Consider the following 144,179-nt stretch of genomic DNA (forward strand, 5'->3'; position numbering starts at 1 on the left):
AAAATACTGTACAGAGAGGTCACAGTTAAATGACCAGGGTAATGAGTACATTTCCTATGGAGCATTGTTGCCTCGTCTTTTGTTTTTTCCCCTACGATCCCTTCCCTCCCACCTCCACAGCTACTCCCTCCCTCCCCCTCACCAGTTTTAAAGTTCATTTTCAATGGAGTGTCTTATACATCTCATTGTTACAAAAGGTCAACCTATATCCCTATTTAAGCATACTTAATATCATCTTATATGGTCATATATCCATAGATTTTGACCTTTTCTGCTTCTCCTAGAAAGAAGTAGAAATTTGACTTTGCATTTGATCTGTTGAGGTATAGTGATGCCTGATGAACTGCATATATATATATATATATATATATATATATATATATATATACATATATATACATATACATATATATATAAATAATGTTAATAATGTGATATTTTGACATATATTTGTTTAATTTTACAATTGAGGAAGTAAATACATATCACTTACAAAACTTTTCATGCTGGAAGTGGCACAGTAGCTCAAGTGGTAGAGTGCTCGCCTTGAGCAGAAGAGGTGAGGGACAGCGCCCAGGCCCAGAGTTCAAGCCCCACGACCGACAAAAAAAAAAAAAAAGAAAAAAAAACTTTTCATGCACTTTCGTATTGTTTTATTTTACAATTGAGGAAGCAAATGTACATCATTTACAAAATTGCTTTCATGTACTTTGGTATTGCTTTGTTGTGAACTTCCTAAATGCCAGGCATGGCAGCACATATTCAAACTCCCATCACTTCTGTGGCTGAGACAAGGCTGGAAAGTTCCAGGCCATCTGGGACTACAGAGCAAAAAGAGAAAAAGAACCTTCCAAAAGTTTTATTACATACTTTTTACACTTAGCCATTATGACCACCATAATGGAACTCCACTTCTTCACTAAGGACTCACAGGATGACTGCTGATGATTGGTATCTTGCCAGGTGCTCATATATGTTTGTGTATCTTCTTTGATAAAGTGTGTTTCCACAGTTTGTATTGAGGAGCTCAGAATATCAGTTCTGTCCACAACTCTGGAACAGCAGAGATGAAGGGATACCTGGCCAATGAACTGAGAAATTACAGAGAGGGAAAGGAAAGAGGGACACCAGGGGACCCAAAGGCTCACCACCAGTTTTTGGTGGTCCTGCTTAACAAACTTTTTATCCAACTTAATATAGGGGTGTGGCTAAAGTTATTTGCACAAATTAGGTCATCAATCTATCTTGTGTTACAACCACTAACATGAGGTATACTTTGTATAAATAGTGACAATTAACTCTCTTACTGTTAGGGAGCAGAAGGGAGGAATACATATTTTAGCCATAAAATATCTTGTCTCATCTCCAAGATCTTACTATTTTAGTGTCCTAACAGCTGTATCTTAAACACACTTAAGGTAGTAACTTATAGCACTATCTTGCCTTGATGATTTGACTTTTCCAGGGTACATATCTCAGCCTTCTGAGTCTTGTTTAAGATGGCTTTCTAATCTTTTATCTCTTTCCAGATCTCACTGCTCAGCTCTAGAATCCCTCACAAGTAATCTTACAGTTGTATATTTTTGGAAAGGATTTTTTTTTCTAGGATAGGCTTCACTTTTTAAACTCTTAAGATTCCCTTTCTCTCCCTGTTCCTGTATCTTCCCCTTTGTGTGTGTGTTTGTGTGTAGGTTGTGACTGTGTGTGTGGGGTGTAGTAATGAGATTTGACTCGAGCCTTGAAGTTTTGGTGTTTACACTCATGCCTGATGCTATACCATGTGAGCCAATGTTCCACTAGGCCTTTGACTGATCAATGGAACATCAATGTCTCATGGATTTGGCTACCCCAGCAACCTGTGAGCCATGATCCTCCAATCTCAGCCTCCTGGGCATTTAGGAATAGGGATGAGCCACTGGTATCCAGATGTATTGCCAAGTGGTTTTTGGTTTTGTATTGTTGTTGTTGTGTTCATCCAAAATCTGTAAGGAAAACAAATCATTTATCATCAGGACTATTCACATAAAATATGCAGTGTTGAAAGATTAATTATGTTTGTCATCCTGTATGATTTTTATCAGTTTACAGATACAGTATGTAATTTGAATTTTTGAATTCTATTGTTGGAAACAGTTGAGTCACATATATAATTTCATTGTTCTTGATTTGGTTTTATAATGTGTTGTTTCAGAACAGAGTGTATTAAGGCTTAATTTTGCACTACTGAAACAAGACTTTTATGATTATTCAATGTCTTGTAAATTATAAGTTAATCATTTCTTGGCATCATGTGTGTGCCCGGTAGTTTCCTGTAGTCTTTCCAAGTGTTTTAGGACACAATGCCAGACACTTTTCTGAAAACATTTGAATTTACTGTTCTGACAAATATGTAAGATTGTACTTTATAATTCTCCTGGGATTTTCACTGTACTTCTCTGTACTCTCCAGTGATAAATTCATGTGACAGTTATGTTGATTTTCTCCCATGTTACATTCATCATTGCATCTTGGGAATTACTAGTATGCACTCCTGTTCTTCAGTCCATTCACGCCTTGGCCTGTATCCCTCTCACAGCAGAGAGCCATAGATTGGGAATATTTCCTTCGCTGTTTATCTTGGACATCTGTCTTTATTTTCTAGCAATATATTAATTGAATTCACTCTCTAAAGTCTAATAATGCCTTGAAAATACTGTATTTCCATGGCTTTTTTCTTGTTATTTGGCTTCAGGGAAGAATTTAGGTCAAGCAGATTGCAAACAAGTCTCAATAAATGTTATTCATTAGATAATGTTAACTTGATGGTCTGACTGCCTGCTTCCTTTTCATTGTTTATTTTTCAATGTAGCCGTTTATTGTAGAAAATATTTCTGTGCCTATTTAATATTAATTCCTACTGTATGCAGTAATTAATTTTATTTCAACATCAACTCACAGTACCCTGTGAATTTCTTCAGGGTATTTTTTTAGGGTACTTCACATTCTTGGATATCTTTTAACCATCAATGCCTCCAATGATAAAGGCATATTGCTTAAATCACCATTTTGATCACAAAAGGAAACCATACTGCAATCTCACTATATGGCAAGCAATTTTCTGGTTTTAAATTATTTTAGATTAAAATTGATGTTGCAAGAATGAACATTCTGTGTATAATTTTATTATATTTTCCTAATTATTTAGTGTTAGTATATGTTCCAATATAGAAGTATAAAGTTAAAGAATTACTATTACTTTGTTTAGATTAAAATTTCTAAAATGTTCAGAGGAAAATTTCTATTTATTCACAATTTTAAGTCAATAGAGTGTCCATTATGACTAATGGAGAGAGTTTAAAATTTTTGTGTTCCTTAAAGGAGTTGCTGGGTAATCAAATCCAGTGATTCATGTGTCAGTCTACTGTGTGCCTATGAGCCTGACGTGGCCTGTTGTTTTATTCTCACTCAATTAGAATAAAGAAAAATTTCAGTAGGAAGAAATTACTTGGTTAGTTTATCCAATATCTCTCATACATACAGAAATAGAATTAACTCTACACTGGCTGAAAATGGTGTTCTTGCATTATTTTTATTAGTAGTTGCTGTTTTTTTATAGCCTCTCCCTTCCCCCTTGAACTCCTGCCTCTATCCTATCCCCTCTCACAAGCTCAACTTGACCCACTTCCATTCAGCCCCTCTTTTGCAACCCTGTCCTGCTACACCTGAAATCCCACCCTCAATTAACCTACACCGTAGTAGCCCTGCTATAAACTTTCAAAGCTCTGTTTGCAACCAGCCTCCTTCCTCAAATCCCTGGTCTGCTACTTGGAAATCCCTCTTCCACTCCATCTACTCTTTTCTCTGCCCCAAAGAAACATATCTCCTCCCTCAATACCCAACTTGTTCTACCCAGAACTTCACTTCCATCCGGCTCCTCCCTTGAATCCCCACCCTTATTCTCTGGATGCCCTGCCCCTACCTAACCTAGTCCCTCCAAACCCACCCTTCCCTTTAAGCCTACCCTCAACCAGCCTTCTCCCTCAAGCTCCTTAGAGGCTCCAGGGAACATTTCTCCCCTTTGCCCTTCCCCCACCCCATAACTAGCCTACTCCTACAGCCCAGACAACCCTTTCAAAGCCCTTCCCTGAACTACACTCCTCCCATGAAGCCCTGTCCTGCTACATCAAAATCCATCCGCCACCCTATATTTGCCCTTGAAGCCCTGCTTTGTTTCACTAGAAGCTACTGGCACAGACCACCTCATCCTTGGAAAGCCCGAGTACTTCACCAGATACCTCCCTACCTTTCCATCTATTCTCTGTAAGTCCTGCCATTCTCCCCCAATAATCCAACCCTCAGCTGAGCTCCTCATCCAACCCCTAGTTGGGGTTCTCTGTGGAATCCACACTCCACTCCACAGGATACCCTGCATATAATTATCCTAAACCCTTGTAGCCTTACCACCTTCTGAAAGCCCCACCTCCAACTAGCCTCATGGCTCCAAGCCCTGCCCTTCTCCACCAGAAAATCCCACCATCCTTGCTCATTCTGGAAGGCCACATTGTTCCACTGGAAACCATTCCACCAGTTGGCCTCCTTCTGGAAGGCTTACCAGGCTTGACTGGAAGCACCTGTCCATCCCTATTCCCTTCTTTGAAGGTTTGTCTTGCCCTACTGGAAACCCTGCCCACAGTAGGCTTACTCCTTAGATATCCTGCCTCCTAACACTGAAGTCCCCACTCAATCTTACTCCATCTCTCCAAGTCTTGGCTGGCCTCACCGAAATCCCCACCCTAACTAGTCCTTTGGATCCTCAACGCCCTGTCCTGACAAGGCTCATTCGTCCATTGCTGCCCCCTCCTGCTCTGCCAGAAATCCTTCCATCTTACCACATGCCAGAAAGTATGGGGTTTTCCACCAGAAATGCTGTCCTTTACTAGCCCACTCCTTCATAACACTGCTTCCCTCTCAGAGCCACGCCCCTCAATAAGCCTCTCCCCGTCAGCCCAGCCTTCCTCCACCAGAAAGCCTGCATTCCATCAGCCTCTTCCCTCAAATTTCCCACCCTGCTCTACGGGAAATCCCATTTTACATATCCCATGCAGGCCCACAGCGTTCCACCAGTAACCCCTCCTCTAAGTAAACTCTGTGAGAGCTTGAGGGTCCGGGAAGTCCTGCCCCATGCTGATTCCATCTTCATGCACGCCAGGCCACTTGGGGGAGAGGGGTCAAAGGGTGGCTTGGGGGACAGGCCACCAGATGTAGCAACAGCGGTTTCTGGGGAGGGGATGGAAAGAAGGAGATGCCACAAGAGACACATGAGAAGAGACATGGCTCCTGGACCAGAGCTGTGCCCAGCTCTCCTCAGGCTTGAGGAGAATCTGGGATGGCCCGAGGAGGCTGGATCAAGGAGATATCTGGGAAATCCCAGGCTGTCAGAGAAGGCTGGAGGAAGTCCGGTCAGGCAGGGAGACCTGGGGAAGCCCTAGACAGCTGAGAGGACTGCACAGAGTTGAGAGGCCTGTGAGGAGCAGGGAGGCCTGCAGAGAGCTGAGAGGCCTGTGAAATGCGGAGAGGACTACAGAGAGCCCAGAGGTTTGTGAAGAGGTGGAGAGGCCTGTGGAGAGGCAGAGAGGCTTGCAAAGTGGCCAATGGAGAGTGGAGAGGCAAGGCTTGCAAGGAGGAGGAAAAAGGAAAACAACTTGCCCCCTGGAGGTTGCAGTTGCTCCTAATTCTAGTAACCTAGGGCAGGGTTGCAGACACATTAGTAAAACACCTTTGACATCTTTAACTGTGCTTATGTGTATTTTCTCGCTCACAGGTCATTACATCTCCTCGCTTGCAGCCCCATTCTTCTCTTAGCTGGGACTGAAAACAACATCTTCCCTGGTAATCCTGCCGTTTTCCTCTGAACATGGCTATCTCTGAGCCTCCTTCCTAAAGCCTTGTCCTGTTCCACTGGAAACCCCGCCCTACAAACCCAATACTTCCTACCTCCTTCCAAATGTCTCAAAGCCCTACCCAGACTGGCCTCCACTCTCAAAACCCTGCCCTGCTCTACCACAGAGGCTGTGGCAAAGCAAGCTCCTTCCTGGAAAACTCAAGAGGGGTTGACTGGAAACCCCACACCACCTCAACCACGAAGGTCTTACCTAGTAACTGTTTTATTTCAAATGTGATTTTAAGTTGGTATACAATTCATATTACTCAACACGATAAAACAGTTTTACAAAAAGGGAACATCCAACTGTGATAGCTATTAGATGCCTTAGTCTAGTTTGGGGTTATGGTACCAGACAGATACATATTGTGTGAAGGAATTATCTTATATTGTAAAGCTTTCTTTGCAGGTATTATTAATGTTTCATAAGTGATCATTTTATTTCTAGAAAATTTATGCACATTTGTGCCCATTAACTTTAAGAATATTAGTTATTTTGGTTGAGGAAAGAGTATTAGAGTGCAAAATCTGACTTTCACCTCATCTGTTTAATGAATAATTTCAGAGTTCCATTCCATACTATGTACTGGAGTTTTAATAACAGAAGTTCTCTAAATTCCAGAATGAACTTTCAGATTCTTCCTTCCACTAAGGTTCCCTTTGGGAAAAAATGAATTGGGATTATACAGCTAAAATGTTAGAAATAAAAAAGTATAATTATATAATTATATAGTTATATAATTATAACAGGTGAAGAACCACCCAATGTGTCTTTCATTTTCTAACAAAAGGAACTTAAGGATATTTAACTATAGACCTTCTGAAGGCTAAAATACAAAAATATAAGATATGCCCTGTGTATTTCTGAAAACAAAACCAAAACAAGGAAAGACAATAATGAAGCAGAAGGGAATTAGGAACGTTGTATGTGTGATATATAACTGGAGACTGTAAGAAATACAATGAATCAGGTAAAAATACCTTTGGTCAGAATGTCTGTTTCATTGTAAATCTTACTTTTGTTAACCTCTGACTGAATATTTGTTTCAGCAGTGATATGCCCAGGAGCTGTGTGGTTAGGCAGTTTCATCATTGCAAGATCATCAGAATGCTGGTCTCCCACACACTTTACCATACCTCCTAGATATGCAATCCTGTTGGTCCAACACTTTAAGCCAGTCCTGTGTTTTATCAAAGTATGTATGTTATTGGTTTATTTAGGCTTTATTTTTGTTTATTTAGATGTCCTCTGGTCCAGGAGGAGGCATCAATAACAGTTTGTTAGTGGTGAACACATGTATGTATCCTTGGCTGAAATCTGCTCTTGTTTTATCTAGGCTGCTCCTAGAAATAAATAATGACAATTATATCTAACATGGTATAGTGTCACTATTAACATCTATCACATGCTGACTATATGTTTTTTATATTTCTTTTTACCACTCTCTCTCTCTTTCTCCCTTCTTACTTCTTTCTTCCTTCCTTCCTTATCTCCTTTACTTCCTTCCTTCTTTTTTCTTTCTTTCTTTCTTCCTTCCTTCTTTCCTTCCTTATCTCCTTCACTTCTTTCCTTCTTTTTTCTTTCTTTTTTTCTTTCTTTCTTTCTTTCTTTCTTTCTTTCTTTCTTTCTTTCTCTCTCTCTCTCTCTCTTTCTTTCTTTCTTTCTTTCATTCTTTCTTTCTTTCTTTCTTTCTTTCTTTCTTTCTTTCTTTCTTTCTTTCTTTCTTTCTTTCTTTCTTTCTTCCTTTCTCTTTTAATTTTAATTTAGATATGTTGTTTGTTAGACAGATATTCTACAAATAAGGACACATCAACAATCTTTTTTATTTACTGACTTTGCTCATACATTATCAGTTTTGTTGATGGCAAAACAGAGACTAGGCTAAGCTCATTCTTACCTTGGTCTGCCAATTAGCTGGGATCACAGAATGCATTTCAACCTGCCTGGCTTTAGGGAGATATGGAAATCTTATTACCTCCCTTCCCAGACTGATTCTGAATTGTGATCCTCTCAAATTTTACTTCTTCAGTTAACTATGTGACCTTCAATAGCCTGCCCTCTCTATAGGTGATCCAAATGAATGGTTAAAGGTAATAATAGTCTCTTTGTGCCAGTCTTGGGGGTTGAACTCTGGGTCTAGTCAATGTCTCTATGATCTTTTGGCTTGACACTTGATCCACAGTGACACTTCAGGTGTTTTTCTGTGATTAATTTTGGAGATAAGAGTCACACAGTCTTTCCTGCCCTTGCAGGCTTTGAACCATGATCCTGGGGTCTCTGCACCCTAAGTAACTCGGATAACAGGGGCAAACCACAGTTGCATGCCTGCAATTTGAGTTTAATCACTGGCATAAATATTAAATGTAGGGTAAGATTGAAAATATAATTACAATAGTCAAATATTTTAGAAAGTAATTTTGTTTCTCATTAGTAGCTCATCTTTACCAGAACTAAGGGATTATTTTTCTGTTTGTCATCTTGTATGTCATTTGGAAAATTAAACTTCATGTCTTCAAAGTGGGATAAAGGATTATGAATGGCCTTATGTACCAGTTCACATCTATGATCACTATCAGAAATCAGAGATCAAGAGTATCACACTTTGGACATAATCTGGACAAAAGCTTACAAGTCCCAATCTGCACAAATAAGTGAAGCATGGTGACTCATGCCATTAATCTCAGCAACACAAGAGACATAGGTAGGAGTATCATGGTCCATGCATTGTCCACACAACAAAGAGATTTTAAGATAACCTAAAATCACAAAAGGCAAGAGGTACCAAAAGATTAGAGTTATAAACAATAAATACATGTAAAATTAAATGCATATTTAAAATCATTAATTTTAATTGGAAATTTGATTTCATACCTATTTCTCCACCATTTTTGTTATTTATGGGCCTGAATTCTAGGCCTAGGTGCTGTCCCTCAGCCCTTCAGCTCAAAGCACCTGCTCTACCACTCGAGCCACAGCGCCATTTTCTTTTTTTTTTTTCTGCTAATGTGCTGCTAAGGAATCGAACCCATGGCTTCATGAATGCAAGGCAAGTGCTCCACCACTGAACCACCTTACCAGACCCTATTTCTACACCTTTTATGTCTTCATTAGTTTGCCTTTCTGCTCTTGATTTCACTTCCACATATGATTACTCGATTCCTGGTGTTTATTTTATTGGACTATAAGTTAGTTTTCCTAATAAATTATATAATTTAATTTCTAATATGAATCTATCATATTTCACTCCTTACAATTATGTGCCCCAAGTTTACCCAATTGTCTATTGTATATTTATAGATTAATTCTGTCTTCCTCAGGTGAGAGCAAACACACATTCTTAGTTTCTTTTGGCTTAACTTAATCTAGTTTTCACCAGGTCTTACCATTTCTTAAAATGATGCAATATCATCCTTTCTAATAGATAAGTAAAATTCCATTTTGTATATATTCCACCTTATCCTGGTTTATTTTTCAACTGAGTGAAAATGTCTAAATGTCATTTCTTGTATTTGGTGTGATCCATCTCTCAATGTAGCATTTAAATTTGCATAACTTTTGTCTTTTTGTGTTTCCATGTGTTTAATGTTTTGCTTTTTATGCTTTATGCCATTTCTGGCATTTGCATTAAGGGACTTGCACTCTCCTTTGACATTTTGCACTCAAAGCTGGCATTCTACTACTTGAGCCAAAGTTCCGTTTCTGGATTATTGCTGGTTAATTGGAGATGAGAGTCTTATGAACTTTCTGTCCAGCCTTGCTTCACACATCAGTTCTCAGATATGCATTCAGAATATCTAGGATTATACACAAATGTCAGCCTAACCAGGGAGATTCTCTGTGTTTTACGTTATTCCTGTTATCTTACTGATATTAAGTAAATGGCAGCAACTTGTTATTATTTCCTTAATATTGTGCATGCAATCTATTCTATCACAAAAACTGCCTTTATTCATTCCTTGGCCTGATGGCTTACATTTTTATATATGTCATTATATAAACCATTAGTTCAATATGATACATAAATCTGCTTTTTTTCTGTCTGTTGTGGGTCTCTCTCATGGACTTTCCTGCTTGGACTGGCTTTGAATTGCGGTCCTCAAATCACAGCCTCCAATATTATAGGTGTAAGCCACCAGTGCCTGGTTTAGAAGGACTTCTTTTTTTTTTTTTTTTTTTTTACTCTCATTTTACTTTCTTTTTTTTTTAATTTAATTTAATTTTATTTGAGAACATACTGTACAGAGGGGTTACAATTACATGGGCAGGATAATGCATACATTTCTTACCAAGCATTGCATCCTCCTCCTTTGTTTACCCTTCACCTCCCTTCCCAGCCTCCCCCCTCCCCCCCACCCAATCATACCCCCCTCCCCCCCCACACCGACATTTTAAAGCTTGCTTTGACATGACATTTTATAGTTCTCCTTGTTGCAACAGGTCCACCTGAATCCTTAAACGACTTGTTTGTCCGCCTCTCCTCCACATGTGATACTGACATCAAATAAAGTGAAAGCGGGGGTTACACTGTGGGGGAGGGACATACAAAGCAACAAAGAAATAATCTTATAAATGCGTTAGAAACACATGCATGAAAGAAACGAAAACATTAAAATACATATTTAAGGGTTCATTTTCCTAACATCACATTATCTGACCTTTTCCGCTTGACTCATACCTATACTAGATATTGCAAATAAGGGAAACCATGGGACCTATGCTTCTTTGGGCCTGGCTTACTTCACTTAATATAATTTTTTCCAAACCTTTCCATTTCCTAACAAATGGGGAAATGTCATTCTTTCTGATGGAGGCATAGAATTTCATTGTGTATATATACCACATTTTCTTGATCCATTTATCTACTGAGGGGCTTCTGGGTTGGTTCCATATCTTAGCTATGGTAAATAATGCTGCAATAAACATAGTTGTGCTGGTAGCGTTAGTGTGGTCTTGTTTGTATACATTTGGGTAAATGCCCAAAAGTGCGATTGCTGGATCATAGGGGAGATCTATGTGAAGTCTTTTGAGGAACCTCCATACTGCTTTCCAAAGTGGTTGAACAAGATTACATTCCCACCAACAATGAAGTAAGCTTCCTTTCTGTCCACATCCCCTCCAGCATCTGTTGTTGTTAGAGTTCTTGATTTTTGCTGTTCTAACTGGAGTGAGGTGATATCTCAATGTTGTTTTGATTTGTATTTCTTTTATGGCTAGGGATGTTGAACATTTCTTCATGTGTCTATTGGCCATCCTTCCTTCTTCTTCAGAGAAGTTTCTCTTTAAGTCTTTCGCCCACTTATTTATTGGGCAGTTGTTTCTTTGAGGATTTGTTGTTGGGTGGTTTAATTTTTTGAGTTCCAAGTATATTTTAGATATGAGACCCTTGTCTGTTGTATGGCTAGTAAAGATCTTCTCCCAATCGGTGGGCTTTCTATTGATCTTGCTAGCTATGTCATTTGCCCTGCAGAAGCTCTGCAACCTTATGCAATCCCATTTGTCCAACCTTTCTTTGATTTGTTGTGTTTCCGGGTCTCTATTCAGAAAATTTCGGCCTGAGCCAAGTAGACCTAGGGTTTCTCCTATTCCATCCTGTAATGTTTTCAGAGTGTCTGCTTTGAGTTCAAGGTCTTTGATCCATTTGGAGTTGATTCTGGTGCAGGGTGATATATAAGGATCTAGCCTTAGTTTTCTACATGTAGTTAACCAATTTTGCCAGCACCATTTACTGAAGAGGCTGTCTTTCTTCCATTCTATTGTTTTAGCTTCAGAAGGACTTCTTAAGAACTAAAAAGAACATGAAGGCCTATGAAGAGTGATTTTCTTTATTGAAATTCCAGGGTCTGAATGTCCCCAGACTTTTGCGTTCAGCTGTTTGTGAGTGTCCAGACCCCACACTGGTCACACATTAGTCAGACAGATGTGTGGAAAATGAGCCAAAGAAACTGGGCCTCCCTTTCCATTGCTCTTTTGAGATATAGTGGTCATTTTGCCTCTGTCATGAGAGTCTCATTAAGTCTGGTTCTTCAGATAAGCTGTATGTATAGTTCATTTTCAACATGGTTTCTACTGAGTACCACTGCTGCATTGGTTCACTCCATGTCTCTCCATATTATTTCCCAATCGACAGATCTCTTGGAACCATCTCTTCACTATGATGGTAATTATGTACTGAAAGTGTGGATTCTTTCGCTGAAGTTGATTACGATGAGATTTGTTACTTTTTATTTGTTCTGAATATTTCAATTTGAGTTTCCCAAATGTTTGTTGATAGATTTCTAAAACCTTTGTTCAAAATAGCTTTCTTTTTTTTAAATTTTATTTTATTTTATTTGAGAACATACTGTACAGAGGGCTTACAATTACATGGGCAGGATAATGCATACATTTCTTACCAAGCATTGCAGCCTCCTCCTTTGTTTTCCCTTCACCTCCCTTCCCAGCCACCCCCCTCCCCCCCACACAATCATACCCCCCTCCCTCCCCCACACCGACATTGTAAAGCTGGTTTTGACATGACATTTTGTACTTCTCATTGTTGCAACAGGTCCACCTGAATCCTTAAACGACTTGTTTGTCCCCATCTCCTCCACATGTTATACTGACATCAAATAAAGTGAAAGCGGGGGTTACATTGTGGGGGAGGGACATACAAAGCAACAAAGAAATAATCTTATAAATGCGTTAGAAACACATGCACGAAAGAAACTAAAACATTAAAATACATATTTAAGGGTTCATTTTCCTAACATCACATTATCTGACCTTTTCCGCTTGACTCATACCCTATACTAGATATTGCAAATAAGGGAAACCATGGGACCTATGTTTCTTTGGGCCTGGCTTAGTTCACTTAATATAATTTTTTCCAAACCTTTCCATTACCTAACAAATGGGGAAATGTCATTCTTTCTGATGGAGGCATAGAATTCCATTGTGTATATATACCACATTTTCGTGATCCATTCATCTACTGAGGGGCATCTGGGTTGGTTCCATATCTTAGCTATGGTAAATAATGCTGCAATAAACATAGTTGTGCTGGTAGCATTTTTCGCAGCCCCCAAGAAGGTGGATAACATGGCAGGAACTCCCAAATACCTCTCAGTCCTATCTCTTAAGGTTAACGGACTGAACTCTCCAATTAAGCGACATAGACTGTCTAGTTGGATTAAAAAACAAGACCCTTCTATCTGCTGCCTGCAGGAGTCACATCTTGCCCGTAAAAACAAACACATTTTCAATGTTAAAGGCTGGAACAAATCTACCAAGCAAACGGCCTTCATAAACAGGCGGGAGTTGCAATCCTAATATCAGATAAAATAGACTTCAAATTAAAATTTGTGAGAAGAGATAAAGAAGGTCAAAATAGCTTCAAAGGACATGACCCTGTGCTCATTTCCAATCTGTATTGTATAAACTTTTTTGTCACAAGTCACAGTTTAATCTCCAGCTTTATGACTTGCTTACAAACAAATTATGAGAAAATTTTAAACAAATGCATAAGTAAAGTTGGCCAGGCGCTAGTGGCTCACTCCTGTAATCCTAGCTACTGAGGAGGTGGAGATCTGAGGACCGCGGTTCAAACCCAGCCCAGGCAGGAAAGGCCATGAGACATATATCTCCAATAAACCACCAGAAAATTGGAAGTGGCACAGTGGCTCAAGTGGTAGAGCACTAGCCTTTAGATGAAGAGTGGAGGGACAGTGCCCAGGCCCAGAGTTCAAGCCTCATGACAGACAAAAAAGAAAGAGGAGGAGGGCTGGGAAGGTAGCTCAGTGGTAGAGTGGTATCCTTGCATGCATGAGGCCCTGGTTTCAATTTCTCTGCACCACATAAGCAGAAAAAGCCAGAAGTGGCACTGTGCCTCAAGTGGTAGGGTGCTAGCCTTGAGTTGAAGAGCTGAGGGACAGCACCCAGGCCCAGAGTTCAGGCCCCATGAGCGCCAAAAAAAAAAGTAGATAGTTGTCTCACCCCCAAGTTAAATCATTACTTACCTTCAATGATAATAAGCTTATCTTGTTTCATTTATAATATACCTCACCTACTCTTCTCCCTCCTTCCCAGTATTATTTTAGAGAAAGTATATGACCATTTTATTCATTAATACTTCAAAATATAGATGTAAAACAATATTACCAAGTGTTGTTTCTCCAGTTTTTTTTATTGCTCAGTTTTTAGATACTGTCATGTTACTCAGACTAAGTAGTGGAGTAGAAGGGTGCTTTAAGTATTTACAAGTACTCTGTTAGCAAATGGAATATTGTCCCAATTCTTTGCATTCACCAGGTAGCTGATTGACTAATTTTTACTTCATCCTACACAAAAAAGTAGAGGGCATATGGCTTCTTGAATAACACTAGTGACTATTAATAGATCAACGCTGTGTCATTTGTTTTTATCATCCCTTCAGAAAGCTATGGTGAAGGTTTTTGTTTTCCTTCTTATTCTAATGAATTGAACTTCACTAATATTTTACCTGACTAAGCCATTCTTTGTCCAGCATCCTTATGTTCATGTGACCCACGTCCCTGTCTCCCTTACTGTCTCTGTCATGTTGGGTCTTCTTTTTTTTTTTTGTCTTTGGTTGGTCGTGGGTCCTGAACTCTGGGCCTGCGCACTGTCCCTCAGCTCTTCAGCTCAAGGCTAGTGCTCTACCACTTGAGCCACACCCATTTCTGGCTTTTTCTGTGTATTGGTGATGAGGAATTGAACCCATGGCCTCATGCATACAAGGGAAGCACTCTACTACCACTTAGCCACCTTCCCAGCCTTCCTGTTGGGTCTTCTTGAACCCTCCAACAAATGCCTTGCACAGCATTAACTATTTGGTACATTTATTTTAAAACAGTAAGTTTCTTCAAAATTAACTCCATAACCCTGTCTGGAGGCCTGAATCCTATGTTTGAAAGCATAGTCTGTAAATCTACATTATAAAGGGAAATCTTTAACATTGTTTAAGCAACAGAAAGCTCACAAAAAATTCTCTATCCCTGCCTTTGTCTCTTCATCTGATAGTGCATATCTTTTAGAAGTCAGCTTCTTCAACTGTTGGGTCAAACCTTCCAGAAGGAAAACTTGCAGATATTACTTTTGGGCATAATCTAAACTTATCTGCCAGTTTTGTTTAAGTAGTAGGTTCTTCCCTCTCCTGATACTGGACAAGGGTTTAGTTCACTGCCACAAAGTGGTCTGCTGAATCTGCTCTTCTCATACTTGGGACAAGTATGTGATGTTATTTCATGGTACCATATGTCTGTGGAGTGTCATGAAGTAAATTTTCTAAATGTCCTTTTCCTGGCTTTCTAGAAGAATATCACTGAGAAAGATCATAAGCAGTCCCTGCAGCTCACATTCCATTCACTGTGCACATATTTTAGGTAAGTTTGATTCTCCTCGATTATTGAATAATTCTAACCTCTTTAGTTATTTTTCTTTAATTAGTCCTTCCTTCTGTGCTTTTGGAGTAGTGCTTCTTCTACCCAGAATTTAGAGAGTTTCTCGAGTTCCTACTAGGCATGAGAATGACTAAAATAGTGATAGACTGATACTCTTCTCAAGACCTTAATCCAAGGCCCTTATAAGACAAGGTAGTATTGAACCCAGTGAAAACTTCTTCAGACCTTCAGTCTCTAATTAAATATCAAAGACAAAAACTAAAACCAAAAGAGTTTGGGGTCCTCAGTCTTCCATTACAACAACTGAAAATGCAGAGTAGTAATGTGTAGAAAGAAACATTCCAGGAAGAGAGTATATGGAGACTTACAGTCCCATCAGAAAAGCAGATGGGACTGCAGAGTTCCTTAATTGAGGCACAGACTCTTGAAAGAGGGAGGGAACTGAGCATCTGCTTACAAGTTGGACTATCTGGTCTGGATGACAGATTTAGGGCTATTTGTATAAAATGCTTTCAGAATCAGTTAACGAAGATGATATGATAGGTCCTGGAGGTGTTGCATGAAGAACATTTGAAGATACAGGGATTGTTAGCCTGGATTGTTGAGTTACCAGTCATGATATCAGATATATTGAACACTGATATCAATGTAATTTATGTGCCTGTGCTTTTGGAAGGATATATGGACAGACAGTGGCATATTCCTAGTTGTAACTACCATTTGTCTTCCTGACCCAGACCCCTCTATTTCATAGAACTGATGCTGACACCTCTCTGTGTTCTTTATTTGAACCTGACCAGGAAAAGCCTCTTCCTACAATCAGGTGTGAGTTTGTGTCCTTTCAGTGATAAAGATCCAGGTGGCCTTCTACTTATACCTGAGAAAAGTGACCTTGCTGGCATGAACATTGGTGAAGTCCTAGCTGTCATGAATACCCTCCTTTGTGTGGCTGCTCGAGAGGTACATCCTGTTTTCTTCTCCATTCTTTACCTCATGCTTCTTTAAGAGTATTTGATAAGACATTTATTGTAGGGGTTTTTTGGAGGGTGGGTGGGATTGATGGTACTGAGTTTGAAATCACTGCCTCATTCCTGCTAAGCAAGTGCTCTACCACCTGAGCTGTGCCTCCTAGCCCTTTTTACTCCTGTCATTTTGAGGATAGTGTCTCAGTTTTTGCATGGTCTGGACTGAGATCCTCCTGGTGCTGGTCTCCAAAGTAACTATAGTGGCAAGAGGTACACCCAAAGCTATCCTTTAAGGTAAGATGTAGTGAACTTTTTCTGAGTGTTCCTTGAACTACAGCTGCGATTATAGCATGATCTACCATACCTGGCTACAGTCTTAACTTTTTTAGTATTGTTTTTGCCATCACATCAGTTTTCTCTCATATGTCTAGACTATTCTGCCCATCTCTGTGTCCTCCTTAAAATTCTCACTACAAGATCATTGATATGTGCTGTCTTTCCAGTTCACCACGGATCATTCTGATCTCCATTTTTATTTCTGCCATTTTCTATAATTTCTCTTTCTCTTGTAGCACATCTAAATCCTGCATATTCTTCAATCTCTAAAAACTTCTTCAAGCTCTTACCATTCTCAGTCAAAGCCACTGGGCGAACACTTCAGGGTTCTCACAAGTTGATAGAGACAGGAGCTCAACATGCTGGAACAAAACTGAAACCTGGCTCTTCAACTGGGCCATTCAACTCTGAAATCTCACTGACTGTCCAAGAGAGTTTCCCATAATCCCTTACCACTGGGACATCAAGTACTTGACCTTTCTTCCCTTTCTCTCATCTGTGATACAGAGGACATTGCATATACAATTAAACTTTCTAGGCCAGAGATTATTGCAGCCACTGAATTATCTTCTTGTAAAAGCAAGCATTTATGGTTATAGGGAGGGAGATAGAGTTACATTAGGAGAAAAAAAAGTAAAAATGGTCTAAATTACAGCAAGTCTGAGCTTTTTGCTCATGTCTGTTAGTTCAACAATGCCTACCCAATGCCTGTTGTGTTGGAGGCCCCACGTTAGATACAGAGGATACAATGATAGAGGAACCCAAACAAATGTGTGATTACATAGTTTTGTACATAATTCAGGCTGTCAAAGGATGAGCACAGGTCTAGGGACAGGGAATGCAACTAGGGAAAAGCATTTTGGAAAAGAATTGCTGAGCTCAGGGAAGGACTTTGAATAGGCTTAAACAAGCAAAGAGGAAGTTAGAGACATTTCAAATGGAGGGAGGTACACCTACAATGGGCCTGTGATAAATGGGAAGGAACAGGTTACTAAAAAGGGGATGATAATGGGTAGATTCTGAACACGAGGTATTCATGGTTTTATTGGCCTTAAGGTGGTAAGACCTAGTTGCTCTCTCAATATAGAAATTGTGGCTAAATTGAGCTGCAGAGTTGAGGGATAGCGCCCAGGCCTAGAGTTCAAGCCCCACAACCAGACCCAAAAAAAAGAAAGAAAGAAATTGTGGCTAAAGATTTGTAACCAGTAACGAACAGGAAGTCATGATTGGGGACTGCCTCACATCAGTCATGGGCATCTTGAGCAAATCTACAAGGAAGGTAACCAGTACAGTAGGAAGGAGTATCAGGAAGAAATTCTGGCAGAGAAAGGGAAAGAACTAAAAAAAAAAAAAAAAGAAAGGGAAAGAACTTAAAGAGGGCCAGAGTTTGCAGAGCCTGAGTTTCAGTGGAGGGGCTTTGCTCTCCAAGTGGTAACTGGGGAGTGATCCAATAGAGACAGTAGAATGGGACTGAAGGAAAAGCAAAGCCACAGCATGAAGGGACCATTTCAAAATGTGGTTCACATACAAAAGAATAGATATGGAGGGACAATAAGTGAAAACAACTCTCTGTAGTATCATTCTTAAGTGTGTGTTCACAGGTTCCTTGTTTTCCCTTCTAGTTATCCCTGTACAATGTGTTGGTTATTGCTTGGTTTTTTTTTTCACCTTGATAGCATACAATCTTCTGTGAAATATTTGATTTGTTTAACAATGTTTTGGAGTTTCATTCATGTGTTGTCACTTGTATTCACTGGTGTACCACAATAGTCTCTTTATGGCATACCATAATTATCTGCTTAACTTGGCGAGGCATATGGGTTGATTCTAGTTTAGAGGAATTAATTACAGACAGTGCTAATATTAGCATATTTCATAGTTTTTTGTTTTGTTTTGTTTTATTGGTTGTGGGGCTTGAACTCTGGGCTTGGGTGCTGTCCCTCAGCTCTTCAACTCAAGGCTAGCACTCTAACATGTGAGCCACAGTGCCACTTCTGGTTTTCTGGTGGTTTATTGGAGATAAGAGTCTCACAGCCTTTCCTGCCTGGCCTGGCTTTGAACCACAATTCTCAGATCTCAGCCTCCTGAGTAGGTAGGGTTATAGGTGTAAGCCACCAGCATTTGGCACTTCATAGTTCTTCTTTTTCTTCTTTTTCTTTTTTTGGTGGTCGTGGGGCTTGAACTCTGGGCTTGGGCACTGTCCCTGTGATCTTCAGCTCAAGGGGAGCACTACCACTTGAGCCACAGTGCCACTTCTGGTTTTCTGATGATTTATTGGAGATAAGAGTCTAACGACTTTTCTGCCCAGGCTGGCTTTGAATTGCGATCTTCAGATCTCATCCTCCTCAGTATCTAGGATTATAGGCCTGAGCCACTGATGCCCGGCTACTTATAATTCTTCTTCTTCTTCATTATTTTTTTTTGTATGTCGTTCATAGGGCCTGAACTCTGGGTCTGGGTGCTGACACTCAGCTCTTCAGCTGTAGACTAGCACTCTACCACTTGAGTCTCAGCCCTACTTCCAGATTTTTCTGCTTATGTGGTGCTGAGGAATCGAACTGAGGGCCTCAAGCATGCAAGGCAAGCACTCTACCACTGAGCCACCTTCCCAGTTCCAACTTCATAATTCTTATGTGACAGACCCTCTGGAGGTTAGATGCCCCTTCAGAGAAAGTCCAAAGAACAAAGATGACAAAGAGTTACAAAAAGATCATGAATTATTTTCAAGTAGGTTTTTAAAATAAAATAAAAAAGTGAGAAAATCCCATCTTCCCTTCCAATATATAGGCACAATTTTTTTTCAGGTACACAAAAAATCAGACACAAATTGAATGGACATTTCTAAAGTTTGGGCTCATTAGTATACAGGTTCATCTTCAACAGACATTTTTAAGCATTTTCAATGGTAGGAAGATTACAAGCTACTTGGCTACTTCTTTCATTTAGAAATTCTAAATTCTGTAGTCATTTAGTCAATTCTCCTAACTTAAAATATTATGTTTTCTAAAAACATCCTTCTTATAGAGAGATTCCACACAGTGGTCCAATTTCAATCCTTTGTAAATTACGCTTTTAAAAATTAAAGGTTGGGCTGGGAATGTGGCTTTGTGCTAGAGTGCTTGCCTAGCATCCAGGAAGCCTGCGATTTGATTCCTCATTACCACATATATAGAAAAAGCCAGAAATGGTGGTGTGGCTCAAGTGGTAGAGTGCTAGCCATGAGCAAAAGAAGCTGTGGGACAGTGCCCAGGTCCTGAGTTCAAGCCCCAGGACTGGCAAAAGTAAAAATTTTTAAAAAAATTAAAGGTTTCACCAGGTGCTAGATTACAGCTAATCAGATAGCTGAGATCCAAGCCAGTATGGGCAGGAAAGAATATAATAATTTTTTTTTTTGGATCCGGTCATGGGGCCTGAACTCTGGGCCTGGGTGCTGTCCCTCAGCTCTTCAACTGAAGACTAGCGCTCTACCACTTGAGCCACAGTGCCACTCCCGGCTTTTTTCTTTTTGCTTATGTGGTGCTGAGGAATCGAACTCAGGGACTCATGCATGCAAGGCAAACGCTCTACCACTGAGCCACCTTCCCAGCCCAGAATATAATAATTTTTTTTATCTCCAATTAACCACATCTTTTCCCCCCACTCCCCAGAAACGCCAGAAGTGGAGATGTGGTTCAAGTAGTAGCCTCAAGTAAAAAAGCTGAGGGACAGCACTCAGGTCTTTAGCTCATGCTCCAGAACTGCCACCAAAAGAACAAATAAATGCTTCTATTCTTTTTAGTGATATATATTTACCATTTAAAAACAATATGTAGCTCCTAGTTCTTCAAGTACCTTGACACTGGTCTTTAGCCTGAAATTAGACATACTTTTCCAAAAATGAAGAGCTAACATTTAGTGAGATCACTGCCCCCAGTCACACAATATCAGTGATATCACAAGCAATGCTGTTTTTGTTGTTGTTATTGTTGTTTAAACCTAATAAAGAGGTCACATGACTATAGCATAACAATTTTTGATGTTCGAATTTATATTTTCATTTTCAAATGAATTGCTCGAAAATGTGATTTTCCTATTGTCCTTTAATGATGGATTATCTTTATTTTTTCCATATTTTATTATCAATTTATGGTACATGGTAGATTTATTTTGACATGTCCATATACTCATACAATGTGGGGGCTGGGAAGGTGGCTCAGTGGTAGATTGCTTGCGTTGCATGCATGAGGCCCTGGATTTGATTCCTCAGCACCACATAAGCAGAAAAAGCCAGATGTGGCGTTGTGGCACAAGAAGTAGAGAGCTAGCCTTGAGCTGAAGAGCTGAGGAACAGCGCCCAGGCCCAGAGTGCAGGCCCTATGACTGACAAAAACAAAACAAAATAAAACTCATGCAATGTACCTTGATCAAACTCACACCTTCTTTTCAACTCTCCCTCAACTCTGCTAGCGAGAGATTTGATTGAAGACTCAGGAGAAGGGCCCAGAGACAGAAGATTCATTACGAGAAAGAGATGAACAATAGGGTGGGCGTCTTGGGGTGCAGAAGATGTCTTGTGGAGCAAAAAGAATATTTATAGGTTCCACAAAACTGCAGAGCAATAGGGAAGTTTTCCTAACACCATTTTTCTTGGTTCAATTCTGGATTGAAAGCTCTTTCATAACTTTGCCCCATACACATAGTATTTTTTTGTTTTTGCTTTGCCAGTGACCACTGCTTCTATAGAGATATTTCCTGCCCAAGTTCGGGGAACACCTTATTTGGACATTTCCTGTTTGTCTGTTTCTTTGTAGTGTGAGCTGATGATGCTCAGTGAGGCACCAGGGGAAGTTGTCTCTGTGCTTTTTTCTGTTCTGATCTGTGCAAAGTAGCCTGTTCTCCTGGTGCTATCTGCAACTGAAGAGCAAAGATCTGGAGCCAAAGATCTTACTGTGGACATTATAGAAAAAATGTGAGTATCAATACACAATCCATGAAAACAGATAATTATAACTCATGCATCAAGGATGTATATGGCTAATTTCAGTTCAGATCTATAGTTATTTCTGCTTTTGTTTTTGTTATTTGGAAGGTTTTGTTTTGTTGAGACCATATCTCACTATGTAGCTGATGAATGTCCTGAACTTGTGACTCTCTTGCCTCAGCCTCTCAAGTGCTGAAATTACATGCCTGTGTCACCACCTTGTTCAGCTTATTTTTGTCTTTTTTTGTGCCATTTCTGGGTCTTGAACCTAGGGCCTGATTGCTGAACTTTATTACCTAAGGCTAGTGCTCTACTTGAGCCACAGCACCCCTTCCAGGTCTTTTGCTGGTTAATTGGAGATGAGAGTCAAGTTGGCATAGAACCCCAGTCCTCATATCTCAGTCTCCTGAGTATCTAGGATTACATGCATTAGTCACCAGTGCCTAGCCTTCTTATCTTTTTTTTTTTTGTGGGGGGAGGGAGGTGCCAGTACTTGAACTTAGGGCCTAGGCACTTTCCCTTAGCTTTTTTGCTCAAGATGAGGACTCTGACACTTGACACAGTTCCACTTCTGGCTTTTTGCTTGTTAGCTAGAGATAGAGTCTCATGGACTTTCCTGCCTGGGCTGCCTTCAAACTTTGATCCTCAGATCTTAGCCTGCTGAGTAGCTAGGATTACAGTTATGAGCCATTAGCACTAGTGTTTTTATTTAGAATTTGGTCCTTCTACTGCCTAGTCATTCTCTTTGCAATCATACAGCACTCTTAAATGATATTATTCCATGTCAGGGGAGTCTTCCATCTCTGTTAATCATCACCCAGAAAAGAAAGTATTGAGTCTTTAAAATCTATGACTTTTATAAGTCACTGAAAATATTGATACTTGTTTCCTGTAAATCGACCGAAAATTGTATGAAATCCAACAGATGGTGAGAAATTGACTGTTCACTTCTGCCAAATTTGGTCTCAGCAATTATGACAAAATGCTTAGAGTTCTGGATCAGGCCACTTAGGCCTTGGCTTTAGATCAGAACCCTTGATTCATGGACACATTGTAAACTAAAGGAAAGGGAAGGGTAAGAGCTGACTCATTTGGTCATTTTTTCTTATTTTTCCCTTTTCCTTCCCCCCTCCCTTTTCTTTTCCCCTTTTCCTTTTCCCTTACCCTCTCCCTTTCTCTTTCACTCCTTCACAGTACTGGTATTTGAATTCAGGGCTTTGTGTTTGCTAAGCATGTATAAGTCAGCCACACCCCTTTTTTTACTTAACTTATTTTTCAAATAGAGTATTACATTTATGTCTGTGCCAGCTTGGACGGCAATTTTCCTATTTGTACTTCCCAAATATCTGGAACTACAAATATATAATCATATGTTCAGATTTTTATTGGTTGAAATGTGGTTGCTCAAGATGAGTTCTCTGAAACTTCTTGTCTAGGCTGACCTTAAACTGGAGTCCTCCCAAGTAGCTAGGACTACAGGCAGCACCACTTCTTTTTAGATAAGTTTTCACTGTGTAGCCCATACTGGCCTTGAACTTGCTGTCTACCCAGACTGCGCTTGAATTCTCAGTTCTTCCTCAGCCTTCTGTGTGCTGGGATCAGATATAACTTAGAGTGATATCTCCACTTCATTGAAAAGCAACACAAAAAATCACCTTAAACTTAACTATCACTCATACCAACTACTGAAGTTTTCACTGCTTTTCCCTTTCAGAGGTAATTAGATTGACATTGTTCATTAGGATGATGCTTAATGTTCTTGTGATCTGCTGTTCCCTTCTCCCTGTTTTGGTAGTCAGCTTCTATAGCCCTCCCTAGCTTTGCCCTTGGTAATAATGTAGTAAATGATGTTTTTACCATATAAAATATTAACTACTTTATGTTTTGATAGATATGTGACAGTTTCTGGTAAGCATGAGAGTGATTTTGGAATCCCTTTTGTCACAGTATAGTGGAAAAAACATAGTAGAAAAACTGTGTAAGGCTGGGAAGGTGGCTCAGTGGTAGAGCACTTGCCTTGCATGCATGAGGCCATGGGTTCGATTACTCAGCACCACATAAGCAAAAAGAAAAAAATAGCCAGAAGTGGCGCTGTGTCTCAAGTGGTAGAGTGTTAGCCTTGAGCTGAAGAGCTGAGGGACAGAGCCCAGGCCCAGAGTTCAGGCCCCACGACCAGACTCCCCCCCCCAAAAAAAGAAAAACTGTGTAATTCAGTGTTTTCCATGGCAGCTCATGAACTGGTAAGGAGAAGTGGCTATTTTCAATAACCAGGAGGGGGCTGGTGGAAATACCAGCATGTGCAGTGAATACTGAGTACTTCCTTCATCTTCCTTTAGGTCATCTTTCTCCTAGACTTCTGTTCTTTGGACATTTCACAATGTACTCTCTTGAGAGAGTTCAGTACCTTAACAGAGCTGTTGAAGAAGCTCTACAATGACCCTGAAGGAGGACTGAGCAAGGTAACTTCAGTTGGCCCTGAACCTATTTTGCTTCCTCTCTTCAGAGAGATATGACTCTACCATATAAAACCTACTGGACTACAGATATATACAAATAAGTTGCCTCTAGAAGCTTTATTGGTATTTTTGCCAACAGGGATAGTAAATATCATCTTGATTTGTCATTAGCACAAGAAAGGAGGCCAAAAAGCTGTATATCCAATCATTTTATCCAATCATTTATCCAATCATTTTAGGTTATATTAAGTTACATAAAATCTATGTAAATAAAGGCTGAAACTTTTGTCTAGCCAGGTGCTTGTAGCTCATACCTGTAATACTAACTACTCAGGAGTTGAGATCTGAGGATTTCAATTTGAAGCCAGTGCAGGCAGGAAAGCCTGTGAGATTCTTATTTCCAAATAACCAGTTGGGGGGGAGGGGGGCTAATGAGGAGGGGTAGGCTTGAGCTGTGGCTGAAGTGGTGGAGTGCTAGTCTTGAATGAAAAAGCTCAGGGAGAGCACCAAGACCCTGAGTTCAAGCCCCATGGCAGGCACACACACACAAAAAATGAAGTCTAAAAAAGAAAATGTACATGGAAAGACAAATAAAAAGGTTTAGTATTTAAAAGAATTATCTCCCACACTTAATTTTTATTATATAAGATTTGTTCACAGTCTTTTTGAGTTTCATAACTGCCTGATGGTAATAGAAAGGGCATGTACATTTAGCAGATCTTTTTTATTTTCTCATTTTGTTTTTTGGTGTAAGACTGGAACTCAAACTTAGTACCTGTTGCTTTGGCTCATTGGGTAGTGCACTACCAACCAACTAATCCATGCCTCCAACCCTGATGTTTTTGTTGGTTGTGGGGCTTAAACTGAGCCTGGGCACTGTTCCTGAGCTTTTCAGCTCAAAGCCAGTGCTCTACCACTTGAGCCACAGCATCCAATCTTAATCGGTTTTTTTTGCCAGTATTGGGGCTTGAATTCTGAGCCAGGGCACTATCCCTTAGCTCCTTTTTCTCAAGACTAGCATTCTACCACTTGACCTATTTCTGGCTTTTAATTACAGATAAGACTTTCCTGACAAAGCTGACTTCAAACTGCAATCCTCAGATCTCAGTCTCCTGGGTAACTAGGATTAGAATCATGAGCTAAAAAGAAAACTTTATTTTTTAGAGGAAAAAAAGAGTGGTCTTAGACATGCCAAGGTCCTAAGTAAAAATGTGAGCTGTTTAAACTTTTAATTCAGTGTTTTTCTCCAGTGGAATTCATACTAATACTTATTTTTAAAAATAGTTGTGTCACTGCTAAAAGATAAAAGCATGAGTCCCTAAAGTATAATCCTAATGCACTTCTGCTGAGTGATAGATGTCTATTGATCTCTGCGTAGACAGGAAAATCAGATTAGCCTGTATAAAATTTCATCAGGGCTGTCAAAGCCTGTGATCTACAGCACTGATAGTTTATTTTGACAGTTGGTTGTGTAGTAATATCTGGAATTTTCTCTTACTCATTTGTCTGCCTAGCTGGATGTTGAGACCTGGCAGCAGGAACAGCCTGTGGTATTACATATATGGTCCAAGAAATCTGCCCATAACTATGAAAATAACTGCCATGAAGTATCTGTCTTTGTTAGCCCAAGGGCAACCTATTTTGAAGTGGAATTTGATGAGAGGTGTGAAACCGAAAAGCGCTAAGACTCACATGTTTTTTCTTCCAAGCAATAGTGGATCAAAAACAAGAGAAAGAATATAATAGAGATTATGCCTTCACAGGTATGATTATCTGGAATTTACAGACTCTAGAGGTGGGAAGACACACTGACACAAAGTTGGTACTTATAAGTGGCCTAAGGTAAGTCATATTCCCCAAACAAGGTAAATAAGTACTTCTGTAGCAATTCTTGTCCTTTTTCCAACTTTAGAGCAATAATGGTATGGTGTGTAGAAAGAGAAGGACTAGCTAGGCTCTGGTGGCTCATGGTCATATTGTTCAAAATCCTAGCTACTCAGCAGGTTGATATTTGAGGAATAGGATTTAAAGCTAGCCTAGGTAGACAAATCTAAGAGAGCCCTATCTCAACCAGCAAAAAGCCAGAGTGGAGACATGGCTTGAATGGTACAATGACAGCCATGAGCAAAATAGCTGAAAAATACTCAAAGCTCTAAGTACAAACCTTAATACTGGCACATTTCTAGAATGTAACCACACCCATATTTCTAAGGGTTGCTTTGATACTCTACTTGTAGAAAGGAACAGTTACACTAGAGATTATGTAGCCCACAAAAGCTAAAAATTTAACTATCTGGCTCTTCATAGGAAATTTGCTAATACCAATGTTGTCCAGAATAAATTAAAGAGCTGTTAATCTCTGAGTTCAGAAGGGCCAGTGGATCCAAGAGAAAGACTTAAACCATGGTGAAAGCTAGGAGCCCGGCTGACAGATCTGTTTAATATCTGGGCTGCAGCCTGCTTCAGACTGTTTACTTCTCTCTCCTATCAAGGGTCTTGGTTGAGAACAAAGAACTGAGCCAGTGATCACTGGTTGAGCAGATAGTCACTTGAGTTTTAGAAAGCTGAGCAGCAGTTTTCTACTAATTCTGCTTTCTAAATGTAGTTGTGAGTTTTGTGTTTTGGTATCATCTGTGTACATTTCTCTCTTAATCATTTTGAACTTATAGAAATGGAGACCGCTTTTAAGATTTTTTTGAGTCACAAAGAATATACTTAACTGCTGAGTTGTTGCCTCCTTCCATCTTGTTGACCACATGACTTTTTTTTCTCTCTAGAACGTGACGTTTAAGGATGGTGCTCTTTCATTCTGACAGCAGTAATAATGAATGGGGCTACAAATTCACCGTCACTGCCTATGGCCTGCCTGATGTTGCCGTGTCTTGTGGGTTAGACTTGCAACTCCTTGTTTCTCGACTAATGGTCCGCCTTGACTCCCAGTGCATGGCACTCAACTCTGTGCATCGTAAGTTCACAGTCTTGTCCCTTCCTTTTTCATTACAACTGTGTTGAAGAGCAAGGTAGGAACTCTTTCTCATAGGTGGTCTCCACATCACGAAAGAGCAAGGTATTAATAATGTTTCTTTTTAGTTTTCTTTAAACCAAATCAAAACAGTTTACCCACTGGGCACCATTGGGAAGTTTCTTGACTCAGGCTTTGGCCCTATCACAAAGTACGCTGTGGATGCCCTCTGTGGAGGACAATTGGGGAATTGCTGTTTATAGCAGCAGCATAGTCATTTTTAGAGATTTAAGTATACTCCAAGTAGATGGTAGAAATATAGTCATTTAATTGTTGTTTAAGTGAAATTTATGTGAACATAAATAGGTATGTGAATATATGTATTATCGTAAATTACATTAATCAACTTCGTATCATTTGTTCCAAGGGATAGATTCATAGAATAAATCTTTTGGAGTATTTTATATCTATATAATTTTTTAAACATTTTTCTGATTGTAAAATCAAATATCATTCATCCTAAATGGTCATTTTCTGTTAGGATTTTAAAAAGAGTTAGCTAAGGAAGAACAGCAGCATGTACGTGGTATTCAGGTAAGGAGTAGGTTTATTCATCATTCCAGCTGACACCAGACCATCTTGGTCCTCAACGTGGTGGGGAAAGGCCTGGGAAAGAGAGCTTGAAGAGCTGAGAAAGAGAGAGAAAAGAGCTAGAAAAGAGCTAGAAAAGAGCTAGAATAGAGAGCATCTGGGAAAGGTGGGAAAGAGAGAGCGAGGAAAGAGAAGAGACCTGGGAAAGAGAAGAGAAGGAAAGAGATGAGAAAGAGCTATAAAAGAGCAGAGAAAGGTCATCTGGGCCTGAGCTAGACCTTATCTAAATTATGGGCGGAGAAATTTGTGGCCACATCAAATTCAGATGTCACCTCAGCAGATGCAGATGTGACCTCTTCCATTTGTGCCAGTTGCCTAGATAACGCAAGTACTGGGTACAAAATTTGCTGCGAGGAGGGTGGAGTCTGCTTGCCATCTAGGAGCAGACCTTACACTTTCCAAAGCTTGTGTGTCTAATTTCCCTTAGTTTCTTTTTTAAAAAATTTTATTGTGAAAATACTGTACAGAGGAGTTAAAATTACATTGGCAAGGCAATTAGTACATTTCTTATCAAGCATTGCTGCTACCTCCTTTGTTTCCCCTTCCCATCCTTCTACCTTCCCTACCCTGCCAAAGTTGGAAAGTTCGTTTTTCAACATAAGGATTTGTCCAACTCTTGTTGTAATAGGTCCACCTATATCAGTATTTAAATGGTTTGTTTTTGCCCTTCCACTCCACAAATTATAACAACATCAAATACAATGAAAGCAGGGATTATACCGTGGGGGACAGACATACAAAGCAACAAAGAAATCATGTTATAAATATGTTAAATACAATTGCAAGAAAGAAAAAAAACATTTGACTACTTATCTTGGGGTTCATTTCATCTAGCATCAACTTATCTGACCTTTTCTTCTTGTCTCAGACATAAACTAGTAGTTCATAAACTGACAAATAAATGTAAGGAAGCCAACAAAAAAAATCAGTTCCTCTCATCTGATGATGCCTCTACAACAATGAGGAAAGAGTTCATCCTGCTAAGGAACTATGATAGGATATCAAAAAGAGAATTCATTCTTCTAGGTCTTCCCTATTTTTTCAATGTAACTTAAATGATGTAAAACACAATATACCGCTCATCAGTTTTGCACATTTTTATATGGACTTCACCTCAGTCTACAACATTCCTTCATTATTCTATTCCTGATATTTTTACACTACCAAGACATAAGAACATTTTCATACAATTTTTATTATAAAAAAAACTGTACAGAGGTGTCACATTTATGGGAGCAAATAATGAGTACATTTCTTAACAAGCATTGTTCCCTCTTCCCACCATCCCTTCCCTCCCACCTCCACAAATACGCTCCCCTCCCCCCTCCCCCTGACTAAATTGTAAAGTTCATTTTTCAACAGAGTGTCTTGTGCATCTCATTGTTACAATGAGTTAACCTGTATCCCTATTTAACCATTTTGTATTTCCCTTCCCCTCACCAAATTAGAGAAACATATACACAGGATGTAGGTGTACCAACTTCAAATACAATGAAAACAGGGGTTATAGCGTGGGGGAGGAACATATACAGAAAGAAAAAAAATCACATTGCACATCATAAGTACGTTAGAAACAATAACAAGAAAGAAAAAACATACTTGTGTCCCTGTCTTAGGGTTCATTTCCCTTAATATCATCTTATCTGCTCATATGCACATAGCTTTTGACTTATTCTGCTTATCTCAGACATATATTAGTTATTGAAAATAAGAGAAACCACGGGACCTATGTTTCTTTGGACTTGGCTTACTTCACTTAATAAATTTTTTTCCAAGACTTTCCAATTCCTAACAAATTGGGTGATACTATTCTTTCTGATGGAGGCATAGCATTCCATTGTTTATATACACCCACATTTTCTTGATCCATTCATCTACTGAGGGGCATCAGGGTTGGCTCTATATCAGCTATTGTAAATAATGCTGCAGTAAACATAGCTGTGCTGGTAGTTTTAGTATGGTCTTGTTTGTGATCATTCGGGTAAATGCCCATAAGTGGGATTGCTGGGTCATAGGAAAGCTTCATATGGAGTCTTTTGAAGAGCCTCCATACTGCTTTCCAAAGTGGTTGAACAAGTTTACACACACACCAAGAATGCAGTAGAGTTCCCTGTGGACAGATGCTCTCCATCATCTGTTGTTGCAAAAATATGGAACATTTCACTAATTTGCATGTCAACCTTGCTCAGGGGCCATGCTAATCTTCTCTGTATTGTTCCAATTTTAGCGTATTTGCTGCCTAATTGAGCACAGAACATTTTTTATATATAAAGTGTAATTTATTTTCTTAAACTAGACAATTCAAAAAAAAGTAAGTTCAAAAGAATTCTTGTGAAATTTTAGAAGCATGTATTTCTTTTTTTTTTTTTTTGTTAGCAATACAACAAACTGTTAGTACCATGCATTTCTTACATAAGCACACATTTAAGAATAAAGTCAAGACTGGCATGTCAAAAACAAAATAATTCCAGGTATTTGTTGTTCAAGAGATGTGTAGGAGGAGGAATTCAATTGTTCTATACAAGGCACCTGTCATAATGAACACTGCAGCAAGTGTTAAGGTTGTTAAAAGTTTTAAATTTTAAATGTATTTAATTTTGGGAATTTGCATATATATGCCAAAATTAGGACTGTTTGGCAGGTCATAAACTTTTCTATAAAGTATTTAAGGTTTATGGTATTTTAGCGTATTTGCTGCCTAATTGAGCACAGAACATTTTTTATATATAAAGTGTAATTTATTTTCTTAAACTAGACAATTCAAAAAAAAGTAAGTTCAAAAGAATTCTTGTGAAATTTTAGAAGCATGTATTTCTTTTTTTTTTTTTTGTTAGCAATACAACAAACTGTTAGTACCATGCATTTCTTACATAAGCACACATTTAAGAATAAAGTCAAGACTGGCATGTCAAAAACAAAATAATTCCAGGTATTTGTTGTTCAAGAGATGTGTAGGAGGAGGAATTCAATTGTTCTATACAAGGCACCTGTCATAATGAACACTGCAGCAAGTGTTAAGGTTGTTAAAAGTTTTAAATTTTAAATGTATTTAATTTTGGGAATTTGCATATATATGCCAAAATTAGGACTGTTTGGCAGGTCATAAACTTTTCTATAAAGTATTTAAGGTTTATGGTAGCAGACATATGGTACTAATTATGTACATTTCAGAGTTTATAGAAACATTACCAATAAGAAGTTGCAAAGTCTTTGCGTAAAGAAGCAGAGTGAAGAGTTAAGACTTTGTTAACTATATAGTTTCTGTTTAATTTTTAGGGCTTCCTTACTTTACATGTTAGTGAGGAACAAATGATGATATAAGCCATATACAAATGATGAGATGAGCCATAAAAAGTAATCTTAGTGAGTAATTTTAAAGACTACTCATAGCCTATAAAACTCTTTTTAAGGGGCTGGGAAGGTGGCTCAGTGGTAAAGCGCTTGTCTTGCATGCTTGAGACCCTGGGTTCGATTCCTCAACACCCATAAACAAAAAACAAGCTGGAAGTGGTGATGTGGCTCAAGTGGTAGAGTGCTAGCCGTGAGCTGAAGAGCTGAGGGGCAGCACCCAGGCTCAGAGTCCAGGGCCACGACCGGATCCAAAATAAAAACCAAAACAAAATCCTCTTTTTAAACATCATAATCTTAGCCAGTTTTAAATGTACAGGAATATGAGAAAGTAGTAAAATCTAATATGTAGAACACTGGTAATTGTTTGTTTTTTTATTTGATTAATCATTAATATTTAATTGTCCGTTTTCTTTATTTGTTGCATTGTTTTCCTTTTTGTAATATAATACAACTTTTTATAAGTCGTCCTCAGGAGGTACTTTGAGAAGCTTACTGGGATGGCCAAAGCATTTTTTATAGGTGCATGTGAGTTTACAAAGAAGAAAATTAAGACAAATTATTTATTAAAAAAATTATCAAGTACAGTCTGAATTAGAAGGGATGATAAAGGTCCACACCCAAAATCTTAGCCTTCGTCTGAAGCTGCGGTATTACAGAGTTGAGACCACAAAAGTGAGAGACTGTTTTTGTGTTTTTTGTTTTTGTCAGTCTTGAGGCTTGAACTCTGGGCCAGAGCGCTCTCCCTGCACTCTTCAGCTCAAGGCTGGCACGCTATCCCTTGAGCCACAGCACCACTTCTGGTTTTCTAGTGGTTTATTAGAGATAAGATTCTCACGGACTTTCCTGCCTGGGCTGGCTTTCAACCGGGATCCTCAGAACTCAGCCTCCTGCATAGCTACGGTTACAGTCCTGAGCCACCAGCACCCAGCATTGTTTTGTTGATTTTTATTTTGTTGGTCATGGGGCTTGAACTCTGGGTCCTGGGTGCTGTCCCTCAGCTCAAGGCTAGCGCTACCATTTGAGCCTTCGTCTTTTTCTACTTCTGTAGTGCTGAGGAATCAAACCCAGGGCCCCATGCATGCAAGGCAAGCACTCTCCCATTGAGCCACCTTCCCAGCTCCAGAAAGACTGTGCTTTAAAAAATCATCTAAACAATATTTGCTTTCTGCTTTGGGTTATATAATGAAATATATGAATATCTTTTTATATTTTTGTGAATTGTCATACTTCTAAATTTATGCTAACTTGAGCCACTTTATCCTTTTCAAAGTCATGAAATATCTCTGAGAGTGTTCTTCTGGGAAGATTATATTTGCACTTATAATTTCTTCTGAGTCATTTTTATTTTTTTATTGTGAAAAAACTGTACAGAGGGATTACAATTACATGGGCAAGATAATGAGTATATTTCTTATCAAGCATTGTAGCCTCCTCCTTTATTTCCCCTTCCCATCCATTCCAAGCCTCCCCCCCACCCAATCCTCCCCCCACCACCCACCAAAGTTGTAAAGTTCGTTTTCGACATGACAACTTGTACTTCTTATTGTTGCAACGGGTCCACCTGTATCCTTATTTAAACGACTTGTTTTTCCCCTTCCCTTCCACAAATTATAACAACATCAAATACAGTGAAAGCAGGGGTTATAATGTGGGAGAGAGACATACAAAGCAACAAGGAAATAATCATATAAATGCGTTAGAAACAAATGAATGAAAGAAAAAAACATTTAAATACGTATCTTAGGGTTCATTTTCCTAACATCACCTTATCTGACCTTTTCTGCTTGACTCATACATATACTAACTATTGCAAATGAGGGAAACCATGGGACCTATGTTTCTTTGGGCTTGGCTTACTTCACTTAATATAATTTTTTCGAAGTCTTTCCAGGCCCATATCAAGCATTGAAATAGAAACAGCAATAAGAGACCTTCCATCTAAGAAAAGTCCAGGACCAGATGGTTTTGCAGCGGAATTCTACAAGGCCATCAAAGCAGATCTCACACCAATACTCCTCCAACTCTTCAATGAAATTGAAAGAGAAAGTTCACTACTGAACACATTCTATGAAGCCATCATAATCCTCATCCTAAAACCAGGCAAGGAATCATCATTTTTATTTTTTATCAAAATCATTTTATATGTTATATTGATGGGTTATCATACATCAGATACCTTCAAATGTACATGAAGAGTCTAAAGATAGCAGTATGAATATTCTCATACAGCTCTTGTTTATCTGTTATGTACTTTCAGTATTATTGTACTTCTCTCTTTCACCCTTTTTCATTCATGGTCTTTCTCTTTCAGGCTCCATGTCTGCTACTTAGAATTTCAGCTGGTCTATTATCCCTCAGGATCCACTGGTTTTGTGGGAACATGATAGGGACCAACAGTTTCCCTTGCAGTTTTTAACAATTATAAGATTGACGTGATATTATTCTTTGCCATTCTAAATGGCAAAACAACAGATCTAGGAATTCCTTTTCACTTTTCTTCTGTTATAAATTTTATCTCATAGGAATCATTGGGATAGGTAAGATATTTTGACTTGAGACCTAAAAGTTCTTTTTCTTTTACAAATAACCTTTGTCTTTGATTATCAGTAAGTAACTACATGTAATGAAAACAAAACTATCCTATTGTAAGCAGACCGAAGTTGTTCACAGGGATGAAAAACAAGGTAATGGGGCAAGTGAGAACAAAGGATACCCATCATAGAGCACAGCTCCTCAGAGCAGTTTAACATGTACACTTTGTGAGAATGACAATGTGCTGGGAACTATTGATTAAATCACTGAACACTGATTTATATATATGTACATATATTTGCATATGTATATTTATTTATATATGCATATATGTATGTATATGCCCTTATATATGTACACATGTATGTTACTATACACACAAATTCACACATACATATACACATGTATACATGCACACATGGAGAAAGACACATATTTACAGCCAACACAAGTTTCATTAGTTGTTGACTATGCCTTAGATGGAATGCTTGGAACAAAATATGTTGAAAATATATTTGTCTCCATGAGTTCTTTTACCACTCCTCTTATCTCTTAAAACTGGTAGGTTTTGACAGATTCGACTTGCAAAATGCAGTACAAGTCACTTAGGAATCTCAGTAAGTAAAGAACATATGGTGTCTCCCAGCTCCCTACAGAATGCTTGCTCTTATAGACACTCTTAACAACCAAAGTAGCAGGAAAATATCCTTGTAAAGAATAAAGTTATACATCTCATTGTTGCAATAGGTCCACCTATATCCCTAGTTAAATGATTTTTTCCCTTCCCCTCCACAAATTATACCTACATCAATACAGTGAAAGCAGGGGTTATACCGTGGGGGAGGAACATGCAAAGCAACATAGAAATCATCTAATAAAAATGTTAAAAACAATTTCATGAAAGGCAAAAAAACATTTGAATACTTATCTTGGGCTTCATTCCCCTAACATCAAGTTATCTGACCTTTTCTGCTTGACTCAGACATATACTAGTTATTGCAAATAAGGAAAACCATGAGACCTATGTTTCTTTGGGCCTGGCTTACTTCACTTAATATAATTTTTTCCAAGTCTTACCATTTCCTAACAAATGGGGCAATGTCATCCTTTCTGATGGAGGCATAGAATTCCATTGTGTATATATACATTTTCTTGATCCATTCATCTATTGAGTGGCATCTGGGTTGGTTCCATATCTTAGCTGTAGTAAATAGGGGTGCAATAAACATAGTCGTGCTGGTAGCTTTAGTATGGTCTTGTTTGTGATCACGTGGGTAAATGCTCAAAGTCGGATTTCTGGGTCATAGGGGAGCTCTATGTGGAGTCTTTTGAGGAACCTCCATACTGCTTTCCAAAGTGGTTGAACAAGTTTACACTCCCACCAACAATGTAGAAAGGTTCACTTCTGTCCAAATCCCCTCCAGCATCTGTTGTTATTAGAGTTCTTTATTATAACCATTCTAACTGGTGTGAGGTGGAATTTCAATGTTGTTTTGTCGAAAAACGAACTTTACAACTTTGGTGGGTGGGGGGATGACCGGGTGTAGGGGGAAGATGGGAAGAGATGGGAAGAGGAAAGAAAGAGTAGCCAACAATGCTTGATAAGAAATGTACTCGTTATGTTGCCCATGTAATTGTAACTCCTCTGTACAGTATTCTCACAATAAAAAAAATAAAGTTATAAGGCGCTAAATAGCATCCTTCCTTGAGCTCTTTTCCAAAAGACAGCATCAATTCCTAAGCAGATGAGTGAGTCCTCAGAAGACTGGCCCTCAGACCAACATTTAACCAACCCATGTGAAAAGTCCTATGAGAGAAATGCTGACTGAGGTCTGGCTGATTTCCTGGCCAAGAAAATAAGAAAAGAAGAAAGTATTTTTAATGTATTAAAGTTTGAGAATAATTTGTAAACTGTCAATAATTGTGTAGAAAACAACTATACCAACTGACAAAAAATGATGTGCTCTTGGACTTGGTGAGTGATTTTACATGTGTCTACACAAGTAGAATCAGCATAAATCAAGCCAGTATTTCTTCATTTAAGATATGAGGAAAAGATACAGGTTGACCCATTGTAACAATGAGATGTACAAGACACTCTATCAAAGAGGGGGTGGAGGGATGAGTTGGGGAGGTGTGAAGAGAAGGGATGGTAGGGGCAAAACAAAGGAGAGGGTGCTCAATAAGATATATACTCATGCTGGGCGCAGGTGGCTCAGGCCTCTAATCCTAGCTACTCAGGATGCTGAGATCTGAGGATCTCGATTTAAAGCCAGACCGGGAAGGAATTCCAAGAAATTCCAGCTTTTTTCTTTTTGCTTATGTGGTGCTGAGGAATCGAACCCAGGGCCTCATGCATGCAAGGCAAGCACTCTACCACTGAGCCACCTTCCCAGCCCCTGAGAAATTCTTATCTCCAATAAACCACCCAAAGACAGGAAGTGGCACTGTAGGTCAAGTGGTAGAGTGCTAGCCTTGAGCTGAAGAGCTGAGGACAGCGTTCAGGCCCAGAGTTCAAGCCTCATGAACGACAATAGAGAAAAAAAATAAAATGTACTCATTACCTTACTTATGTATCTGTATCCCCTCCATACAGTATTTTTACAATAAAAATATATATTAAAAAGATACAATGAAAACTTCTGTACTTATAGGAAGTTGTATTTGTCACTCAATATCAGTAAGGTATTGGTTTTAGGACCACAGGCATATTAAACTTTGGATACTCAAATTCTCTACGTGAACACAGTATATTATTTACATTAGAATCTGCCCACAAACTAGTGCAGAGTAATTGCTATGAAAATTTTTACTACATTCTATATTTGTAATGAAAAATAAAAGTATATGCACTATCAACAGATACAATTTTTTCAGATAATTTTTGTCCACATTTTGTGGATGGAATTGGGAGAGCAATTTTGAAAAGCACAAATTTCATCACCAAGACCGGTCTGCAAAACAAGGAGCTAATACAGCATTACTGAATAGTATGGAACGCCAAGGAGAAGTACTTGAATTGAGACAGTATCAGAAAGTGTAAGCACACAAGGACTTTTTAGAAATGCAGCTGCTAGATTTCTCATGGAGAGCTTTCATAACACTTTGTGAAACACAAGTCAGAACCTTACTGAAGTGTAGATAGTTTTCCCTCAAATTTCTCTCATGCTCGGTCATTATCAATCAACATATAGCTAATCATGAATAATCCTCTAATAACAAAATATTGATGGAGTATTTATATGCAGAAAACCTGGGAAGGCTAACTTTTTTCAATTAGGACAGTTGTATTCTATGATCCAGCAGAGAGGAAACTAGGTAAGCATCCATTTACAGTCTTCTGAATAATTCTGCTTCTGACAACATCAGTTATTTATCCATACCTGTGCCGGAGTGAGAGGCTTTTAAAAGACTTTAATGATTTTAAATTTAAATTTAAATGTGGAATGAAATTAGTTCCAATAGTGCATTACATTAAGATATTTAGAAACAACTGAGAAACCTAGAGATCTATAAGATTTTTTTGGAAGTGAAGGGATATTGGAATTTGGTTCTTTATATTTTAAGCAATTTGCAAAAAGAATTGGCAAATAAAATTTACATTTGCAGCAGACTTGACACTTATTAAATTTTGTATTGAAAAGAGCGCAGCCTCAACAATATATTAATGCTATCCTCTTATTTATCTTTAAAGGTTTATGCTTCTGGTCTCTTAATATTAAAACAAAACTTTTTTTTAATCTTTAGCTAGTAGTCCAAAAGGGTTTTGCTTCATCATGTCAGTGTTGAATAGAGTGTATTTATGTATGTACGTATGTTGAATAGAGTGTATGTTCATTTCAATGTACAATACATCTGGATCATTGTCAAACTTTCCACTTTTCTTCCTTCCCTTACGCCAACCCAACCTGTTTTCTACTTATATTCTCACATATATACTGAAGTATGCCCTGACAGGGACTCCAGCTGGTACAGCTTCTTTCCTGGCTTTGCCTTTGTTTTAGGGATTTTAGAGAAAAAAACCCTCTAAACAAGGTTAACTCGACCTTCCAACCAGCCCATTTCTTGCAATGGAAAGAATGCCTCTATGCTCCTCTCCCCTTAACAACCTTACCCACCTTGATTGTTCAGTTAAGGACTGACCCATAAAACAGATAGGTTGTAATCTGGCTCCAGCTGGTGACACCACATGCTTTATGATAAACCCTGCCTTTTGCACATGCTTACAGTAAACTCCACCTATTAGCCAACTGTGTGTGGTCTGGTATGGCCGTACAATCCTTTGTGTGTGTTACGATCCCATTGGTCACCTGCGCGTGACAAGGCTTGACCTCATGGATTTTGTCTTTAAAAAACAAAGAATGGGGGCTGCTCCAGGTTGTAGTATCAGCTCCCGAGCCTGTGCTGAGGCCCTGGCTGGTCAGTGTAGGAACCTCAATAAAGTTGATTCCTTATAAACATCTTTGTTGCAGTGGAATCTGTCACTCCAGAAGATTAGGTGGGCTTGCCTGCCCTGAGTAGGGGGTCTTCCTACTACATTTAATGAGGGCTTGTCCAGGATAGAGCTCTTAGCCACTCCAACCTGAGGGGGATTGAAGTCCCTGGCTGGTAGGACAGTGTGTGAGCACTTGGCTGTTGGAGAGAAGTTCCGAGAAAAGCCTCGAGGTAAGCGGGGTCGACCTAGGTAGAGAAGGCGCCAGAGTGAGGCCAAAAGTAGGGTGAGGCTGGACGCAGCAGAGTCCCCTATGGCTGAGGAAGTCCAGGGACACCTCGACCCCTCAATTCTACCTGTCCTAGCAGTCCTAGTTGGACGGGAGCTTGCTTAAATATTTGTCAATTATGAAACTGCCACTGACCACCTGCAAGTGGCTCCAGTTAGATCTCAGCCTCAGGCCTTGCTCAGGGGGTCTGAGCATAGGGGAGAACTTGTCAGTCTTAGGGACCACTGCTAAGGACATTTTTTCCTTGCCTGAAGATGACTGGGAATTCTTCTCCACCTTGGAATGCCCCTAGGTCAACTTTTGCAAGAATCTAAAAGAAAAATCCTCCAGAGGTGAGTGGAGGGGGGTGGGGTTAGAGTCCTCTTTTTAGTGAATGGTGGTGAGATGTTGTCCCATTCACTGAGAATTGATTTTGTTTTTGTGGCCACTTGTCTGCCTTGTTTACTTCAGTGTGTTTTCTGTTCTATGTTTTCTGAGGTAGGGAAGTTCTGGGTGAGCATGATAGGCTCATTCAGCAGACTCTGCATTCAGCTTGCTGAGTGAGAAGAGGGCAGAATTCTGGTAGGGATGTACTGGGGACCCGTTAGTCCCCAACTCATCCTTTGGTTGTTGTCTACTTTTGTTTTAAAATTGGGACCAGTTTTAAGTGTGGATCCTTCGTTTTTGTGTTTATTTGTGTTTTTGTTATTATTTGAAGAAGAATGGCCAATAGACACATGGAGAAATGCTCTAGCCATAAAATAAATGCAAATCAAAATAACATTGAGATACCACCTCACCCCAGTTAGAATGGCTATAATCAAGAACTCTAATAACAACTGATGCTGGAGGAGATGTGGCCAAAAGGGAACCCTACTGTATTGTTGGTGGGAGTATAAACTTGTTCAATCACTTTGGAAAATTGTATGGAGTTTCCTCAAAAGACTGCACATAGATCTCCCCTATGACCCAGAAATCCCACTTTTGGGCATTTACCCAAATGAACACAAACAACACCATACTAAATCTACCAGCACTACTGTTTATTACAGCATTATTTACCATGGCTAAGATATGGAACCAACCCAGATGCCCCTCAGTAGATAAATGGATCAAGAAAATGTGATACACACACACACAATACACATATATGTATATATATATATATATATATATATATATATATACATATATACATATATAATGGAATTCTATACCTCCATCAGAAAGAATGGCATTGCCCCATTTTTTAAGAAATGGAAAGACAAAAAAAATATAATAAGTGAAGTATGCCAGACCCAAAGAAACATAGGCCTTACGGTTTCCCTAGTTATTTGCAATAACTAGTATATGTCTGGGACACGTAGAAAAGGTCAAAAGCTATATACATATTACCAGTTAAGATGACATTAAGCAAAATGAACCCCAAGATAGGGACATAAGTAATTTTTTTCTTTCTTTCTATTTTTTTCTAATATATTTATAAGGTACCTTGTGATGTTTTTTGTTGTTTTGTATGTCCATTCCCCACTGTAGAACCCCTGTTTTTACTGTGTTTAATGCTGGTATAATTTCAGAATGGGAAGGGAAAAAACAAAATGTTTAAATAGGAATATAGGTTGACCCATTGCAACAATTAGATGTAGAAGACACTATGTTGAAATATGAACTTTACAATTTCAGCAGGGGGGTTGTGGGGTGAGATGGAGGGGAGTTGGACGAGGAGTTGTGAGTGTAGTTGTTGAAGTAGGAGGGAAAGATGGTAGGGGGAAAAAAGGAGGAGGCAACAATTATTGATAAGAAATGTACTCATTACCTTGTTCATGTAACTGTAACCCCTTTGTACAGTATTTTCACAATAAAACTTATTAAAATAATAAAAAAAAGAACGGCTTTTGCAGAACTCTGCCAGGTGTTTCAATAAATCATCATTCCTCAGTTGACTGGGGACTGATGATAAACTGACTCTGGGCTCTTCTCCTTGTGATTCTCTCTTCTATTCATCTTTTCTCTCTTTTCCTCTCCTGAAGTAGCACGTGACATTCTATGTTTCATCTTTTGATTTCTGTCCTTATAAAATGATAAACATTGGATTATGCTACACCCCAATGGGCAGTATAAATCCTGGCTGTAGCTCATAAATTTGTAGTGGAGACAGACACACCAGCCAATTACACTAATGCAATGTGAGGTTTTTGTTTATTCTTGCCAAATTTTGATGTTTCTGTTTATTAAATCTTTTTCAGGTATTTAGTTGATTCTGGTATAGGTCTATTGGATTAGAAAGATATGGACCTTGCAGTTCTGAATGGTACAAAGGTAGTCACAGGCCTGTGAGGGTGTTGTTCAATGTGCCTTTACACAGGGAGCTGTGTGCTAACATTCATGGACTAGGAGAGAGTGCACTTCATGTGAGAAGCATCTTGTGGACAGAAGACTCACAGCACAAGAGTGAAAGTCACTCTGGAGAGTCCATGTGCAGGTAAATTATTAGAGAACCATGGAGAAACAAGAAACCACAGCTTAGGGCTGGGAATTTGCTTTCCCAGACCCTATTCTGTGATTAATAAATGTGTCAAAGCAATTCTCACACAAGTAAGTGAAATATTTGCATAAAATTTCCAGCCAGAAGAAAGCCACAAATAACATCAAACCAAATGTGCACAAAAAATGTCCAGACAAATTGCAAGTCAAAAACTTCTTCAGCAGGTTGCAGGGCTCACATCTATAATCCTAGCTATTCAAGGGACTGAGATCTGTGGATCTTAGTTCAAAATCAACACAAGCAGGATAGTTGGTAAGACTCTTATCTCCAATAAACTACTCAGAAAAAAAAACAGAAGTGGCACTTTGGCTTAAGTGGTAGAGTGCTAATCTTGAACAAAAAGAGCTCGGGAACAGTGCCCAGACCCAGAGCTCAAGCCCCATGCCTTACAAAAAACAGAAAAGAAAAAATCCCCACAACTATTCCATTGAATTTCTCATTGAGGTGAGACACTGGAACAATGAAATACTTCGAGATTTAAACAAAGGCATGCACCTTCCAGGAGAAATGGGGATTGAACACCTACTTACCAAATGTGAGACTTGCCAGATACCATTACGAAAAATTGTGTCAAGACTTGTAAATAAATGGGCAAATACAGAATGTAAGCAAGCAGGGGAGCACAGGGGAACATGAAGATCCTGAAGCTTGCACTAAGTGAGGAATTTATACTTGTTTGCTTCCTGTCACTCTGGTGTCAGCAAGTGACAGAGGTCAGTGCATGCTGACAGAGTTGTGACTCCAGGCTTAGATCCTTCTCCAGAAAACTTTTCTTTTTGTGGGGCTTGAACTCTGGGCCTGAACACTGTCCTTCAGCTCTTCAGCTCAAGGCACAAAAACATGTACAAGAGAAGAAAGTTAGGAAGTTAGGAAGTTGGAAAGAGGGAAGGAAAACTCTCAAAAGAAGATCAATCACCTAAACAAAGGAGGAGGCTGCAATGCTTGGTAAAAAATGTATGCATTATCCTGCCCATGTAATTGTAGCCCCTCTGTACAGTATGTTCTCAAATAAAATAAAATAAAATTAAAAAAAAAGAAGATCAATCATACAGTACCTTAGAATGCTCATACAAAATAATTGCGGCAGAAGTGGGGAAGATCGCGACGGGGCAGTAGGGAAACGCCACAGCTCTCTCCAACCAAAAAGAGAGTTCAAGTTCCAACGCTTAATCTCCCCAAGAGACCGACAACAACAAAAAGATGAACACTCAGAGAAAAACCAGAGGCAGAGAATAACAAAAAAAGAAAGAGAGGAAAAGAAGAATTTCAGAACAGAGAAAAGCAAAGACTCCTCCCCAAACCTTTACTGGCCGCGCAGCAGTGTGCCAAGCCGCCAGCCAGCCTGCCCGGCGGGGGCTGCCGGAGCCCGAGACACACAGGGGGCCACTTGCAGATCACCAGGTACTGGTTTGCAGAACAGCGGATCGCCAGGAACAGAGAGTCTCCGGGAGTCTCCACGAGGATCCCACCCCCACCCCTCACTCTCCACCGGAGCAGAGAGGCTCCATCCCACCAAAGCCGCTCGGCACCAGCAGTGCGACAAAGGGACCTGTCGACAGACCACCTGCCCGATCACAATCGCAACGACCTGGCGGGGCCGCCCGGGCCCCAGAGGCACCGCGAAGAAGCTGCCTGAGCATGGACACTTTTGACCCGACAGCTTCGACAGAGGCAGAGACAGAAAAGAATCACACAGAGCCACCACCACCCAACCCAGCCTGCAACCACCCCAACTGAACTCGGATTGCAACAACAACTGACGACGTACACCACACAGAAACAACCAGCTCCAGGGTGAGTATCCCACAGGGGAAGTGTATCCCTCAAGGGAGACCAGAGCTGGAGGGAATCCCCAGACCCTGACCTAGACTCCCTACCCCAACACCCAGACCACAGGACCCACTAAAACTGGGAACTATTTGAGAGCTCCACCAGCCCATGGAGCACACTCAGCTGGCCAGGCTAGAGCAAGAGTGCCCTGGAAGGGAACTTAAATGCCCAAGCCAGGAACAGGGCCCCTGGGTCAAGACTACCAACAGTAGAAGAAATTTGAACTGTGTCCCCCAGGCTGTATAACCTAGGTGGTATACACATCAGCACAGGCCTAACAAGTGCGCTCCAGGCTGCATAACCTAGGTGGTATACACATCAGCACAGGGCTAACGAGCATGCTCCAGGCTGGGGCCGGAACCAGGCCCCGGGATCCGGCGCCTGAACAACACGACCAACTCCTCCCAACTGAAGTAAAAAGCTGAGCATATGCCTCAACAGAGGGGAGAAAACCAGGAAACAACACTCCCCGGGAAGCACGCCTGTGACAACAAAAGACCTTGAGGCCCAGGACAAGAGAAGCCCAAACCCCACCAAAACTCCACCCATATACCCTAGACTGGGAATTGGGCAACACAGGCTGCGAGCACCTAATAGTAAGCAGGAGGTCAGACTGTTAAGGTGGCTCAGCAATAGAGTGATAGTCTTGGATGTATGAGGCCCTGGATCTGATTCCTCAGCATCACAAAAGCAAAAAGGGTCAGAAGTGGTGCTGTGGCTCAAATGGGAGGGTGCCAGCCTTGAGCTGAAGAGCTGAGGGACAGCACCCAAACCTAGAGTTCAAGCCCACAACCTGCCCAAAACAAACAAACAAAAACGCATCAGGAGCCCATAGCAGACTCCAGTATTTGGGAGAGTGCATCCAGAGCATCTGTTCTTCACAAGAGCACCCGTAGGAGCAAACACAAGCAGTGTAGGCTGCTCAACCCTTCCAAAGGCGGGAACTGCCAGCAATCTACAGCGGAGAGCTGAGAATCCTAAGTAAGTCAGAATAGCAGCTGGAAATAGGCTCCCAACAGAACCCAGATCAGGCATAGACTCTCTCTACCAATACAGAATCAGCAACCAAGCAAAGACAGACACACCAAAACAAAATTGAAGAGTAGTCTCCTGAACCTCCATGCGAAAATCACAGAGAAATATCACAAGGTTTACCACCACCCAGGACAGCAAGCTAACCTCAAATGCCAGCAGCCACGCAGGGGAGAGCCCCAGTGGGAGCAAAGCATGAATGGAAGACAAAAGCTACATCCAAGGGTTGCTGGAGGCAATGACTCAAGAACTAAAGCGAGAAATTGATCAGAAATTGAAAGAGCACATGGATGAACTAACAAAAGAGATACAGGGTATCAAACAAGAGATGCATGCAAAAATAGAAGCTGCACAAACCTCAGTAAGAAGTGAGATAAACGCCAAATTAGAGGTAATGCATACCTCATTGAGAGGTGAGATCAGTACTCTGAGAACCAACATTAAATCCATAAAGGGATCCATTTCCTCCATGCAAACCACAATCGAATGAACAGAGTGAATGAAATGGAAGGTAGAGTGTCAGATACAGAAGACAGAATACACCAAATGGACCAAAGAGTGACAGATATGGCAAAATCACTCAAATTAAACCAAAGGGAAATTCAAGAGCAAGCAGATAATGCTAAAACATTTAACCTTCGCATAATCAGAGTGGACGAAGGTGAGGAATCCCAGAGCAAGGGAATGCAACACCTATTTAACAAGATAATCAATGAAAATTTTCCCCACCTCAAAAACGACCATCTTAACTACATCACAAAAACTTATCGAACACCCAACAAGCAAGACCCCAGGAGAAACACTTCTAGACACATTATAGTAAAAATGATAGATCTGAATAATAAGGAAACAATCCTGCATGCAGCAAAAATGAAGAAGGAGCTATACTACAACGGGAAAAAAGTTAGAATCACTGCAGATCTCTCCACACAAACAATGAATGCAAGAAAAGCCTGGGAAAGCACCATACGAGCCCTGAGAGCCAATAACTGCCAACCCAGACTAATATACCCGGCAAAGCTAGCATTCACATTCGATGGAGAACTGAAAATTTTAATAGCAAAGAAAAACTAAATGAATACATAAACATTAAGCCAGCATTACAAAGAATTCTAAGAGGGGGGATACAACCTGAAGAAAGCAACCAGGAACTGGGGCCTGCCCCAAACAGGCGTTACTCAAAGTCTAACTGAGCAAGCACAGGAGGAAAGGAAAGAAGAAAAACGTAGGAAAACGGAATGGCAGGGACAACAATGCATCTCTCTATACTTTCTCTTAATATAAATGGGCTGAATTCGCCAATTAAAAGAAAACGAACTGAGGACTGGATCAGAAAACAAGACCCATCCATCTGTTGCCTTCAGGAGACCCACCTCTCAGCCAAACATACAAACTCAGAGTGAAAGGGTGGAAAAGGATCTACCAATCAAACGCCCCCAGTAAGAAAGCAGGTGTAGCTATCCTGATATCTGACAAAATAAACTTTTCATTAAAATCAGTACAGAAAGACAAGGACGGACACTACATATTAATAAAGGGAACAATCCAAGAGGAGGATATAACCATCATCAACTTATATGCCCCAAATATTGGTGCACCCAGATATGTCAAAAAAATGCTCTCAAACTTACAGAATAAAATAGATCCCAATACAATAATACTAGGAGACTTTAACACACCACTCTCACCAAAGGACAGGTCTACCAACCAGAGGATTGGCAAAGAAGCTACCGAATTAAGAGAGGCCATACTCCAAGCGGAATTAACTGACATCTACCGAGTAGTTCACCCTAAAACAACACAGTACACATTCTTTTCAGCAGCACACGGAACTTTCTCCAAAATAGACCATATCATAGTTCATGCAAGGAACTTAAGCAAATACAAAGGGATCGACATAATCCCCTGTATCCTATCTGACCACAGTGGAATCAAGCTAGCTCTCAATAACAAAGCATACCGCAGAAATTTCTCTAATACATGGAAATTGAACAGCACACTCCTTAACAATGCCTGGATAACAGAAGAGATCAGAGAAGAAATAAAGTATTTCCTACAACTCAATGAAAATGAAAACACCTCACAAAGAAACTTGTGGGACACAGCAAAAGCAGTCCTGAGGGGCAAATTTATTGCCCTCAGTGCCCACATCAAGAGAATGGAGACAGACCAAGTAAATAATCTCATGTTGCAATTAAAACAGCTAGAAAAACAAGAAAAAATGGGACCTAAAGCTACTAGACGAAGCCAGATAACCAAATTAAAAGCAGAGATTAACAATTAGAAAATCAGAAAACCATAACCAAAATAAACCAAACAAAAAGCTGGTTCTTTCAAAAAATAAACAAAATTGATGGCCCATTGGCTAGATTAATTAAAAAAAGAAGAGAGGAAACCCATATTAATAGGATTAGGGATGCCACGGGAAACATCACAACACATACCCAAGATATCCAAACAATTCTAACAGACTACTTTCAAAAGCTATACTCTCTAAAGGAAGAAAATTGGGCGGAAATGGATGCATTTTTAGAGAAATACAAGTTGCCCAAACTGAGCAAAGAAGAAGTTAGCCAATTAAATAAGCCAATATCCTATAATGAGATACAGGAAGCTATCAAAAGTCTTCCAACAAAAAAAAGCCCAGGACCAGATGGATTCACAGCAGAATTCTATAAGACTTTTAAAGAAGAACTAATACCCATACTCCTCAAGCTCTTCAGAGAAACAGAGAAGGAGGGAGCTAACCCAAACTCATTCTACGAAGCCAATATCACACTCATCCCCAAACCAGGCAAAGACCCAACCAAAAAGGAGAATTACAGGCCAATCTCCTTGATGAACACAGATGCAAAGATCCTTAACAAGATTTTAGCTAACAGAATCCAGAAACACATAAACAAAATAATTCACTATGACCAGGTAGGCTTCATCCCAGAGACACAGGGATGGTTTAACATATGTAAGTCAAGAAATGTAATCCAACATATCAACAAGAATCATGTCAAGAATCACATGATTATCGCCACAGATGCAGAAAAGGCCTTTGACAAAATTCAACATTCATTCATGCTAAAAGCTCTGGAGAAAATAGGAATAGAAGGAACATTTCTAAAAACAATAAAAGCCATTTATGACAGACCAATAGCCAATATTATACTTAATGGGGAAAAGCTACAACCAATTCTCCTAAAATCAGGAACAAGGCAAGGGTGTCCACTGTCTCCACTCCTCTTCAATATAGTCCTAGAACCCTTAGCCAGGGCAATAAGGCAAGAAAAAGACATTAAAGGGATCTGCATAGGGAAAGAGGAAGTTAAACTATCACTTTTTGCAGACGACATGATACTATACCTCCACGATCTCAAAAACTCTATCCCCAAACTCTTAGAAATCATAAATCACTTTGGCAAAATAGCAGGATACAAAATAAACCCACAAAAATCAGTTGCCTTCTTATACACTGATAATGTACAGGAAGAGAGGGAAATAAAGGGAGCAACCCCATTCACAATAACCTCCCCAAAAATAAAATATTTAGGAATTAACCTAACCAAAGATGTAAAAGAACTATTTAATGAGAACAATAAAAAGTTAAAGAAAGAAATTGCAGAAGACACTAGGAAATGGAAAGACCTCCCATGCTCCTGGATAGGGCGACTTAATATAGTAAAGATGGTAATACTTCCAAAACTAATATTCAAATTCAATGCAATTCCTATTAAAATCCCAATGACGTACATCACTGAAATACAGAAAACAGTCCAAAAATTCATATGGAACAACAAAAGACCTAGAATAGCCAAAACAATTCTAGGGGATAAAGACAATATTGGAGGGCTATCCATGCCGAACTTCAAACTCTACTACAGAGCTATAATAACAAAGACAGCATGGTACTGGCACAAAAACAGACCTGAAGACCAATGGAACAGAATCAAAGATCCAGAAATAAATCCACAGGCCTACACCCAGCTGATATTCGACAAAGGAGCCAAAGACATACAATGGAAGAAACACAGCCTCTTCAACCGCTGGTGCTGGGAAAACTGGGCAGCCACATGCAGAAATCTAAAAGTGGACCCCAGCCTATCACCATGCACCAACATCAACTCAAAATGTATTAAAGACCTTAACATTAAACCTGAATCTCTGAAAGTACTGCAGGACAGAGTAGGAGATACACTTGAACTAATAGGCACAGGAAGGAACTTCCTGAACAGAGTCGCAGGGTCACAACAAGTTGGAGAGAGACTAGACAAATGGGACTACCTTAAAATAAAAAGCTTCTGCACAGATAAAGCTATCGCAACCAAGCTAGAAAGACAACCAACTAATTGGGAAAAAATATTTACCAGCAATATATCAGACAAGGGGTTAACATCCTGTATATACAGGGAACTCAAGAAACTAATCCCTCCCAAACCAAACAAACCAATTACTAAATGGGCAAGGGAACTAAAGAGGGACTTCTCAATTGAAGAAATAAAAATGGCAAAGAAACACATGAGGAAATGTTCATCGTCCCTGGTGGTGAAGGAAATGCAAATAAAGACAACCCTGAGATACCACCTTACCCCAGTCAGAATGTCCCACATCCACAAATCAGCCAACGACAAATGCTGGAGGGGATGTGGAGAACAAGGAACGCTATTGCACTGCTGGTGGGAATGTACACTTATACAACCACTTTGGAAAGCAGTCTGGAGGGTCCTTAGAAAGCTAAAGATTGACCTCCCTTATGACCCAGTCATACCACTTCTAGGCATCTACCCTGAACAACAGGAACCAATATACAAGGACACGTGCACCTCCATGTTTATTGCAGCATTGTTCGCAATAGCTAGGATATGGAAACAACCTAGATGCCCCACCACAGATGAATGGATCCAAAAATTGTGGTATCTATACACAATGGAATAATATGCAGCCATTAGAAATGACAAAATAATGGCATTTGCAGGGAAATGGATGGAGCTAGAAGGAATCATGTTGAGTGAGGTAAGCCAAAAATGAAGAGACAAACAGTACATGGTCTCCCTGATAAGTGGATGCTAAATCCAAAATGTTAGGTGATATGACAAAACTAACAGGACTTAAGAAACAAAGAACTCCCACTCATCTGGTTGAACCACTACCAAATATCCCCATGCTGCTGATCACATATATGGTATATAACATGTGAGCACCGTTATATATTACAGACTGTGATAGACAATTTGCTCCAGGAAAGTTAGAATGAACTAGTGACTTTAAATGAGCATCATTATTCCACAATACTGTGAATTTCCGGAAATTATGTAATCACTTAATCACAATCAAAAAAAAAAAAAAGAACCTCGGGGAAGGGAGGAAGGGAGGGGATAGTAGGGGGAAAACAATGGAGGGGGTAACAATGTTCAAGAGGAAGTGTACTCATTACCTCACTCATGTAACTGTAACCCTCTGTATAGTATCTTTACAATAAAAAAATAAAAAAAAGAAAAAAATTAATTGCAAAAATAGCAGGATACATCACCAAGAGCCGTAAAAAAGTCCTCTCTGTTAATAATTTATTAGTCTGTAATTGCACAGATTGTGTTTTCAAATAATCCGCTTTTCAAATATAATGCAGCCACAGAGGGCCATGACTTCATTTTTTTAAGACTAAAACGTCTCATTCCTGTATAATGTCCCATTCATAAATGAGTGGAATCAAAGTCTCTAGTGCCCCTGACGATGAGGCCCTCCCTTGCCAACCACTGGGAAAAATAAATACTACAAAATTCAGTAGGAAGCCACCTTGTTTGGCCAGCTTCACTCTTCCTAGCTCTAAATTTCCCAGGATTTTCCATTTCATGAATCTCGTATTTTCTCCCATAAGCCCAGCCAAGATGGTTACACTTTCTCAATTCTCTTTGCTCACATCCTTATAAAAACAAGTCATTTAAGGATACAGGTGGACCCGTTGCAACAATGAGAAGTACAAGTTTTCATGTTGAAAACGAACTTTATAATTTTGGTGGGAGGGAGGATTGGGTGGGGGGCAGAGGGAGACTGGGAAGGGATGTGAAGGGTAAACAAAGGAGGAGGCTGCAAGGCTTGATAAGAAATGTACTCATTATCTTGCCCATGTAATTGTAACTCCTCTGCACAGTGTGTTCACAATAAAAAAAATGATTTTTAGCATAGTTTTCCCTGAAGTATCTACATCATAGGAAATCTATGTGTGTGTTTGTGTGTGTGTGTGTGTGTGTGTGTGAGAGAGAGAGAGAGAGAGAGAGAGAGAGAGAGAGAGAGAGAGAGAGAGAGAGAGAGAGAGAGAGAGAGAGAGAGAGAGAGAGAGAGAGAGAGAGAGAGAGAGAGAGAGAGAGAGAGAGAGAGAGAGAGAGCACCATTCCAGCATTAAAAATCAGTCATACATCCTGGGTGCCAAAGGCTCATACCTGTACTCCTAGCTAATCAGGAGGCTGAGATGTGAGGGCCACAGTAAGAAGCCAGCCCAGGCAAGCAAGTCCATGAGGCTCTCCAATAAACTACTCAGAGAAGGCCAGAAGTGGCACTATGGATTAGGTGGTAGAATGCTAGCCTTGAACACAAAGAAACTCAGGGACAGTGCCCAGGCCCTGAGTTCAAACCCCACAACTTGCAAAATATGTCATACAAAAGTCAAACAAATTCAGTAGTCATACAAATTCACTGAACACTATGTTGAAAATGAACTATACAATTTGTTGGTGAGATGGGAGAGAAAAACAGAGAAAGTAAGGGAAGGGGAGATATTGTCCAAAAAATGTATCCATTATCTGACTTATACATCTGTAACTTTTCTGTACATCACCATTATAATGATAATTTTAAAAAGGCATAGACCTAAAGATATAGAACTTATGTCTCAGTTAAATAGAATCAATAACTTCTGGCATCAATGAGAACATATAAAATCCATATTACAGTTTCACAAACTGTTTTTTTAATGGGGGAGAGCCAGACTCCTTGTAGAAATGACTAGGTCTAGGGCTGGGACAACACACACACACACACACACACACACACACACACACACACACACACACACACACACACGATCTTAGCAAAATAATAGAAAACTCCAGGAAGTCAGTGGGACACAGGACCCAATATGCAGACTTGCTACTGACGAATAGACAGAATTTTCTAGTGATAAATAAAAAAGACAGCAATGTCAGGTTATAACCCACAGCATATCCAATACATAGGTAAAAATACAGAGAAATAAGTAATGGCATAGGTAAGTAATGAGGGAGAAAAACATATCTACATATAGAAGAATCCCTCCTAGCTCTGCACCTTGAGTAGTGGGATTACAGTTATGCCCCACCACGCCAACTCCCTGGGTTCATGATACAATGGATTCTGAAAATAAGTATTGCTGTGACTTTTTTACCCAACACACAAACTCAATCAAATTGTAACAAGAATATTTGATAAATTCTAATTGAGGGCAGTGCTATAAAACCCATGACAAATATGCCTCCGAACTGTCAAAGTTACCAAAAGCAAGGAAAGTCTAGGAGACTGTCAAATAAAGAAAGCACGATGCTGAACATAATGTAGTCACCTAGATGGGTGCTGGAGTGGAAAAGAATCAAAGAAAATGTGAAGTATGGAACTTAGTTAATTAATAAAATAGGTTTTCAGCATTCTGGTTCTTCAGCCAAAGACACAGAAGCATTTTCTAACTAAAAACATTTCAAGATACTGTGATATAAATCACCAAGATGGCATGTGTGTGTGTTTTGTACTAACATCGTTAGGTGAGACAGCCCAAGAGTGCACTGTTAACTTGGAGGGAGATTCAGACACTCACCCTCTTCCAGAAAGCTTCAAAAATCATTTCTCAAGTGATTTGCCTTTGCACTTCTGTGCTTTATTACCTTTTAGTGCAAAGTACCTTTCAAAGTTTGAACATTACATTTCTTAATAGTTTCTGCACATTGAGATATTTATTTCACCCAAAGTGAGCAAGCTAATTACTCCCTGTTCCAGCAATGCTATGGCTAGTGCAGAAACATTAATGCAGGCAACAATGTGCAGGAGACAGCAGGAAAGATTAACTGACAATCTTCAGTTGGAACAACAAACATGTTTGCATATACATCTATAAATATGCATATATAATGACATGTATGTGAAAACACAGGAATATATAACCGAACCACAATCATGGTGATGCATTCACTCACATGGTAGGTATGTGAGCATAATAATAATTTATACACACAAACGCATATAAATACTGACACACAACCATGTATGAACCATGAATGAGCCACACATATACAAATTCATACTCTCACACAATGTATACATAGTCCTATGGGTCATGTGTGCATCACTTGTGTCATGTAGGTCTGAAACAGACAAGCCTTGAGGATACTTTGTCAATGTACTAAGCTTGAGTTACTGTATGATTTCACTCACATATGGTAACTAGCATTGAAAAATTCTTAGAAAGTGAAATGGTAACTGTCAAGGGCTGGGGAAAGGGCAGGAGGTATCATTATTTAGTGAATTTTGATTTTCTGTTTAGGGGTAGAGGAGAAGATGGGAAGGGAGGAGAGAGGGAGAAGAAGAAAAAGAAGGGAACAGTAAAGAAAGGTAGCGGAAGGAAGAGAAAGAAAAGGTCAGGGCAGCACAGGGCAGGGGAGGGAAGGGAAGCAGAAAGCCAACATCTGGGAAGTCCACTGGCGTGGATCCCTAGCCTTTCTTCATGGAACATACCAAGTTCCAGACTCCAGAGGAAAGTAAGCTTCCTCATGGCCACATTCTTTGGACATTCAATTAAAAACATGGTGAGCTATGCTACAAGCAAATGACTACTAGGAAGACATAGTTCCCTGGAGAATTGGACAAAGCTCTTCCAAGATCCAGGATCCCAGATTATAGCCAATGCTGAGCCTGCAGTAGGCCTGCTTTGTTAGCTCTTCCTTGCTGGCAGCAGCCTTGCTAAAAGGCTCCACTATTTCTCTGAAGCTCACTTCATACCAGAGAGAGGTGTGATCTATAGATTTGGTCGGCAGAAGGGTAATGCTTGGTGCATCCTGTAGAGGTGGGACCTCGATGGACTGTTAACCATCAGTTCACCTGCACACACCTTGCCAATCACAGGTGGCATAAGTACAAAAATATCTACAAGCAAAGGTAATGTTGAAGGGGATAATGCTGTATAACCTGATGAGTATCCCTGCTAGTAATTAATCAGAAATTTATGTTGTAATTAAGGCCCAAACTGACTTGAATAAGCAATCATTACATTATTACATGAAAAATCATTACATTAGACACAATGAAAAACCGCTTCCAGATCATTTGCCTAATTGAGAAATGATTTGCTCTGTGTGTCTATTCCCTATGGATGGCCAATTATCATCCAGTGTGGTGGCTGGTTACACTGAACACAATCCAGGAGTGCCAGGTTTGTGTCTCTGGTGCCGCCTTCATTCCACCTGCCTCATTCAGTCCAGCAGAGGCCTGTAGTGTTCACTGGGTTCCTAGGCAGGCAACATGGAGGGAAATGGTTTCCATTTTGCATAGACCAGGCCTTTCCACTCAGTGAGCAGACAGATGGAAAAGGCCTGCCACTGATTAGGCAGAGAGGAATGGCTATCCCCTAGAGGAAAGATCATGGTTCTCTTTAGAGATAACAAATAATAAAGAAGGCCAGAAAGAATATGCCTGGGATTAGGAGTAGACAAGAAGGAGCTTTAGGCAGAGTAGCGTGGGTCCCTACAGGTCTGAGCCACTCAATTATAATAGGGGCAGAAGAGCAGAGAGAAGTTGGGGCAGGCCTCTTGCCCGCGGTGGAGCACACACTGGGAGAAGATCCCCCAAAACCCAAGGACAGAAGGACACTAGACAGTTTAGGAGGTATCCCTTGCCCTATGGGGTCCCACTGGAACCAACCTCAGCTACCCATGTTCGTCTTAACCTCACCTTTAGCTTGCTCCTTTTGCTCCTTCTGTCTGCTTGGAGGCTCTAGCAGAGCTCTTCAGGGATGTGTCTAACACAACGTGGGCAGCTATTGCTCCTCCCATGCCCCTCCCTGCCTGATCCCATCCATCTTTTCTCCAGCTCCTCCAGGTAACCTATCAGGATCAGGGAGGACAGCAACAAATCCATTTCATTGTTACATGCATGATGCACCACGTGAACTGAGGCAATAGATTTGTATTTTACCCTAGTTAAGTAAATCAAGTGATTTTCAGCTTTTCAATTCCAGACAACTTGAGTAGGTATGTGAGGTTAGGAGATTGTGGGAGAAGCCAGCCTGTAAAGACACAGAATCCACCAAAGCCAGCACCAGGAAATTTTGTACACAAACTTGCAAGAACCTGTGCTAATGTCCAATAAAAATGGCAAAGGAGGGCTTGACCTTTACACAGCATGGTTTCCTGGCAGACAGTTGGCACTGTGCTTCCAAAAGTTCTACATATATATGTATAAAGCGTATATAAAGTATATAAATAAATCTGTATAAAATGTGTATATATTATATATGTAAAATATATAGTACATCTGAAACATTTTAATATATATTTTATAATATATAACTAGTGTAATAAAATATATGTTATATAATATATAAATATATTTTCTACTATTTATTTTTCTAAATTTTTTATTGTAAAAATGCACAGAAGGGTTACAGTTACATGAGTAGGGTACAGAAGGGTTACAGTTACATGAGTAGGGTAATGAGCACTTTTCATAGTAAGCATTGTTACCTCCTCCTTTATTTTCCCCCTGCTATTACTTCCCTCCCCGCCTTCCCAACTCATCCAGCCCCCCCACCCTGATCTTGTAATGTTCATTTTCAGTATAGTGTCCTATACATCTCATTGTCACAATGGGTCAGCCTGCATCCCCATTTTAAGCGGTTCTGCAATATCCCTTCCCCTCCCCAAATTACAAAAATGTTTATACAAGGTGCAGAACACCAGCATAAAATCCAGTGGAAACAGGGTTTATACCATCGGGGAAGGACGGACAATAGAAACAAAAGAATCACATAATGCATTGTAAGTACATTAATAACACTTGCAAGAAAGGAAAACAAACCTCTTGACCCTGTCTTAGGGTTCATTTTGCTTAACATTATCTCATGTGGTCTTATGTATATAGCCTTTGATTTTCTCTGCTTGTCCTAGATATGTACTAGTCACTGCAAATAAGGGAAACCTTGGGATGTATATTTCTTTGGGCCTAGCTTACTTCAGTTAATACAATTTTTTTCAAGTCTTTCCATTTCCTAATGAAAGAGGCAATGTTATTCTTTCTGACTGAGACATAGAATAACATTTTATATAATTATATCTATATATATGTATGTATCTATCTATCTATATCTATCTATGTATGTATCTATCTATCAGGTAGATAGATACATACATAGATAGATATAGATCTATCTATATAGATAGATAGATACATACATAGATAGATATAGATAGATAGATCTATATCTATATATAGATAGATATATAGATAGAGATATATCACATTTTTATTGTGAAAATGCCATACAGAGGTGTTACAATTACTTGGGCAAGATAATGAGTACATTTCTTATCAAGCATTGTTGCCTCCTCCTTTGTTTACCCTTCCCATCCCTTTCCATACCCCACCAACCCCCATACCAGATCCTGCCCCCACCCCCGACCAAAATTTTAAAATTCGTTTTTCGACATAATGACTTGTACATCTCATTGTTGCAATGGGTCTACCTGTATCCCTAGTTAAACGATTTATTTTTCCCCTTACCCTCTACAAATTAAACCAACATCAAATACAGTGAAAGCAGGGGTTATACCGTGAGGGAGGTACATACAAAGCAACAAAGAAATCATCTTATAAATATGTTAGAAACAATCACATTAAAAAAACTTTTGAATACTTATTTTGGGGTTCATTTCCCTAATATCAACTTGTCTGACCTTTTCTTATTGACACAGACATATACTAGATATTGCAAATAAGGGAAACAATGGGACCTATGTTTCTTTGGGCCTGGCTTACTTCACTTAATATAATTTTTCCCAAGTCTTTCTATTTCCTAACAAATGGGACAATATCATTCTTTTTTTCTTGATCAATTCATCTACTGAAGGGCATCTGTGTTGGTTCCATATCTATGGTGATTAATGCTGCAATAAACATGGCTGTGCTGGTAGCTTTGGTATGACCTTGTCTTTGATCGTTTGGGTTAATGCCCAAAAGTGGGATTACTGGGTCATAAGGGAGCTGTATGTGGAGTCTTTTGAGGAACCTCCATACTACTTTCCAGAGTGGTTGAACAAGTTTACTCTCCCACCATCAATGCAGTAGGGTTCCCTGTTATTACAAGATTTCTTGATTATAGTCATTCTAGCTGGGGTGGATGGAATCTTAGCATTGTCTTGATTGGCATTTCTTTAATGGCTAGAAAGGTTGAGTATTTCTTGATGTCTATTGGCCATTCGTATTTCCTCTTCAGAGAAGTCTCTCTTTATGTCTGTAGCCCATTTGTTAATCAGACAGTTGTTTCTTTGAGGATTTGTTGTTGGGGGATTTAGTTTTTTGAGTTCTATGTATATTTCATATATGAGACCCTTGTCCTTTGTATAGCTAGTGAAAATATTCTCCCAGTCCTTGGGCTTTCTGTTGATCTTGCTAGCTATGTCCTTTGCCTTGCAGAAGCTCTGCAGTTTCATGCTATCCCATTTGTCCAAACTTTTTTTGATTTGTTGTGTTTCTGGATCTCTATTAAGAAAATTCTGGCCTGTGCCAAGGAACCCTACAGTTTCTCCTATTCCTTCCAGTAATGTTTTCAGGGAGTCTGCTTTTATTTTGAGATATTTGATCCATTTTGGAGTTGATTCTGGTGCGGGTGATATATATGGATCTAGTTTTAGTTTTCTACAAGTGTTTAACCAATTTTGCAAGCACCATTTACTGAGAAGGTTATCTTTTTTCCAATATAGTTCTTTAGCTCAATTACTGAAAATTAGGTGGCTATAGGTCTGTGGGATCATTTCTGGGTCTTCAGTCCTATTCCATTGGTCCTCAGGTTGGTTCTTGTGCCAGTACAAGCTGTTTGGATTTCTATGGTAGAGTAGAATTTGAGTAGAGTAGAGTTTGAGTAGAGGAGAGTTTTCTATGGTAGTTGAGTTTGAATTTTGGTATTGATCTTCCTCCAGCACTGCTCTTTCTACTCAGGATTTTTTTTTTTTTTTTTGCTATTCGGGGTCTTTTATTCTTTTTTTATATTTTTATTTTTTTATTGTGAAAATAGTGTACAGAGGGATTACCATTACATGGGCAAGATAGTGAGTACATTTCTTATCAAGCGTTGTAGCCTCCTCCTTTCTTTACCATTCCTATCCCTTCCCAGCCTCCCCCGCTCCCCCACCCAAACCTCCCCCCCCACCAAAGTTGTAAAGTTCGTTTTCGACATGAGAATGTGTACTTCTCATTGTTGCAACGGGTCCACCTGTATCCTTATTTAAATTACTTGTTTTTCCCCTTCCCCTCCACAAATTATACTGACATCGGGGTCTTTTATTGTTCCATATGAATTTTTGGATTGCCTGTTCTATTTCATTGGAGAATGAGGTTGGAATATTCATAGGTATCTCATTTAATTTATACTTAGCCTTTGACAGTATTGTCATTTTCACGATGTTAATCCTCCCAATCCAGGAGCATGGGAGGTTTTTCCCTTTGCTTAGTTCTGCTTTAATTTCCTTTCTCAGGTTTTAAAGATTTTGTCATAGAGTTCCTGTGAAGGTGACTCTTTTGTTAAGTTCACTCCTAGTATTTTATTTTTTGTGGAACTATTACAAAAGGGGGTGCTTTCCTAATTTCAGCCGTGCTCTTCTCTTACTGCTGTAGCTAGGCATTCTAATACTAGTTTAAAGAGGAGTGGGGAGAGTGGACACCCTTGTCTCATTCCTGAATTTAGAGGAAATGGCTTTAACTTTTCACCATTAAGTATAATGCTGGCTGCAGGTTTGTCATATATAGCCTTTATTATATTGATGAATGTTCCATGGATTCCTAGTTTTCCAAAGCCTTCATCATAAAGGGGTGTTGGATCTTGTCAAATGTTTCTTTTTTTGCATCTATTGAGATAACTATGTTGTTCTCATCCTTGCTCTTGTTAATGTGATGAATTATATTGTTTTGCATATATTGAACCAGCTTTGCATCCCTGAAATGAATCCTGTTTGATCATGGTGTATGATTCTTTTCATGACTTGTTGAAGTCGATTGGCCAACATTTTGTTGAGAAGTTTTCTGTCAATAATCATCAAAAAATAGGTCTATAGTTCTCTTTTTTGATGACTCTCTGCCTGGTTTGGGGATGAGGGTTATGCTGGTTTCATAAAAAGAGTGTGATAGTGAATTTTTGCTCTGCATTTCATTAAAGAGATGGAGAAGTATTGGTGTCAGTTTTGCTTTGAAGGCCTTGTAGAATTGAGCTGTAAAACCATCCAGTCCTGGACTTTTCTTGTGTGGGAGGTCTCTTATTGCTGCTCTATTTCGATGCTTCATATGGGTCTGTTGTTTTAAATCATCTTGGTTAAGTTTGGGCATGTCAATATTTGCTAGAAACTAGTCCGTATCTTTTAGATTCTCAAACTTATTAGTATAAAGGTTTGAGAAGTATCCTTTTATATATTATGAATCTTGGTTGTTTCTGTAGTTATATTTCCATTGTACGCTCTTGAGTTTGTTTATGTGGGTGTGTTCTCTTTTTTCCATTCCATAGGATTTGTTAAGGGTCTGTCTATTTTATTTTTTTGAAGAGCCATCTCTTTGTTTTGTTAATTCTTTCTATAGTTTTTTTTTTTTTGGACTCTAATTCATTTAGTTCGGATTTAATTTTATTTGCTTCCATCTACTGGATTGGGGTTTGGCTTGTTGTTCTTTTTTCAAAAAGCTTTAGTTGCCTCATTAAATTGTTGGTTTCAGATCTTTCCAATTTGATAATGTGCAAACTCAGAGCTATAAACTTGCCTGTGAGTACTGCCTTTTCTGTGTCCTAGAGGAGCTGGTAATTTGTGTGAACATTTTTGTTGAATATCATGAACATTTGATTTTCCTTTCTAATATCTTCCATGACCCACTGGTGGTTCAAAATTGTGTTGTTCAGCCTCTATGTGTTACAGTATTTACTTTGGTGGCTTTTGGTATTGAATTATAATTTTTTTCCCTTCTGGTCTGAGAGAATGCAGGGTATAATTTCAATGTTTCTGAATTTGGACAGATTTTCTTTGTGGCCTAGAATATGGTCTAATTTGGAGAATGTTCCATGTGCTACTGAGAAGAAGGTGTAATCTGATGGGGCTGGGTCAAATATTCGGTAGATGTTGGTTAAGACTAGTTGATCTATGCAAATTTTAAGATCCGAAGTTTCTCTGGTGACTTTTTGCTGGGTGGATCTATTTAGTGGGGATAGTAGTGTATTAAAGTCTCCCACAATTAATTGTCTTTGGATCTATGTGAGATTTGAGAGAAAGTAGCATTTCTTGTATAAATTCTGGTGCTCCATTATTTGGTGAGTAGATGTTTTAAATCATAATATCCACCTGAAGGAGAGTTCCCTTAATTAGAATGCAGTGACCTTCTTTGTCAGTTCTCATTGATTTTAATTTAAAGTCTATTTTATCTGACATTAGTATAGTAACTCCCATCTCTTTATGGAGGCCATTTGTTTGATATATTTTATTCCAGCCTTTCACTTTCAGAATGTTTATTTTTGTGGGTAAGTTGTGTCTTTTGAAGAAAGCAGATAAAAGGATCTTGCTTTTTAATCCAACTGGACAATCTATGATGCTTAACTGGAGAGTTAAAACCATTAAAATTGTGAGTTAGGACTGAGAGGTGTTTGTCTGTCCCTGCCTTCTTATAAATTTTTTGGGGGAGAAGCTGTGTCTTGGCTGTTCTTGTTGTGATTACGTACGTGTTTTGTACTATTTATAATGTGTGTATATCATACATAATGTATGTAATACATACTATATCTATAAACATATATAAGAAATATATATATATATATATATATATATATATATATATGAGGAATTTTGCTGAGTGGCTTCATTCAAATGGAAAAACCGTTAGTGCATTTCATGTGTGCAGCAGCTTGATGAGAGCTGATTTCATTTTACAAATCATTGAGAAGCCAAGGAACCTCCTCTATGCACACAGAATAATAAACAGTAGGGCCAGTTTTCAAGCCCAGAGGCTGGATCCTCAACTATTATACCATCTTGTCAACCAATGCCAATCTAAGCAAAGGAGTGGAAAGAAGGGTGCAGCTGTAAGGGATGCAGCTGTTGCTTAATGCAGGTATAAATCAAGATGTAGACTAAATATGATGCCCTTTTCCACTGTGTTTCTCCTCCCACCAACTCCTACTTCTCAGGAATTAGGTAGTGATTCTTGCATTCAAACCTGCTCTGGAACTGGAGCAAGTGTCAGGCTTGACCACATGCCCAGGAAAAGAATAAAGACTGGACTTTTTTCCCACGCCGCCATCCCCACCCCCTTGCCCTCTGGCTATTACCTTACATACAGGTAATTTCTGTATGAAAGGTAATTCCTGTATGGATAATTCTCAGCAGCAACGCTAGAGGACAGTCAAGTTCCTTCTGGCAAACCACCAATGGGCATGTATAGCTTTGAAGCCTCTGCCTGACAAAGAGGTTATGTTTTAGCTTCATGACAAAAATCAGCATGTTAACATTTTGAAGTGTTTGACATTGAGGAAGCACTTACTCCTGTTTAACCCGACGCTTCCCAAAATTATTTGAACACAACACACTCATTTTGTGATTCTTCCTGAATTGGACAGGATTATTCAGGACAGCCTAAGTGGAATGCCTGAGGAACCCATACTTCCTGCTTCCTGGTGGCCATCCAATGGAATTCCTGGAATTCTGAAGCAGAGAAGCCTCCATTGTGTAATGGACAAACCCTACAGACCCAGCCCACCTCAAGAAAGCAGGTGATCTCCTTTGGTTGACCCTATATCTAGTAACTGGCTCCAAGATGGGCCTCCCCTCCTTCCACCCCACTCTTCCTTTCTTTTTTTATATTTTAAAAGTGCCAAAATACACAGATTATCAATTCAGAACCCACCCATATCCTCCCATATCTAAAGAAGTTAAAATGCTCCATATTATATAAATGCTTCACAAGTAGTATTTTTATTGTTTAGGAAACCCTGAGAAAAAGAAATGCATGTGCAGTTTCCTGACAGATCAAATCACTCTCTTAAATAATTGTGATCCAAAGTGAGTTGAATTCATGGATATAGAACTTGTACATGAAGTAGCTAAATGTTTTATCAGAATATTAAAGTCAGATTTATTTTCTATGTATTTGAAACTTATAATGGGACTGTAAGCTGAGTACATCTGACAAATTATACACACCAGGAAAATAAACAGTCTCACAAGAACTACATGACACTGCAATAGCTGACACCTGAGATTTGCAGAATCAAAGTCTGCAACTTAAATGGCAAGAAATCTTAAAGTTAATTAATTTTCAAAGGTGAGTTTTAGAAGAGAGATTGGAAATGCTTAGCTATGTCCGAGTTCAATATTGAAAGAAGCAAATTCAAAGAGGCACCACCTCTTTCTCATGAGTCATTCAAAAGAAAAGACATATTCAGTTTACAAAATGCAAAAAAAATCTATTAAAATGATATAGAATTGTTTGTAATGTCCAGCACACTTGACGATATAAAGAAAATTATTTTAATTCTATAAAGACAGGAGTTCTTATATTAAGCCTAGTGATAAACTCCTGAACTATTAAAGGACTATGATAACTAAATCCAGAGACATTTAAAATGGGCATAATCATATTGCTATTGCTTTCATCAAGAGGAAAGTAAGTCATCTTGAAAACATACATGTGAATTTCTGAAAATTATTTTCCTTTCACATTTTTACACACTGCCAAACTTTCCATAATCTGTGTGTGTGTGTGTGTGTGTGTGTGTGTGTGTGTGTGTGTGTGTGTGTGTGTGTGTACAGAGACTCGAATGCAAAAACACAAGGCCTAAGGTTATCTATTGACTTTTCCCCTCAAGATTGGCACTCTACCCACTTGAGCCACATCTCCACTTCTGGCTTTTTGCTGGTTAACTGTAGAAAACATTCTCAGATTTTCCTTTCCAGGCTGACTGAATCTAAATCCTCTGACCATAGCCTCCTTCATAGTTAAGATTAAAGACATGAGCCACTCGTGCCTTGCCATAATCTTTTTATACACAGACACTGAGACATTTGAAATTGTTGAGTAAGAAACTTTACCACAAGGCACTACTTTTCTTGTAACTTTTAAAACTGTAAATGTATCTTGCTGGATTGATTTTTGTTTGAACCTGATATTTTTTACACATTTCACATTGCTTTTGTCAGGGTGAAATAGGAAATAGGCTTGATTAGATACATAAAAAAGTCTTAAAAATCTTATGATCTTTCCTGCCCACCCTGGCTTTGAACCATGATCCTCAGTTCTCAGCCTCCTGAGTAGCTAGGATTACAGGCATGAGCCACTAGCACCCAGCTGAAAATTACTGCTTTAAAAAAATGGCAAAACTATTCTTGACAAATATAATGAACAAATGTGGCCCCATTGGGAAAAAGCCCCTTTGCCTCCAACCATTGTCCCATTCGTTGTAAGTGGATCCAACTACAGTATTGAAACCCACCTATGTAGACTAGACTGAAGTGCACAATAATTGCTGTTACTCTAATCAACCATTTTGGGATGCCACAGTCACTCTGCTCTGCCCAGTGCCTTTCCGTTCCCTTCACTCTATATCCTGGGTTTAGGCCCCAGGTCCATTCTTCTCAAAAAGTCATGGGCTCTTGTTAAATTAATCATTACAAGGGATTTCATGCTTTGCTGGCTTTATACTTCATGCCTGGAAAATACACCAATGGTGTATTTGTGGGTGGTCACCTGAATCAAAATTGGAGTACTGTTTCTGTGAGAGGTAATAGCAAAATCAACAGTTACCAGAACTTTTCTGCACCCCTCTTCCGGTACCTGATGGAGAACCAAGGCTTCCTCTAACCATCTGGTACTCTTTGGTCTTCAAGATGCTTAAGCAGCCCTCCAGTGCTCCTCCTCTGATTTCCCAATAGATGTAACAACCATTCTTAGGACTGGAAATGTCTAATGATGAGTATGCCACCACCTACCCCAAGTGGTATATCCCAAAGCTAAAGGTTTTAAGTCTTGATGTAACTTATTTTCATGTATGGAAACAGAACAATGAAAACTGCTGAATTTTTTGGAAGACAAGGGAATTGATTCTCATGGAATGAGAGTTATATGAGAGAGAGAGAGAGAGAGAGAGAGAGAGAGAGAGAGAGAGAGAGAGAGAGAGAGAGAGAGAGAGAGAGAGAGAGAGAGAGAGAGAGAGAGAGAGAGAGAGAAAGAGAGAGAGAGAGAGAGAGAGCTCGGCTAGATGAGGAAGCAAAGGCAAGAAAGGGCAAGGCTCGGATTTCAAAAACTGGTATTTGTGGGGGTGCAAAGAGCTATTTTTGGAGCTGCAAGAATTGTATGCATTGGGTATCATTTCAAATCCAATTCATAATTTAAAAGTTATATTTTATCCAGTATTATGAGCTGTTTTACCTTGTGGGATCAACTTGCAACAAGAAAGTGTGATCTCTCATCTTCTATTTATTTGACTGTCTGCCTAGATGTCAGCTACATATTTTGCAACCACTTAAACTAAGAACATGAACTCATGTTCTTTAGGATTTGTTTGCTTGCTCACAGCTGACACTCTTCCAACTGAATCAGGCCTCCATTCTGTACTATGATTAGTTAACTACAGATGGAGTTTTGTGGACTTGTTTTTAGGAGTTTCTTCAAATCATGATTCTCCAGTTCTCATCCTTCTGAGGTAAGATTATAGGAATGGGACAATGGTGGAAAGCAAAGGGGCTTCTTTCTGATGAGGCCACAGTTGTTTACTTGTCAATAATATTTGCTATGTTTAAAAACCCCAGTAATTTCCAGCTGGATGCCAGTGGCTCATGCCTGTAATCCTAGCTACTCAGAAGGCTGAGAACTGAGGATCACGGTTCAAAGCCAGTCTGTGCAGGAAAGTCCGTGAGACTCTTATCTCCATTAAACCGCCAGAAAACAGGTGCTGTGGCTCAAGGGACAGAATGCTAATTTTGAGCTGAAGAACTGAGGGACAATATCAACCTAGAGTTCAAGCCCTATGACAAACAAACATTAATTTTCAAATGCAAGATTATAGTGATGGAGAACTAGTCTTGAAAAGAAAATTCAGGACAGCACCTTGGACCTCAGTTCAAACCTCAGGACATACAAACAGGGACACACAGGCATAACTTAAAAGTCATAAACACTATGCAACCCATCTCAGGACACAAGGCTCTTTTACATAGCTGCTCACTGTTCCTCTCATATACAAGCATCCAAAGAAATTATTTTCTTTTATTTACAGTCTTGGCGGTTTCTTTGAATAATCAATTCAAGGTTGGAAACCATACAACATAGAAGATAAACAGATGGATACACACCTGTAATACTTTCATTCAGGTGTTGGTAGGAAGCTTGGAGGTATGACTCAACTGTGGCTGGCACAGCAAGACCTATGGCAGAACAACACTGAAACATCAAAAATGAATGACTGAATGAATGAATACATTTATTGTCATAGTCTGAAACCTTATGGCCCTCACAATTGTCCTGATCATGATAAGCATCAAAGAAAGTGTTTTTGTTATGGCACACAATGAAACTAGTATACTGATAGCAAAGAGCCTAGCATGGCTGACCTGAGACTGAGCAATCTGAAATAAGCCCTGCAGGAACATTCTGGTGACAAACCAAACCAGTCATTGTTCAAAGTAGCTTGGCCTTTAGCTTCTGTAAGCACACTTACCTTGCTGGGCCATTTCCTTCACAGCCTGCAATTGCTGAGAAACTGTCACAAATCTCTAATTTTCTTAGGTTGTTCACTTCACTGAACATGCCCTTTGCAGAATTACTTCTTCCTAGAAATTTATTCCATACCACTATCTCTCTCCCCATCTAAATTTGCTTACAAATACCATGTACAAGTCTACATTTGGTGATTAGACTCTAGAGGGGGATGCCTCTGTGTAAGAATATTTTACCGTCAATAGCTATATACACAACAACACATCCACATGTGTCTTTCCTCATGGCTATTTCTACTTCCTGTGCAAACCACATGTTTGGGACCAGCCTAGGCAGAAATGTTTGCAAGACCTCAGCTGAGAAATGAGCACATTTGGAAGAATTACTCTAGTGGAGGAACACTAGGAGCACAAGGCCCTGAGTTCTGTCTCCAATATCACACACACAAAAAGGCAGAGGTTTGTTTGGTTTTTTTTTTTAGAAAATCGAGGAAATACAGGCTTAAATGAGAATATTAAAGAACTGCTATTAACTTAATAGAAAAGATGAAGAATAGTAAACTTATAAAGAAAACGTCCTTATTTCTTGGAGACTTATACTGAAGTGTTAGGAGTGAATTCTTTAATTAAATTTAATTAAATTCTTTAATAGCAACAGTAAAGTGGATAAGAAAGAAAAAAATAAAATTTGCACAATTTTTAAATGTGCCTGCTGATAGGTAAATATTCCTTATATAATTTTTCTCTACTTCTGCTCGGCTAAATTTTTTTTATAATATGTATGCAAACATCTCTAAACATCCAGGAAAGCCAGAGAACACACCAAGAATATTCTTGGTGCAGAGGCACAACACCAAGAATGAGTCTCCACATCTGCAGAACTGGTGTCAAGAACCAACCGATTGCACAGTGCCAGGGGCAGACACCTCAGCTGGAGCTGCCACCCTCATCTGCCATGGTAGCCATCATTAGGAACACTGCCCATTGTCACTGCTGATATCTTTGCCAGGCAAGAGTCTAAATGATCCCTTCCTGAACTCTGATTCAAAGGAAAACTGAAAAGCCTTTACCTGACATTTCAATTGTGTAGAAAACGAAACAGGCACAGATTTGTTGATGTTAAAATTAAAGTGTATCTTTATCATCAAACACTTTCCAGAGAGCAAAATGCCAAACCATGATTTAAAAGAATGACCATAAAACATATTTAACTAGTACTGGTATAAGCAATGAAAACATAGATCTAGAAATATAAAACAAAGAATTTAAAAATCCATGTTTGAGAGTAGATTCCTTATATAAGTGCTGAGCTTCTTTGAGAGTGTTATACAACTTGATATATAGCATTATTGGTCAAGATTTAAATTTTACTATTTGAAACAGAACATAAGGACTAACATGTGGATACTATTTTATAGCTTATCAAATACTTCTTAAGGTATTAATATTAATCCTTTAATCCCTTTACACAAGTTTAAATAAGAGGTGTGAATCTTCAACAGTTTTTTGTAAAAGATATAAGAAGATAGCTAAGTGACTAGATATGCTAATCATTAACATTAATAAAATGGCTTTTATCTTAAATAGGTACTGCTTTAAAATGTTGATCTTCTCTAAGAATAGGGGACTTGAAAAGCCAAAAAGAATGGCAAATGTAAGACATATATGTACAACAAACACAGACAATTTAGTGACATTGAGCCCTCTGTGGTCTAATTCTTGCTACTAATAGCCAGGACACAGTCTGCTATAGAACCCACACTCCAAAATGTTACCCCAGTAGTTAAACACTGAGCTGAAGAACAAAATGGCTTCTGACATAGAGCCTCATCATTTTGACCTAGTAAACTCAGACTTCATTCAGAGAAGCTTCCTAGCAATAAGCCACTAAGGACAAGAGAGTCTTGAGCTGAACTAAATAGAAAAGAATGGGAAAAGAAAGAAAAGGGAACAAGAGTGAGATATACCTAAAATGATCATGTGTTCCTGTTCTCTGAGTCCAACCAACTTGTGCCATTGTCCCAGAATAATTATTAATAGGGTCCAATTTTCAGTATTTAAGTAATTCTGATTGGGACAATGAATACCGTGGAGAAAGCCTAGAAACAATGAGAGTCTGAAGATGTGTGCATGTGTGTGCGTGTGTGCGTGCTTGTGTGTGTGTGTGTGTGTGTGTGTGTGTGTGTGTGTGTGTGTGTGTGTGTGTGTGTGTGTGTGAGTGTGTATGTAAAGGCTAACCTTAGCCAAACCGGGCCCAGAAGCCACAGGGAAGAAATTTACTTCATCCCGTGTGTATAAGGGCTCATTGACAATTCATAAGCTCAATAATCACAGGAGTAGGAAATAGTATTTTATAGCTTGTCTTTAAGCAATAAGACAGAAAATGTGAGGAGAACAGGAAAGAATTCAGGTGTCAAAAGGTGTTCTGTCACAGGACTACCAAAGGCAACAGTATCAGATGTAGAGTGAAGGATTGACTCCCACCCTATTGTCCCAGGTCCATACAGATGCCAGACAAATTCCCAGGTATGTTTGTTTGATGTGCCTGAACCCAGCTGTGAACATCCCACATGAGCTCATTTGAAAGGCACAATTCACTAGACTAGGCCCTTTCATTCATCTCTGCCTCCTTGCTCAGATGAAAAGCCCAGCTCCTACCCACAACCTCCAAACTGTAGGAAGGTCTGTGCCCCTTGGTGTTCCTCAATAAACAGTCCTCACCTATTGACAATTGAGTCAAGCCTATCCCCTTTCAGTCCTCCTCCCTTTTCCCAATATTGAAGGTCTTAATAAGAGCCCATAGAGGGTCCAATGAGAAGGAAGTTGTACAAACAAGTGACTGGGAGTCACCTCTTTGTAAACCAAGTCTGCTGCACTCCTGATTAACTGTACTACTGAGTACTTACATGTTAAGACTTGACATTGAGAGAAGAAAGACAAAAAGCCAACATAACAAAACACTCAGAAAGTGCTCAGAATTGTATGAACATAATCCTGCCCTTAGGAAACTTACAAAATTCACTCCAAAGATTCCCTCAGTGGGTTTATAAGGCACATCTCTAATAACAAGAGGTCTTTGAAGGTAGTTGTTCTTCATAATTACGGGACTGTATCCATTTTGAAGGCTATGGATTATTTTGCTTTTGAGACCTCAATTTATATGCAACATTGATCAGTGACTGACAACAATTTGAACAGAGAAGAATGAGATCATTAGGAAAAATGAATGTAATACTTTCAGCTTATCACCAGAAGTATGTTGTTAGATCACAGAAAGTTTGTTTATTCACCCATTTATTTATCGAAGACCACTCTAAAGTCCCAGTAAAATCAAAGGAAATGCATAACAGAATTACCTATTTTGTAATTTCTAAGAAAGGAGAGAATTCAAAATTTCAGAAATCCTAGAAACAGGAGACCTGAATGAAATAATTTAGAGTCTGTGGTAAGCTGAAATGCTGAAGATTCTGAGCTTCTAAAACCTGCCAGGAAATATGCATATCCAGATTGTCATAGATAAGCATTTATTCAAAAAGAATATGGATGGTCTCTCTAAGATATAGCTCTTATTCCTTCAGTAGACATTAATATCCTTTGTTGAAAAGCAGAAACTTTTAACTCCACCCAAGGAAAAGCTAAGCAAAAAAAAATCAGACCAATATTAAACACCTACACACAGGTGAAAATGAAATACTACCCATTTGTTCATTCCCCCTTAAAAATGTCTGCTGACACCTGGACACTGATGGTTCATGCATATAATCCTAGTTACTCAGGTGGCTGAAACGTGAGGATCATGGTTCAAAGCTAGCATTGACAAAAAAGTCCATGAGAATCTTATCTTCAATTAACCACCAATAATCCAGAAGTGGGGGTATGGCTCAAGTGGTAGAGTACTAGCCTAGAACAAAAAAGTTCATGGATAGTACTCAGGTCCTGAGTTCTACCCCAAGACTGCCACACACAAAAAAGTTTGCTGACATCTTACATGAACCTAACCAGAGAACAAAATGAATAACATCTCTATTCATTAAGAAAGAGGCACGGTGGGGGAAAATGCCCCCAGAAACAGACAATAAACACATAAAATGAAGTTTTTCAAAGCCAAGGATGGGATGGTGCATGTCTGTCCCCCCAAATCCCAGCTACTCAGAAGGTGGAGATCAAGATGATCAAAGTTGGAGGCCATCTTGCACAAAAAATTGAAACATCATCTCAATAAACTGGGGATGATTGTGCATGTATCCCATCTCAAACTCCAGGAAGCTGTGGACAGGAGGATGTTGGTTCTGCCTAGTTAAGACAAAAAACATGAGGTCCTATATAAAATATAACTGAAGCTAAAAAGAGTAGAGATGTGTCTCAAGTGGCTGTGTGAGCATGTGCCCAGCAAACTAGTCTTGAGTTCAAACGTAAACAAGATAAACAAGCAAACAAATATGCAGATGGGAAACACATAAAATATTAAATGATTACCTGCTGTAGCATTTGGGAGAAAAACTATCTTCACACTCAGAAGACAAACATGAAGTAAACACAGATTACAAGGCAAGAGTTTCTATAAGGTCAAAAACAAGAAAGAAAGGAAGGAAGGAAGAAGATATGGAGAGAGAGAAAGAGAGAGAGGAAGGAAGGAAGGAAAGAAAGAGAGGTAGCGAGGGAAGGGGAAAGAGGGAGGGAGGCAGGAAGGAAGGTAGACAAGACTGGGAGCTGGTCACCTCAGCTGTGGAATAAAAAGGTTGGCTCTACCATAGCATGGGGTGTGTTTCTGAATGGTTGCTTGAAGTCCTAGGGATTGAACTCAGAGCTCTATGATTGCTGGAAGGCCACTCTAACACTTGACTCATGCCTCCCTATAATCTTAATATGCTTCCCAATTAATGGGATGACAGGCATAATACAAAATTATGAGGTGATCACTGCACACAGCTGAATGTTCTGCCAGCTTCATCATGGGGTGGCCACAAAGTCTGTAACACATGGGCCTTTAGGGAACATTTCAGACTCAAACTTCAAAGATATACCGCTTGGTATCACAATAGCTGAATATCACCAGCATTAAACAAATTAATCATTACTTCTTTTCTATCAGAGAAGTAAAAGGACACAGGGAAAATCCTGTTCCTTTTTATGACACTGGAAGTATCTGGGTATATGCCAGTTATTGGCAAAGTAGCTGAGCCTCACATTTCCTGCCCAAGTCCTGCAGGGGAGAGGTGAGGTGAGCCACAGACTCTCATGCCTTTAACTTGTCAAGATGAACAGGTGGTACCTGGGTCTTGGACTCCAACTAAGAATGGAGTCCTCGGCAGACTTCAAGAACACACTCATCTCCCCCTTCTGGAGTGGCTGGATGTGAGAACCTGGACACTGAGCAAATATTCTTTTGTAGCAGCAACAAGATGGAACTTTTTGACACTCATTATGAGAGGCAAAGAGAAAAAAAACTCTAGGTTTTCTTAAAATCAGGAGAAGACACAATTTTTTCTGGTCCCTTCTTGTGTAATTTTACTTCCCCACACTGACAAGAAGGTCCACAGAGCCAAGCATTTCCCATGCTATTTCCCAAATACTGCATGTTCTGATGAAACTGTTTCTATAAACATCACTGGAGCCATCTGCAAGCAGTGAAAAGCATCTTCAATGACCCACAAAGTGACAAGTGACAGAGCTGGAGACATAGCACAACTCAGTCCTGACTGTCCTAAAAACTTAGGGTAAGCCATAAAGGGGCCTATCCAATAGCATTCCACCAAGGACTCAGAGAAACCTGGTATTTCCTAAGTGACAGAGCCATTCCAACTCCTGTCCTGGGACTACTTAGAAAACCTACTCTAAGTGCCACAGAGCTGTAACTCCTGTGATAACCTCACCCCCACAAGTTATGTGCTCTTAGTAAGGCTAAGAATATTTCTTATTGGAAGGGTGATGACAACAGATCAGCTAAGACTATGGGAGAGTTGTCAAGTCAATGGGCAACCTGGTGAACCAGAGAGAGACAGTGGCTGTGATGAAAATAAAAAGAAAATACACTTTTAATGCCCTTCTTTTAAAAGTGTTAGTAGGTCTATGCTAAAGGTAAGATAGACACACATGCTTAGAGACATTTAAAACATTGTACATTAAGGTGTTGGTAGTGTTCCATTCTTTCTGCTGAGATATGGAATTAGTTTTTTTTTGGGTTTTTTTTTTGCATTTTCTTTTTTTTTTTAATTTAATTTTTTTTTATTTGAGAACATACTGTACAGAGGGGTTACAATTACATGAGCAGGATAATGCATACATTTCTTACGAAGCATTGCAGCCTCCTCCTTTGTTTACCCTTCACCTCCCTTCCCAGCCTCCCCCCTCCCCCCACCCAATTATACCCCCCTCCCCCCCACACACCGACATTGTAAAGTTGGTTTTCACATGACATTTTGTACTTCTCATTGCTGCAACAGGTCCACCTGAATCCTTAAACGACTTGTTTGTCCCCATCTCCTCCACATGTTATACTGACATCAAATAAAGTGAAAGCGGGGGTTACACTGTGGGGGAGGGACATACAAAGCAACAAAGAAATAATCTTATAAATGCGTTAGAAACACATGCATGAAAGAAACGAAAACATTGAAATACATATTTAAGGGTTCATTTTCCTAACATCACATTATCTGACCTTTTCCGCTTGACTCATACCTATACTAGATATTGCAAATAAGGGAAACCATGGGACCTATGCTTCTTTGGGCCTGGCTTACTTCACTTAATATAATTTTTTCCAAACCCTTCCATTTCCTAACAAATGGGGAAATGTCATTCTTTCTGATGGAGGCATAGAATTCCATTGTGTATATATACCACATTTTCTTGATCCATTCATCTACTGAGGGGCAACTGGGTTGGTTCCATATCTTAGCTATGGTAAATAATGCTGCAATAAACATAGTTATGCTGGTAGCTTTAGTGTGGTCTTGTTTGTATAAATTTGGGTAAATGCCCAAAAGTGCGATTGCTGGATCATAGGGGAGATCTATGTGAAGACTTTTGAGGAACCTCCATACTGCTTTCCAAAGTGGTTGAACAAGTTTACATTCCCACCAACAATGAAGTAAGGTTCCTTTCTGTCCACATCCCCTCCAGCATCTGTTGTTGTTAGAGTTCTTGATTTTTGCTGTTCTAACTGGAGTGAGGTGATATCTCAATGTTGTTTTGATTTGCATTTCTTTTATGGCTAGGGATGTTGAACATTTCTTCATGTGTCTATTGGCCATCCTTCTTTCTTCTTCAGAGAAGCTTCTCTTTAAGTCTTTCGCCCACTTATTTATTGGGCAGTTGTTTCTTTGAGGATTTATTGTTGGGTAGTTTAATTTTTTGAGTTCCAAGTATATTTTAGATATGAGACCCTTGTCTGTTGTATGGCTAGTAAAGATCTTCTCCCAAACGGTGGGCTTTCTATAAGGATCTAGCTTTAGTTTTCTACATGTAGTTAACCAATTTTGCCAGCACCATTTACTGAAGAGGCTGTCTTTCTTCCATTCTATTGTTTTAGCTTCCTTATCGAAGATTAGATGGCTATAGGTCTGTAGGTTCATTTCTGGGTTTTCAATTCTATTCCATTGGTCCTGAGGTCTGTTCTTATGCCAATACCAAGCTGTTTTGATTACTATGGCTTCATAGTAGAGTTTGAAATTTGGTATTGATATTCCTCCAGCAGTGTTCTTTCCGTTGAGGAGCGTTTTTGCTATTCGGGGTCTTCTATTGTTCCATACGAATTTTGGGATTGCCTCTTCTATTTCCTTGAAGAATGAGGGTGGAATTTTGATAGGTATCCCGTTGAATTTGTAGATAGCCTTGGGAAGTATTGCCATTTTCACGATGTTAATCTTGCCAATCCAGGAGCATGAGAGGTTTTGCCATTTTTAAGTTCTGTGTTGATTTCCTTTTTCAAGATTTTAAAGTTTTCATCATAGAGGTCCTTCACTTCTTTGGTTAAGTTAATTCCTAAGTATTTTATTTTTTGTGGGGCTATTACAAATGGAGTTGCTTTCCTAATTTCAGCCACACTTTTCTCATTGTTGGCATATAGAAAAGCCATTGATTTTGGGGGGTTAATTTTATAACCTGCTACTTTGCCAAAGTTTTGAATCAGCTTGAGTAATTTGGGAGTGGAGTCTATGGGATTCTTTAAATACAAGATCATGTCATCTGCAAAGAGGGAGAGTTTTATTTCTTCTTTCCCTATTTGGATCCCCTTTATGTCTGCATCTTGTCTTATTGCTGTAGTTAGGCATTCTAATACTAGATTGAAGAGAAGTGGAGAGAGTGGGCATCCTTGTCTTGTTCCTTAGTTAAGAGGAAATGGCTTTAGTTTTTCACCATTGAGTATAATGCTGGCTGTAGGTTTGTCATATACAGCCTTTATTGTATTGAGGAATGATCCATGGATTCCTAATTTTTCCAGAACCTTCATCATAAAGGGGTGTTGGATCTTGTCAAATGCTTTTTCTGCATCTATTGAGATAACCATGTGGTTCTTATTCTTGCTCCTGTTGATGTGATGAATAATATTAATTGATTTGCGTATATTGAACCAGCTTTGCATCCCTGAAATGAATCCTGTTTGATCATGGTGTATGATTTTTTGGATGAATTGTTGAAGTCGATTGGCCAAAATTTTGTTGACAAGTTTTGCATCAATGTTCATCAAAGAAATGGGTCTATAGTTCTCTTTCTTTGATGAGTCCCTGCCTGGTTTTGGGATGAGGGTTATGATGGCTTCATAGAATGTGTTCGGTAGTGAGCTTTCTCTTTCAATTTCATTGAAGAGTTGGAGGAGTATTGGTGTGAGCTCTGCTTTGAAGGCCTTGTAAAATTCCGCTGTAAAACCATCTGGTCCTGGACTTTTCTTAGCTGGGAGGTCTCTTATTGCTGTTTCTATTTCAATGCTTGATATGGGCCTGTTAAGCTGGTTTAACTCATCTTGGTTTAGTTTTGGCATGTCAATATTTGCTAGGAAAAGTCCATTTCTGTCAAGTTCTCAAAGTTATTAGCATAAAGTTTTGAGAAGTATTCCCTTATAATGTTCTGAATCTTGGTTGTTTCCGTGGTGATGTTTCCATTCTCATCTCTGAGTTTATTAATTTGGGTGTGTTCTCTCCTTTTTCTGATAAGGTTTGCTAAGGGTCTGTCAATTTTGTTAAGTTTTTCGAAGAACCAACTCTTTGTTTTGTTGATTTTTTCTATAGTTTTTTTGGATTCTAATTCATTTAATTCTGATTTAATTTTGATTATTTCTTTCCGTCTACTGGATTGGGGTTTATCTTGCTGCTCTTTTTCAAGGAGGTTTAGATGTGTCATTAAATTGTTAGTTTCAGATCTCTCCAATTTGTTGATGTAGGAGCTCAGAGCTATAAACTTGCCTCTGAATACTGCCTTTGCTGTGTCCCAGAGGAGCTGGTAATTTGTGTGTTCATTTTTGTTGAATAGCATGAACATTTGAATTTCCTTTCTAATCTCTTCCATGACCCACTCATGATTCAGCAGTGTGTTGTTCAGCCTCCATGTGATACCGGACTTTCTTTGGTGGCTTTTGGTGTTGAGTTGTTATTTTATTCCATTGTGGTCAGAGAGAATGCAAGGTATAAGTTCAATGTTTCTGAATTTAGAGAAGTTTGCTTTGTGGCCTAAAATGTGGTGTATTTTAGAAAACGTTCCATGTGCTGCTGAGAAGAACGTGTATTCTGATGCTGCTGGGTGAAATGTTCGGTAAATGTCTGTTAAGTCTAGTTGATCTATGTAGCTGTTTAGATCTGCGGTTTCTCTGTTGAGTTTTTGCCGAGTTGATCTATCTAGTGGGGAGAGTGGTGTGTTAAAATCCCCAACAATTAATGTCTTTGGATCTATATGGGATTTGAGGGAAAGTAGTGTTTCTTTGATAAATTTGGGTGCTCCATTGTTTGGCGAATAGATATTTAGAATTGTAATATCCTCCTGAAGGAGAGATCCTTTAATTAGTATGTAGCGACCTTCTTTATCTCTTCTCACGAATTTTAATTTGAAGTCTATTTTATCTGATATTAGGATTGCAACTCCTGCCTGTTTATGAGGGCCGTTTGCTTGGTAGATTTTGTTCCAGCCTTTAACATTGAAAATGTGTTTGTTTTTATGGGCAAGATGTGACTCCTGCAGGCAGCAGATAGAAGGGTCGTGTTTTTAAATCCAACAAGACAGTCTATGTCGCTTAATTGGAGAGTTCAGTCCGTTAACATTAAGAGATAGGACTGAGAGGTATTTGGGAGTTCCTGCCATGTTATCCACCTTCTTGGGGGCTGTGAAAACTGGGTTCTTCCTAAGGTTCTTGGATTCTCATTTTTGGTGCAGTTTCTTGGCCTTTGTTGGGGTCTTGTTGGTTTTCTATGTGTAGGACATCTTTAAGAATCTTTTGTAGGGCTGGTTTGGTGGAGATGTATTGTTTCAATTTTTCTTTGCTGTGGAAGTTTTTTTATTTGGCCTTCAGTTATGAAGGAGAGTTTAGCTGGGTACAGTATTCTTCGTTGATAGTTGTTTGTTTTTAGGGCATGGCATACGTCATTCCAGGCTCTTCTTGCTTTGATTGTCTCTGCTGAGAAATCTGAGGTAATTCTAATTGGTTTCCCTTTATAGGTGATTAACCTTTTCTCCTTGACAGCTTTAAGGATCTTTTCCTTGGTCTGGGTTGATCCTGTGTGGATTATAATGTGACGGTGGGATGTCCTATTCTGGTCTGGTCTATTTGGGGTTCTAAAAGCTTCTTGTATCTGAATATTCCTATCTTTTTGTATGTTTGGGAAGTTCTCTGCTAGGATCCTGTTAAACAAATTTCCTAGACCATTAACTTCTGTTTCTAGGTGCTCCTCTACACCCATTATCCTTAGATTGGGCCTTCTGATGGTGTCTTCCAGGTGTTGGATAGACCTATCATATTTCTTGGACTTGTCTTGGATGGTTGTATGTTCTTTCTCTATAATATCTAGGCTGTCTTCAATCCCTGACATTCGATCTTCTGCATGGTCTAACCTGCTGTCAAGACTCTCTACTTTGCTTTTTATCTCTTTTCCTTCTAATTGGTCAGCTTTGATGGCTTCAAGTTCTTTGTTGAAGCTCTGTTTTAGGTCTTGTATGAATTTCTTTACTTCCTTAATTTGGTGTTCAGTGTTTGTTCTCAAATCACTTAGTTGATTGGTTATGGTTTCTTTGGACTCCCATTCCTTCTGTTGGGTTCCATTCAGCATTCCCTTTGTGGTCTCCCTGACTTCCTTCAGCTCTTTGTTAATGGATTCCATGAATGCCTTTAGTGATCTTTGTGTATTCTCTACCTGGTCTCTCAATTCCTGAATTACTCTTTGATTAGCTTCCTCCCGTCTGTGGGATTCCTGCAGTTCTCTTTCTTCCCGTTCGTGGGATTCCTGCAGTTCTCTTTGAGTGTTCTCTGCCTGCTCACGCCATTCCTCCCTTTCTCTTTGAGTATTCTCAAGTTGTTCACGCAAATCCTGTATCAGTTTTTGAGTAGCTTCCTCACGCTTGTGATATTCCTGTATAAACTTCTGGGATGCCTCCTCTCTCTCCCTATCACGCTCATACAGAGTCCTTTGTACATTGTCAAACTTCTCATTTATCATGTTTGCTATTAGTGTTTGTAGAGCTATTTGGGAACTCTCCTCTGGATTATTCTTTATCTGTTCTAATCCCTGATTATCAAGATTGGGAATTGAGATACCCGAATTTGCCATTTTTCTTGTGTTTTTCCGGCTTACTCGGCCCATTTGAGATGAAGATTGCACCAGTTTTGTGCTAGAACACTATCTTAAGGCAACCATCAACCAAAGTTTGCGTTTGTACAGTCAATAGTCTACAGATACAATCTAGTTCAACAGATACATCTATTCAACATCAAACAACTATAAGTTAAAGGACTTCGAACCACAGAAAAGAATTTGGAAAACCAGAAATTATTAGGATTAGGGAGAGATGTGGGTAAAAAATAGGAATAGATTGGTGTGGGGAGGCACAGGGAGAGTTAACTATGTCCTAATCACAATGCAGGAAATGGGTTGGGTAGGATGCAAGTAGAGAGAGAGAGAAAAAGAAGAGACGGAAAGGGGAATGAAGAGAGACCAGAAAAAAAATAGAAACGTAAAAATTAATGTTATTATAGAGGTTAAAAGACCGTCTATTTAGAGAGGAATGTGAATATGTTCAGAGAAGGGGAGGGACATAGAGGAGATGTGAAAAACTTTAAGGAAGGGAAAGGGAGAAGAAAAGATCAGAAGTTCAGTAGAGCTAGACAAAAAACAAAAAGATAATTAAGAAAGAAAGAAAAAGAGAAAGAAGACAAGAAAAGAAAGGAAAACGCTCATTCACATATTCCTAAAATAAAAATTATAAGATGAGAAAAAAAAAAGTTACTGGAAAACAATTATTTTTTCAGAAGAGGCAAAAATTAAAGATTAATAAAAGTTTTAGAAGGGAAAAAATTTTTATATATATATATATATATATATATATATATATATATATATATATATATATATATATATATATATATATATGGTAACAAAAAACAAAAAACAAGCAAAAAAAAGAAAAGAAGAAGAAGAAAAAAAAAAGAAAAAAAAGTCTTTTGATTTTTTTTTGGGGGGGGGAGGAGTGGGAAGAATCCTGTATCTCCCTTTTGTCTGTAACCAGTCTCTTGTTGGAGTTTCTGGTCAGCTTGAGGTCCTGTGGCTTGATTGGTTTCTTAATTTGGTTGGTTGGAAGAGGCAGAATAATGCTCTGCTTTACCCAAGATTTTGAGATCCCCCTCCCAGGTTAGTTTTCTGGGAGGGTGATCTGCTTTGAGAATCACAAAAGAGGGGGATGAGGGGATGAGGCTAGGTTCTGGGTAGAGTTGAGGCCTTTCAACAAACAGTAGCTTTTCCCTGGGGCTATTTTGTGATAAAGCTCACAGCGCCCAGCCTGGAGCCATTCTCAGGGTTTCTGTTTTTCAATTGATTGTTGAGACTGCTAGAGGGAGGGGCAGCCTCTGGCTCTGGTTACCCAGTGAGGCAAGGCACTCCAATGGCTGGTGCTTGAGCTGGGTGACTTTTCCCTGGATGGAGCTGAGTCTGGCAGGTCACTTCGCCGTTAAGTTCTTGTGACCTGCTAAATGACTCGTTTTATTCCAAGGCCTGAGCTGGAGCTAGCAGCTCCTCCGCGCTTTGTCGGTATCCAAGATGGAGATCACCGGTGCTGGGGGGGGGAGGGGTGGCCTTCCCTCCTCTGCTCCCTGAGAAGGAGTGAGGACGTCGGGTTTGTACTCACGCCGAGTCTTGGATCCTGGGTCGTCTCTGGTCTGCAAACAGCAGGATGAAGATTTCCGCTCCTTGTCGGTTCTTGTTGGTGTTGAGTAGAATCCGCTCGTCTGCTGCGTCTGGCTCCTTCATCCCGGACTCTCTGTGTCTCAGGTATGACTCCGCTGAGGTGGTCGCCGCCGCGACCCTGCCGCCGCAGCAGCAGCTGATGTGTTTCCTTGGCTTCCCCTCTCTTGTCTAACTCTCTGTCCTGTGATGGCACACTTGGTGTGATTCTCTGGCTTAGGACTGTTCACTGGAACTCTAAAACTGCTTTCTATGCGAGAGCTTGTTCAGATTCCAGCTTCTCCTCCGCCATCTTCCCGGAACCCCTGGAATTAGTTTTTCATCATTCTTTATCTCTATTACACACATTTTCTACAATGCACAAATTGTATTTATTCTGAGGAATGTACTACTGATTTACTTATATGAATACAAAAAAGACTCATATCTATGGAAACACTCTCAAGAGTTTGTGCCCTATTTGTAAAGTCTTTGTAGCAGTTTTGATTAAACCCATCACACCCACAGCTAGCTCTGTTTTAGAGCCCCATGGGAACAGTGATCCTTCAGAACTAGAGAAGACAATGAGCCATTATTCCTCCTTTCCGGCCAATACTGTGGCTTCAAAACTGCTATATATCCCTTTATGAGTAAGCAAAGAAAACAGGCTTCATAAATAATTTGATGTTTCAGCACTTTCTTCCACGACAAGCATGCAGGCTTCACACAAAAGACATATTTACTAACTAACTCAAAGAGCTCGGCTAACTGAACAAGGAGCTTTTGATGCTGGAACTCAAATTGCACTCGTATAATAGGATCTGATTGGAGCTAACAGGAACCGTTTAGTATTAGACAGGCAATTTGGCACCAAGGAACCAAATAGAATAGTGCACAGCTTGCCAGGGCCTCAGACTCTTCCCAGAGACCACCAAAGAATATCTCATCCCCCAATATTCAGAACCAATATCACCTTCCTGTGAAGACCTAAATATTTCTCATCTATTTTTGGTATGAACTCAAGCTAACCAATCCTTCTTCCATGTGCCCTCTTAACTCACTTATGAATCACCTACAGTAATTGAGCACTATGTCTACTACTGTGAGTACACAGAGCAGTTCTGTACTGGGCGCCATTAGGTACTCACTGAGTACTCACTCTGAAGTCCTCAATGCTCCAGGGTAACAAGGAAGCTGGACTTGTAGGCTCCAGGCACCACATCAACAAGTATGCACAAATGAGCACTAAAGGGCTGATGAGTTTGTCAGGCACCCTAATGCAGCAGCTGTGTGCATGCTATGCTCAGGCTTTAGTTCCCTAGTAAATCAAATGCCCAGAGGGGTGACTGGTCTGGAGCTTCTTGGAGATAAGTTTACCCCCAAGTGAGATAGGGTTCTCAGCCGTCAATCAGGATGCCGGGTTAGTATACCAACACACAAGAGACAAGGAACATTCAAGCCGAGCCCATACTCTCTGCAACCAAGGGTGCCATCCAGTAAAGCCAGAGGCAGGTAGCAGAGGCTCTGACACAAAGCCAGATTGGAAGCACTATCTACCACATAGTCAGACCTCCTTAGGACAAGCTTAGAGAAGGATTCTGTTTCTCACACTCTCTTCTCTTCCTCCTGCCTTCCTTGCCCAGATGAGGGAATCACAGCATCACCTTCTCAGCAAGATTTCCAAGTGGATCTCATAGACACAAAGCAAGACCATCATGAAAGAAAACCATCCCAATTTCTCAGAGGAGGAAATGCAGGCTGAGGCCTGGACATGTTTAAAGGAGACACATCTGGTACCTGATGTTGTCCCTGCCTTCAATGCCAATATTCATTGCCCTGCACTGCACTGTAGAAGCTATAGGAGTCTTCTACAATTACAAGGAACATCTGGGATTCTGGCACATGACCTGAGCCACTCCTGCTTGACCTACAGCTTCATATCTCCCCTATTTTCCATCCATCCATTCAAAGCAAGACCTGGGAACTGGGAGACGTTAGCTCTGTCTTCTATTCTGCCTAGGCTTTAAGAGCTACTGAAATATCAAATCCCCCATGAGGGCTGGGTGCTTCATAGATAAAGTCACAAGAGAGCCAGGCCTCCAGAAAGGACATATCTAGGTGGGCCAGGGGTATGCATATCAGGAGCACAATGTGTCTCAAGCAATGCAGATCTCTCCTGAGACCTTCCTAGAGCTAGTTACTCACAGAAGACCAGGGACCTACACTTTGGGGTCACCCAATGCCTTTTAATGGTCCCTAAACACTTCCTTACAACTCTATACATCCACCATCTCATTTGCACTCCAAAACTCCACACGCAACCTCATTAAGAGTCAGTAATTGGTGAGAAATATTGATACTTCAAATTAATTGTGTTATTAATACTATAACCAATCATAGGGTCCTAAAATAACTCTATTTTCTCTATATAAACTATACTATTAGTGCCATTAAAAAACAATTGCAAATAGACTTGTACTATATGTGGGCAAAAAAAGCAATTAAGTGAAACTCTTGAAAACTAAATGTATAACCAACAGCATATTATCAACATTTACATAATTCACATTAAAATAATGACATCCTAAAATATATTACTTTTTTTGAGGGGGGTCCCATCGTGGGGCCTGAACTCTGGGCCTAGGCGCTGTCCCTCAGCTCTTCAGCTCAAGGCTGGCGCTCTACCACTTGAGCCACAGTGCCACTTCTGGCTTTTTTCTTTTTGCTTATATGGTGCTGAGGAATCAAACCCATGGCCTCAGGCATGCAAGGCAAGCGCTCTACCACTGAGCCACCTTCCCAGCCCCAAAATATATTCATTTTAAGGGATAGACTTATCAATAAAATATTACATACCAGGCTGGGAAGATGGCTCAGTGGTAGAGCGTTTGCCTTGCAGGCCCTGGGTTAGATTCCTCAGGATCCCATAAGCAAAAATAAAAAAGCTAGAAGTGGCGCTGTGGCTCAAGTGGTAGAGCACAAGCTTTGAGCTGAAGAGCTGAGGGACAGTGCTCAGGCCCAGGTTCAGGCCCCTCGATGGGACCCCCCCAAATATATATATATATATATATATATATATATATATATATATATATATATATATATATATATATATATTACATTCCTTTTAATACTCTGCTACAGTATCTCAGGGAAATAAAATGTAGGTCTATTCATCAACTAAATACACAATCCTTTCCCATTAGCTTTTATTAATAAAGGAACTACAATTCAGTCATAAATAGGCAAATTATTACATGATTTGAGGATTAGGATGAAAAATTTGATACATAGCAAAGGTATATGATGCAGTAAAACCAGCTGGTTTATATTTTGGTCATGTGTGAACTGCCCATAGAGTAAAAGGAAGAACTTTTAGTGATGGAAGTTAAAATAAACTCTATTTTGGAACTTATTTTTCAAGAGGAAAAAGGGAAAGTATTTCAACAGAATTAAAGAGTACCAGACCCAATGAAAGGCTCCTTAAATCATGGAGGCTCTATGTTTGCTGTGTAGAAACCTCACGCCTACCATAACAAAGACCTGATACCTGCAAACTTTCCCATAATCCCTCTTCCTAGAAATGATTCAAGAATTCATAGTACTTTTCCAACTCTCTCTTTTCCAGCTCTCTCTTTCCCAACTCTCTGTCTTTCCCAGCTCTCTCTTTCCCAGCTCTCTCTCTTTTCCAGCTCTCTTTCCCAGCGATCTTTCTCAGTTCTCTTTCCCAGCTCTTTCCCAGGTCTTTCCCGGCCTTTCCCAGCTGCGTGGAGGGCCAAGATGGCCTGGTGCCAGCCAGAACAATGACTAAACCTACCCCTTACCTGAATACCAAGTGTGTGGTGCTCTTCTTACTCAGCTACCTCTTTTTAAAAATCTAACCTAAATGGTGTCGTGACTCGGATAAAGGGCTTAAATTCAGGATAGGTGGGATTCCTCTCTGTTTTTTTCCTCTTTTTTTCTTTTTTTGCTTGTTTTTCCCTTTTTGCTCTGAGGAATACCCACAGTTCTGATGGCCTTTTGCGAATTGGTCTGTCTGCTGTGGACACATCACACCGATACCATTGCTGGCCTTCTTCTCCACATCCACACCACTTCTCTACTCTGGTGAGTGAAACTACTCTCTACAATTCTCAGTTGCTCAGTCTCTGTCCAGACATGGCACCATGCCAGAGAGCTCCTACAGCCTTTAGCTGAAAAAGGCCACTCACCTCTGAAGCCTAGGATGCTTGGTTTTGGGACTTGGCCTTTTTTCTCTAGAGGGCTCTTGGGGAAGTGGGGAAGCCACACATGGTGGGTTAAGGGTTTGGCCCCATCTGACCCTTCAACTTCCACCAAGCTTACTACTCCATCCATCTATTCTAAGGTATCTTGCTAACAAGTTGCTCTTTTTCAGGCCCTGGTAAGTGAGGCCCAACCATCTGATGTGCTTTGTTACCAAAGATGTCTACACACTGTTGTCAATGCTTGATAGGAAATGTACTCGGTATCTTGCCCATGTAATTGTAACCCCTCTGTACAGTATTTTCACAATTAAAAAAAATTCAGGTTTTGAGTTTTGCCTTTTTTGTTTTATGTTGTGTATTCTACTACTAACTACGTGGTTTTAAAATACTGAGCCTATCTGTGCTAAAATTTTCATCACATCTAACAAGTTTAGTCATTGCAGAATATTTGTTGGTCAATTCTTGATAAGGACCAGGTAAGCTCTATTCTCTATTCTATTTGATCTCCTTGTTGATTTATTGGAAATAATAAAGGGCCTTTGTGGCAAAGATTGCAGTTCAAAGGCAGCCTGGGCTGAAAAATCCCTAAGACTCCATCTCCCAACTAACCTGAAAAGAGCCAGGTTGGAAGCACGGCTCAAGACTCTTATCTCTAACCAGCCAAACACTGGAAATGGTACTTTAACTCAATGTGATAGAGCATTAGCCTTGAGTAGAAGTGCTCAGGGATAGTGCCCAGGCCTTGAGTTCAAACCTCCTTGAATACCAACTGGGACAACCATCCCAGCAACGAGCACCTAGACTCAGCCAGTCTGGGGAACAAGGGACCATGGATAGGTGTAAGAGGAGAAGTCAAACAGCTACTTTGTGCCTGCCCTTTCAAAATTAACCACAGTTGGGAGGTCAATAGAAGTAAGAAGCCTGCCCATCCAATGTCTATACCTGTCTACCTATTAACTGAACAGGAATTTATATTCTTGTCTTTGTCACTTGACTTATCCTCTACCTAGTTGCCAGATATCATAAGTAGCTAGAGACATTTCAACCAACATTTTCAGTCCTTCCTCTTGCCATTTATTTGCTCTCTAGTATTTTTTCCAGCCCTTCAATGCCTCATGATACCTCTCCAGAGTTCATCTAAGGACTCACACCACCAAGGGACAGCAGCTGCTCAATGCCTTCTCTGGGAGGGGACCAAATTTCAGACTTTTATCCCTAATGTCAATGCCCCTGTTCAGCAGGAAGTAGCCAGAGAGAATCCGTGCCCCATTTCATGATTATTAAAAGACTGGAATGTAAGGTCTGCTCCTGGATGGAGAGCAAAGTCTCCACTGAGTACCTGCATTACCTAGGTGCCTGGAACGCCTGGAAGAGGTCACATCTGCATCCACTGAGGTCACATCTGAATTTGATGTGGCCACACCTTTTTCCACCCATACCCCAGATAAGGCCTAACCCAGGCCCAGATGCTCTCTTTCCCAACTCTCTCTCTTTCCCAGCTCTCTCTTTCCCAGTTCTCTTTCCCAGCTCTTTCCCAACTCTTTCCCAGGCCTTTCCCAGGCCTTTCCCAGCCTTGTGGAGGGCCAAGATGGCCTGGTGCCATCTTGAATAAACCTACCCTTTACCTGAATACCAAAAAAAAAGAATTCATAGTAGTTCTTAAAATCTAAAAACATATGGACACGTTTCTCAGCAGAGGAAGCAGGAAAACCCAGACAGCCCTTCCAATATTCCCATGTGGTGTTTCAAAAATCACTAATGATGAAGGAAATGGTGGCCTTGAATTTCATGAAGGCCATTCAGTGGGCATGAGGGGTTTATTTAGATTCATTCTCTTAATTTGTGTACTTTTGGCATTATTGGCATCTGACTCAGTGTTTCATTCTTGATAATCAAGTGCTCTACCACTGTAGCCATGCCACATCCCTTTGTGTGATGCTTTATGCCAAGACCAGACATTCTGGGATCCTCCTACTTGCATGTCATGCCACACTTGGATGCCAGATGCATGCCACCATCCTCAGCTTTTCAATTTTTTTCCCCATGCTATCCTGAAAGGTCAATGCTCCTGATTTTAGCCCTTCCCTGTAGCTGGGATGAAATTTTTATTAAAAACAAAATTAAGAGCCTAAATTTGGTTTTTAAAAAGTTCAATACATGTGTTACAATTTTCTCCCAAAACATAAAATCCTGTGCTTCTAACTTTAAAATACTTAGCCAGCTAAGGGGTATTATGCATTTTGAATGTCTAACAACCACCCCAAAGTGGGCTGGCTACACACATTCCCATCACATCTATGTTCATGATTTGCCCAATAGTGACTGCTCTGACCCTGAGCCCCTTCACTTTCTCACAGTCCATCTCTAAGCAACTCTCAATAAAATCTGCATGTCAAGTACCCCATTTCCCAAACCCTACCTGCATCATGACATATAGAATCCACCTCACCTGAGAACCTGAAATCGTTCTCACCAAATACCTGGCAAACTCATCTATGAAACCACGAGCCTGGTTTGGTCATTCACTTACATAACAACGTGACAGCTTCCTGGCTTTGTGGAGGGAAGCTACACTGAATCAATGTGAAATAGCAGTCAAAACCGTGAAATCAACAACAGATACATGCTTTGTATCTGGTGAAAGACTGTGCTCAGGGAAGACTCAAAACAGTCCCTCCAAACAGACAATTCAATGTGACAAGTGTAGTGACCATTGGATTCACAATCCTGTGTGCACATACTGAGTTGGAATCTCCTTCTCTACAGGCTTGATAGGAAAATAGTCACTACACCCCCTAATATGGTGACACCTTCTCTGAAACCATTTGAGGCCTGAGCGACATGGGAAGGATTGGACATGAATCAATGGAAGCCACTGCACAGCCCAAAGTTCCTCAGGGTTCTGGAAAGGGACCTCTCCTGATGGTGAAGGATATCAAGGCCTTTCTTTCAGGAGCCAAGGCAAGATAACCCTAACTTCCCTGCAGGTGCAGACACTTACTTTGAGATACTCTTGCTGAATGACACCACCACACAAGCGGAAGAGTGAGGTCTCCAGAGAACGCACTTAGGGAAGAACAGTTGCAAATCGCACCATAGGTTGGATCTGACAGGAGCCTGCTGTTCACTGGCACCAATGTGACAGGATAGCATCCCATTTTCCAGGCCCTATGGTAGCACAGGAGGGGGCTCTGCCTTGGAATGCTCTGTCCCCCATACGTTATTGGTTCAACAGAGGTGAAATCCACGAATAGAATTCCTCAGAACCTTCTTGAAGGCCCTTGGTGCCTTTCTTATCCAATCGCTGCCTCCAACAGTGACTGGAAGTAGCCTCAGCTTCTGAAGGACCCCCCAGCTTCTGTCTGACTGGTGGCTTCCAGTCAAGCACACAGGCACTGGCCCTCTTCTTGAATTAGATGGGCCTCACTTGTCTCATCTGAGGGCAAGCCACAGAATTATGGCTTGAGTCTGAAGAAGGTCTAGTCACTGCCACCTTTGAGCTCCTGCAGTTATGAGCTGCCATGTGTTGAGGCCACCAGAGACCATGTATACACGACAGTCTCTGAGGACTCCACACACAGATGCCCAGTCATTCTAGCATTTCAGGTGCCCTGCCAAACACTTAAGGGAATGGCTACAGGAAAAGCAGACCAACTCAACAGAACCAGCTTAGACTAATTTGTGATATTTCAAGATCATGATGCTTCCTTTGCTCTAGACACAAGATAATTATGCCAATTGCAAAAACAGAGCAACTGCTATCCTGTCACAACTAAAAGTGTGGTGTTCCCACTATCTGTTTCACTGGTGCTGTCCTGGGACTGGTTGCTCTGCCACAAATTGGGTGTCTCATGCAGTCCCTGACATCTGCTCAGGAGGTGGGAAAATACAACCACCTACAAAAAAGGGAAACAAATCACACTACTTTGGCTGAATTTGAACCATGATCCCTCACATCTCAGCTTTCTGAGCAGCTAAGATTATAGCAATGAACCCCAGCTCACAAGAAAACACCGAGTGTTTATTCTTAATAGCGAAGTGTATGCCCTTAGAGCAAGGCATGCAGGCTGGTGGTGAGGGCCTGGCTTTGAATCCTGGCTTGTTTGATCTCATTGTTAGAATATGGTGGTAATGGGATTACCTTCCTTAGCTGGGTACTGAGGGGGAACTGTGGGAAACTTAACATATTAAGGACATTTGGGACAATGACCAATGTCAATGGTCAATAGACAATGGCCAATAGACAATGGCCAGGGCATGTGGGCATGATCAGTTTGAAGGGCAAACATTCTGCAAACAATTCTTATTGCAAACACATTGCCTTCAAAGCCATTGCATGATTTATTAAAAAGGGAGTAAGGGATGCTAGTCTGGTTCTGGAAACAGATGTAACCCAAATTGCTGCCAATTCCTCAGTGAGACCTGGGAACGCATGATCAATAGGCAGAAAGTGGACCACAATATGTGGGTATGGACAAAGTTTGTTGACATATCACATGCTGATTTACAGCATACAGACCTAAAAGTAGCTCTTCAGACAAAGAGAAGAAAGTTAACTTTACAGAATTTCATACGAACACAGACAATTAGAGGTAATTTTAAGTCAGTAAGCAGGAAGAATTAAACCTTGTCAACAAATGTGAAGTAGCTCCAGTGATCAGAGTTTGCAAAGAGTAAGCAAGGCACAGGTGAGCTTCCTTAGACACACAAAGAGAGTCTCTGGGCATTGTTCTATAGAATTAACAGGGGAGAATAATCGCACTTCCTGCAAACCTTCACCTGAGTCTGGCAGCTGGGCATCAGGCCTTTGCCCTGACATGGAGAAAGGGGAGTCCCTCTTATTTCCCCCAGAGGGAATACATGCAGGCATGTGCACACTCATGGCACGTAAGACTTCAGATGGGGTCATGAGAATCAATGCCCCCAACTAACTTGCCTACTTGGTTCCTACAGCTGTAGAGCTCCATCTTCCTCACACCAACATTTTGTCCTTGTGACTGCCCAGAGACAAGAAAGTTTCCAAACAACTGGAAAGGGTTGCCTTCCTGGAGAGCTCTGATTGGAGAAGAGGCTTGGTCATGAGGACTTCCCATTGGTGGGTTCCAGTGCTGATGTTCTGTGACCTTCCCAAAAATCTTACACCTTCCCTCCCCTACCTTTCAGAATGACAGCACAAAAGCCATTATAAACACCTGTCTCTACTTTACCCTAACCCACTTTCTTATTTCAAAGGGTAGGGGTTGGGGGCATAAGTTTGCATCAGGAAGCTAAGCTAACAAACAACAAAATAACTTGAGTTTAAAAAGATCTTAACCCCAGGAATACCTCCCTGAGAAGGAGGAGAAATGCTTTTATGGACTTCTTCAGAACTGTGGTATTCAAAATGGAATGCTACAGACAAACCAATGGGGTTAAGAAGTAAGATGCAGGCTGAGCATCTCTAATCTGAGGATCTTGTGTTGTGATGCTGTCTCAAGTGAGAAGATTCCACATTGGGCTTCCTGTGACTGTGGCCATCAAAATAGGAGCACGCTGCTATGGGCTCATGCCTGTAATGCTAGCTGAGATATAAGGATGTCTACAGTTCAGAGCCAGTGTAGGTAGAAAAGTCTCTGAGATTCTGATCCCCAATTAACCACAAAAATGTAGACATGGAGCTGTGTCTCAAGTAGTAGAGCACTAGCCTTGAGCAAAAAGCTCAAGGTAAGTGCTCAGTTCCTTAGATCAAGCCTCAGGTACAACACAAAAGGAAATGAAAACAAAAAACATCAAGGCACACTAAAAGTATATAAAGTTATCTTCAGTCTAGGTATATAAGTAATGAATGCATTTTATGTTTAGAATTAATCCCAGCACGAAGTTACCTTATCACATATATGCAAATGTTCCAATATCTGAAATTCAAAATATCTCCTTTCTCAAGTATTTTGTAGGAAGGACAGTCAATGTGTTTTAAATTTTCTATTATTAAACCATTCTTTAAATTTTTCCACATTCTATATGTCATATAATTCTTAACATTACTTAAATAGAAATAAGCAAACATCTAACTGCAGACGACATGTGCCTATTGTGCTTTCCATGCTACCAAATTCCTTAATCCTTGTCCACAGTACTAAGAAATGGGTACTACTGAAGAAGAGATTAAAAACATTTCTCTATTTCAGGTGGTGTACAGTCTGAGTATTCAAAGGTAAGTCAGGATATGTCGTATTTCTTAAAGCTATACCCTTAAAAAGCAGACATCAGAATACAACACAGGAGGTACTTCCTAAGTACTCATTGGATGAGTAAGTGATGGGCACTCAAGACTGCTAGATTCTCTTTCCATAGAAGGGATTATTATGTTATATTAAAAGATAAGAAGTGAAGAACAGAACACATGGGAGAACTTTTGCAGCCATGCTCCTTTTTAACCTCATCTCCATATACAGTACTGAAGATCCCTTCAGATGTTAAAAGGGAAGGCAGAGGAAAAGAGAACAATCACCTGGAGATTACAGAGTTTCATCCAGTCAGGACTTAATCTGTTTTATGTCCCAAGTTCTATCTGGAGGCTGATGAATATCAGTCCCAGATGAATGTCAATCAAAATGTAGCTCTCAATTACAACTCCCCAAAGAACTTTCAAAATTATGCCAATTGTATTATTCTATACTCTGTAGAAACTAACCCAAATGTCACCTTTCCCAGGTCAGAAAGTATGTGCCCAATGGCCAAGTTCACCAAACTCCATGCTAGACAGGCCTTGTTTATATTGCTCTTAGAAACATGTACATCCTGAATTACCAGAAAGAAACAAGAAAAATGATTCAGAAACCAGCCTGTTGGCATAAACTGCATCACATCAACACCTAAGTAGTTTCTTTATGTGGCTCCATTCTCTGCCCTTCCCAGGGCTTTACCCAGGGACTCTGAGCTAAATTTTTAATATATACATACACATACATATGTATGTACTTATGCATATATGCATATATATGTATGTACATGCATTTAAACACATATATAAATACAAATACACACAAATTATCATAACAAATAACACTGACTGCCTCCCCATAAAAGAAGTAAGGTTTCCTGAAGCTGAATTCCAGGTCTAATAAACAGAACAAGAAAACTTCTAGATGTAAAGTGAAGGCTCTCAACCTGTAGAGATATTTTTCTATGAAACCAATCAAAATAAGAATCATACCCTTCCAGTCTTCAAAGACAGTTCTTTTTACAGGAATTATGCATAGAGATGCAAAACATAAAGTTGTCTTTTGTCTTAGCTCATGAAGGTAAACTCCCTCTAGAATAAACTACTGAGCCTAGATCATACATTGTATGTTGAAGAATTTAAATACTCAATGCATATTATTGAAATTAATTCATAGTCATGCCTAAGAAATTAATTTACCTCTGCCCTGTTTTCTTTATGTATAATGTACCATGAAATCAAAGAAATAATAGTACAAGTTAAAAAAATACCTATTCCAATGTGGGCAATATGAAAAAAAATTACTAAGGAAAATAGAGATACTCAAAAGTAACAATCAGTATGGAAATAAATCAATAGTCAAACTTGTGAGTAGCTGTCAATTGCTTAAAACATTACACCCAGACGTAAACCATTTTATCTTTTCAGAAGGTTCACCATCTCTATAGTAAAATAACCATTTACTCCAATATCCCCCAGCATTTTTGAGGACATGAAGGTTAACAATACATTTTAGAGCTAATTGTCTCTCTGGAGCATTTTTCTCATCAGAGGACTTTTCCATTTTCTACTCAGCACAACCCGCTCTGTGCCCTGCTTGTCAAAGGCAGGCTCCAATCCCACAGGCATGCCCATGCCTGGAAAGTCCATCGCTAATCCCCAATGGCTGAGCTCACACTCAACACTCTCCATTTCATCTGCAGTTTCTATTGTAACCAAAGGAAAAAGCCAAAGAGCAAGACACAAACAGACCAGAACAGCAGCCACAGACAGTGCTGAAGTCTGAAATGGGACTTAATATTTATGAAAAAAAAACATTCCTTAGGTTGAATCAATAGCTCCAAGTTCCCAGCTGCACCTGGGCATGGGCAACCCCTCCTGCTGCACAGCATGCCCTCTTCATTCATTGGTTCAGCATCTTGCATCATGGTTGAATCAGTCTTACCCAAGGAAAGGAAGAAAAGGAATGACATCTGCTCTGTTCTCTGCAATTTATCAGCTCTAGTTTTCTCATCCAAGAAACACATATGTCCAGTCCCTTCCTCACACACAGTCTTTGTTCTAGCACTGCAGAACTGCAATTCTGGGGGAAGAGAGAGTCATACAGTGTTATCTTAGCTCTTGCTTGTTTATGAAGTGTTCTAAACCCAAGGAAGAAACATTTAGATTGGAGACATGTAAAAAAAAGATTTCTGTTCTAACTAATTTGTTTCAAATTTTAAGGATACAGTGAATTTGGAAGCCTGCTAGCAGAGACATGGTTTTTTGCAGTTTGCTCTCTACCTTTTGAGTCCCCCTGTATCCTGGTTAGAAAGACCAGAGAATTCATATAATCCATTCTATCGCTTGTGTCAAAATAGCCCATTTTTAATTAGTTTTTTTTATTGTGAAAATACTGTACAGAGGGGTTACAATTACATGGACAAGATAATAAGTACATTTCTTATCAAGCATTGTAACCTCCTCCTCTGTTTAACCTTCCCATTCCTTCTCATTTTCCCGCCCCCTCCACCAAATCCCCCTGCACCCCCAACAAAGTTGTAAAGTTCGTTTTCGACAAAACACTTGTACATCTCATTGTTGCAATGGGTCCACCTGTATCCCTATTTAAACGATTTGTTTTTCCCCTTCCCCTCCACAAATTATACCGACATCAAATACAGTGAAAGCAGGGGTTATACTGTGGGGAAGGGACATACATAGCAACAAAGAAATAATCTTATAAATGTTAGAAACAATCGCATGAAAGAAAAAAAAACATTTGAATATATATTTTAGGTTTCATTTCCCTAACATCACCTTATCTGACGTTTACTGCTTAACTCAGACATATACTAGATATTGCAAATAAGGGAAGCCATGGGACCTATGTTTCTCTGGGCCTGGATTACTTCACTTAATATAATTTTTTCCAAGCCTTTCCATTTCCTAACAAATGGGGGCAATGCCATTCTTTCTGATGGAGGCATAGAATTCCATTGCGTGTGTGTGTGTGTGTGTGTGTGTGTGTGTGTGTGTGTGTGTGTGTGTGTGTGTGTATACCACATTTTCTTGATCCATTCATCTACTGAGGGGCATCGGGCTTGGTTCCATATCTTAGCTATAGTAAATAATATTGCAATAAACATAGTCATGCTGGTAACTTTAGTGTGGTCTTGTTTGTAAACATTTGGGTAAATGCCCAAAAGTGGGATTGCTGGGTCATAGGGGAGCTCTATGTGGAGTCTTTTGAGGAACCTCCACACTACTTGCCAAAGTGGTTGAACAAGTTTACATTCCCACCAACAATGCAGTAAGATTCCCTTCTGTCCGCATCCCCTCCAGCATCTGTTGTTATTAGAGTTCGTGATTTTAGCCATTCTAACTGGAGTGAGGTGGTATCTAAGTGTTGCTTTGATTTGCATTTCTTTTATGGAGAGGAATGTTGAGCATTTCTTCATGTGTCTATTGGCCATCCTTCTTTCCTCTTCAGAGAAGTTTCTCTTTAAGTCTTTAGCCCACTTATTTCTTGTGCAGTTGTTTCTTTGATGATTTGTTGTTGGGGGATTTAATTTTTTGAGTTCCAAGTATATTTTAGATATGAGACCCTTGTCCGTTGTATGGCTAGTTTATCTTCTCCCAATCCATGGGCTTAAAAATAGCCCATCTTGAAGGCCAAATCACCTTCAATACTTTGCAGGGAAAAGGAATGATATCCCTTATCCATTCTCTTGTTGAGAGTTAACATAATGTGGCAAATTCCTCCCATCCTTAGCCTCATTTTCCTTAGTCCAGAATTTCTGTTTAGCAGACCACTGTTAGTCTCACTTCCAGCTTCATGAAAGATACTCTCCTTACAGGCCATCTAAGTCAATGTTAACACCTCCTTCTTTAGGACAATAGTCTAGATTATTGGGATTGGAATTCAAATTCAGGAACGCTATTTCCAAAATGGAACATCTGGTTTACTCACGCTCCTGAGACCTACACCAAGTCTTAGCATTGAACCTTAGCTCAGTCCCCTGCAATAGCTGATCATATTCCTCATCCTACCAATGGCTGCTCACTTTTGGTGGGAGGATCATTCAAGCCCAGGAGTTGAAGGACATCCTGGTTAACACACACAGGAAGATTCAGTCTCAAAGAAACAGGTGCAGAACTTCTCTAACAGAGGCTCTGCTTTTAATCCCAAGTACTAAAAAAACAATACTAACCTAATGCATAACAACTTTTTACTAATAATCAATCTCTTTTAATGCACAAATTATAAGTATTCTTTTTAAGCATCAAACTTTAATCTGCAAGTTTATAAAGATTCCAGATTACTGTAGAAGAAAGGCATGCTTAGGTTCCTCGCTCAGTGAAGTAAGTTTAGAAGTAGGAAGCAATTTCAAGTCATTTCTTACCTTAATACAAGGACATCAAAGACATGTTACTAACACTCATTAACTTTGCTATGCCTGTCATCCACCTTGAAAGCTTTTGTGTTGCTGCTGAAGATTTTCCACTATTCACTCATTTGCTTCAATGGGGACTTCTTTTCACATAACAGGATTATTTCCTCCATGCAGTCCTGGAAAGGTATGAAAACAGGAAGCTCCATTATTACTCGACCTCGCTGTTTTCTTTTTTTTTGTGCTTGTATGAGAACTTGAACTCAGGGCCTGGGTACTATCCTCTAGTTTTATCTGTCAAGATTGGTGTTCAATCCCTTGAGCTAAGGCTATATTACCACAGTTTTGATGGCTAAATGGAGATAATTGTGTGGAATGGCTTTCAAATTCAGTCTTCAGATAGCAACCTTCTGAGTAGGATTAGAGAGGTGAGACTATAGTGCCCAGCCCCCAGAAGCATTTCTTCCTTAGAAGTGGTGCTGTGGTTGAAGAGGTAAAGCACCAGCCTCGAGAACACAAAGGGCCAGGGCCAGTGGCCAGGCTCTGAGTTCAAGCCCCACCACTGAGAAAAAAAACACTTAAATGAAATGAAACTATTATTTTAGATATGAGACCCTTGTCCATTGTATGGCTAGTGAAGATCTTCTCCCAATCCCTGGGCTTTCTATTGATTTTGCTAGCTATGTCCTTTGCCATGGAGAAACTCTGCAATTTCATGAAAGCATATTTGAACAAACTTTCTTTGATTTGTTGTGTTTCTGGATATCTATTAAGAAAATTTTGGCATACACTAAGGAAACCCAGGGTTTCTCCTATTCTGTCCTGTAATGTTTTCAGGGTGTCTGCTTTGACTCTGAGGTCTTTGGTCCATTTGGAGTTGATTCTGGTGCTGGGTGATATATAAGGATTTAGCTTTAGTTTTCCACAAGTAGGTAACCAGCTTTGCCAGCACTATTTACTGAAGAGGTTGTCTTTCTTCAATTCTATTTTTGAGTTCCCTTATCGAAGATTAGATGGGTTCATTTCTGGGGTTTCAATTCTATTCCATTGGTCCTGAGGTCTGTTTTTGCGCCAGTAACCACCTGTTTTGATTACTATGGCTTTGTAGTAGAGTTTGAAATTTGGTACTGATATTCCTCCAACATTGTTCTTTCTGATAAGGATCATTTTTGTTGCTGCTTAGTGGATAGTGAAGTTAAAGAATTACTTGAAATTTAATTATCTTATATTTATAAGGTTATACAAAGTGAAACCTCATTTTAAACTGAGAAATGCATTCTTGCTAAAGTAGTCATTGCATAATCATTTCTCTTCTACTGGAGTTATTGTTTGGCTTTTTATTTTTATTTTTATTTTTGTTGTCCATGAAGCTTGAACTTTGGGCCTGGCCCCTGTACCTGTGCTTCTTTGAGCTCAAGGCTAGCTCTCTATCACTTGAGCCATAAGGCCACTTCCACTTATTTTTGAGTAGCTTATTGAAGAGTCTCAAGAACCACTATCCTCAATTCTCAAGTTCCTGAGTAGTTAGTATTACAGGCATGAGCCAAGCCACTAGCACCTGCCTTGGGCTAACTTTCTAAATGAAATTGTGTAAGAAAAAAAATGTCTGTTAGTAAGGATCAGTAAAAATTTCCCTCTGACTTTGGAAACATTTTTTCTTGGTTTGTGTATTTTTCTTGCTGGTGGCAATCAAATTCAGAATTTCATGCAAACTAGGCATACTATCACTAGCCATACCTGGAGTTATTCTGTGTTCTATTTATTTTAATTTTGAGGGCTGATTCTGGGACTTGAACTCTGGGTCTGGGCACTGTCCCTAAGCATTTTTGCTTAAGGTTACTACTATGCCACTAAAGCTACAGCTGTGTTTCCAACTTTTTGGTTGTTAATTGGAGATAAGACACATAGATTTTTCTCCCTTGGGTCAGCTTTGAACAGAGATTCTTAAACTTCAGCCTCTTGACTGGCTAGGATTATAGACTTGAGCCACTAGCATACACTTATGTCTTTAAAATATATCCATTAGTAACAATAATAAATGACTTATTATTACTACAGGATCACACCTACAATGCTACCTACTTGAGAGGCTGAGATCTGTAGATCATCGTGTAAATACATCATGGTTATACAATTCAAAGTTCATTAATTTTTGTATGTGCTGGCCCTAAGGATTGAGGGCTTCAATTCAAAGCTTGAGCACTATTTTTGAGCTATAGTACCACTTCCAGGTTTTTCATAGTAGTTTTTCAAAGTAGTTCATAGGACTACTGGACTTTTCTGCCCAGGCTGGCTTTGAACTGCCATTTGTATCCTCCTGAGTAGGATTTAACCAGAAAAGCCACACTGAAGGTGTACACATGCTCAAATGGTAAATGCTAACCTTGGCTGGAAAAAGTTAAGAGGATTCAAGCCCCAGTATTGGCACATATACACTTATATGCATGCATGTGCATACACACACACACACACACACACACACACACACACACACACACACACACACACACAAACCAGACTCCTATACTCAGTTCCCCAGGATGAAAAAAAGGTAAAAATAACAAATTATAAGATGGATGATTATTTTAAGTAGCTTCAATAGTTACTAACATGGCTATATTGTGGCTTAGGTGGTAGAATGCTTTCCTCCCATACACCAGTTCAATTCCCCATGTTGTTCAAACCAAACCACACAAACAAAAACACACAAAGAAGCATATCATACAAAAGATATATAATACTATGTAACAAACATTAATCATTAAAAAATAACTGAAAAACAGCAAAATACAGCCATGTCAAAATCATGCATGGGGGGCTGAGAAGGTGGCTCAGTGGTAGAGTGCTTGTCTTGCATGCTTGAGGCCCTGGGTTCGATTCCCCAGCATCACATAAGCAAAAAGAAAAAAGCCAGAAGTGGCGCTGTGGCTCAAGTGGCAGAGCACTAGCCTTGAGCTGAAGAGCTGAGGGACAGTGCCCAGGCCCAGAGTTTAGGCCCCATGACCGGACCTCCAAAAAAAATTCATTCATGGGAATACTCAATATCTAAAGAATGTATTGTTTTCTATCAAATCAATCTATAAATTGAATGGAATTTTATGAGAAGTCTTATCAGGACTTTTTATAGTTTCAGGCTGCATAGCTTAGAAAAAATGAGACCTGGAAAATGACATCTAGGAACTCTGATAGAAATAATACATTTAGAATAATACATGCACTATCTTCTTTGCTTCTAACTCAGGATGCATTCATCATCTTAAGGATAAGCATCTGTTCTATGGCAAAAATATATGCATTCTTTCCTGTAAGAAATTCACTAAAGGGGCTGCGAAGGTGGCTCAGTGTTAGAGTACTTGCCTTGCATGCATGAGGCCCTGGGTTCGATTCCTCAGCAACACATAAGAAAAAAGAAAAAAGCCAGAAGTGGCGCTGGGGCTCAAGTGGTAGAACACTAGCCTTGAGCTGAAGAGCTGAGGGACAGTGCCCAGGCCCAGAGTTCAGGCCCCATGACTGGACCCTCCCCCCCAAAAAAAGAAATACACTAAAGACTGAATCACCAAATAACCAAGAACTCAGATGGTATAACCCCAGAGTGATTAAGAGCAAAGATAAACACCTATATATATGGCTTTATGACAGGACTTGCTTTTATTATATAAATGCCACTGATGTCAAAGAGCTCTTTGCGCCTACTGTTAAGAGCACTCACACTCTGAGTGTGCCTCTGTCTTCCTGTTTATCTGCTTATCTGTTTGTTTGCTTGCTAACTCAATAAAGTATTGCCAAGTTTTCTTACCATGGTGACTACTCTGCAAATTTTTATTCTGTGACCAAGCACCCTAAGTCAAGAGTTCCTACTGATAGAGGGAAACTTCCCCAAACCTCACCTGGACCCAGTGACTGTTGTTCCTCAAAGGTATGAGGTGAGTTGCTGAGTGGTAGAGTGCTTGCCTTAAATGCAAGAGACTCGGTGTTTGGTCCCCGCTAACAGAGGAGGGGAAGGATTTCTAAAGATCAAAAGACACAAAGAATATGAAAGAACAATTTTGGGGACACACCATAACTCAAAATGAGGATTTGTTATACTAAAGCCTAGTAATCAAGACAATCTGGTATTACAGCTGAAGAAAAAGAATTACACAGGGTAGAGAATTGAGTACAAGCCCATGTAGAATCCTGAGATTTGACATTAGACTATTCAACAAATAGCTACTTGGATGAGCTATCTATTTATATGGAATAAGATACAAAATAGACCTTAACTTAAAGCCGTAGCAAACAATTCCTAAAAACAAAGAGGCAAAGGTAGAAAGCAACACTTAAAAGCTTTAAGAATGAAATAAGAGTACATTTTAAGAATGGAGATTTTCCCCAAGGAAATGAATACAAAGGTCGGAAAATATCAATAAGTTTACATTACAGCAACACCTTTGGTTGAGTAAGTAATATCAAGAAAAATATAAACATCCTCTCTTAAGGCTGAAGACATTTAAATAGTATGTATTCAACAAAGGAACATTTCAATCAAGAAGATGACAGATAGGATACATGATATTGAATAAAATATCTGAGCATGCAATTCACAAGAAAAGGCATATGTGATGTGGCAATATTTATGAAAAATATTCTATCAGGAACAATAAAGAGATATCACACTTGTCAGACGAGGGAAACGTTAAAAATATACTGGACAATACCAAATGATTGGAGAAGGATTATATAAGAATATATGTGGATATTGATACCAACTTTATCATTATGCAAACTGCATATAGAGGAGTAAAAGTTATCAAACACCACTGACTAAAATTCATGAAGAAAATTTTCATACATAATATGAAGTACATCACAATTAATATGCACTGTCATAAGTATTTGTGATGATTTTTAGTACACTGGAAAATTTTTCAAGGAAGAAAAAAGGGGGTAAGAAGCCTTAATAAGGACCCTCACTTGTGAAATAACTTCAAGTACCCCACTACTTACTAGTTCGTAATGTTTTCTTTTTTGTTTTGCAATTCAGTTCCCACAGGGCAAGGGCAGGAGAGGAACAGCTTCCTTTGAATTGGGGTCATCTGCAAATGGTACCTGCATCTAGGACAACACAAATCATGAAGCTAGAGGTTTGCAAGATTAAGAAAAACAGGCTACTGGGCATGACCTGTTTGTGGAAGGGGAAGCACTGGATGGGGTGAGCAACAGTATCCCCTGCTCAGGGCTCATAATCCCAGTATATAGGCTATAGTTGGGAAGGGTGGTGGACATACTCCAAGCTCCAATGTGCCATCTCTTCTGCCCTCTAGAGCCCACCCTTAGTCCAACTGGCACCACATAGACACAATCATGTGTCCACATTCCATGAATGGGTTCCCATAGAATGGCAGGGTGGGAGCAATCTTTACATGAAAATGGATATATCTCAGATGGCACTGTCTCTGAGGCTGACAAATCATGAATAAAGAGTTCCTTTACATGAACAAGAAGAGGTCCTCACTATGAAGTCACTGTACCAGGTAAACGACTAGTTAGGGAGGTAGCAACATACCCAGATCTAAGTTAATAACCCCAGGCTACAAAGGAATTACAGGGGTATGGACACAGGACCAGGCCCAATATGCCCACAATCAGGCCTATCTGGCATCATGTATGTGCCCTCTTATGAAAGTGTGTACTGGCGCATAGGCCTATCAGAAGGGACCAGCAAGACAGTAGTCCACATGGTGAAGAGCAAGCTACCAGGCACGACCTCTCTTTAGCAGGAGTAAGCACATTTAGGAAGGTAGGCAGCACCCCAAGTCCCAGGCATATAAGCCCGGCTCCACAGGCCTGTGAAAGGGATGTTTTACAGTCTCCAACCCCATCCTTTTTCTCTTGGGTCCAAAAACACCTAGGACCTATCTAATTTAAAAATAGGTTAAGTGCTTTCATGGGAACATGTGTATACACATGCACAAAATCCCTGACCCATGATTTCATTTTCACAGGACAGAGGAGGGAATGGAATCACTTACTTTGAATTGAAGGCCTCCCAAGGCTACACTGAAATTAGCCAGCTAAGGAAAAAGGACAAGCTATGGCTTCCCTTCTTCTGGATCCAATATATTGTACAACAAGGCCACTCTGGCACCACATTTGTGCCCTCCTGTGAATGTGTATACACACATGCACAACACATATCACAACTGGATTCCCACAGTTCCAACCGGGAGTGGAACCACTTACTGAGAAGGACATAGGCACATATAGCTGCACATGGGCTGACTCATACCAGAAAGCCAGAGGTCCCAAAGTGAAGAAAAACTGGCCGCCTTGTATGGCTTCCCTGTAACAGGATAAGCCCTGGTTAGAAAGTGCAGCACCATGCCAAACTCCAGCCCCGTAATCCCAAGCAGCACAGGCCATACTCTGCAAGGGAGACATGAAAGACCTACTCTCTATGCTTTTCTTCCCTTGGGCTGGCATCAGCACCCAAGTGGGAAAATCTTGCCACAGGTCCTTGTGTTCCACAAACTGGTGTATACACAAGCACAATGATATACTCACTCAACCCCACACAAATATTCAGTTACCACAAAGGAAGAGTGGTCCTATTTGCCTAGAAACTAGGGCATCTGGAATGGCACTGTCACCTCGGTCTTCAGAGAAGGACCTGCAAGATGTTAGTCCAAGAGGGAAAGAACAGGGTTTTGGGTATGCTCTCCCTGTAGGAGGAGGATCACTGGTTGTGGAAGGTGGACGCATGCCCACTTCGAATCCCACAACCCTGGGCTATACAGGACACAGCTAAATAGCAAAACAGGACAGCTCATAGTCAAGGAATCTCCAAGTCTTCTTTCACTTTGGTACTATAATATATAGTATACAACCAGTCAAATCTGACACTATGTACATGCCTTAGTGTGAATGTGTGTACATACATGCACAACTGCTCACCAGTGATTTGGTTCCCACAGTGTGGCAGGAGATGTCTAACATAAAATGAAATGGGGGGCATGTGGGATGGCATCTGTTGTGGCCTGGCACAGATCAGGAATTTAGATTTCCTTAAGGTAAACAAGAGGCTCTCAATCATTTATTCACTTTAGCAGGTGAAGCACTAGTTAGGGAATATGTTGGAAGCATCCCCTGCTCCAGACCAATAATCCTAGGATACACAGGCATATGCTGGGTAGGTATGTGGGGCCACTGGAGCACCGTGTATGTACATTACTTCAAATGTCTGCAAACCCTCTCACACTTGACTCTTTTGGCATAGAGGATGAGTAGAATGAACTTACTTCAAATCACATGTATCCAGGATGGCACCCCCAACTGGGTCCACAGGACCACGAAGAGGTCATGAAGCTGCAGTTGAAGGAGCCCTTGGGTATGACTGCCCTGTTAAGAGGTGAAACACTGGTTGAGAAGGGTATCAGCATCTGCAGCTCCAAGCCCATAACCTCAGCCTACACAAGTCATAGCCTGGGAGGCATGAAAAACCATGCCTCGACTGAACATTAGATGCTACATGAATGAGAAAATTTCCATCCATCATAAGCACAGCCATGTAATGTATATTATCTAACTATTTGAAGTAGGTGGAACATGGGTTTTTCTTGTAATTTTCAAAAATATAAAAATTAAGATCTTTTTTGTTTTTGGTTTGTTTCTTTTTATCTTTTGATTTGTTTTGTTTTTGTGCCTGTCTTGGCACTTCAAATCAAGATCAAAATGCTGTTCCAAAACCTCTCTGTGCTGAAGGTTAGCCCTGTACAACTTGAGCCACAGCACTATTTCCAGCCTTCTCTGAGTACTTTGTTGGAGATAAGAGTCTCATGAACTTTTCTGCCATGGCTGGCTTCAAACCACAATCCTCATTTCACAGCCTCCTGAGTAATTAGAATTACAGGCCTCATGGATAGTTTTTTTAAACAGTTGTACAATGTATCAATTGGTTTTTACAATGCCTCTTAGACTTTGTCATAGTGTCCATCGACTCTTCTAGTCTATAAAAACCCCACCCATCCCCTTTCTTTCCTAGTTCCATTTTCACATATGTGCATTGAATCTTATGTTGTATTTTCCAAGCCATCTACTCCCTATTACTTTGCCTCTTTCCATGTCTCCTTTAACACCTACCCAAGGACAAGATATGCTTCATCTTTTTACTGTTTGCATATGATACTGTTATGTCAGAGAGGTTAGAACATAAAATTGAGTCATTATGTCGAAAATGAACTTTAAAACTTTGGTGCAGAGGGGTGGTCGCCGGGGAGGATTGGGGGGGGGGGGCGGGGGAGGATGGGAAGGGATGGGAAGGGGACAAAAAGAAGGAGGCTACAATGCTTGATAAGAAATGTACTCATTATCTTGCCCATGTAATTGTAACCCCTCTGTACAATACTTTCACAAAAAATTAATTCAACATAAAATTTTACTGCTTTCTGTACTATATAGTCTGAACTCATATATAATTAATGGACATGTGTTTTACTTTTTTCAAATTTCATGGTCATATTTTAGATCTAATATACATATGAAAGGACTTACACTCCATTTCTCTTTCTGAGTCTTTCAACATCCCTTGCACATGAGCATGCGTGTGCGTGTATGTGTATGTGTGTGTGTGTGTGTGTGTGTGTGTGTGCGCGCGCACACACACACACATGCTAGTTCAGGTTGACAAACTCAGAGCCTTATTCACTTTTTGCTTTTTTCCTCAAGGCTAGTACTTTACCACTTAAACTACAAATTATTCCCTGCGTTTTGATGGGTACTTAGAGATAATTTTCCTTAGTAACTGGTATTATTATGTATGAACCACACAGTTCAACATATTATCACACTCTAAAGTCATTTTCAACTTCCCAATTTTTAAAGGAAATTATTGATAGGGCTTAAAAATCCAAATAAACCAGTAATCTACTGTAACTTTTGCATTCCCTTTTTCAAGCCAATTAGATTATAAGTAGCCTATTATCTTTGAATGCATAGTCTTTGATATCACAAAAATTATGTTCCTAAATACACCTTTTTCCTATCATACCTTTTCCTTTTTGGCTGTCATTTATGTGGCATTTATTATTATTTGTACCTGGAAGAAACATTGCATACATGTACTTTTTTTTTCCAAAAGTTTAAAATATTTGTCTAAAATATTTGTAAGTCAAATACAACTGAGTTATTTCTAACTGCCTTTGGAATATAAAGAAAACTTCATTGTATGTATGTTTATATATGTATATATAGTATGTATGTATGTATATGTATATATGTATATATATATATATCACATTTTCTTGATCCATTCATCTATTGAAGTACATATGGTTTGGTTCAATATCTTAGCTATGTTAAATAATGCTGTTATAATCATAGTTGTGCTGGTAGCCTGAGTATGGCCTTGTTTGTGATCCTTTTGTAAATGCCCCAAAGTGGGATTTCTGGTTCATAGGGGAGCTGAAATGTACTCATTACCTTGCTCATGAACTGTAACCCCTCTATACAGCATTTTTAGAATTAAAAAAGTACAAAAAAGACAGAAGCAAAGCCAAGAATGTGCTGAACCTGACTGTCACTCATGAATGCTCACAGATGGCTAGGAGAAGGGCCAGGCTAGTGCTACTATGACAGGCTTGGCTTTGGCTTCTTCTTCAAAATGAGAAGTGAACAATAGGAGACTATTTTGTAACTAATCAACACTCAATTAACTAGGGGTAGAAAACAAAACAATAACAAAAAAGAAATATAAAGAAAACTAAAATATAAAAAAATCTGTGTTTAAGAGCATAGGGAGTTTTAGGCTCATGATTTGGGTATGATGTCAACTTAGCTCATCTCAGAGAAAACAAATGTAAAAACCCAATGAATTTTTTTAACATACCTCTTAATTTTTCTATCCCCAATTTTCTTGTCTTCTGTTCTTGATTCTTGAACAGATAACCATTTGAGGGGATGTCGTGCATAGATGGGTATGGAGGAAGCATCAGCAAACATGGAATAGCAAATCCGGCCATACCTATATAGACTGTCCATCCAAACTGTTCGGCCATTTATGCATAGATAAATCCAACTATTGCAGAAAAAAGAATAAGTCCTTGAAACATCTGTTCAGCTAGCTTCTTCCCCTTGTAAACCTGGTTGTAACCCGGCGTCCAGCCCATGAGGGCTGTGGAAGTGGTTGAGTCAAGGCATTGCATACTCCTGAATGGTTCGCTTTCAGGGTAACCGGGGGCAAGGAGCCACGGTTGGGATCTGGTAAATTGTTCTAAGCCTTGCTTTTGAGGGTTAATTGATGCCCATACTGGCTGCGTCTCCATGGCGACTGCATTTTCTCAGCCTCTTTTCATTCTTTTCTAACACCTGAAACGGCACCAATTTAGACATTTTAAGATATTACTTCACTCGTCCCACTTTCACCTATGCAATCTTGTAGAGGTCCAGTAGTGTCCCAATCTGGGCAGATTTTAATCCTGGTGGTCTTGTAAATGCTGCCATAGTCTTACAGTTTCTCATACAAGACTGGTTAAGGATCTCGTACTTCCTAAAGAGGCAAATGAAGGGATTTTTAAATGCTGTCCAACTTCCATATTGAACCACATAAATATCAAATCCCAAGGTCAAGTTATAGTTTTTTTTCATTTCTTCAACAGAAAAAGCCAATCCCAAAACGAATTATAGTTCTTGAAAATCAAGCTGCATAATGAGCAGCTTGAAATTTAGGGAGTTTTTCAAAACTTAAGATTTTGATTGTTTGAATGCTTACTTCTCTGCCAATGAATATGTTAAAATATTATCTCCAATCAGGATAAATTGCAAATATTATACTTATGTTTGTAAATAGGAATAAGTAAGGACATGAAGGGAATTTGTCATGCATGAGATTCAGAAACTTACTTAAGCTCTGAGACAGCTTACTTTATGCCCACTTTCACATGCACCACAGCACAAACTTGTCCCTTAAATATGAAATAGACTCTCATAAGACATCAAGTATTCAGTTGTCTTTTTCTTGGGGTAACAATTTCCATATGTGTGTGAAAATACTTTTGTTTTGCTGGGCACCAGTGATTCACACTTGTAATCCTGGTTACTCAGGAGTCTGAGATCTGACTACCATAGTTAGAATCCAGCACTGGCAGGAAAGTCTCCATGGAATATTAATCTCCAATTAACCACTCAAAATTCGGAAGTGATGCTTTGTTTCAAGTGGTAAAATGCTAGCTTTCAGTACAAAGCTGCTCAGGTACAACTCCACGGCCCCAAATTCAAGCCAGGGAATTGAAAATAAAATTAAAATTTGTGTTCGAGTCACCCAGTTTAGGTTATGTGTTTATATGGGAAGTCAGGCTAACTAACAAATATTTCAATTTAAGAACATCTTTCAGAAGCAAAGTGTCATTTAGAGAAGATTCCATAGTAAGCTCTGCTCACACACCCAACATTGTGAACAACACGTCCTGCAATATCAATCAGAACAAGAGCTCAAATATCAGGTGAGGGAATTTTATTTTCATTCATGTAGCACAAAGGGATTCATTCAACTCTAAGGAAATCATTCTGAACAGAGGAACATCAAACATGGGGGAAGAGGAATGAATTGTGAGCAAACTCTACATTGAAATTCCAATTCCAAGGCCAGTAGGACAAAAAGGAGTAATCACTATTATATTCACAATATTTTTAGATTAAAATTGTGGATAGGAAAGAAAACAGGAGTAAAAAGGATTAAAGTACATTTCTTTCTTTGTGTACACTTTTGATATATGTATGTGTGCACATTTTAAGGAAATTAATATAAGGAAGTAAAAACGAATTGTTCAAAGGAGTAAACAATGGTAGCAACATGGAAATTCAAATGAGAATATTAACTTTTTCAACATATGGTATAATATATATATATACATATTTAAAATTTCTCAATTCATGCCTGTTAACTTAGTGATGTCTTCTAAATAGAAGAAAATAGTTACGTTGAAGGAAATCTAGTCGAGTACTAAACTGAAAGCAAGGATGAGGAGACATGTGAAAGAAGTTTTGTCAAAAGTTGACAACAGTATAAATAATAGTTAATATCAGTGTTTTGTGGATTTAGGAAATGATGAGGATGCTAACAAGTTAAAATGCTTGTTCTAATAAGTAATGACAGAATTTTAAATTCCTACATACACAAGAATAAGAATACATGATACCAACTAAAACATAAAATGTTAATCAAATTTTTGACAATAACATCTACACATATATGGCAAGCTATTGTATGATCAAGCTGTCAAAAGTGAATTTTTTATGGAAGATTCTCTAGCTTAGAAGAGAAATGGATCTAATACTTAGGTGTGTCTCTGTTTCTCTAACAGTTGAGTCCTAAATATAATACACAGATGCCAGCAGGGTTTGGCAGGAAGTCTTTACAGAACTGAAAAAAATGCATTCTATCTACCATGACAACGGTACTTTTCAAAGATATCTTTCACAAGAGAAAGATAAAGGACAAATGCACAAACATATTTCCAGACTGATGCAGTTAAGAGACTATACCTCCACCATACCTATTCTACAAAAATACTGAAGTCTTTTAGTCCAAAAGATACCTACATTAGTGAACAAGAAAATACACAAGAATGCACAAAATTTACTGGTAAGACAATAAACTGGTAATGGCAAAATTTAAAATTCTGGGTGGGTATCTGGATGAATGGCGATTAAGCCTGTCCATCCAGTGCCTGGGACCAGGAGTTTCCTTGATACTGCCCCCTGAAAAGACTACCTAGGCATGGGCCTGCTCAGGAGCCATTATGCTATGTCACGTATCTCCATGTTCATGTCCTGTTTTATGTCTCCTGGCTCTTCTCTAGTCATCATCTCATCCCAACTCAGCAATCCATTGGAGCTGAATTGGTTTGCTAGTATTGTTTTCCTTTGGTCTGTTTCCTGAGTTCAGTGTATTTGGTGGCTGCAGGTCTTTGTAATTGGTCATCTGCACATAACTAGCACTCCAATAAAGACTCCTTTGTCACCTCTGACTGAGCCTCCATAGCCAAGTTTATTTAAACTACAGAGTATACCCAGCACCAGAGTATCCCAGAAGGAAATGAAAATAGGAAAGGGATAACAAAATTTTCAGTCCCTAATCTCAATCCTAACACAGGGAGCTGTTGTGACTTCTTGGTCATGGAAGCAAGTTCTACCATTGCCCCTCAAGCATTTGTCTATCTCCTGGTGTAGGTAAACATATCCTACTACTATCAAATAGTATTATGTGTGGGCTGGGCTCCACTGAATATCAGGAACTCAATACGTGGTGAAGATGGAAAACTCTCCTGGCAGATGAGCATGAGTGGTTGCCTAGCTGTAGCTCTATTCCAGTGCTTGACTGTTCAGCTCTAATGGGAATGAAAAAGGTCCCATCTCTCTACTTTAATGTTTAATCTTTCAGAACCTGTCCAAACTTATGTACCTGTAACCCCTCTGTGTATCACCTTTATAATATCAATAAAAACATTTTTTTTCTTTTTTTATTGTGAAAATACTGTACAGAGGGGTTACAATAACATGGCAAGATAATGAGTACATTTCTTATCAAGAATTGTAGCCTCCTCCTTTGTTTCCCCTTCCCATCCCTTCCCATCCTCTCTCCACCCCCCCAATCCTTCCCTCCACCACACCCCCACACCAAAGTTGTAAAGTTCGTTTTCGACATAATGACTTGTACATCTCATTGTTGCAATGGGTCCACCTGTATCAATAAAAACATTTTTAAAGGAAAGTTGTCCTAGACAGAACAAGAGGACACAAGAGTAAGGGGAACTCTGACCCATCCTTAGCCTCACCATATATATTAATATGTGCCACTAGGTACAGAAAGCAAGACATAACGACTTATACATCTCATGGGTGGGGGTAGGCGGGTGGGAGGATTGGGGGGGGCAGGTGGAGGATGGGAAGGGATGGAAAGGGGAAACAAAGGAGGAGGCTACAATCCTTGATAAGAAATATACTCATTACCTTGCCCATGTAATTGTAGCCCCTCTGTATGGTATTTTCACAATTTAAAAAATGAAAGAAAGCAAGACAAGTTACGAGGCTTCTCCTTACTCATCTCGTAAGCTTCTCCTGACAGAACTGATGTTGGGTTTGTCTCAGATAATACAAAAAATTCGAATATCAGCTTTGCCAATCAAACAGGTACTGTGGGTGATTAGTACAATATATAGATTGCACAGTTTCTGCCTGTGGGCCAACACAAGGTGCTACAGCTGGCTCTGGCTTTAGATCTTAAACTAATGCTAGTGTTGCCACAAGAGTGGGCTCCAAAAAGAGTCAAAAACATTCTAAACGTCTCAAAGTGCCTAACAACCCCACAAAAATCTCACTTTGTGAATTGGTCCTAAGGTATGAAGTTCAAACTGGAGTTGGGAAGAATTTCATTGTGTCTAGAGCCCATGAGGACTTCACACCTACTGAACCTGTTTAGGATTTCTAGTGTTAATGACCAACTGTCCATTCCCTGGAGAGCAGCAGAGCTTGGGTTTTCCAGTGCCTGGGGGAATGCTGTTACACTGTAGGTGGTTCATATCTATGCAATGTATTAGAACAACGAGCTCTTTTCCAAATAATCCTGTTTGATTAAAGTCTCACAATCTGCTATAAGCTATCCTTGCTCTGTCTATATATAGGTTAGGGAAACTCCTTTCAGATAGAATCAGGTGCCCCCTTCATAAATATTAATTCTTATTCTCATGCATCAAATAGTTGAAGTTGGATTAAGAGAACATTTTTTCATTCAAAAGTAGAGGCACAAAAAAAGATTCCGAAGATTCCACAGCTGTAAACAGCACACTCTAAAGGGCCAGCCTAAGCCAGCATCTTCATGGCACATAAAACAGGGTGCTGAAAATAACCAGTGAGGGTGCTTCTCTGATCTGAGCACTCCATTTTCAGGCTCTATTTCCAATGCTTTTGATTCAGGTGGACCTGTTGCAACAATGAGAAGTACAAAATGTCATGTCAAAACCAGCTTTACAATGTCGGTGTGGGGGGGGGGAGGGGGGTATAATTGGGTGGGGGGAGGGGGGTAAAATTGGGTGGGGGGAGGGGGGAGGCGGGGAAGGGAAGTGAAGGGTAAACAAAGGAGGAGGCTGCAATGTTGGTAAGAAATGTATGCATTATCCTGCCCATGTAATTGTAGCCCCTCTGTACAGTATGTTCTCAAATAAAATAAAATACAATTAAAAAAAATAAAAAATTAAAAAAAAAAAGAAAGGTCCAGGAGGCACTAACTTGAGATTTATCACAATACTGCTGGCACACACGCTGAGCCACACCACACACACTCGACCATGCTCAGTATCAAAGTCCTTTCTCAGACTCTAAGCATTGCTTATGGCTTGTTTGTATGCTTCTTTCTGTTCCATTGCTAGTTTTTCCTGAGCAACAGCATGACAAACACTGAAATCAATTTACGAATCACCTACAACCCCTGCCATATATCTTTCTTCCCTATTAAAACTGAACACAACCGAGTATTGAATTTTTCTCACAGCCTTTGACAAAAAGCTTTAAATCTGGGTGAAATAGTAGATATACGCCCAACATAGGAGTCAAAGAATGTGGATTCCAGTCCAAGCTTTGCCACTAACTAGGTAAATGAACAAGGACACCCACAAGAAATGAACTCTTCAGAAAAAATCATAAAAAAAGAAATGAACTGTACAACTTCAGGGGGTGTGGGGAGGGGTGAAGGAGCTGGGGGAGGGAAGGGGTAGTGGGAAGGGGTAACAATGCTCGACAAGAAATGTACTCATTGCCTTATTCATGTAACTAGAACCCCTGTGTACAGCATTTTTATAATAAAATAAAATAAAAATGTTTAAAAACGAAAAAAAAAAAGAGTTTCACATTATTAAAATTGGCACTCATATTTTGAACAGATAGTTCAGTGCCAGGTGGATGTTGGCAAACATCCAGTAGATGGTCAGCAGAGTTAGGCTGCATGTTTTGAAGAATTCACCAACTCTAACAAGTCTAAGTGTAGGATACCTTGTAAAAGACTCATCAAGTCACAATGTCTATATTTTACTCCATGATATCCTTATGGCATCAGGGATATGTAAAATTACTCTAGGGAGATATCTGTTAATCCAATAACAGGTAAAATCTTTCCTCCATTACTTATTGTGATCAGAAATGCATAAGGATTCCTATTAGTGTATGTGGACAATTTGTAAATTGTAGCTTTATTTAATATATTGTTGATTTTTTTTTGGTCCGGTTGTTGGGCCTGAGCTCTGGGCCTGGGCGCTGTCCCTCAGCTCTTCAGCTCAAGGCTAACGCTCTACCACTTGAGCCACAGCGCCACTTCTGGCTTTTTTCTTCTTGTTTATGTGGTGCTGAGGAATCGAACCCAAGGCCTCATCCATGCAAGGCAAGCGCTCTACCACTGAGCCACCTTCCCAGCCCTATATCGTTGATTCTTAAAAACATCAAATGGATATTTGATTCACTTCACAAGATTACTTTCTGAGTACTTGAAACAACTGCTGGCTTCAGGGAGACTTCTAGTCCATGAGACAAGCAGGATCGCTCTGGCTCCAAAGGTCCCACATGTGTACACAAGGGCAGCATTTGTGGTGAGTAAATATTTCCACTCACAGAGCTTCTCTCTCTCTGACCACAATTCCAGTCATCTTCTCCTGGACACTGTCTCCAGGTATTCCAGTATGCCTTAAGTTGTGGATGGTCCTTGTTTTTCTAGCCCATAAAAATTGAAGAGCTAAAATGTAAAATAAAACACTACACTACAGACAACATAAAAGAAGAAACATTTTATTTAGACAGTAAGCTACTGAATAAAACTTCAAATATCTCAGTAAATAAGAGCAAAATTTGACAAATGGGGTTACACTGAATTAAAAATGTGGCACAACACAATAAACAGTAACTAGGGTGAATAGATGGCTTACAGATTAGCTTAACATCAGCCAAGAACTTAATTATCAGAATATGAAGGAAGGGTAGAAATCTAAACTCTTAAGTAATGTCAATGAACACATTGGCAAGCAAATTTAAAGATATTCCTGACATCTGGAAGTATATGGGGCCAATTAAAATACAAAAATAGATGCTCAACATCCTTGGCATAAAGGAAATGCAAAGCCAAAGGACATTGAATTTTTCACACTTCAATGACAATGTCTATCACCAAGAACACAAATAAAAATGCTGGCAAAATAAAGTGATCACTTATACACAATTCATAGGAATATCATTTCATACTATGGAAATGTATGTAGTTTCTCACAAATTATAAAAAGCTGGATGCTTGTGGCTCACGCCTGTAATCCTAGCTACTCAGGAGACTGAGATCTAAGGAATGCGGTTCAAAGCCAGCCTGAGCAGGAAAATCTGTGAGACTCTATTTTTTTGGGGGGGTTCCTGTTGTGGGACCTGAACTCTGGGTCTGGGCGCTGTCCCTCAGCTCTTCAGCTCATGGCTAGAGCTCTACCACTTGAGCTACAGCTCCACTTCTGGCTTTTTTCTTTTTTCTTATGTGGTGCTGAGGACTCGAACCCAGGGCCTCATGCATGAAAGGCAAGTCCTCTACCATTGAGCCACCTTCCCAGCCCCTGTGAGATACTTATCTCCAAAAATCCACTAGAAAATCAGAAGTGGCACTCTGGCTCAATCTGTAGAGCACTCTTCTTGAGCTGAAGAGTACAGGGACAGCACCCAAACTCAGAGGTCAAGCCCCATGACTGACAAAAAAACCCCACAAAAATGATAAATAGATTGAAGATATGAACCAATACCATTACCTTATGAGATTGAGGTTCATTGCATATGTACATGTATGTGTATAAATAAACCCTCTATAGAATTAACATATGCTACTAAGAATGAAAAAGTAAGTGATATAATTATATAATATAAGGAGTATACAAGATTAAAGGGCCAGTGGAAATCTCATTAAAATTTTTTTCCTACATCAAATACAGTGAAAATGGGTTATACTTTGGGAGAGGGACATACAAAGCAACAAAGAAATCATCTTATGAATATGTTAGAAACAACCGCATGAAAGAAAAACCATTTGAATCCGTATCTAGAGGTTCATTCCTCCTAAAATAAACTTATCTGACCATTTCTGCTTGTCTCAGACATATACAAGTTATTGCAAATTATGTAATTGTAACCCATCTGTATGATATTTTCACAATAAATAAAAGTTTTTCCTTCTACAATCTATAGTACATTTGCTGATTTGTTTAAACAGCAATGCACATTTTCTGATACGTAGTACGTGATTATGGGCAAGTACATCATGTGCATGGAAGGTTGCGACATTTGCAGAGTGTGTACACATCTCTGAAGTAGCTCTGCTCTCAAGGGCCATTGGGGTCTCTGTGTGGTATTTGTGTCTAATATATTATGACAAGTAGAAAACATAGAGTCTGTACCGATATTGATTTAGGCTCATGGTAGAGAAGGAAGTCTTCTATTACCATATGTTCTCAAAAACATGTCCTGAAAAAAAAACTAGATTGTGAAAGCAGGTTGAGTAAAAATTACTTGTGTAAAGGTGAAAGTTCAGAATGCAAATGTGACATTCAATTTGGCATCAACCTTGATTTATTGAGACTAACTTACTGAGGATATTTTTATGATGTACTAATCTGTGAATTTATCAGAATATATTAGATATAAATTCTAGAGCCCTTAGTAACATTTTGTTGGTTTCAACATCATCATTGCTTCCAGGGAGAAGTAAGCAGGTACATTTTTGGAAGCCTGTGCAAATGGAAATTTTATGGAACCCTGCCTAGATCAACCAGCAACGTTCTGTGGACATTGAATTTATGAACTGACCCATTGGGTCTGATGCCTTAATAACTTTGGTTGATATCCCACTACAATACATTTTTTTTTCTGTCCATTTCACCATGCACCTGACATGGGATCCTCTGATGCAATTCAATTGCATCATTCTGAATGACTTTTCGGCAAATAGACACAGATATTGGAGTAAACATATCAAAGTTAACTTCAACACTAGGGACTCACTGTCTGTGGTCTTGGAAGAAACAGTAGCACCCGAGATGAATAAGGAGAACCTGCAAGTGTGCTTTCCAACCTATGTTTTTCTTCTGGATGCAAGGCCACAGACGCAGAGCTCCAGGGAAGAATTTAATACATTCTTCCTGGGGATTCACAAGAGTTTTCCATGAAAGATGGACAATACTACACATGTTTGTGAATAAAAGGACTCATGTGCACATGTGCAAAGATATCTATATATATACACACGTGTGTGTGTGTGTGTGTGTGTGTCTGTGTGTCTGTGTGTCTGTGTGTCTGTGTGTGTGTGTATACCTAAAACTGTGGGCCTCAGTTTGAACCAGGATTTTAGCTTAGCAGATACTTCATGGATGTACCTTTCGACTTTCACATTCCTTTTCCTCCAGCTTCCACTCTTTGTTAGTCCTTGGCTGGCATTATGTGCTTTTCTACAATGAAGCACTGAGAACACGTGGATGGAGATGGGATGTTGCTGGTGTTTTGGCCCTCTACACTTTAGACAAAGATCGCAGTAACAGGCGATGTTTCCCAGGCGTTAAGAGAACAAGCCCTAAGTAACTCATTAATCTATTTCCATTTACTGTTTTGTTCTCAGGATAGGCAATGCCTGAGGGAAGTTTAGGTGCACAGATGAGTGTTCTCTTTCTTCTCTACCATGCCAACCCATCCTTATGCACCAGTGAAAAGCTCAGTTTCATACTTGTACCTTTCATCTATGGTTCAGTACATTTCTATCTACTAGTAGGAAATGAATTTGGTTTCCTCCCATATATAGCTTCTCTTTCTAGGCACTACACTTTACTCAACTATCTTCTTAATCCCAGAAGTCACTGCAGATTATGATGGGATGGCTGCTATTTCAAACATTTGAGTCAGTGTCACCAATTATGTAGTAAAAGGCTTCAGATACTCCCTTCCCTCCTATTATACACACACAAGCACACACACACACATGTGTGTGTGTGTATATATATATATATATATATATATATATATATATATATATATATATATATATATATATATATGTCCTTATCTTATATGCCAGTAGTATGTTTGCTTATCTTTTTTTCTTTTGTGCTTGTACTAGAAATTCAGCGCATGTGCACTGTACTGAGCTTTCTTGCTCAAGACTAGTGCTTTACCACTTGAGCCACAGCTCTACATCTGATTCTTTTTGGTTGTTAAATAGAGAAATGAGTCTCACAGTCACCCCTGCCCAAGATAGCTTCAAAACATGATCACCACATCTCAGACCCCTATGTACCTAAGACTACAGGCATGATGCACCAGTCCCTAGCGTAGTTTATTTTTCTTATTCCGTAGTATTTATCCATGTTAAGCTAACTTTCCTTCTCTTAATTTCCCAAAACATGTTTGTGTACTTTTGTTTCTGTGCTAATATGAACACATTGAGAATTATAATCTCAGCAAATCTCATAACTACTGTGTTTGCATGGAGTGTGTGTGTGTGTGTGTGTGTGTGTGTGTGTGTGTGTGTGTGTGTGTTTGTGTGCGTGTTCATACCAGTCCGGAGATTAAACTCAGGTGCTGTCCCTGAGTTTTTTGCTCAAGGTAAGGCTTTACTACTTGAGGCACAGCTCTTTCAGCTTTTTGCTGGTTAAGTTGGAGAGGAGGGTTTCATGGAATTGTTGCCTATGCTGGCTCTGAACTGTTATCCTCAGATCTCAGCCTCCTGAATGACTAACATTACAGACATGAGACATTGGTTTCCATCATTGCATGTTATTTTTAATTTTTTGTACATTTTTATTGTAAGAATACTGTACAGAGGGGTGACAAGGTAATGAGTACATTTCCTATTGAGCATTGTTGCCTCTTCCTTTGTTTTTCCCCTACCATCCCTCCCCTCCTACCGCCACAATTACCCCCTCCCACCAAAGTTGTAAAGTTCATTTTCCACATAGTGTTTTGTACATGTCATTGTTATAGTGGGTCAACCTGTATCCTTATTTAAGTATTTTGTTTTTTCCCTTCCCCTCCCTGAATTACAGAAGTAAAACTGTTCCTTGCAGGCATTTAAACAATTAGCAAATTAGTTAATATATATGAAGCTACTTCATATATATTATTACAATACTGTGATCCTAGCATGCATCTCAGACCTCATCCCTGAGCTTTGGTATGCATGATATCATCATTTAAAAATACATTTCTTCTGCCCACAGTGCTATGCTCTCCTTTAACTTAAATGTCTCTTGCCCTAAAGATTATCTTGAGGTTTGCCATTTACTCATCACCCACATCCAATATTCAGTTACAATAACACTGCAAAATTTTGTGTGGCTTGATGCATAACTCATTGTAGTTTTTATTTTTATTGTATTGATTGCTAAAATGATTTAATGAGTTTCAACCAAATATTTGGCTGTCCCACTGTTTCTTTCAGTGTGCTGAACCTTTTCAATTTGATGCAAACAAAGCTGCTATAAATTTCCATTCTTGGGTAGAATTTAGGGCCTTGTAAATAAGAAAAATATTCTACCACCTAGTTGAGTTCACACTTAAATCTTTCTTTTTCTTTTTTTCTTTTTTTGGTCCAGAAGTGGGGCCTGAACTCTGGGCCTGGGCGCTGTCCCTCAGCTCTTCAGCTCAAGGCTAATTCTCTACCACTTGAGCCACAGAGCCACTTCTGGTCTTTTTTGTCTGCTTATGTGGTGCTGAGGAATTGAACCTAGGGCCTCATGCATGCAAGGCAAGCGCTCTACCACTGACCCACCTTCCGAGCCCCACACTTAAATCTTTCTATTATTTTATGACAGGTGTGAGATCTATTAAGGTTATCGTTATTTTATATTGACCCTCATTTTCACTACTACTTTCAATGTTCCAGTATCTATTTGAAAACTAATCAACTTTCATTTGAAAAAATTGTGTATTCAAGGATAGGCTTTAGTTTCAATGTTTGCTACATGGATAACCAATTTAACGGCTCCATGCCTTATTTTGGGTGCCATCTCTAGGCCATGTATTTTTTGTCAATTCTCCAAAAATCAGATATCTGTAGATGTTAAAAGTATTTCTGTCTTATTTTTCATTGATTTATGTGGTTTTTTGTTATTTGGCCCCATAGCATAAGAGAAAGGCAGTGATTTTTCAGTACTGTTCTTATGTCTTAACATCCTTCTGAATAAAGGATTTCCTTTTTCAGAAAATGTAGTCTGCCTGTTCTATTTCTGTCTAGGAAGGGATAGAAATTTTGATGGAGATTGAACTGAACTTGTATATGGTTTTCAGTAATATGGCTATTTTCACCATACTGATTCAGCCCATGCAGAATCATGGAGATATGGATTAATGTATGTCATTCTGTTGCTTGCTGCTTTAGGATTTTTACTTCAGCCTTATAACCCTTCTGTTTTGCACAAACTCCTTTTTATTCATTGCTGATTGCCACTATGCTTTTGCTCCTGACATCGTTTCCTTCATTCTTTCTACTATTCTTGAGTTTCTCTTGTTCATTGACATGCAGTGCAAGTTATTTAGTTCATTATTCCTTCTCTTGGTTTAAGCAAAATTTGATAGTTCCTTTAAGTCCTGTTTTCTATAACTATGTGTTTCTGATGTTCTTTTCATTTTCATTTGTTCCTAGGACCAGATTATTTCATGAAATGTGCCCTGAAAAACAATTCACTTTATCATGAAGCAATTTTTTCAATGAATAATTTTAATGCAATTATTATTTAAGTAATAATGGTTAAAATGTAATTCATTTGATTTTCATATTATGTGCCCATATTCCTTGCTAATTTCTAGCATTACTACAGTGTAATCTACATGTGTGCTCAAGATAGTTGTAAAATGTTAAAACATGGCTGGTATTTGGCCCTACCCCATCATTTCTCCTGGAGAAAATTCATTACATTGATGAACAATGCTTTATTCAATAGAAGTTGGTTAAAATGTTCTTTGGCATATATAGGGCTCATGTGATCAAGGGTGAAATTAAATTCTAATGCCTGCCTGTTGATTCTGAATGGCAAATCTCTCCATAAAATCTTCACCTATTATTGTATTAAGGACTATCTCAAAGTCAGTTAGTATAGGTAATTGCTTAGAAGTGTGAAAATAAACACCTACAGTTACTATTTCACTTTGTTGATTTAATTCCTTTATCATGACATTAAAATCTTGTTACTTTTTGATCCTTTCATTAAAGTCTATTTGATGTGATGATGTTATACATGCTTGCGCATAGTTTTTTGTATTTCATTTGCATGTAATGTTTTATTCCACTTTTTTCAAGTTTTTGTTATTATTTTAAAGGTGATATACAGAGGGATTAGAGTTACATGTTGGATGAGTACTTTTCTTTTGGAATGGTGCAACCTCTGTCCTTTTCTCTCAGATTTGCCCTCCTAAGCCCCTTCCACACAAGTTGTATATTTCAGTTTCTGCCTAGTGTCTAGTATCACTGCTGCATTTGTTCACACTTTGTTCCACCATTTCTGTGTTCTCCCTTATCCTTACCAAAACAGATAAACTTATATAAAATCAGAAATCAAGAACAGTGACAAAGTCTTTCCATTTCCTTATGAAACTAGCAATATCATTTTTTCAGATGGGAGCATACAATGCCATTAGCTATGTAAACCACACATTCTTAATCCATCCACTGAGGGCCATCTGGGTTGATTCCATACCGTGGCTATGGTAAACAATGTTGCAATGAACATCATTGGGCTGGTGTCTTCACTGTGGTCTTTTTTGTGTTCTATTGGATGAATGAATAAGAATGTAATTGCTGGGTCATAGGGAAGCTCTATGTTTACTCTTTTGAGGAATGTCCATAATTCTTTTATGAGTGGTTGAAAACTTTACATTTGCATCAAAAGTTTAGTAAGCATTCTTTTTTTGGCCATATCCTTGGCAAAATCTGGTATTGTTAGTTTTCTTTATATTGGGCATTCTAACTGGGGTGAGGTGGAATCTCAATTTTGTTTTGATTTATATTTCTTTCATATAGAGAAATGTCAAATCTCTCTCTCTTGATGGATAAATTTACCATTCTACATCTTCTGCAGAGATAGCTCTCTTTCAGTCCTTAACTCATTTATTAATTGGGTTATTGTTTCTTTGAGGACTTGATTTTGGAAAGGTTTAATGTTTTGACCATTGAGTATATTTTAGATACGAGGCCTTTGTCTGATGCATACTTAATAAAGATCTTCCCCTAATCTGTGGGCTTTCAATTTATCTTGCTAGCTATGCCATTTGCATTGCAGAAACTCTTCATTTTGAGGCAATCCCATGCATCCAGACTTTCTTTGATTTGTTGTGATTCTGCATATTGACTTCAGACATTTTGAATTGTGTCAAGGATCGTTGGTGTTTCCCCACCTCTTCAGGGTATCAGGTCTTACACTGAGGTCTTAGTTTCTTGTATAATTGATTTAGGTGAAGGGTGATATATAAGGTTCTATAATATCTGTTTTAATCTCTTTGAAGTTTTCAGCACATGTTTACACAATTCTCTTTTGAAAACTTGTTGAAGATACTGTCTTCCTTCTCTCCTATTTTTTTCTCTCCTGATATATTATGTGGCTATAAGTATGTGGGTTCATTTCATGGTCTTCTATTCCATTGGTCCTCACCTCTGCTCTTTTTTTTTGGCAGTTGTGGGGCTTGAACTCTTTGCCTGGGTGCTGTTCCTGTGCTCTTCAGCTCAAGGCGAGCACCCTGGAGCCACAGTGCCACTTCCAGTATTCTAGTGGTTTACTGGAGATAAGAGTCTCACAGACTTTCCTGACTGGGCTGGATTTGAACCATGATCCTCAGATCTCAGCCTCCTCTGTAGCTAGGATTACAGGCATGAGCTGCTGTTGCTCTGCTTTCTGCCCTATTCTTGTACTATTATCAAACTGTTTATTACTATGACTTTATCACAGAGTTTGAAGTTGGGTATTGATATTTTTCTAGTACCAGTCTTCATGCTGAGGACTGTTCTTGTTGCTCTGGTCTTTGACTATTCCACAAGAATTTTCAGATTGCTTCTTCTATATCATTGAAGAATGTTTTTAAGATTTTTCTTACTATTGCATTGAATTTGTAGATAGCTTGAGGCACTACTACCATTTTCATGATGATAATCCTTCCCAATCAGGACCATGGAAGCTTATTCCATTACCTTATAGTTGCTGTAGTCCATGGCTTCTTAGCTTCTCCAGAGCATTTTTCATAAAGAAGTGTTGAATCTTGTCAAATACTTTGTTTATAAGATTTTGTAGTTGCTGTCCTTGTTTCTGTTGATGTGTTGAATCTAATTTGATCATAGAATACAACTTCTTTGGATAGTTGTTAAATTAGGTTGGCTGGAATTTTATTTAGAAATTTTGCATTGATGTTCATCCAAGAAATGGATCTACAGATCTCTTTCATGATGAGTGTATGTGGTTTTTGGATGAGCGTTTTGCTGGTTTCATAAAAGAACTTTGGTAGTGATCTTTCCCTTTCTGTTTCATTGAAGATTTTTAAGAAATAATGGAGTGAGTTCTCTTTGAAGGCCTTATAGAATTCAGCTATATATTCATCAGGTCCTGGGCGTTCCTTAGATGGGAGGTCTTATATTGCCAGTTCAATTTCATTACTTGTTATGGGTCTATTGTCTTGGTTCCAATGTATTTTGTTTGTTGGAATATATCAACATTCTCTGGAAATTTCACCATTCCTCCCAATTCTCCAATTTGTCATGATAAATGTTTACAAATTATTCCCTTCTAATGTTCTAAAGCTTGATTGTATCTCTCTTGATTTTCCGATTTTTGCCTATAATTTTCTTTATGTGTGTACATACTCTTCTTTTGGGGATCAAATTTGCTAAGAGTATGCCAGTTTTATTAATTTTCTTAAAAGAACCAATATTTGTTAATGTTTTATGGTATTTTCTTCTCTACTTTATTTGATTTAATTTTTAGTGTTTCAACCTTTTACTTTGGCTTTTGGTTTATTCCTGTTCTTCAAGAACCTTGATTTTCATCATTAAACTACTGATTTGAGATTTCCCCAACTTGTTTTTGTAAGCACAGAGTTATAAATATTCCTCTGAGTACTGTCTTCATTGAGTCCTAGAGGATCTGTATTTTATGGGTTCATATATGTTGTTTAATAAATATTTGAATTCCCATTCTAATCTCTTCATTCTGTGATATATTATTCATTATCCACACTTTACAGAATTTTCTGTCATAGCATTATGTGTTGAGCTGTAATTTTATTCCATTTTGATATGTCAGGATGCAGGGGAATAATATCATATTTTTTTAATTTGCAAGATTTGTTTTGCGACTTAAAATATGATCTACTTGCTAGAGTGTTCATTAAGTTGTTGAGAGGAATTTATATTCTGATGCTCCTGTTTAAATATTCACTAGATATCTGGAAAAACTAGGTGGTCCATACAATCATATATGTATGAGTTTTCTTTGCAGAGCTTTTCCTGGATGATCCAGAGATGACAATGATGTGTTGATGTTACCAATTATCAATGTGTTTAGATCTATGTGCATTGTTAGATTAAAATGCATTGTTTAATAAAATTGGGTACTCCAGCATTTGGTGAATAGATATTTAGAATTGGTATATTACTCTGAGAAAGAATTCCCTTTATTAGTATGTAATGTCCTTCTGTGTTTATTCTCATTAATTTAATTTGATGTCTATTTCATCTGATATTAGGATTGCTACTCCACCCTATTTTTTGTGGGTTTGCTTTCTATTTGATAATTGTTTTTGGTTGGGACAGCAGGTGGATGTGTTTTATATCTTGATCCAATTACTCAATCTATGTCATTTAATTGTAGGGTCAAGTCCAATAAAATTGATATTTAGGACTGAGAATTATTTAGTAACTCCTAACATGTTACTCACCTTTCTTCTGTATCTTGATTATCTGCCCTATTGCTTGGTTATACTTTTATGAAACTTTAATTGCCAGTTTCCTGTTCTTCTATGGATTCTATAAGTAATTCTTGAATTACTTATATTTTAATATTGCCTCAATTGTTAACTTTAAAGGTTTGTTGATTTCATTGCATTAATTTCTTTAGAATGTGCACACATGAATAACTTTATACACATAAACATGACAAAAGAGAATGAAAAGTACTTTGATCCTCTTTACTTTTTTATAGTCATTCTTTTCAACATCTCAATCTAAATATATTGGGAAGTGATTACTGCATTGTGCTACGGTGGCCTTGGAAATTGGATTTCAATGTAAAGCTTGCTGACATTCTCATCCCCATGTTGGAGGTTACTCTCTCCATAATAAGCACCTTGGAGTTGGATGACTCCCTTTACTATTGTTATATGAATAAGAAAGAAAATTCCATCACCTGATGGTTAAGCTCTTGTTTTGCTTGATATTGCATCAAGTGTTTTTTTTTTTTTTTTTACTATGTTGGGTCTGTGAACATAACTTGCTATAGAATCTTCCTTAAATGACACTTAGCTTCTGAAAGACATTCTTACATGGAAGATTTGTTAGTTACTCTGACCTGCAATATAACCACATTACACAAACTAGGTGGCTTGAAATAAAACTTTTCTCATATGTGGAGATAGTTACCAAACATGAAAACAATAGAATATTTGTTGTCTCATGAAAGCCAGCCCCACATTTAATGGAAAATGATTGCTGTGGGTGGTTTATGTGGTAGTAGAGATAAAGCAAACTATCTTGTGCCTTAACTAACTTTTTAAATTTCATTCATGACAAATTTCCTTCATGTCTTTCACACATGAAACTATATTCACATTATATCCCAATTTAGGGTAATATTTTAACATATATATGGGCAAGAAAGTAAGCATTCTATACTTCAACATCCTAAGTTTGAAATTCTATGTTCATTATTCAGGTTGACATTCATGAACTACTAGTGTGTTTTTTGTGGTAGTTGCTATTAAAGAGCACAACAAATATCCTAGTCTTTTACATAACTTGACTCTGGGATTATATATATATAGATATAGATATAGATATAGATATAGATATAGATATAAATATAGATGTATGTATGTATATAATGTTCAATATGGAAATTCAACAGCATTTAAACATCCCTTCATTTGCATCTTGAGAAATTATAATATTCCAAACCACAATCATATGAGGGAAAAAAGTCCATAGCAGCATTTACAGGACCATCAGGAAGAATATCTGCCCAGATTGTTACATTTCTGAATCTTTACAGGTTCACAGATAAGAATAGGAAGGGTAGGCGATAGTAAAAATATCAAATTTGGGGCCATTTCAGCTGTTAGGAGAGTATGATAGGAGGAGATTGGATTTATGAACCTATCAAATTTTGTAATATCAAAGAGTAAGTACTCAAATATAATGGAATAGGATAGTCCCTTTGGTTTGAAAAGAGAAAAGTTAGATATGACAAGAGGGTTTTTTAAATTTTATTTTATTTTATTTGTGAACATACTGTACAGAGGGGTTACAATTGCATGGGCAGGATAATGCGTACATTGCTTACCAAGCATTGCAGCCTCCTCCTTTGTTTACCCTTCACATCAAAGAGGGTTTTTTTTAAGTTTTACCCTTACTAATTTTCTTTAAAAAATCAGGAAATGACTTGAAAGTGTAGAGATATGTTAAGCAGAGTGTGCAAGTAATCAGAAAACATTCTGAATCAACAAGAATTAAACAGGAATTAATGTGAGGTTCAAGTTGTTGATTGGTAGCTTTGAAAGGAGTAGTACATGAGTCCCTGAGTTTATATCCCTGTATTACCACACATATACATATGCTTCTGTGTAAGATATATTGAATGAAGAAAGTCAGGCTCAGAAAGTGAAAGTAGGGGGTGGAAAGGTGGCTCAGTGGTAGAGTGCTTGCTTTGCAAGCATGAGACCCTGGATTCCATTGCTCAGCAGAAAGATCTGGAAATGGTGCCATGGCTCAAGTGGTAGAGTGGTAGACTTGAGCTGAAGAGCTGAGAGACAGTGCCCAGGCCCAAAGTTCAGGCCCCACAATTGGCAGGAAAAAAAGAAAGTAAAAGTAGGTATGTGTTCTCTCATATGTAATATTAGATAAAAATTATGCTCATGAAATATTATAAAGTTATGGAGCCCACATATATTCACTTACATATATACATGATCAATCTGAATAAATTATAGTACATATCAATCTAACCTTTCTGAAAAATTAACAGACTATATAAAAAATGAGCCCCAGAAGCATATCTTCTTGGGGCGTTTTAAGGGGATGTGGAAAGATGTAAAGGAAAAAGAAGAATATGGTTGGGCAAATACAACATAATATTCAATGTACATATGTGAAAATGGAACTATTAAAGTCAGGGAATACCTGTGGTAGATACAAATGAGAGGAGTTGATGTGACAAAGACCAAAAGAGTTGATGTGACAAAGACAAAGACAGTGACAAAGACCAAAAGACATTGTACAAATTGATTTGTTTTATACTTAATTAAAAAGTTTTATTTTTTCTTTTCAAAAACTAAAAGAAAAACATGTCTAAATAAAATACAGTGAAAGCAGGGGTTATACCATGGGGGAGGTACATACACAGCAACAAAGAAAGCATCTTATAAATATGATGGAAATAATCGTGAGAAAGAAAAAAAAAACCCAGATGAATCCTTATCTTGGGGTTTATTTTGCCTAACATCAACTTGTTTAAGAGTTTCTGTTTGTCTCAGACATATACTAGTTATTGCAAATAAGAAAACCATAGGACCTATGTTTCGTTGGGCCTGGCTTACTTCACTTAATATAATTTTTTCCAAGTCTTTCAATTTCCTATCAAATGGAGGTGGTGGTGGTGGTGGTGGTGGTGGGATTGGGGGGGGATGGGGAGTTGGAGAGGGGAAGGGATGGGAAGGGGATACAAAGGAGGAGGCAACAATGCTTTATAAGCCCTGCTTTCACTGTATTTGATGTTGATATAATTTGTGGAGGGGAAGGGAAAAAGCAAACTGTTTAAACAGGGTTAGAGGTAGACCCATTACAACTACGAGATGTACAAGACGTTATGCCAAAAAATGAACTTTACAACTTTGGCGGGGTGAGGAGGTGGGGAGGGGGTAGGGTGGTTGTGGTATGGGAGTGTGGGGGTGAGTGGGTGGGGAGGAGAAGGGATGGTATGGGGAAACTAAGGAGGAGGCAGCAATGTTTGATAGGAAATGTACTCACTATCTTACCCATGTAATTGTAACCCCTCTGTATGGTATTTTCAAAATAAAAAAAAAGTAATAAAAAGAGGTGATATCTCAATGTTGTTTTTTATTATTTTTTTATTTTGAAAATACCATAAAGAGGGGTTACAATTTCATGGGCAAGAAAAAAAGAAAAAAAGAAGAGGCAAAAAAAAAAGAAAAAAGAAAAAAAAACATGCCTTCCATTTTCTTCACATGGTTATATAACATATATGATGACTGGGATTGTCATAGATAGAAATGTTCTCATTCATGGAGCATCTTCTATTCCTTATCTTTAGTTTACCTTTGGGACTTTTGATCATGTACTGAGTGACCATAAAAAGTTTCCTTCTCTCTATTAGATGTCCCCAAAGAACACATCAGTAGCAACTGCCATGGTCTTATTACTACTTCACTTCAGCTGGAAATGGGTAGGACTGTTAACATTACAAGATGAAAATGTTTGCGGATTCTTCCTGCATTGAAAGAAGAGATGGCCAAGAATAATTTGATCTGGCAATAACAAACCAGTGATGTATATTTTAAAAATCATGGCACCCTATAACCATATAAGTAAATCATCAGCGTATGTCCTCATCCTATATGTCCATGATGAATTCCTACTATATTTAATGGTGTGTGTTGAGTAAATTTTAATAAAAGGAAAAGTTGTAGAATGGCATTTAACCATAAGAAAAATATTTTCTGCTTAGTTCATTACATGTACCTGTCATTTTTTTAACATCATCACCCAGATGTTTTTGGATTCACAAATTTTGTCAAAGTAGTTAACCGTTCCAAATACCCAGGAGACATTTTCCTTGGTGGGCTGTGGTTTCTCCTTTAATTGCTCAGGTTCTGATTCTGATTTGGTAATGGGGAGAAATTGCTCAGGTTCTGATTCTGATTTGGTAATGGGGAGAACTATCAACATGATGCCTCTTTGGCTTGGTTGCCTAGGCACATTTTTGACATGACTATGTCTGGAGACAGTTACAGTATATAGAATGCTGTATATTCTGTGACCCAGGCTCTCCATGAAACGCTTCTTCATCAAGCAGTATTATAAACAACGGAAAATAGAAAAGGTTCAGTGCCTTCACCTGCACAGGTAAGGACTTAAAGTTTTGGATGGTACAGTGAGGAACGTCATTTCCTAGACAGGTCTCTTACTGTATAACAGTTTGTAATTGAGGTCTCTTACACATGTGTGCTTGTGCTGTTAATTTAAAGCAGGTCAGTAAAAAGTGCAAAATATATTCCATTTTTCCATAAATTCATTTAGTTTCAAATAACCTCAACATGCTCATAGCTAATGTTTTGAAAATTAAAAATTCACCTTTTCCTGATGTGTTTCTTAATACTAGTAAAGATAATCTGCTAAACAGAATTATCCATATTTTTATAAGTAAATTAAATTTATTCAACTTTATGCATGAAAATTTACCATTCTCAAACTATAGATTTTTACAAACTTAGTTATGTGAAACTGTAGTGAGGAAATTGGGAATTGTCTCATTTATGAGTATTTGTATGGAACTGGTTTCTCTTGAAACAAAGACTTCTATTTCTTTGCTGAGTGACCAGGATGTCCAAAGATTATTTTGATGATTTTTTGTCCCATAGAATTTTTTATTTCTTCATTAGGTTTTTCTGCTCTTTTGGAATGCTGAATCTGAAATTTTAATCAGGAGCTTTACTCATTTCAGATTTTTTGTTTTAAGTCTGAGATGTACTTCATCATAAGATGATGTATCTTTTTTTAGGTGTACCCATTTTGTGAATAAAATACACTTTCATAATCCTCTTTGAGGCCAAGAGATTTTGATTGAGAAAAGGAAATTAGAAGAAGAGTATGACATTGTGAACATTTGGAATTTTCCAGAAGGTCTGACCTCAAGTGGAAGTAGGCCATTTTTCTCCACATAAACTACATGTTCACAAGCGTTTGAATAATAAAATATGGTAGAGTGGGCCATAGGAACTACAAAGGTGGGTGTGATCTAATTGTAATTTAATATAAATAAGCAGATTTCACCCTTAAAATGTATTCCTGGCTGGGGCCAGAAAAGTCACTCCTATAATACTAGATGTTTAGAAGTCAGAGATTTTAGTATCATGGTTTCAAATCAGTCCTAGCAGAAAAGCCTGTGAGACTGTTATCTTTATTTAAACACCCAAAAAACTGGAAGTAGAGCAGTGGATCAAGTGATACAGTGCTAACCTTAAGCAGCAAAGCTTAGATACAAAGCCCAGGCACTGAATTCAACAATAGTTCTGGCTCACACATATACTCTCACACACAGAAAAAAAAAACACACAGACTTTATACTCTCTGTGCTTACTAACATTTAAGTATATCAAACTTAAGAAATTTTATTGATTGACTCTTGGATAGAAAAGAAACAGAATAAATTAATGGATCTGAGCACTAGGGACTCATGACTGTAATCCTATCCTTCCAGATCTAAGATTACATATCAGTTTAAAGCTAAAATGGGAAGAAAATTTTGTGAGACTCTTATCTTGATTAACTACCAAGAAGATCAAGTGGAGCTATGGCTCCAGTGGTAGAGTGGTAACCTTGAGCAAAACAGCCTCAAGGACAGTGGCCAGATACAGATTTTTATCTCTAGGTTAAGCACCCAAAAAATAAAAAGTTAAAAGTGTGTTGTTCAATATTTATTTAGAATGTTATCATAGAATGTGAATTGTATTTTTCTTAGCTGGTTTCTATGCTGAGAGAAAGTATCAGAGGAAACATTTAATTTTTTTAAAGAGTTATTTTGCTCCCTTCTGTGGAGAATCCATTCAATGGTTTGTTGTCTTGCTACTTTAATGATCTGTGGAGAGAGCAAACAGTGAAAGAGCTTGTGTGAGCAGATTTTCAATGCATGGCACTGGATAGATGAAAAGAAGATTGGAAGGGCCTGGGCTTCATATAACCCTATAAAGATGAAGCCTGTGCTTTATCTTATAGCATACTTTTAAAGCATCAAGAGGATTCTTTCTCCTTCTCCCTCAACATGTCACAGATGAGAAGGAGACTACATAGGATATTATGAATTCAAGGAAATTCCAGAAGGCTGTCAACCAGGACCTACTTTCCCATCATTATCCTCTTTCTTTTAAAGGTCAGACACTTCTCAGTAGTTCAGGCTAGATAGAGACTAAGTATATACTACATAACACTTTTGATATATGATGTGGAATCTATAACTGCATTATTAGAGTTATGTTCATACAATTATATCCTTAATAATCCTATTCTTTAAATCAATGGACTTTTTAGTATTATGTAAAATTCTATACATTTACTGACAAATATCTTATTGTTCTCAGGCTCCTCACTCTGTCTGCAGTGAGATATGTCCTGGATTCAGGAAATCCCCTCAGGAAGGAAAGATTACCTGTTGCTTTGATTGTACTCTTTGCTCAGAGAAAGAGATAGCTAATAGGTAAGTGCATGACTTAGGAACAAATTTATGATTACTCCCTTGTGTTACCCAATCCCTGAAACACAAATGTTGTATAATAATTGCATACTCAAAGACTTCCTTCTTTCACCTTGTAAATTAATTGTGACACTGGATGACACTGCTCCTTGAAATAAAAAATACAGGCTCTGAATTACTTGTAAGATTATTTTTTTCTACTCATTTTACACATGATTATTCCACTCCTTAGCAATGTAAGTTTAATGTCTATCATATGAAGTGTGAAGCCTTTTTAAGTACATGGTCTCTATCTTCTTCAAGTTCACTTTAGGGTGCAAAAAAAAACAGACATCTTGTACACCTTTATTTCCTAGTGACCAGAAATGTTCTTTCAACAGAGTGTGCACTCTGTGTTGGGTTTGGTCGAAGAAGCAGGCAACAGTGTTTTGCAGAGGATGATTGTACAGCTTTTGTTCTCCACCACTTTATTGATGAGTCAGATGGACAAATATAATGTCTGCAAGGAATAGCTAATGGGTTCTTATTTATATTGCATAGAGACATTCAAGGAATTCCAAACATTTCTGTCCAGAATTTTGGATTAGTTGTTTGAGTAGTACACAAAAGACTGAGAATTAGTATGGCAGCATTTAACATGCAGAAACGTTCTTTTTATTTTGGTCTGTCAAGGGGCTTGAACTCTGAGCCTGGCTGCTGTCTCTAAGCTTCAGCTAATGGCAAACACTCTACAACTTGAGCTAAATCACCACTTCTGGTTTTCTGGTGGTTAACTGGAAATAAGAATCTCATGGGCTAGGAAGATGGCTCAATGGTAGAGTGCTTGCCTTGCATGCATGAGGCCCTGGGTTCTATTCCTCAGCACCACATAAGCAAAAAGAAAAAAGCCAGAAGTGGTGCTGTGGCTCAAGTGGTAGAGCACTAGCCTTAAGCTGAAGAGCTGAGGGACAGCGCCCAGGCCCAGAGGATAGGCCCCATGACCGCCCCCCCCCCAAAAAAAAATAAGGGTCTCATGGACTTTCCTGCCTGGGATGGCTTCGAACCATACTCTTCAGATATCATTAGCCACATGCTCCAGTATGTGCAAAAATTTTTTCATAGGCTTTTACAAATGGAAATAAATATTATGGGTGATAGTCACAGTATGTAAAAAAAAAAGATTCAAACTGAAAAAGGAAAATGTAGGCAAGAGTGTGGGAACATGAAGAAGAAATAGAAATAGTACTGAACATATCAAGGAATAATTTATAATATTTTCTTTTGTTGCTAGTAAGTGTTGACATGTTAGTATTATCCCTATGTAGGGATTCCCAATATTCTTTTAAGTAGTGAAAAGTGACTATTGGTTATTTGACTTCCTCACTAGATATGGAGCAATGTGTAAAGTGTCCTGATCACCAGTATGCCAATGCAGAGAGTAACCAGTGACTTAAAGAGATGAAAGTTTCCTGGCTAATGGAGAGCTCTTGGGAATGGCCTTGACCTGCATGGCCATTTATTTATGTACACTAACAGGGAATTGTCCTTGGAGTCTTTGTGAACATCAGAACACCTCCACTGTCAAAGCTAGTGATCTCTCATTATCTTGCCCATGTAATTGCAACCCCTCTGTACAGCATTTTCACAATTAAAAAAAAAGCTAGTAGCCAGGCTCTCAGGTACATCCTGCTCATCTCCCTCATCTTCTGTTCTCACTTTCCTTTGCTCTTTAATGGCTGTTCCAACACAATCACCTGCATTCCACAGCAAACCACGTTTGGAGTTGCATTCACAGTATCTATTTCTGCTGTCTTGGCCAAAACTGTAAATGTGGATCTGGCCTTCAAGGTCACTTCTCTAGGGAGAAACATGAGGTGGCTGCTGCTATCAGGGGCTCCTAACGTCACCATTCCTATCTGTACTCTGATCTAGGTACCTCTCTGTGTACTCTGACTGGAGACTTCACCTTCCTACTCTTACACAGATATACACTCTAAATGTGGCCATGTGCTCATCCTGTGTAACAAGGGTTCCCTCACCACTTTTTACTGTGTCTTGGGATACTTGGGCTCCCCTGGCCCTGGCCAGCTTCATTATGTTTTTTCTGGCCTGGCACCTTCAATGAAGCCAAGTTCCTACCCTTCAGCATGCTGGTGTTCTGTAGTATCCGGTTCACATTCCTGCCTGTCTACCTCAGTGACAAAAGGAAAGTCAGGGTGGCTACAGAGGTTTTCTCCATCTTGGATTCCAGTAAGAGTTGCTGGGTGGCATCTTTGCCCCCAACTGCTACATCATTTTGTTAAGGCCAGATAGAAATTTTCTGCATGGCTTCCGGGACAAAACACATATTATGAAAAATAAGTCCTCTTATGATTGAACTTACATGGATGACCAAATGTGCAGATGGTCTACATTTTTTTTCCATCAGATATTAGTTTATATTGTTGTAATGAATTCCATGAATAAGTGATTCGCACTAATTTTTCTAGTAATGGTTGAGTCACAAGTTGTAACCAAAGCCAGGTAAATTTGAATATCATTCTATTTTTTTATTTCTATTTACTGAGTACTTATCTAATCATCTCCACTAGTGTATTTTCATTGCTTCTAGTTTACAAATTATGCTTTCTTAAGCATTTGCCTAAATTTGTTTTTTTGCTGCTAGTCTGTCTGGGAATTGATCTTAAAGCCTGGTACAGTCCATTTATTTATTTATTTATTTATTTATTTATTTATTTATTTATTTATTTATTTATTTATTGCATAAGGATAATGTTTCACCAATTGAACTCTAATTTTTGCTCTGTGATAGTTAACTGGAATTAATATTCTTTTTGATTTCCTGTCCAATTTAGCTTTTAACCTTGACCACCAGATCAAAACTTTCTATGTAGCTTAGTTTATACATATTTTCCTAATTTTTGAAATATAGTTTCTGCCTGCCTTTATATCACTATTCTTCTTAGTCACAATTCATTCATATTATGCACTTTTAAAAGTGCATGGTTTCATATACTCAGTTGAATGTATTTTGGTTCATTGTTATATATTTCCATTCACACATCTGCCTTTTTCCATATTCCTCAATCTATTTTGTCAGATCCATCTTCCCCATGTCCAATTTCATTCCCACTGTCTTTCCTTTCATTCCTTTTCTTCTTCCTCTTCTGTCTCTGCTTTCTCTGTGTTGTTTCAGAATTTCAAAAATGGATTTTATAAGCTACAAAAATACACTTCAATTGTATACCATAATGTATTGGCTTTATGAAGTAATAGCTAAAAAGTAAAGATTCATAGTAGGTTGTTTACCCATGGCTGGATGTATTTTTCAAGTAATTCTTTTTTTTATAGCCTTAAAAATATTATATATACAAAATTATATGCTTTTATTGTCGGTCTGTTGGGCTTGAAGTCTGGGCCTGAATCCTGTCCCTGCACTCTTCAGCTCAAGGCAAGCAGTCTACCACTTAAGCCAGAGCACCACTTCTGGTTTTCAAGTGGTTTATTGGAGATAAGAGTCACAGACTTTCCTGCCTGGGCTGGCTTTGAAAGTGATCTTCAGATCTCAGTCTCCTGAGTAGCTAGGATTACATGGGTGAGCAACTGTCAACTGACTTAAAATTATATACATTTTATCTGTCTATAAATACTTTTTCTTTTTATGTTTCCAATTGATGTGATAACAAATAATTTTTACATTTCTATTATTTTAATTTTATAAGAAATGCATTATTCGAAACAGATTGAACTATTGGGTTTTATACTATGTTTAAAGAAAGACATGACTATTTCTGACAAATGGTCACATAATGGCATGCCTTTCTGCCCTGTCCTTTGGTTTATTGCACCTTTCTGTCTTCTGGCATTTGTATTGCTTTATGTGAAAATCTATTTTTTAGTATATCTGAGTACTATAAATGTTTTCCTTCAACATGCAATTAATGAGTCCAATGATATTTAATTTCTACTAAGAGAATGATTATATACTAACAATGGACTTTAGTTTTGAATTGGAAGTATTGGCAAAATTCCACATTACTCTTTATTATCCTTTCATAAGGCATACTACTTTGCAAATATTTCTAAATTATTAGTATTTTATCAAGAGATGGTCAAAATTCATTAGTTTCTAGAAAGTTTACGTTATCTTTCTTCTTTATTTTAATAATTTCTTCAATACAATTGGATTATTATTGGTGAATTAAACACTGATTGCACATTAACACTCGTCGCGACACATGAGGTCCCCAACTATCCATTATGCAGAACTAAGTGCATTTAGGCCATCAGGAAGGAAAAAAAAGTTATAAATCTGAGAAAAAAAAGAGAAGAGATGATTCTTTACACAAACTGACAAGGTTATGCAAATAGTATGGCCAATTGTAGAGATGAAGTTCTGGTATTGACATTAGTAATAATAAAAATATGACATTCAGGGGCTGGGAAGGTGGCTCAGTGGTAGAGCACTTGCCTTGAATGCATGAGGCCCTGGGTTCAATTCCTCAGCACCACATAAGAGAAAAAGCCGGAAGAGACGCTTTGGCTCAAGTGGTAGTGCACTATCCTTGAGCTGAAGAGCTGAGGGACAGCACCCAGGCCCAGAGTTCAGGCCTCATGACCGCCCCCCCCCAAAATGACATTCAGTGGATAAATACCCACTTCAATAAGGAGTCATGAGCTAAGCAGGTCACACATAACTGATAGTAAATATCCCAGAGTAATACATATTAAATATACACATATAATACTTTATGTCCATATAATGGGTATTCAATGATGGGTCAAAGTGTGGGTGGTCTCAGTTCCCTCACAGCTCCATAAAGATGTCCCCACGCTTTGATTAGTTTATTTTGATTTGAAGCAAAAAAAAAAAACCAGTGAAACTCTGTTACCATCATAGGAAGGTGATGTCACATACTTTACTTTATAGTTCTTCATGGAAGGATACCGAAGGTCATATATTTTCATTCTTTATTTTTGGCATGCCTGGGTGGACACAGAGTTAATACTCCTTATAGAAAAACAAATTGAAGTGAGCCGGAAGTTTTAAGACATGTCTGATCAACCACAAACCACATTTACATACTGAAAATTATCATCCAAAAATATGCTGTAGAAGCAGAAATTCTTTTGTTACATGTAATGTCTTATAACATTTGACTTTGAAAATTACTTATAAATTTCTCTAAGATTGGATATATTTATATTTGAGTGTGATCATGGCATTATTTTGCTTTTGTTTTTGTGTCAACATTGGGGCTTAAATTCAGGGTCTGTAGTGATACCCTTTAGTTTTTTTTTCTTTATATAGATTAAGTGAATACATAAATTTCAAACGTTTTACATCACTGTGGGATACTGATACTTATTCTCACAAACATGTTTGTAGGGTTCATACACCTTATATTCCATTATTGTGTCCATGAGCTTTTATGTACAAAGCAAGCACTCTAACATTTAAGCTATAGGACAACTAAGAGTGTATCTGGTGATTGAATAGAGAAGAGAGTCTCACAGACCTTCCTTCCCAGCCTGGATTTCAATTGTGATCCTCAGACCCTAGACTAGCTGAGTAACTAGGACGCTCATCACAAAACACTTTGGAAAAAAGTTCTCTTGTTTTCATGGATGTCGTTTGGTATTTGATATTGAATTTCCCCACCCACTCCATTTTCTCTAAAATTGGATCCATATCTTGATCATGGGTATATTTGATGGTAGTTGGGTTGTACCAATTCTGGGTCTTGAACTTGACTTCCTGGGAGTTGTCCTTGAGCATTAATGCACAATACCAGCATGCCACTACTTAAACCACAGCTCCACTTCAGCATTTTTTGGTGATTCACTAGAAATGAGAATCTCAGACACTTTCTTGCCCAGGCTAGCTTTGAACTATGATGCTCAGATCTCAGACTAGTAGAGTAGCTAGGATTCTCAACACCAAAAATAGTTTCATTCATTGGTGCTTAGAAATGACACAATTCTATTCATGCTTTTCCTTTATTTTTGTTTTATTAAGGGAGTGATGCAGTAAATGAAAGATCTTGAGGGATTGCCGCAGCACTTGTAGGTTTGCTTACAAACATTTAGGAACAGGATCATGTTCCAGTTCTTACCAGGCAGAGACCACTCCAGCTTCCTAATATTGTGTACACAGGACACATAGATGCCTACTGGGATGAGAAGTCCAGGGGTTTGATAGCTAGGAAGTTCAGGAAAAGACACCCAGTCTCTTCCACCCGCACAGAAGAATGCAGGGTGTGCTCCATGGAAAATGAACTTGTGTCTTGGGTTTCCTCTGTGATGCCGACAAGAGATTCTAGAAGATGCATGTGACTACATAAGCAGAGCAGAAGGCTAGGAAGACCCTCGGGGGTGAGCTGCTAGTAGCCATGGGGCTCCAGGCTATATAATTGGCATTTTGGCCAGTGATCACAGAAATTGGTACAGATCTGGACCTTCTGGTTTGGCCCCCTCTCTCTCAAGACCTGTGCCAACTGAGCCTGAACCTGGGCAAATCTGTAGGGGTCAAGGTTCCCTAGGCCCCACTGTGGAGGGCAGTAGCTCTCCAGTGGGGTAAGGTGGGGCCCTCGCTTAAATGGCCTCGCCTGGCTGTGTGGTACAGTAGGTTGTTCAGGGTGGCTGTGGAGATGCAATTTCCATAGAAGCTGAGGAAATGCAGCTGGGAGCATTGGCTTAGGGAGGGCAGGATTGTCAAGAGCTGGGGTTCAGTGATGTCACAGTGCTCCAAGACCAGGATCTCCATGGTGCCGGTCACTTGCTCCAGCAGGGCTCACAGGGACTCAGGATTGAAACAGCCCATGCACAAACTCCTCATATACAGGTGCTTGAGCTGCCTGGCACAGGGACACTGGCACAAGGACTTCACATTGGCTTCCTTCAGTGAACATGAACTCAAAGTAAAGGTGTTCAAAGTCGTCGAGTTCCTGAGGATGGAGGGTAGCCATCCATACAGGACAAAGATATCCTGCACAGGAAACTCCTGGAGATGCTGAGGCTGCCCCAGATGCGCCATGTATTTGCAGAAATATGAGAGATTACTGAAGCTGGAAGTGTAGAAGTTGTCACTTATCTTGGAGAAGAATAGGCAAAGGTTCTTTGTCTGACCCCCGGAAGGAGAAAATTTTCTCATGGTTTCTGGACACCAGAAATTGTTCAACACAAGTTCAGTGATGGAGTCAAAGCTCACCTCATGCAGAGCCTTCCGGATTTTGTAGAGGAGCCAGACAGAATCTGAAGCTTGGTTGAGCACAGTTGGACTCCTTCTTTCCACTTCCTGGCCCACTAGCGGAGATAGGTTTGGAATTCATCCTGGGTGCCATCTTCAATAGTCAGGTTAATGGAGAGGATCAAAGGCTGTTCTTCAGTCCCAGCTGAAAGGTGACTCTCTGTTGACCTTTCAGTCAGGACTTCCAGAGAAGATAATCGTGCCATGGAATGATAATTCTAAATCCTTATCTCAAGTTGCAATTGCCACAAATTGCCACAAACAGCACTTGCTGTTTCCACCCAATGGGGTGCTCCTTCTTGACAATTAGGAGATCGAACCCATTGAGGACACTAGGAGATCAAGCCCTTTGAAGGCCTCCAGGTTTGGTGATTCTGCCAGATTCCTCAAGGGAAAGAAGAGGAAGGGCCAGGCCTACACCATGGCCTTCAGCACCTCTGAGTGGCCCTGGACACAGCCCTCCATAAAGAGTAGGGAATAATAGCACTGGTAGATTCTCCAGGGCTGAAATGACAAAGGAGTGGTTGCTCAGTAGGCTTTGCAAGGTTAGATGCTAGAGCATGGATGGGGTCCTTATGCTCATCCTGGTGTACCAGACATGGACCTTGTGTGCAGGACTCTCTGAATCTCATCAGAGCCAGGCACTGACTGCAAGCTTCAAGATTCTGGTACTAATTTTGGTCCCTTGGCATGAATTTAACCTGACCCCACTCTCCAACACATACCTTTCAATCAGACAGCAGCTTCTGCTGGGATTACTGACCCACACCCAGCACCCGGGCACCTTCTGAAGAAACTCGAAGGTGATAGGATCATAGGCCTGATTCCCACAGCCCTGTTCCTCATTCAAATGGTTGGCAAACAACTCAATGGATTCCGCACCTTTTTACCCTAATTCTGCAAGTCATTCCCACAGATGGCCCATTCCCTGAGTCTGCAAAGCATCCAAGAATAGCAGCCAGCCCAAAATTTTGAACATCCACATAGATATCTGGAAATGATCTATCTTTCCTTCCCTCCCTGCTTCCTTTCTTCCTTCCTTCATTCCTTTCTTCCTTCTATTTTCTTCCTCCCTCCCTTCCTCCATACCTTTCTTTTTCATTTTGTGCTGTTCTTGGACTTGAACTCAAGGCCTGGGCTCCATAAATGAGCTGCTTTTTGTCAAAGCCATTGTTCTATTTAGTCACAACCCTAGCTAAAGAATCCTAGAAAGTCTCATGGACATATTTCTCCCCTTTGTATTTTAATTGTGACCCTGAGCTATTCATGAATAGCTAAGATTCTAGGAGTTGTAGAAATTATTTTCTATTCCAAATCTTGTACCTTTTTATTCAAATGTACTTTCTTGTATAGCCACAAAAGTTGGTCCTGGTCAACCAATTCACTGTGGCTGTTTTAATTATTGCATTTGATAATTGCTACTAAAACTGATCATTTATCTACTGATAAATGTATGCATATCTGTAAGTTTTCTATTTGTGTGGTCCTTGCAAATAAACTTCTTAAGCTTTTTGTCTACTCATTTAATTTGGTGCTTTATAGGTTTTCTCTGCCCCCTTAGGAAATAAAGTATATTTTTGTGCATTTTTGTGATTTCCCACTTACTGAAATATATTTAAACTCATCTAAATAGTCTTCCGATTACATTTTACTGTTCATTAGCAGTGCACATATCTTAGCATGTTCCCAACTCAAGGTATCCATAATATAAACAATTGAAATCACTCACTTTATAGTACCATTATCTATAAACTCTTAACTACATTGGTGATATATCCATAATATCAAAAATATTTTCTGGGAGACCAAATTTGAACATAGAAAGTTGAATTTTTGTTCCAAATTTGTGTAATTATTCTTAACACTGCATATTTGTGTAATCAGAGTTCTTAACATGTTTTGTCCTATTCTCTAGATAATTCCCTTTAACCATTCTTATAATGTGACATCTGGAAATATAGTCTAATCATTTTATGTTTTTCTCTAAACTGTTTAATTCCACTCTTTTTATGTGAAAGAACTTTTTATAGTTGTTTTTCAATCTGCATGAGTGATTTTATTGCCTCTTTCTCTACTGCCCCATTCAGCAACTATAGTCATGACTTCTTTAAGTGATTTTTATACAGACATAATTTCTCTGTGGTCTTTTTGATGATCTCTAATTATTTGTTGATATGTAAATACTTACATTCTTTCCCCTTGGTTTTAAGGATTATTTGCGTGCTATGGTTCATATAATCCCTTTCATTACACTTCCGACAGTTGAGAAAAAGGTTTGTCTAATCAGTGTTGTGTCTGAAATTATGTTTACATTGCATTTTCATATTTTATTCCATCATTTTCATTTTAGAATAGAGTTTTGGATAACAAAATGGCAAAAGTTTAGATATCAGATTCACTATTTTCAAGTGTAGTAATCTTCTGTTTTAGAAATTTCTGAGTTGGTTAGGCATTTGGGAAATCTGTTTGTTTTATAGCAGAACATAGGCAAAACTCTACAGTTTCAATCTGGTCTCTTTACTGTCTTTTCCACAGTGTCAGAATTCAAGGAATTTTCTCTGTATATCAGTGTGAGTACATGGTACAGCTTTTTATTTAAAAATAGGGTTGTTTAAGTCTCTGTGTTGCAACCTTTAAGAATATACAATTGAAAGAGTATATATTAGAAAGTCAAGCAAATGAAGTGATCTTGGTCAATAAACTGGTTTTTCTAGTACAAATGTGATGCAACTCTTTCTTACATTCCAAGGTATTAGTACCTCTAAAAGCAATGTTCTTAGAAAAGTCTTTCTGAAAATTGACCATAACTAAAATGTGGGAGATAAGGAAGTGCGATGTATTTTCAAGATGGTATCTATCAGTGCAGTATAACAAATTTCTTCCCAAAGTTCTTTGCATTTTACAAAACCTTTTCACCTCATGCATCTGAGAAGACAGTGTTACAGTTATACTTTTAGAGGGGCAGGTTATCACATTGGAGAAAGAAGAGAAAATCCACTCTATCTTTTTCCTTCAACTAAAGGAGAAGGACTGAGGCAGAAGAGGTGAAACTAGATTTTTCAGGTGTTACACCAAACAGCTTGATTAAGAAACACCAGTAGAGTGTACCATGGTCCTCAAATAGAAGTAAGCATACCGTATTTACTTCTAGATTGTAAGTATGATGTTTACTTGTTTCAAAGATTTTTGTATCTTTTCAAGCAGAAAATCATCCATATGTGTCACTTTTATTAATCAAAAGAAGACCAGAAAAAATAACTAGCAACCTAATGGGAAAAAAGGCTTATTACATGAATCAAAAAGGAAGACTAAGGGAAAGATTAGCCCCTTCCTGCTGATTGTGGGAGTGGGTTTCACTTTTACTAGTTTGTGTGTGTGTGTGTGTGTGTGTGTGTGTGTGTGTGTGTGTGTGTGTGTGTGTGTGTGTGTGTGTGTGTGTGTGTGTATTTGTGAAGGTTACAGGCCTTGAATTTAGGACCTGGGCACTGTCCTTAAGCTTTTGTGCTCAAGTCTAGTGTTTTAACACCTGAGCCACAACAGCACTTCTGGCTCTTTTTTTGTGTGTGTGGGTTAACTGGAGGGCAGAATCTCATGGAATTTCTTGCCCAAGCTAACTTTGAGCTATGATCCTCAGATCTCGACCTAATAAGTAGTAGGCATGATATACTGGTGCCCAGAGGTGTTCTTCCATTTTAAGGCATTAATGATTTATGCCAGGAAAGATGTCTTATCCTGTGTCACTTTTTACTTTCAGTCCTCATGAATTATCTGCTGTGGCATTAATTCAACTTTTCATTGCTTCTTGGTATTTTTATTTTGTCAATAAAACTTCTGTTGTGTTTTTCTTCAAAATTGGGTAACACAACTTAAATGTAGACATCATTGATCTCTTTGCTTGAAGAATAAGTGGCTAATCCATAATGGTACCTTTCACTTTCACCAACCATCCTCTATGAAACATATTTATGTGTTGTAGTCTTCATTTGAACAGCAGATTTTGTACAGAGGTACAAGTTCTCTTAACAACTGTGTGCCTGGCTTAAAATTCCTGGTTCTGAAGTATGTGATACTGATCTGATAGGAAATACTTTGAATTGAATTGAAATACTTTGAATCTAAAATAATGGATGAGAAGCAACCAATGTGATAACACACCTTGGCTAACAGAGTTGTAGTTATTCAGTGGTCCTAACAGAGTTTTTCTTTGACATCAACTAATAACAAGCAAGTAGATTAAGGATCTATAAGCAATAATATCAGAAGTTGTGCAGCTCAAAGCCAGGGCAAACCTCCAGCACCACTATCCTTTGGTATATATTTTGTTGTTTTTAGTGTCTAATAAATATACTACCAAACCTTCTTGGTATTTTCAAATTTGTTTTCTCTCTGCATTCAGCAGTTCAAGACACATTAGATTTATCTATGATTATTTAAAGAGATTTAAGCTGAAGAAACAAACTGCTTCTCTGTGGTGAGTCTTTAACTCAGGACAGATACACTGTCCTGTGCTCTTTTTTGGTCAAGGCTAGCACTCTACCACCTTCAGAAACAGCTCCACTTCTGATTCTCTATTGGTCTATTGTAGGTAAGTGTCTCATGGATATCCTGCCAGGGCTGGCTTTGAACCATGATTCTTAGATCTCAGCTTCCTGAACAGCTAGGATTACATGTGAGCCACTAGTGCACATGAAAAATTATAGTTCTAGTATCAGCCTGAATTGTATATATATAGCATTTGATCTTAATTCTCTGCCTCTAAAAAAATGACTAGTTTTTAGTTCCTTTACATTTGTGTGTATGTGAGTGTGCACATTTGTGTTCCTATTCGTGTGTGTGTGTGTGTGTGTGTGTGTGTGTGGGTGTGTGTCCATGAAAGGATGGATTTCTGTATCTTTCCTGGAGGAACTGAAGTCAAACTAGGTGACACCATTGTACTATGATAGTAACAGTATATACTCTTTTTGTGCCTAACCTGAAGTTAAATAGAGCAAATGCCTGAAGACATCATTCTGTGGAGCTCTTAGGAACTCATGCCACCCAAACCTCTGCCCCACTAGTGAATACTAACTATACATGCATAAATTATTATGTGTATATTTAATATGTACTTCCCTGGGATACTTGCTACCAATTTGAATGCTCTGTTCATCTCATTACCCCTCATTTAAGTGGGTAGCAAGCATTTGAATATCTTCTTTCATTGCCTTGCTATCACCAATGTCAACACCAATGTCTTCTCTACAATTGACTATAATATTTGCACAATATTGACAGAATGTCTTAATCATCATCGCTAGTCTCTTTTTTCTAACTCAGATTTGATAATCTGCTCTTTTCCTGATTGACAAAATGTACTCTGAATTTTGCATAGTGGAATTCATGTGGGGAACTCATTTTTGGATGAGAGTTAATTGTTTGCTACTGAATGAGTAATTAATGTTTTACATAGCAACATTAATCCAATCTATTGATGCAATTATTAAAATCCAGAGAAGACAAACCTGAACTTCAATAGAAACTGAAGTATTTTAACCATCTTTTTATACAATTACTGATGATATAGAAATATTTGCTAGGTAATATTCCATTTCAAAGGAAAAGAAATATAAAGATTTTTGCCAATATAGTTATATTTCCAATTCAATACATAGTTATATTTTCAATTCAATTGCCAATTCCAATTCAAAACAGCCAAGTGCTGCTGGCAAAACTGGCTACTCAGGAGGCTAAGATCTGAGGATTGCGGTTCAAAGCCAGCACACACAGGAAAATTCCGGAAAATCTAATCTCCAATAAACCACCAAAAAACCAAAGTGGCACTGTGGCTTAAGTAGTAGAATGCTAGCCATGATCTGAAAAGTTCATGGAGAGTACCCAGGCCCAGAGTTCCAGTCCCACAACCGACAAAATAGTAAAGCAATAGAAGTCCATTGTTAGCCCACAATCACTCACTTATTATAAATAATACTGTCAGAGGAAATGCACAATGAGCAATAGATGATGGCAATAGATGCCATTAGGTGACCATGTGTTTTAAATAGTCAAATCTTGAACAGAATCCGAAAATTTAGTCCATTAAATAATGAACAATGCATTTCTTATACAATTAAAATATTGGACATTGAATATTTACTTAATATCAAGAGATGTAGAATCTATTGGTATCATACAAAGTATACATCTATAATTTTGTATGTAAAATATTTTAAAGGTATTAAACAAGAATATGTTTAAAATAAATACAACCATGGATAAGCAAACAATTGTAAATCTATATTTTCGTGAAACAGAACTCCACACATCCAATGCATCATGATACACATTTAAAGTGTATTTTAATGATATAAATCAATTCTTGAAATTCTAAAGAAATTTAGAGAAAGTAGAGGAAAAAGAGTTGATGTTAGGTGAAATGAACCCAAGCTAAAGACTCAATTTTTTTTCTTTCTTGCTATTGTTTCTAACATATTTATAAGATGTTTTTTGTTGCTTTGCATGTCCCTCCCCTTTTTGTTGGTTTGCATTTCCCTCCCCCACGGTATAACCCCTGTTTTCACTGTATTTGATGTTGGTATAATTTGGGGAGGGGAAGGGAAAAAACAAATTGTTTAAATAGGGATACAGGTGGACCCACTGCAACAATGAGATGTACAAGACGTTATGTCAGAAAACGAACTTTGCAACTTTGGCGGGAGTTGGGGTCAGGGAGGAGCTGGGAGGGCAGAGATGGTAAGGGGAAATTAAGGAGGAGGCAACAATGCTTGATAAGAAATGTACTCATTACCTTGCTCATGTAATTGTAACCCCTCTGTACAGTATTTTCAAAATAAAAAAAAGCTTATTAATTAAAAAAAGAGAATGAAGGAGGAAAGGAAACAGAGAGGATGGGGAGAGACTGATCCAACAAAACAAACTTACAGATGTGGCAAAAAGCAGATATATGAATAGAACTCTACAACTATTATAGAAAACACACTAATAAGTGTATGAAATATGGAACGTTGTTAAGTAGAAAATATTAATGAAATATATTTGAGTATTAAGAAGCATAGTGATGTATAAGAATGACAAAATAAATGAATATACAAAAGTATCCATAATCCATAATTTTTCTGAACGCAAAGCACTGCCATAATAATTCTCAGCGTTGTGTGTATTATTCAAACCATTAATCCAAAATTCTGCAGCTGAAATTAAAATTCCCGTATGCTTCTGTTCAATATTAATTAGTTATGTAGCCCATGCTTTCAGTTGTTGAATTTGTCACTCCATGTCACCTGTAATGCATTGGGACAGAGAATCAAATCACACTCTGAGGCTCCAAAGTCATACTATACAGAACACTTTTGACTGCTCCTTATGCTAAAACCAACACAAAGCACTTGCTCTGTTCAAGAACATTTCTAAGCACTAGGAAATTGACATGTGAAAGATGTCTGTTTTCTTTATAGTCTAATGGTAATTTTGAAGAAGATGGAGACCTTGTCCATAAAAAGGACTTGAATTTAATACAATCAAAGGTACTTATATTACTGAGTAGTTGAATAAACATACAGAAAACAGAGTAGAAAAAATAACCCTACAAGTAATTCAAACTCTGTGATTCTTTTTCATGGAGCAGTATCATCTATAGTTACAATTAAATTAATAAGTGAGGAAAGAAATACTGATGCTACAATTCTAATACATAACTTTTGCATTGAAAGGAGCAGGGATTTTTGGGGAGAGAGAATGTATTTCTACCTAAATCATGCAATTACCTGTCAGACTAGCCATCTTATACTCTCAGCAAGGGGTACAATCAAATCAACAGGCAGCCTTTCCCTCCTGATGTGATTCCCCAAATACAGGATCAAAACTTGCACTGCAGACAAAATGAGGAAGCTTAGAAATATCTGGTATGTGCCAGTTAATATTCAGCGTTTTACCCAAAAATTCCAATGTTTCAAAGAATAGCATTATTAAGCATAGTATTTATTTTTTTTAATGTTTTTAATTTTTTTTGTTTATGTGGCACTGACGAGTGAACCCAGGGCCTCATGCATGCCAGGCAAGCACTCTACCACTGAGTCACATTCCCATAAGCATAGTATTTCTATAAGCATAAATCTAGACAGTTACATCAATGCTGTTATAGATTCCACATCATATAACAACCTTGATCTCTAATGAGACCAAAGAACTATTGACAAGTGAGAGACTTTTAAATGGTAGAGATTAGTGCTGAGAAAACAAATCCTAGTCTCCAGCCCTATGCACTTTTCCTGAATTCATGTCATTATTCACAGTATCCTACTCATCAGAGACATGATGAGGACCAAGGAAGAATTCTATTTGAAGCTTTAAAAGTAGAGTGTAGGGTAAATCACATGTCTCTGTTTTTAGACAATTACATGAAGCCCCAGTCTAATCTCATTTTCTTCGTATTTATGCAGTGGCCATGCTGTGAGAATATTCTCATACAGTGTTCTTCACTGATTCTTCTCACCAAATATGCCCAAATAGCAGTGAATGGAACATATACAGAAGCCAGCAAAATAAATATTTAATACACATAAAGTGATCCTCTGATGCTTTGTTACAGCATAGAAACCTGCTAGGGAAAAAGCAGTTTATATTTTATGATAACATTCTAAACAAACATTCAGAAACAAACTAACTTTGTATTGGAGGGTGTTGGTTAGTGATCCTCGGGCTTAAAATCACTGTCTGGACACTCTCCTTGAGCTTTTTTTGCTCAAGGTTAGCACTCTACCACTTGAGCTCCAATCCTACTTGAGCTTTGGGGTAGTTAATAGAGATAAGAGTTTCACAGAACTTTCTGTCCATTTGGGCTTTAAACTAACACGAGCCACCAGTGTCTACCCCTGTTAATTTATTTACTTCATCTTCTATCTAGTAGTCAATTAATACATTTTCTTAAGTTAAAAATACTTAAATGTGCAATACTAGGTTGTTTCTAAGTACATAGGGCATAAAGGTTGTGTGTGTGTATGTTTGTGTGTGTGTATGTGTGTGTGTGTGTGTGTGTGTGTGTGTGTGTGTGTGTGTGTGTGTGTGTGTGTGCCAAAACTAAGGCTTGAACTGGGCTTTGTAATTGAGTTTTACTTGATCCACAGCTCCATTTCCATGATTCTGGTGATTAATTGGCAAATAGAATCTCACAGGCTTCCCTGCTAGGAATGATTTTAAGTCATATCACTATCTCAGTGATCTAAATTGCTTGTATTACAGGAGTAATTTACTAGAAACAAACAAGTATAACTTCTAAGGGTGAATTTTGCATCATTAGAGTTAGATCCAACACATTTTCTAGTTCCAATGGCCCACTATATCATATCTTCAGATAAAGACAGTTAATGCCATGGAGTGTATACAGAGAAAACTTTCCTACTTTTACCTGAAGTTGAAGACCTGGAAAATTCCAAAGGTTCACAATGTCACACTCTGCCTCTAACTTACTTCTCTCATGCAAAATCACTTGATATCCAGCAGGATTGTCAAATTGTATGTTCATCAGAAAGGGTACCGCTAAAAGAATTACACCATCTTATGTTGAAGTACATCCCAGAGTTAAAACAGAAAATCTGATTGTGTTTAATTTCAGATTCATAATTTGAAAATAGCACAGATCGGTGATGAATTGTTATGTAAGAAATTCTAGGATTCCTTATCTTAGGGTTCATTTTACCTAACATCAACATGTCTGACTGTTTCAACTATTCTCAGACATATATTAGTTATTGTAAATAAGGGAAACCATGGGACTTATGTTTCTTTGGGCCTGGCTTAATTCACTTAAAATATTTTTTTCCAAGTCTTTCCATTTCCTAACAAATAAGGCAATGTCATCTTTCTGATGGAGGCATAGAAATCCATTGTGTGTGTGTGTGTGTGTGTGTGTGTGTGTGTGTGTGTGTGTGTGTGTGTGTGTATTTGTGTGTGTGTGTGTGTGTATAATATTTTCTTGATCCATTCATCTACTGAGGGGCATCTCAGTCAGTTTTTCTTTCTTGCTATTATTTCTAATGTGTTTATAATATGATTTCTTTGTTGCTTTTTATGTCCCTCCCTCACGGTACACAAACCCCTGTTTTTACTGGATTTGATGTAGGTATAATTTGTGGATGGGAAGTGAAAAAACAAATTGTTTAGATATTGATAGAGGTGGACCCATTGCAACAATGAGATGTACAAGATGTTCTGTGGAAAAAAATCTTTACAACTTTAGCGGGGAGGTGGGGGGAAATGGGGGCAGGGATGGTAAGGGGAAACTAAGTAGGAGTCAACAATACTTGATAAGAAATGTATTCATTTCCTTGCTCATGTAGTTGTAACCCCTCTGTATGGTATTTTAACAATCAAAAAGACATATTAATAAAAAAAGAAGAAATTCTAGGGAGAATAATCAAAATAAACTTTTGAATTCCTGGTCACTCAGCAAAGAAGTAAAAAAGGTTCTCTTCAAGAAAAGCCAATTCCATGTAAAGAATCACGAATGGGA

The 144,179-nt window shown here is 38.9% G+C and overlaps 1 long non-coding RNA gene and 1 other non-coding gene across 2 annotated transcripts; both read right to left on the reverse strand.

The window, feature by feature from the left end:
* Positions 1-1,933: 1,933 nt before the first annotated feature.
* Positions 1,934-97,798, reverse strand: LOC138822488 (uncharacterized). The gene is made up of 3 exons (XR_011370475.1): positions 97,733-97,798; positions 92,759-92,925; positions 1,934-1,982 (listed from the first exon to the last, which is right to left on the reverse strand). It is a non-coding gene; the product is annotated as an uncharacterized lncRNA (long non-coding RNA).
* LOC138822490 (U6 spliceosomal RNA) lies at positions 29,791-29,897 on the reverse strand. Its single transcript, XR_011370477.1, has one exon. It is a non-coding gene; the product is annotated as a U6 spliceosomal RNA (small nuclear RNA).
* Positions 97,799-144,179: the final 46,381 nt, after the last annotated feature.

This window comes from Dipodomys merriami, unplaced genomic scaffold, assembly GCF_024711535.1.
Source record: "Dipodomys merriami isolate MVZ:Mamm:240054 unplaced genomic scaffold, mDipMer1.0.p SCAF_1102, whole genome shotgun sequence".
In the NCBI taxonomy this organism is placed as follows: domain Eukaryota; kingdom Metazoa; phylum Chordata; class Mammalia; order Rodentia; family Heteromyidae; genus Dipodomys; species Dipodomys merriami.